This window comes from Bubalus kerabau, chromosome 1 (assembly GCF_029407905.1).
Source record: "Bubalus kerabau isolate K-KA32 ecotype Philippines breed swamp buffalo chromosome 1, PCC_UOA_SB_1v2, whole genome shotgun sequence".
NCBI classification, from domain to species: domain Eukaryota; kingdom Metazoa; phylum Chordata; class Mammalia; order Artiodactyla; family Bovidae; genus Bubalus; species Bubalus kerabau.
This window is the reverse complement of record NC_073624.1, coordinates 141,461,938-141,592,577: the sequence shown is the minus strand read 5'-3', so window position 1 is coordinate 141,592,577 and position 130,640 is coordinate 141,461,938. Positions and strand designations below refer to the sequence as shown.

Here is a 130,640-nt window from a genome sequence, read left to right as displayed (position 1 = left end):
CTTAAAAACAAACATTTCTTTTCCTCATATAATGAAGAGTTTAGGAGTAAGTTGTTCTACCAATGACTCAGTTGATCAAATTAGGGCTCTTGGTACATACAGCTTGTCCAATCACAGTAGCATCACAGCCTCGTACAACCACGTCCAGAGAGAATAAGGAAAAGTGGATTCTCCTCAAGGTCTTTTTCTTTTTATAAGGAAGGAAAGTTTTTCTAAGGGTCCCAAGTGGACTTCTCCATATGTCTCACTGGCCAGGATTGGGTCAGAAGTTCATATCTAGGTCAAGGTAGGCTGAGTAATTACAGATCTGTCATTTCATTTTTTAGCTCCTCAATGAGAGACAGACTCTTGCAGCAAGCAAAAAAATAAAATATAAAATTGGTAGTAGGGGGAGGTAGACCATTGGCAGGTTCTATACCACTGATTTTCTATGGTATGTGAGGAGAAATAGTTCATTTATTTAAGATTTTTTGAGCCAGTTTCTGTCCCTTACAACAAATCATGGGTAACAAAATATATCATTTTACCACACTTATCTTTTTGTTATAATTTTAAAATATTTAAGTGAAATTTCTTATAAATTATATACCCTATCCAAAGAAATAAAAAAATTATACAGATTTTAAAGGCTGTTCTTTTTTTTTTTTTCTTTGCTGTCTATATTTTCAGGTTGACCCAAACATTCATGTATGTTAAGTAGAACCTTCATGCACTTCCTAAGAAGATAATTGAGCTTTTACCTCACAAACAGAGCTTTGGTACAATTCCAGCATAAAATCAGTTAATATTTTAAAAGGTTATTCACCCTTATCTTGTTTTTAATATTTGACATAAAAATATTTTTAGAATTTAAGATCAGTGTGCTCTTTTATCCACCACACATTCTGCAAATGCATGTCATTCCGTTGCTCACTGTTTAAAAAAAAAAACACAGAAGAACACAGAGTATTAAGACATAAAAGCTACACTCAGTTGACTGGCAGAATTGGGACTCAGAAGTTTACTTCACAAGAAAAAAAAAATAAACTAGGCTACTTCCAGTAAAAAACATATTTCTTTAGTGCATTTTTCAGTGACTAACTTTTAAAGACTTGAACTATTTGTAAATTAGATATTCTTTCCAAATTTTTTCTTAATGATGTTGCTTTATTTTTTTCAAAAGCTGGGACAGATGGCTTTTTTATTTTCAAATTTAATTATAGCTGTACATATGAGAAGCAAACTTGTCATTGCCTTTTGCATGAATTTTCTCAAAATTTTACAGACAATTGTATAAATACTAAATTTATGGGTTCAGAAAATACATATTAGCGGGGCAGCTGGACTAATTTGGAATGAATAGTATTAAAAAATGTGCTTTGTACCTCAGTATCACAATTATACTGAGATATCAAACTCTTGTGAGTATAATTATATTTTAGTGAACAAAAATATAATCTGGTCAGGGAACCAAAGTGAATGTTAATCGTAATTGCAGTTTTGAACTCTTTCTAAAGTCATTCAAATATTTTTTTAAAATCTATGGCATATCTCAAATTATATGTTAAAAATCATTAAAACTGATGTAATTAATGCCAACAATTACTGCCTAAAATGTGAAGATGATAAAAATAGTTAGATGAACTGGAAAAAGTTGGGTAAAAAAATCAAACTTGAACTTGATCATGCTTCTGTAGTTTCTCAGCCTTGGCACTACTGACACTTTGAGCCAGATAATTCTTGTTGGGCAGGTGGCCTCTCCTGTGTATTGTAGGATAGTTGCCAGGATGCCAGGTCTCTTCCCACTAGATGCCAATAGACTCACCTCCATTGTGAAAATTAAAAATGTCTCCAGGCATTGACAAATGTCTCCTGAGGGCAAAATTGCTCCCTCCTCTCTGACTACCCCTCACACTGAGAATCACTACTCTGGATCCAACTACCAATTTAAAAGAAATTCAGAGGACAGAACAGGAGATGCAATAAAAAAAATCTACTCTGTGGGAAATTCTGCAGATCAACTGACTTTATTCTACAAATAAATTGTAAGAAAGAAAGAAAAAGAGATTAAAAGAGACTTAAGAGACATCAACCAATTGTAATGTATGGAACATATTTTCACCCTGATTCCTATAAAGTATAAAAATATTATGCAACTATCCACCAATTAAAAATAGATTTTAAAAATATTATGCAACAATAAGAAAACTATGAGTAGATAGTTCTACTCTGAACTGAATAGATGTTTGACAATAGTATGGAATTATTGGAATTTTGAGATTGTGGCTATATTCCTAAAAAAATATTTTACCTTCTAGACACACTAATAGATGGGGAAACAATGGAAATAGTGACAGACTTTATTTTGGGGGGCACCAAAATCACTGCAGATGACTGCAGCCATGAAATTAACAGATGCTTACTCCTTGGAAGAAAAGCTATGGCCAACCTAGACAGCATATTAAAAATCTGAGACATTACTTTGCTGACAAAGGTCCGTCTAGTCAAAGCTATGGTTTTTCCAGTAGTTATGTGTGGATGTGAGAGTTGGTCCATAAAGAAAGCTGAGTGCCATAGAACTGATGCTTTTGAACTCTCAAGAGAATACTCTTGAGAGTCCCTTGAACTGCAAGGAGATCAAACAAGTCAATTGTAAAGGTAATCGGTCCTGAATATTCATTGGAAGGACTGATGCTGAAGCTGAAACTCCAATACTTTGGCCGCCTGATGCAAATGATGACTCATTGGAAGAGACCCTGATGCTGGGAAAGATTGAAGGCATGATGAAAAGGGGACAACAGAGGATGAGATGGTTGGATGGCATCACCAACTTGATGAACAGGAGTTTGAGCAAGCTCTGGGAGTTGGTGATGGACAAGGAAGCCTGGCATGCTGCAGTCCATAGGGTTGCAAAGAATCGGACACAATTGAGCAACTGAAGTGAACTGAATGACATATTTTCAGCATTTGGAAAGGTAATCAGGAGACCCTGTGAGACCTGGACATCAGGTTTGAGCAACCATACCAGGTCCATCTGAGGCAGAACCACATTTCAAGCAATGAAGTCTTATGCGTTAGAAAATTCATTCCAGTTAGAAGTCCCATAAGGTCAGGAATCATGTCTGGTGTATTCACAACTGTATGCCTAAGCTATTACCAAGAAGTGGCTTGTGAGAGTTTTATTTACCACCTGACTCTCCATTAGTTGCTATCAGGATACTCTACATTCCAAATTAAATAATTCCAAATTAATTAATTAGTATTTGCAAAGTTTCTAACTCATACTTTATAAAAGTTTCCTGAAGTGTTTAAGGTATTATCTAAACAGATTCAAACTCTATTTTTAAAAGGGGAAATATTTAGAAAGTGTAGAAAGCAGTTAGAAAAATGGCATGCTTTCCTAAGCATAGCATTTATTTAGCATACTAAGATCAACAGATATAATTTAAGAGAAGAAAAATAAGCCATTAAAACAAAGCCATTAAGAAAATATGTACTGCTTTTGAGTAATGTAGGTGAGAAAGGAATTGACCCCAATTAAGTTAAATGATAAACTTAACATTAAGAATAATTGGTTGATAGAATTTTCAAAAAAAAATAATGTTTTCAGGATAATGATTCTGTTTATCTTTATTCTACAGTTACTTTCATAATTTTTTCTATTTTATTATCCTTCTGTAACTTAGCAATTGCTAAGTGAAGTGATAAATTCTATAAATACATAAAGGGAATGACCTTTCTCAAATATAGAAACCATGGAGGCGTTTCAGCTTCTGTCAAAAAACCAGCATCTCTTTCAACATGTCTAAGATTCAAAAGTTTAATTTTCTTATTTGACATTTCAGATCTGTATTATTTCCTATACCTTGTTAAATAATATGACTCTTGCTAGTATTATACCCTTGCTAAAAGAAAATTCAAAGGGTTGGATTATCTCTTGGACTTTAGCCTAAATTAATGAGAGATTTAGGTATTAGACATGGAGTCACAAAACTCAAAACCAGAGTACAAAATAATTCAAAAATTAAGGATGTTAATGCCCCCTTTTATATTTTAAGCTAAACATCTTGAAAATAAATTCCCCCTAATCAATAGTGTAATAATGAGAATGATGCTTGTGCTACAGTCCTATACGATTAGTTTTAGAGTAAATCAATTTTACAAAATTTATTAGAAATAGAACTAATAAAATTACTGTGCTATTATCATATTAGTATATGATAATTAAAGAGAAAATGAGCATATCAAATTTAAAGGATGAAAACATGATATATCTGTAAGGATTAATAACTTACAAGAGAATCACTAATTTCTTTAAACAGTTTTGGTTTATTAAAAGCTAGAAGTGTGAAATGACTAGCACTCATTTCATATTGACCTATTTTAGAAAAAAATCAAGTTGATTATTAGGAAAGCAAATGAGAGCCAACAGAAATAATCTATCCTAATTGATGGTTACTTAATTTTGACTGGTTATTCTTGCTAGACATTTGTATGAAATTATTAATATTGAAAGTACTTCAATAATTTAGCCAAGTATTTGACATAAGTTATTTTAATGATACATGAAAGACATCTTGTTAACATTCTGGAATGAATAACTTTATTCATACAATCATAAATATGATGATCATAATAATAGACTCAGATTTGTAGTCTCATTTTTTAAATTGATTACTATGGCATCAGACTGACATTTTATCTAGTTTTATATAAACTTTTGATATTAACCTTGTTAATTTGGGGTTAACAAGGTTAACCCCACAGAATTATAATGATCCTGAGGAATTACTTAATTCAACATACAGAAATTTACAAATTCTCTATGGAAGTATTGAGGCTGATGGTGAAGGTAAAGGTGGCAAGTCTTTTGTTGTACTTTCCATTTGAAAAATTAGATATGTAAAATCAAGCAGGTAAAATCCTATGCTGGCTATACTTCTAATGGAAATCTTTCTCTAATAAAACCTGAAAATGAATTTAACAACACTGAGGCTGACTCTTGAGAGAGAAGTGACTCTTGGTCAAGAGCTCTATCTTAAAAGCTAGATTTTGCTTTAAATTTGAAAAGAAAAATTGCTGCTTCTTCTTGAAAGAAAAAAAAAAATTACTTTCTCAGTGGATAAATTAATATATTTGTTCTTTGGCAAGTGCAGCTGGACCGCAGTGCAGTAAAGGGAGGTGTTTTATTTAAAAGACTTGGAACTGTCATAACCCCTGAGCTCCTAGCTGATTAATGCATCATTTATAAACTACGACCACTGGGTACGGAAGGCAGGAGAACAAGTGGCACAGCAGGATCTTCCATACTAGGCGTCTTTTCCTTCTCACTCTCTTCTTTACATTTAACTGTCTACATGTCCAACACGACTTATAACTTTTGGACTCACAGTTGGAAAGAGAAACAGCAGCAAGAACTTTTCACATATTTCTATTGAAATCGATGAACATGAAGAGATGGCCGTTGGTGAAATTATGAATTGCGACCTGGGTGAAACCTTTGCCAATACTGTGAGTAGTCAATTCATGCCCTTCAGTAAATGTGGTCACCAAAAAGGTCACATCAGAAATTGACTTTGTGAAATGTTCTTTTATCAGATATAGGAATTGCACCCCAAAATGCCTTTAGTAGTATATATCAATGTTCATACAAGTACATAATAAGTGAAAGCTAGCAATTTATCATATTACTAAAGATCTTTAGGAAGAGATTGCCAGTATGCCCCAGTTGCGTATTAACTGTACCTAATAAGGAGTAAGGCAATGGCACCCTACTCCAGTACTCTAGCCTGGAAAATACCATGGACGGGGAAGCCTGGTGGGCTGCAGTCCATGGGGTCGCTAAGAGTTGGACACGACTCAGCGACTTCAATTTCACTTTTCACTTTCATGCATTGGAGAAGGAAATGGCAACCCGCTCCAGTGTTCTTGCCTGGAGAATCCCAGGGACGGGGGAGCCTGGTGGGCTGCCGTCTATGGGGTCGCACAGAGTAGGACATGACTGAAGTGACTTAGCAGCAGCAGCAGCAATAAGGAGTAAATTCTTTTGCTATTTTTATAACATTTTATAATCATTATGTGGCTCAGCTGGTAAAGAATCCGCCTGCAATGCAGCAGATCTGGGTTCAATTCCTGGGTTGGGAAGATCCCCTGGAGAAGGGAAAGGCTACCTACTCCAGTATTCTGGCCTGGAGAATTCCATGGATATAGGCCATGGGGTTGCAAAGAGTCGGACCCGACTGAGACTTTCACTTCACTTCACTTCATAATCATTACCTTATTTTAATCCTCTTCTATAAAATTGTGGACTAGAACTAGATAGACAATTTCTAACACTTGTTTTAATTTCTAAAATTCTGTGATAAATCTTTTTTGTTCTGAAAGTCCTATGATCCATTTTAGCAATAGTCACAGAAATTCTGACCTAATAAGCCATAAAGAATCGACATCAACCTAGATCTCTTTTTTGCTAACACTGTTACACGATAGATTTTACTTTGTATGGTAGGAAAACATAGTATTGCATCTATCTTATGCATTTGGTGATAATTACTAAATCATTCTCCAATTCAAAATACATGTTGTAAGATCTTCTATTTACTTAACAAATCTAACCTGGCATTCTATTAAAATAAATTTTCTGGACCACCTACAATTTTTTCAGGGGGAAACTTTTTGTTTGAATAATAAAAGTTGATTAACATGCTCAGTTTGAATACAAAAGGCGATTAACATTCTTAATCAACAATTGGTTTCTCCTATTAATGAATTAAGATATAGGAAAAAAAAAGATTCACTAAGGGCTTTTAAGAATTTTGAAAATTGTCTCTATAGGCATTTTCAACTTATAAAGCTCATTTTTGTTAAACTGCAGTATATTAAAAAGTAACTTAAGACAATCCTGATTTCATTAACCATTATTTTTAATTTTTTTAATCTTATGAATTTGAAACAGTTAATAGAGGCAAATTTAGTTTCAGTAAACAAATGTAATGTTCAAAAGTAGAAACTAATTTCACATTAGGTAATAAAATACATATAATTTTGTATGTAATTTCTATAATTATCTTGAACATAAGAAACTATTAAGCAAAGATGTGAACTAGAATTCAAAAAGAAAAATAAGATATTGGGCATTGAGAAGAAAGTTCTTTCAAGAAGGACATCACCTCATTTTTTCTTTTTTTGTGTGTTTTATGTGTTCATTTTATTTTATAGTATTCACCTTTTCTATTTAATATAAATATCCTTTCTCAGCCCAGCAATATATAAAATAATATTTTGGTTAGATATTTTTCAAATATGAATCAAGTGTATGATTAGTACATAGAATTCTTCAAAGTTTTAAAGCTACACATTAAGGAAGCTACACATTAAACCTGCAGGTAAAATCTCAGGTTTTATTTATACTATGCTAGGGAGAAACAGTGACATCATTATGCTAACATCTACAAAGCAAAGAAATGAAAGCCCAAAAGGTGAACATACTGTTAGGACATAAAAAAGACAGATGTATATCTGATGACTACATCCTCTAGCATGCACAAATATCCTTTGAAGAACTCAGAACTACATTATTTGAGTTAAAAGTGATTAGTTTCTTGCTGTGGAGAAGGCAATGGCACCCCACTCCAGTACTCTTGCCTGGAAAATCCCATGGACGGAGGAGCCTGGAAGGCTGCAGTCCATGGGGTCGCTGAGGGTTGGACATGACTGAGCGACTTCACTTCCATTTTTCACTTTCTTGCATTGGAGAAGGAAATGGCAACCCACTCCAGTGTTCTTCCCTGGAGAATCCCAGGGACGGGGGAGCCTGGTGGGCTGCCGTCTATGGGGTTGCACAGAGTTGGACACGACTGAAGCGACTTAGCAGCAGCAGCAGCAGTTTCTTGTTGATACTATATACTTATTATACTTAAATTTCAACTAAAGAGTTTAGTGAATGTTTTACAAATGAATATTTTTTCTGTAAGTAACAAATGATTTGAAGAAGTAACTCAGAGTTTCATATATAATTATTCATCACACATCATCTTCATTACTATGTCAGCACCAGTCAGCATAGCACTTTATTGAAGTAGTATGGAGCCCTGCCCTCCCTGCCTGGCCGTTCATAACACAACAAATGGCAAGCCAAAAACAACATTCCCATAAGACCCAGAATGTCTCTCACAAACACCTCTATCGACCAGTTTGTGGTTGTCATTAACCAGTGCAGAACTGCTTAGCATGCTCACACACTCTGCAAAGCGGTCACCGGATTCTCCTGTCTTTAGGTGCCCATAGAAAAGGGCATTTTTACAGGACTCTATGATTCATTCTTTCTAATGTGAGGATGACAATGGAAGATAGGGGTCAAGCCCTTGAAATTCAGAAAGTGGGGGTGAAGGAAAGGCAGATGGAGTTTGAAAACAAAGTTTAATCAGCTTGACTGATATTTGTGGTAAACAAGCCATCTCAATGCTCACCTTGATATCACAGAACAAAACTGTCATATTTTCTAAGGCCAAAATAAACTTTATTTCTTCTAAAATTACCTTTGGTTGTACTTTTGTTAGTTACAACTCTTTAACTTACAATAAAATTTCAAAAGCATTAAAGACTTTTTAAAGAGGTTTCATGGTTATAAAAGAAGGTGTGCATAGTTATTTAGCTACTTTAGGTGGAAATATTACCACTTCAAGCTGAAATGATCAAGTCATCCATTCACTGTTACCTGATTTAAATATATTCTTGACTTTTCATAACTTCTCTAATTTTTTTTTTCTGGAGATTGGCATTATACAGGGGAGAATAAACCAATCCAATGGTGTTAATGATACTACTGGTATATATTTGCACATGCTTTACATTTTTCACTTTCACAAATACTGGATCCAAAAAAAAAAAAAAATCCAGTGAAGCAGAGAAGGGAGAATGACTAATCCTATGTCACAAGTGAGAAAACTTACATTTAAAGAAGTCAAGTGACTTGGCATAGAGATAGGTGGCAGGGTTAAGACTATAATGTAAATACCATCTCTTAGTCTGGTACTTGTATTGATCAAAATGGGCTGGGTAATGCTGTAGTGACAAACAACCCCCAGGTCCAGAGGCTCAAAACAACAAAGATGCATTTCTTGCTCATAATACACGTCCATCACTAGATGTCTATGGGTTCTCTAGTTCTCTCACTCTGAAACCCAGGGTATTGTACCATCCATTGTCTGTAAGGTTGCCTGTCACTGGGACACAAGGAAAGAAAATAATATCAAATCATACACTTGCTCTTAAAGCTGCTGGACAGACACTTCTGCTCACGATCCATCAGCCAAAACATGACTCTCAGGCAATTCTGACATACGCTACAATGTGGATGAAACTTGAGGACATTAAGCTATATAAAATAAGCTAATCATAAAATGATAAATAGTGTATGATTCCACTTATATGAGATACCTAGAGTAATCAAAACCATAGAGACAGGAAGAAGAATGTGGTTGCCAGGGGCTAGGAGGAGAGAGAATAGGGAATATTTGCTTAATGGGCATAGAGTTTCAGTTTTGCAAGTTGAAAGAGTTCTGAAGAGGGATGTAAACAGGCAAATCTATGAGCAAGGGTACCAAACCAGAAATATTTTGTGAATGTCACTGATAATAACAGTGCCAGAAAGGCCTTTCAATGAGGTCATCAAGTTCAAAGAGCAAGCTCTATGGATGATGTATTACAGTTCCTACATCAGGAAGAAATTCACTTCATGTCTGGGTATGGCTTCTCTTGAACTATGGACTAAAAAACCTATGAACTAAAAAGGCAAGTCATTTGTTCCCCCAGCATCCAATACACACAGGTAAAATGTTGCTCATGGTAACATCAGTAACTATTCCCTGGAGAAAAATGGGAGACACAGCAGTTACTGATATGTACCAGGTGGGAAATCCCAGTAGGCAGATTTTGTAAGGATCCTTTATCCCAAGAGGAGAGAAATGTTCCTTGATTAGACCTGAAAGGGGCTTTCGAGTCCATTTATTCTCCATGACTCTCTGTTCTTTTCCTGGTGGCTATATTTACAGAAGGAGAAAGAGATAATACGGTGAGTTTTTCTTTTCTTTTTTTTTTTTAGGGGAGTCCCTTAGGCTGAGGGATGAAGAGGATGACTTATGGAAGTTCCTTTCCAAATATATACAATTTAAGATTGCTTTTTATTCTGTAATTATTTACTTCTTCTATTTTTTGCTGTTCAAATATCCTTACTTGTGGACTTCAATATAAGCAGCATGGTGGATTTTGTGAATAATATTTTGTTTCCTGAAACCATTAAAAATAAATTTGCAGGAACCATAAATTTTGCATAAAACATAACTTTTATAGCATTGCTGAGATCTCCAGAAAGAAAAATCTCTAAGGGACTAAAATCAGAATAATAGTAACCAACCAAACAAAAAACCTTGAGTTGAAACCAGAGCTGTAAGCTCTATGTGCACACATGTGTATGTGCACACATGTGTATGTACACACACACACACACACACACACACACACAAAGGGTTTTGCTGTCACTGGCAAGTAGAAGGACCTGTACCTGAGATCCTTATAGTAAGCCTGAGAATCTGGCCTAACTGGTCTCAGGTACCTAGAGCCTTTTGGCTCCCAGAAGAAGCAAAGACAAATCCTCTCTGGAAGAAAGTCGAGGTTAGCCGAATTTGAACACAAACTTCAGTTCCGAAATGACAGAATAGAGAGAACAGAGGAGAGGCAACTTTTGAAGAGTTAATGCTTTAATGAAGAACATAAATCAAAACTTACAGGGTGAATATGTATACTTACGGAGATAAAGAAATCAACATTAGAAACATTTCCTTCAAATTGAGGAAGAACACAAAAATGCCCGATATCACCACTTCAACACTATAATGGCCGCCTGCCTTAGCCACTGCAGTTAAGTCAGGTAAAAAGAATAACAAGAATTAGAAAAGAAAGAAACAAAATTGTTATGATTCACACTTAGTCATCTACATAGAATACCTGCCCAAACCCACAGTTTATTGGGAATAATAAGAGAATTTAGCATGCTGCCTGCATGCACGCTCAGTCGCTTCATTTGTGTCTGTCTCTTTGTGACCTATGGACTACAGCCTGCCAGGGTCTTCTGTTCATGGGAATCTCCAGGCAAGAATACTGAAATGAGTTGCCGTGCCCTTGAGATCTTCCCAACCCAGGGACTGAACCCGTCTATCCTACATACTCCTGTATCACAGGAGAATTCTTTACCCATTGAGCGACCAGACAAGCCCTTTAGCATGGTTGCTGCTGCTGCTGCTGCTAAGTCAGTTCAGTCGTGTCCAACTCTGTGTGACCCCATAGATGGCAGCCCACCAGGCTCCCCCGTCCCTGGGATTCTCCAGGCAAGAACACTGGAGTGGGTTGCCATTTCCTTCTCCAATGCATGAAAGTGAAAAGTTAAAGGGAAGTCGCTGAGTCGTGTCCAACTCTTAGCGACCCTATGGACTGCAGCCCACCAGGCTCCTCCATCCATGGGATTTTCCAGGCAAGAGTACTGGAGTGGGGTGCCATTGCCTTTAGCATGGTAGCTGGATATAAAACCAACAGATGAAAATCAGTTTTATTTCTATACACTAATCACAAATAGAATACATATCTTTAAAGCTTTATTTCCAATATCGAGATATAGGAATCTAAAAATGGAGCAAAAGATATGGAAGGCTTATGTAGAAAAAACTGTAAAACTTCAGTGAAAGACATTAAAGAAGATCTAAATTTGCAGCATATGTGATGTTCATAGATAGGAATGCCAATATCCTAAATATATCATTTACTTCTAAATTCAGTGTGATTCTAATAAAAATTCCAACAGGCTTTTTTATTTTGTCAGAACTTGAAAAGCTGATTAAAAATGTTATGTGAGCAGTATCTTGGCCACTTTTGAAAAGGAGAAAACAATGGTGAATATTCATAAGGAGAACCATTAAGGAACCAAAGTAGTAATAAAAAGGTTTAGCCTAACTGATGGCACTAATGTACATAAAGAAAAAAGTCACCTAGAGAAGGAGCTGGGTCCATTCTGGAAACTAGAGGTTCATATGAGAGACCATGTTGGGGTGGGTGCAAAGTGGAAGGAGAAGAATCAGAGAAATATTTGAGGAGGTGAGTCTGCAGGTGTATGTCCTCTGTTAAACATAGACGTGTTTGGGTACTATAGCATGATGCTATTAGATATCCAAATCAGAATTTTTTCAAACATTTTTGTGTAAAACACCTAAAAAAATTTGATCCCTTACATATATTTTAAGGTTGCATCTGTTATGTTTTAGCATACACCTAAATAGTTACAAAGGATGCAATTGCTGATGTATTGAAAAATTATAATTTAAAATTAAAACATTATATTTAGTGTGTCCAATGGAACCCAAAATGCCAAAGACTCAGGTGCCATTTAAATATATGAACGACTTCATCTGTAAGTTTTAGTGTTCCTTTTCCTACTTGAACTTGTATTTTTATTCCACTTCCTCCACAAAATTTTGTGTTTGTATAAAATATTTTTATGCTTAAGAGGTCTTTATTGCTCATCCTATCATGTTTCTCTGCCACAAACATACACATGTTAATTGGAATTTTAGATTTCATTGTCAAGAGTTTTCTTTTGGGTTGCATTATTAAAATTATTAGTAGTACATAGCTGATAAAAACAAAATAAGTTGATTACAGATTATGATGAATCAATATTAAACATCAAAAGTAAAATTTTCCTGGAAATTAATCTCATGATGAGATGGATGAGCCTTTTCTTCCCTCCAGTTAGTTTATGTATCCATGGGTGAATATTAAATAATGCTAGAATGAGACAGCTTTTAATATCAAGTCTACATCTGCTTTTCATTTTTATGAATGTAAGCCCTAAGCCTGTGGTTCATTGCTTACAGCAACATCAACACCAATAAATTTAATTGTCCCTTTGGCTCCCAGATGGTTTTTATACCCTGGGGCACGCAATAGGAATGGGTGAATGTGATGCCCTTCTTTTGTCAAGCGGGAAAAGGTGGCTGTGAAAATGGGACCTACATGAAGCCTAGAGAGCAGACACGTTGCTATGTAGATCAATTTTAGGATGGAGAACATAAGTTGAAGATCATGATGATGATTCCTTTAAAAGTGCCCATGCCTTTATAAGCCTTGAAAAGTCTTTGTGTGCTATAGTTTGAGGATCATCGATTAAAATCTTAAAACTAATTCCTCCGGCTGATTGCTTGCTTGGTATGGAGCCCTCCGATTTTAATGCCATTCGAATATCCTAAGGCCTCTGTGTAATATGCAGGTCCTATTAACAGTAATAACTCAAATTGCACTTAATTTCATCCCCACCTACTGACAAAACCTCTCATCCTTTGCAAATTCCACCCCCTCCTCTCACCCAAGCTTTTAAAGAATGGCTCTTAAGTGTTCACAGATAAATCTACATGGCCAGATGGCCAGTTCTCGTCTCTCTCTGGGCACAGGCACCAATGTATTACAGCTGTACTTCTAACTTTCACATAGTATAATATGTACTGGAAATGAATTAAATGTAAATCTAATTTTGTAAGCCAAAAAAATGTATTATTATTTTGGTAAGTATCTTTTAAAATACCATACATTATCACCATTATTTAACTTATACAAGAATACTGTAAATATTGTAGAAATATTTCTTATTATGAAATGTTTGAGACACATAAAAGAATATTTAGGTAAGTTACCTACCAGGTAAACATTAAAATGTGAACCCATGACCTAACTTAAGAACTAAAGCATTACCATTACTAAAATGTGTTCTGTTTCCATCCCATTGCCTTTCTCCCAGGGATTGTTACAGTCCTGAGCTTTGTTTTTAGCACTCTCTTCTTTTACAATATAAACTTCTACCATATGTATGTATTCCTAAACAGTGTACTGTTTAGATTCTCTTAGTCTCATAGAAATTATATATTTTACGCACTCCTCTTTAACTTGCTTGCTTCATTCAGTATTTCTAAGATTCAACCATGACATTACATGTATCTACGGTTTATACATTTTTATTGATATATAATATTTCATTGGGTAAATCACCACAATTTTTTTTACCCATTCTCCTGAAATGAACTTTTGGCTTGCCTTAATATTTTTGTGATTGCAAGCAATGTTTCTGGTACGCGATTACAAAAATTTATCTCAGGATGTACAGGCCTAAGAGTGGAACTGCTGGGTATTTACATTTTCAACTTTACAAGATAGCTCTGAATTTTTTTTCCAAAGTAATTTAACAAATTTACATCCCTTCTATCAGTATATAGTATCTTCTTGATTTGTATCTTCACCAATCCTTAGTATTATCAAACTTATTATCTACCAGTCTAGTGACTATAAAATAGTACCTCCAGGTACAGATTAAAACTAATGATAAAGTCGAGCAACTTTTTACACATTTTGTCATTTGGATTTACTGTCCTGTAATACGTGCCTACCATAACTTTTAATCATTTTCCAGTTGGACTTTTCTGATCTGCAGGAATTCTCTCTATATCATCTAGGTATTAATTATTTTTCAGTGGTGAATGATATATTTTGACTATATCCAACCCCATTCATATAAGCTTTTCTCATTCATTTCTCAGTGTTCCTTGGGTCGCTCATAGGCACTGGTGTTTTCTTCCTGCCTAACAATCCCTCATGTTTGTGTTGGATAATCAGTTTACAAAGCACTCTCACAAATCTTACCTCATTTGAGTACCTCAACAGCTTTTAAAAGACAAGCTGGGTATTATTATACTTGTTTTATAGATAAGGACACTGAGTAGCTTGCCCAAGGTCATAGGGCTCATAAGTCCTCAGACTCTGTGCATATTCTTCTTATGATTATATGATGCTTCAGCTGTTTGTAGATTATGGCTTATTCATTTCAGCAAATGTTGCACCTCTGCTTAGCATCTTTACTTCGGTTCCTTCTTTTTTATGTATATAATTCAAGATACAGCTCTAGTCTGTGAGGTTCATTCTAAGATCATTACGTTCAAGGTAACAGATGAGTAAAGGAAGCACCAAGACAATGTTTTTTAATGGGATTTAAAATTAAAAAAAGAATGTTCAGGAGGATATTAGAAACCGCAAGTTACCTGTTCTGGGGCAAATCACATTTTTAAAAAAAGGGTCTATTATGTAAGAGTTGAGTTCAAACTTACTATTTTTCTTTCTCTTGGCCTTTTAGAGAGTTAACAAAAGGAGTATGGTTAACAAAGAGAAGAAAAATATACTTTAATATTTATTAGTATTATCTAAATTGGCTGTCCATTTATGCCAAACTGATTTTCTGTTAATTAATTATTAAGCATTTGTTATATTAGCTATAACTGATACTTACATTAAATGTTGAACTTGCAATGGGAAGTGACATTGATGGGACAGTAATTCCATCACTCAACCTCCGGCTGAAGCTCCTATGCCTGGGCAGTTCGGTGAGACTCTACCTACTGTGGGAACCCAAGGAGGGTGGGCTGTTAGCTGTCAAATGAGAGACCCCCCAAGTGTTACCTCTCAAACATCTGAGATGGCAAAAGGTAGCACTTCTAACTTTCTGGGAGTTTTTAAATTCATTCATTCATTCACCCTCAAGCCGACCAAACTACTTCATGTGATATCTTTAATTTTTTGGTTTTCATGGATTATTCAATTTTCATGTACATTGCATACACCAGAGAAAACTATGTTTGATGAAATTAGCAGCAATACCAAAGGACCTGAGTATAACTAAGGAAATAGCATTCCTACTTTGAGCTATTTTAATCACTGTATAATAGTTGTATCTTAAGCACTTCCTGAGCACATCCCTTGATGAATAATAAAGAGACAGAACCTCATTGTATCTTCTCCAAAAAGAATAGTTTTAACAGCAACTGTCTGTTCTACAGATAATTAGTAAATATGACTTTTCCTAGGTCTCTTTTCCCTAGTATATCTCCAATTATATACCTGGTATTTACTCATCAAATATTCCTACCTCAGTGTCCAATTTAAAATTGGTTGGCTTGCTATTTTATTTTTGATCAGTGGCATTTTGGCCACTTTAATAAGGGTACTGAGCATCACTGTTAGTACTAGGGTTTTTATTTTTCTTGGCTTTTTTCTTTTGGCATATGTGAATTTTGTTTTGTTAGAGACTTTTCTTGGTCTCTGATGATAGGTTTAAAATTAATGGAACATCTGGTTTTGGTGTGGGGATTATGTTATGACTGATGTATATTGGTTACTCATATATATATATATATATATATTCAATCTTTGCAAGGGGAAAACTACAAGGAATGAGTTTTATGCAATAAATTTAAATTTGTTACAGGTTTTCATGTTCAGGGTAAACAATTTTTCAACTTTGGGTGAAAATACTTGCAACAGTTTAAGGTGACTGTATTTTAACTTAGGCCAACTGTTGCATGCTAATTTGTGTGTGTGTGTGTAAACACTTCAAAACTGAGCTAAAGATGCAAATTTAAAATTGGTTGCGTGTCTAATGTGCTCCAGGTTCAGTAAATAAGCAATTATTTAAAAGACAAACCAAAACAAAAAACAATTGGTTGGCTTGGTCCTGTTTCCATGAAGTGATGGTTTCTCTAAGTATTTTGATGGAGAGCTGTGTGTGATATATGAAAAATAATATATGGCTAATATGAACATCCAATATTTCTGGGTCAGGTACTATACTAGGCTCATGAGGCTCACTTTGAGTAGGGGATAATTATACCACAAAGTGGTAAGTATAAGAGAGAGGTGAGGTGTGCACTCAGAGAAGGGTACCTAATGACTCTGGAATGCAGATCTGTATTTGGAAAAAATAAGTTGAACTCTGTATCAGTGGCTTTGAGCTCTATGTATTTTATGGTTTTGTGTAAGGATGTAGGTCATCATCCCTAATGACTCATACATTCCTAATGTAAGGGGAGGGCCATTCCTAGATGGGCAGCTTCTAGAATCACTGGTCCGGGGCCCCAAAGAGGCAAATTACCCTTATGAGGGAAAGGGCATCCTTTATATTTTCACAAGATCATCTTCAGACTAACTGGTTTAAAAAAGCCTTGTGGATGTGACCACATAATTTTATATCCACTCTAACTAGGCCAAGCCAAGATCCGTGGAATATTGATTGGGACAACAGATGCAAACAAGGACTGTCTCAGGCAAACAAAAAATGTTGAATGTTTCATTTTACTTATGGAATGAAAAGTGCCCTAGGCCTTTAAGAGATGAGGGTGGGAAGGTTGTTTTGATAGACTCTTCCCTTAGGAGAAAAAACATGTTAGAAGCCAAAGAAGCTTCTGTTGCTTTTTCAAGAGGACAGTGGGGTTTTAAAGAACTTACAAAGGCCTGAAATCTTTGGCACTTCAATTTTGACTTTTAAAGATTCCATATTTTGGCATTATAATTAATTCCCAATAATTAATTTCCTCATATAATTAAAAGGGTCTTTATATTGGTCTTTAGGGACAGCAAGAAATCAGAGTCTGGGGAAATAATACCTCATTCTGTTGTCACTTTGGATGTTGGTGGGGAAAGAGTAATGAAAGGGTTTTTTCCAAGAAAGAACAGACTACTTAGCAGCGGGGAGGAGCATCTGGAATTACAAAGCAACATTGGGGACAAAACAAAAAGGCTTGTGAAATGCCTGACACGACGTCTCACCAGCCTGATTAATAAGGCCGTGGTTTCTAAGTGACCTCGGGTGACAATCTGCGTTGTTTGAGAGAGTGATCGCTGAGGGCAGTGTCACCTGGTTTTCTGGAATTGAGGTTGTCTGTGGGAGTCCAAGGACTGCAGCGTTGGGTCAGCTGACCCTGAGAGCTCTGGCGGGTCTTCGGTGAGATGCAGGCCGAAGGCTCCGCGCGCAAAAGGCTTGCCTGGAAAACCACCAGCCTAAACCAGGCTTCCCGTCAGGTGCGTTCAGTGGGCTTTGCTTTCCTCACGACCCCGCCCACTCTTGTCCCAGGCCCGCCCACACCGCAACCTCTCCCTTAAGTGGGCCAGCTGCTCCTTACTTCCCAGCCGGCGCCGGGAACTCGGGTCTCGGCAAACTTGAGACACGGGCTGCGCGGGGTGCCCTCTGCGCGTGCGCACGCCGGCTCTCAGCCCCCTCGCCCCCTCCCCTGCGCTGGGACTTGGTACAGCCGGGGCGGCGGTTGGCGTCCTCCGCGGCTCCAGCCAGGGGCGGGCTTTTCAAACCTTAGCTTCGGAGTTGTGCCGGCAGCCCTAGCTGTGACGCTGGAGATGGAGGGGCACGTCCTGAAGGGACACGAGCTCCGCGCGGCGGGGCCTGCGGCCCAGCAGGTGAGTGAGGGAGGGGCCCGGCTTCAGGTCCTCAAGCTGTAGTTCTGTCTGGACGACGGGAAAAGCCCCAGTCCGCGTCTCTATTCAGCCGAGGTCAGAAACAAAAGGAAAAAGTAGGCGACTGCACTTTTGGGGCCCTAGTGGACCTTGGAGATCTTCCTATTCCCACCTCCCCACCCCCGCCCCCAGTTTCTTAGGAAGGAAACTGGCCTGGAAGGGGGAAGCGAGTTTTGGGCGCACCTGCCTCTCACCCCTCCTCCCAGGATTGGGACCTTGTCTTTTTGCAAGTGTGGCTGACTCGTGGGACTGGGAGCCCCAGGATTTTTCGGAAGCCCACCCAAGGCCAGTGGAGAACAGTTTGCTTGTTACTAGATTTGATGTAAAGCATAGTTACTGTAGATGCTGTGTCTACACGCTGTATAAACTTGATGGGGCGGGATGGAGAAGCAAACTGGAACATCTGAACTTAAGAAACAGTTGGTCTGCTAGTGGATTCTTTTATTATTTGTTGGCATTTATTGAAAGATTATACTTTCCACTCTCAACCTTTAAAGAATACTTAAAAGATGGGGCTTGAAAGAAAACTCTGCCTTTGAATGGGATATCCACTTCCAATTTAATCTTTAGTTTTACCTATTTCTGAAGTAGGTTAAACCGTATGAAATTCCCAGTTTTGTAGATCAGAATTGGTAGAATATTAGCAATTTAGTATGGTCCAACCTATTATCTTTGCTTAGAAACCTATTTTCTGGAAATCTTAGAATCCTCAGCAGATACAGAATTATTAGGAAGTGTTCATAATGGTGTGAAAACTAAAGCATGACATTTAGTCTTTCTGCAGAGAGTGCAGTAACTTTATCAGTAATTTATACTGTTTTATGGCAGCATTTAAAAAGTTTCTAACATTTTGATGCAGTGTTTCTTTTTCTATCTTGTTGTGTACCTTTTTTAAACTGTAAATGGTATCCAGCTGGGCCGCTCAATGCTTAAAAGCCAATAAAGAGGCAAGGTTGGTGGAAAGGAAAGTTTACTTCATTTTGGAGGCCAACAAAGAGTGGGGGAGGGCAGTTGTTGTTCTTCAGTCCCTCAGTCCTTCCACTCTTTTGTGACACTATGGACTGTAGCCCACCAGGCTCCTCCATCCATGGGATTTCTCAGGCAGGAATACTAGAGTGGTAGCCAATATAGTATTTCCTTCTTCAGGGGATCTTCCTGACCCAGGGATCAAACCTGTGTCTCCTGCAATGGAAGGCAGATTCTTTACCTCTGAGCCACCAGAGAAGCCCTGGGGGAGGGCGGACTCGTATCCAAAGGCTGACTTCACCCCAGTGACAAGTGGCCAAAAGCTTTTATAGGCAGAGGGAGGGGGCTGCATGCAGAAATAGCACAGTCAGCTTTGACAGTCATCTTAAAATTGTCATTGGTAGTCTGACCAGTGGCATCTTAATTGTATTAAATACTTAAGCTTCACTTCCAGGGTAGGTTTGTTCCCATTTCTTTGAGACCAATTCTTGGAGTTATAGCAGCTTCTATAATGGCTACTGTCTGGTCTTGTATTGACAGTTAGCTTGTTCCGCCTGGTTGGGGTTTCAATATCCATAAGACAGCTCATGGGATATGGCTTTGAATATTATCTATAGCCCTTGAGAAGAACTAAATGGCATTGACTTTCCTTACTGACTAAATTGTTGATATTATTGTTTTGTCCTGTTTTCAAGCTTTTCTTTGCTTCTGTATTTTCTTACTTCTCTGATTAAACTTATTGTTAAATTAAAGATGTTTCACAGGCAAAAAAGGCAAGCTGAGGACGTGGGGGGCAGGGACCTTAAGGGTCCTGCTCTGTTTCACTTCGATTGTACTAATTATTTTTTAAAAATTTGATTTCTAGTGAATTGGTGGTATCTTGAGGCTCTTGCGTTTATCACATAGGTGTTGATGGGGCCGATCAGGCGTACTTATTAAGCTGTGTGTAGCAGCAGTATTTTGGAATGGTACAAAAGAGATGAGAATAAGGTCATTAAAGAAGTTTTATGTGGAATGACAAGAAATACTTAAATATACATAAAGGTGAGATTATTTACATGTAGGAAAGTACAATACTTAATGATTTCTTAGGTAGCAACAAATTAAGATGATTGAGTTGTGGAATTCCTTCTGTTTGGATCATGGAGAAAAATTGCAAATAGTAATAGGCTGTAATCTAACAGGAATATTGAGGGTCAGTAAAAAATTTTTATACTTGACTAACACTGAATTTTTGTATTTCCTTTGATATTAATGAACCTGCCATAAGATAGGCATAGGCCCAAAGATTCTGAGATCATCACTCCCTAGTATAACTTCTCTACTTGAATGTTAGAGTTATCTGTCACTATTCACAGCATAGAATATTGTCTTTGAAGTCTGATGAAGGTAAAATCCAATTCTGCTTGTTGTGGAACCTTGCATAAGTTAGCTGTCTTTTCTGAGTTGCAGTTTCTGCAGTTGCGGAATGGGAAAATTGCTTATTCTAGAGAGTTGTTGGAATTTGAGAACCTCTTTAAAGTACTTAATGGACTTCCCTGGTGGCTCAGACAGTAAAAGCATCTGCTTACAATGCAGGAGACCCCAGTTCGATCCCTGGGTCGAGAATATCCCCCTGGAGAAGGAAATGGCAACCCATTCCAGTACTCTTGCCTGAAAAATCCCATGGACAGACGGAGGAGCCTGGTAGGCTACAGTCCATGGGGTCGCAAGGAGTTGGACACGACTGAGCGACTTCACTTAAAGTACTTAACAGTACTTAGCACTCATACATGCTTGAAAGATGACTGGTTTTGTTACTACCTTTGTCCCATTTATCTGAATAGTTGGAGCAGCCACCTACCTTTTCTTACAAATGTTTAAGCTTTTGCAGTCTTTATAAAAATTAAAATTCAAGGCATACTTTCTCATTGCAGAAAAGTAATCATAGAAACATGAATTTATGAACTCTTTCTCTAGTTCCATTCCCCAGAATGAGCATTGTTAACAATTTCCAGACTTTTCTCTGTACATAAACAATTCTTAAAATACACACAGTTTCTTTTGGAAAGAATGTATCTGTATATGCCATTTTGCAGTCTTTTTCATTGTAGTCTCTCGGTTAACATGGTTTAACTATATGCATTAGGTGGGTGTAGGTTCTATCTGGATTCATGCAGTTTTTTTTTTTACCAGCTGCCAGCTTTGTTTTTCTTTTTCTTTTTTTTTAGTCAGTGCTTAATTTCACCGCTCTGGCATTTTCTTTGTTCTTCCTTTGTGTGCCATTCTAGCTCTTAAAATTTAGTATATTTCTGTCTCCTACATTATCTAAGTTTTCACATTTAAGTCATCAATTTCCTTCTTAGCCTTGCCCTAGCCAGTTAGTCTTATCAACCTAACTTTAAATACCTACGAGATAAGGCTTCTGTTTGACTCGATAGCAAGCCATTATTTAGAGACATGCTTTTTCATGTGTCCTAGTCAGTCTTGACTCTACCAATATGATTTTAGTTGCCTACTCTTCCTCTTTGAGATCAGTAAGCATCACCATTGAATGCTTATGTCATTACACAATCACTGTTCTCACTGTGGTTGGCACTAGACATCACTCCTAGCCTTGGAGCGCTTTGTACCCCTTTTTAACTAAAACCAAGTCCTTTGACTCCATGAAGCTTTTCTTGGTTAGAGTAGTTTCCTTGACCAGAGATGTTTTCTCTGTATATAAAGCATAGATGTGTACTGTACATTCTAGTCTGGTAGTGGTGGTTTAGTCGCTAAGTCGTGTCCAACTCTTGTAATCCCATGGGCTATAGCCCACCAGGCTCCCCTGTCCATGGGATTTCCCAGGCCAGAATACTGGAGTGGGTTGACATTTCCTTCTCCAGGGGATCTTCTTGACCCAGAGATCATATAGTATATACTACAGTAAGAGAACTTGCATTAAGAACACAAAACTGGTCCTTTTGTTTCTCCATGAATACATTAAAAACAGAAGCTAACACAACATTTTAAATCAACTATGCTATGCTATGCTATGCTAAGTCACTTCAGTCGTGTCCGACTCTGTGTGACCCCATAGATGGCAGCCCACCAGGCTCCCCCGTCCCTGGGATTCTCCAGAAAAAAAAAAAATACACTTAGTTTATCCCACTTGTATCAGCCCTCAAAGATCCACATCCACTCACTGTAGAGTAAGGGAGGTAAGGTCACAGTTCACTATGCATGTTAATTTGGCTGGGTTAGGGATCAGCAAACCACTTCTGTAAAGGGACACATGGTAAATATTTTCAGCTTTGTGGGCCACATAGTCTCTCTTGAAATTATTCAGTTCTGCCTTTGTAGTTTGAAAGTAGCCATAGACAATAGAAATGAGTGTGATTGTGCGCCAGTACAACTTTATTTACAAAAACAGGCACTAGGTTAACTATAGTTAGCTGCCCCCCTGCCCCCCTGGATGTGTGTGCTCAGTAACTCAGTTGTGACTCTTTGCGACCCCATAGACTGTATGTAGTCCTCCAAGCTCCTCTGTCCATGGGATTTTCCAGGCAAGAATACTGAAATGGTTTGCCATTTCTTTTTCCAGGTGATCTTCCTGACCCGGGGGTCGAACTTGCGTCTCCTGCATTGGCAGGCAGTTTATCACTGAGCCACTGGGAAGCCTGATCTAAAGGATCAGTTCAGTTCAGTCGCTCATTCATGTCTGACTCTGAGACCCCATGGACTGCAACATGCCAGACTTCCCTGTCCATCACCCAACTCCCGAAGCTTGGTCAAACTCGTGTCCATCGAGTTGGTGATCCAATCCAACTATCTCATCCTCTGTTGTCCCCTTCTCCTCCCGCCTTCAATCTTTCCCGGCATTAGGGTCTTTTCCAATGAGTCCGTCCTTCGCATTAGAATTCTAATATCTGCCAGCTATATCTCATTTCTTTAATGAACTTTTAATCCTACAATACTGTAAAATTTTTTTAAGCCCTGACTGTACATTTCCTTTCTCCACTCTATCCCAAGCCTCTCCAGTTTTATGAAGTCTTGATCAATAATTGATGAAGAGAGACAATCTTCATTTACAGGATAGAAACCTTAGAAACCAATTCCTTAGTGTTTTTGTGGCCACCTGCTGGTTCCTTAAGGTTTCTGCAGTTTCCCAGATTGCTGGGGAATATCAAGCAGTCCAGAGCTGGTTCTCTACCTGAACTGTGCACTGAATCACCGAAGGAACTTTAAAAAACAAAAAATGTGCAGGTTCCACTTCCAAAAATCCTAATTGTTTGTTTTTCTTTGCCTGAGGTGATTCTAATGTGTAGCCAGCTTTAAGAATGACTGTGCTAGTTCAACTGGCTGCCTCATTCTACTGTTTAAAAAGCAAACTTGAATTTAATGGCACCAGATGGTACTTGTTTATATTTGAGTTGTGGGGTAGTTTTTCATCCGTTTCAAGTTGCTCTGTAAGTGCGCTCTCCAATACTAACCTGCCTGCCAGAGTTTATTTCTATAGACATGTGGGTCACACAGATAACTCTTATAATTAATTACTAATTACATTAAAAAGGAATTTACTTTGGGACTGACAAGTCATAAAAAGATGAGATGGAGTTGTTGAAATTCAGTCACGTGTAAAGAAGGAAAAGTAGCAAATGACTACATTTATATAGTACATCAGTTTTGAGTTATGCTACAAAAGAAGGTTTTTATATAGTGATTACATGATGTAATTACAGAACATAATTAAACAAGTCTGTTTCTGCATGTTAATAGTACATTTGCTGGATTTGGATAGTCAAGTTAAATCATCTGCAGTTTTTCTTTTTGAGTAATCTTCATATGCAAAGTACATCATGAGAAACGCTGGGCTGGAAGAAGCACAAGCTGGAATCAAGATTGCCGGGAGAAATATCAATAACCTCAGATATGCAGATGTTACCACCGTCATGGCAGAAAGTGAAGAGAAACTAAAAAGCCTCTTGATGAAAGTGAAAGCGGAGAGTGAAAAAGTTGGCTTAAAGCTCAACATTCAGAAAACAAAGATCATGGCATCTGGTCCCATCACTTCATGGGAAATAGATGAGGAAACAGTGGAAACAGTGTCAGACTTTACTTTTTTGGGCTCCAAAATCACTGCAGATGGTGATTGCAGCCATGAAATTAAAAGATGCTTACTCCTTGGAAGGAAACTTATGAGCAACCTAGACAGCATATTCAAAAGCAGAGATACTACCTTACCAACAAAGGTCCGTCTAGTCAAGGCTATGGTTTTTCCAATGGTCATGTATGGATGTGAGAGTTGGACTATAAAGAAAGCTGAGTGCCGAAGAATTGATGGGTTGAACTGTGGTGTTGGAGAAGACTCTTGAGAGTCCCTTGGACTGCAAGGCGATCCAACCAGTCCATTCTAAAGGAGATCAGTCTTGGGTGTTCATTGGAAGGACTGATGCTAAAGCTGAAACTCCAATACTTTGGCCACCTCGTGTGAAGAGTTGACTCATTGGAAAAGACCTTGATGGTGGGAGGGATTGGGGGCAGAAGGAGAAGGGGGAACCACAGAGGATGAGATGGCTGGATGGCATCACCGACTCTATGGACATGAGTTTGGGTAAACTCCGGGAGTTGGTGCGTGCTGCGATTCATGGGGTTGCAAGGAGTCGGACATGACTGAGCGACTGAACTGAACTGAATCTTCATAGACTATTGCTCTAACTTTTCTGCTTTTTAAAAAGATTGTCTTTTCAGTATCTGAAACTTCTGTTATTAGATTCATTCATATTTTTGATACAGATTTTATTTCATTTAAAAGGTAAATTATAGCATTCTTTTTTTTTAACCACAGAAACCAGGGCGATCTGTTTTTAGAAGTAGACATACTGAAGCATTAACACATGTTTTGTAGGATAGTAAAAAGTAACAACTTAGCAACTAAACAACAAAATAACAAAGAGTATCTAGTGATTTATAATTTTTTTAAAAGTCACTGAATTAAATCAGAAGAGTACATATCAATTTATAGAATTTTGATGTTATATCTGAAACTTGCTTTTAGAGCCAGGATGTTATAAGATCATTGTACAGAATGAAAGAAAGACTTTCAGAACTAAAATAATTTAGTAGTTTCATGGTGACTCTTAAAACTAAAATAAATATACAAAACTATGTTCTAAATCTCTGGTCCAAGAAGCTAAAGCTCCTGACATTTTCTTAGCACGGTGCTTTCACTCTCTTGCTTCTGAGATTTTATTTACATTGCTTACTCTAACAAATAGCCTGTTAACCTCTCTGCTGCTAAACCTTAGTTCCTTTATTCAGCATCTGTTCTTTTAGAAAGTTTTTCCTTGGTTAATTCAGTATCACCAGTTAACATCTTGCCGTTTCACAGTGCAACTTACATGAAACATATATATGCTATACTTTTCACCTTGGTTATTATATTTTTGTGTTAGTTTCCTGAGGTTGCCATAACAAGGTTCTAAAATTGAATGGCTTAAAACAATAGAAATTTTTTCTGTCATAGTTCTGGAGTCCAGAAGCATCTGCAGGGCTATGTTCCTGCTGAAGGGACTAGAGAAGAATCTGTCATTGCCTTTTCCAGCTTCTGATGGTTGCTGGCAATATTGGTGTTCCTTGACTTGTAGACTCATTACTGCAGTCTTTACCTGCATCTTCACATAGAGTTCTCTGTGTGTTCCTCTGTTTCTCCGTCTTACTTTGCTATGAGGCCAATAGTTACTGGATTTAGGGCCAAAATGAACCTAGTATGACCTCATCTTAACTAATTACATCTGCAAAACTGTCCAGATAAGGTCCCATTCTGAGGTTCTGGGAGGACAATGTTTGGGGGGCACTATTCAACCTTGTACAATTACAGTAAAAATATGTAGTATTTCTCACTTTTGTTTCTGTTCTGTTTTTCTAGTAGATTATAAAGGCTCCCTAATAAAGCAGGAAATTAAGATTTTGCGGAGCGTATTTAACAATTTTTATACTATCACATATTAAACTTTATTACTTTCCTGATACGTTATAAAATTATAATACTAGATAGTACATGTTTCATTTTTTAGGAATATAAAGAAATATTATTCTGTGTTTTGCTGCCTTTTAAAATGCTTTTCTCCCCCTCTCTCTTTTCTAAGAACTGCAGCATTCAAGAAAAAATGGATTTGGAAATTCGAATACGAGAAGGAATATGGAAACTCCTTTCTTTGAGCACTCAAAAAAGCCAGATTTTGCAGGCAGTTAAGAATCTCATGGTGTGCAATGCTCGAATAATGGCTTACACATTGGAGCTGCAGAAGTTAGAAGAGCAGATTGCAAATCAAGCTGGAAAATGGTTAGTGGCATTGTTTACCTTTGGTTTTTAATGTACTTAAATATTTACATTAAAAACACTGTGTGATTCAACCTTAAATTTAATCTAAATGTCAAATCACAAAAGCTTTTAAAAAATATACTGAAGTAGCCTTTAGTATCATAAATGTTTTGACAGTAGGGCTCAGAGTAAACTTACTATTAAGGCAGCAGTTTTTACTGGGCAGTTTTATTGTTTTCATTACTTTAAGGTTGTAAAATGAAGTGGTTAAGAAACAAGGAGTGAGGAAATATTTTAAGAAGGATCAAGATTGATACTAGAGTATTAATGTGTACAAATGTAAATTTTAAAAAGCTAATTACTTAAACTGTTAAAAAGGTACTGTCTGAGAGAAAGGGAAACTTAGGTATAGAAGTTGAAATGAGTGGGCAACAAAATTAAAGCTATGAATAGAATTAAAGATACCAATGGGAGGGAACTTAAAAATCAGCACGCACATTCCTTTCATATGGTGAGTGTAAGTTCTAGTGAAGCAAGTTACTCAACTCATATTTTAACTAGTGACAGAAGCTAATGAGAGGTTACTTATGATTTGCTAAGTAACTCCTGGTCCTTGTTCTCTCTGTCGATTTGTGCTGCCTTTTACAGTGCCAGGTTTTATTTGGACCTTAGAATTGACTCAGTGACTAGATACTGGCTTCCTTTATCATATAAATGGTTTTACATTATCCATGGTTAATCATTGTTAAAGCTATAGCACTAGTTAAAAGTTTCTTTTTAGACATTAGTGGCCATTGATTTGGATGTTCACAGTACTCCTCCATGAAATTCTTGAAAAGTAAGGTAAAGTCACACATCAGAGAAAGAGTTTCTGTAAAAATAGAATATTGATGAAATCATATAATAAACACTTGTGTACAAAGTGGCTAGTATTTATTAGCTTTATTCCCTTGGGATAGCTGTTTAATCTCTGTTTAATTTCTGTAGTAAAGAAAAATTTTTTTTCTACAGTTGACATAATATTTACATTTTGAAAATTAAGATATATATTAAAAACCTAAAAACACCTTTTATATAATTAGTATTCATAATATGTCAAATAATTTTCACTATTATTTATCCCTGGCATTATAAAATGAAGTTATTCCAGTATCATAATCTAGGAAAATATTTTTCAGATACCCATAATACTGGAATAAGTCAGTGCTTCCCAAATGGGCCAAATATATTACTTAGAGTACATGATTATGTGTCAGAAGACAGGCAAAGCCAAAGAAAAACTATGGCATATCTTTTTGTAGTATGAATTTTTAAGATAAAGTGTAAGAAATTTAGAAGTGTGGCTTAGTTTTGTATTATGCTACTCACGGGGGTATATATTCCTTCTCCTAGCAATATTTTGTCAAGGAGGATTTATAACAATATTTTGTTTAGGAGGATTGTTTAAGTGGAAAAGTTGGAGAAGCACTGGATTTTAAGTATAGGCATGCTCAGTTGTGTCCGACTCTTTGGGACCCTATGGACTGTAGCCCGCCAGGGTCCTCTGTCCATGGGATTTTCCAGGCAAGAATACTGGAGTGGGTTGCCATTTCCTGCTCCACAGGATCTTCCCGACCTAGGGATCCAGCCTGTGGCTCTCACATCTTCTTTACCACTGGGCCAGCTGGGAAGCCGGTTTAAGTATACAGTGTGGGACTAAACACTCAGTATTTTGTCATCACTCACGATTGCGTAGAATGTTCTCTGGGAATCACATCTGCCCTTCATATTTATGTTCTTAAATATTTATAATGATTTGTGAACTGGCCATTTTATTAATTTGACAGTACAGCTTTCCTGAAGTTGCTGATTTGTAAAAATGTTAAATTGTCTTAATCCCTGTTGGATTTATATAACAAAGATAAGAAAAAATATCTGGAACTCTCACCTGAAAATGTGTACAACCTTCAGTTTCTTTACTTATTATCTTGGATAAAAATAGCTTTGATGGTATATTTCTTTTATATTTCAACATTTATATTTGTTTATCACTCATATAGAAACATTGCATCCGTTAATTATTATTTCTTTAAAAATCTGAATATTCTGTATGAATTATTTTGTTTACAACTTCTTTTTGTTATGTGCATATATAACCCAAGGTCACTGATCAAATGTACCTGAAAATTACAGTACTTGCTTTCTTATTACATAAAAGAGCCTAAAGATAAAAAAGAATCCCGTGATAGTTTTTTGTTTAGTTCCTTCAAGAAAGTTATGTAAATTATGGCATTTGATTAATCACTTCAGTATTTATCAAGTATCTACTACTTGTAGAACATTTACTAAATATTGTGCTAGTGAATTCAAATTCAAAGAACAGAATTTGTCAAAGTGTGAGTATATTTGTATATTCAGCAGTCAAATACTTTACCTTCAGAGACTCAGCAGTCTGTGCCTTTCTTCATTTTGGTGGTCTTCAAGGTAGAAAAGTATTCCAGTTTTACTTTGCTGCCAGAACTTAAATAGCACTTTAATGAGTCTACTGCCTAATACTAGTCTACCTTCTCTAAAATTTTATGATAAAATGTCAAAAAATTAATAGACTACATCTAGAGTTTTTCAAAGAAGAGTTAAATCACTATAAAATGGAATAGTTAAGGAAGGTCTAATGGAAGAATTGGATAGGTAGAGTTTGGTTTGTTGAGTAGGAGGAAAGCAGGATTCCAAGAAAGAAAAATCTCAAAAGTTTAGGATGAAAGATGAGCATGAATTATTCAATTGCAGTGAAAAGATGTGTTTGGATGAAGCTGAAGATCAAGCCAAAGTGGGAAAGGATGTGGATAGCAAAGATTCAAGAAAGTTTACAATGATAGAAATTTAATTGGTATTTCCTGATAGTCTTTCTAGCTGGCATATTCTGTGCCAGGGTGTTTATAAATACCACATCACAAGCTGAGAAAGGTATAAACTACTTTATTGAAGATTTGGGATAGGGACTTAGAAATATTAAGTAACTGTTTCAAAGGGCACCCAGTGGTGTCTCTCTGTTTGGGATGTGAACCCAAATGACTTAAATGCCAGAGAAAACTTCACCCTCCCCAAAGAAGCCATGTACTCTGTACTACCCCAAGCTACTCTAGTAAGTTATTTGAAGGCTTTATGTTTAGTTCATTGTTTGCTTATCTTTTATCATTTTATTTTCAACAAGAAAGAGGTATGATAAAATGGGCTTTTGGGAAGGTTATCTGGCAGACTATTGAAAACGATGGTGAAACAAAATAATGAAATAATCCATTTTTAAGGAAAATATTTAAGAACAAAGAGTTGGATACAACTGAGCAACTGAACAACAAATTTAAGAACAGACAGATGAAGTGATCAAATAAGTAACTTTTGATGAGAGTTTTATAAAAACTAATACATGAGTTTTGGATTTTTCTGATATTCATGCGAGGTGCTCTCTACACAGAAATAAGCATTCTGCAAACAGTTTCAGTTATTTCTTAATTTATTAGGAATTGTCTTGTAAGTAAACAAATAGTCTTGCTTCATTTTACAGTCTGGTTAACTGAGGCTTCAAGAAACAAGCCCTTATACCCCAAGACATGCATTCTATACAATGACTTAATGTCTGTATATGTGGAATAGTGCTAGTTTGGTACCATTCTTGGGAGAACTGAGAAAATAATAGTCATTTTCTGGTTTAGTTGAGGAACCCTACTTGATAAATCTGTGATATAGTCATATCATTTGCTCTTTTTTTAACCACCTGGGAATATTGATAACAGGTTAAATGTTCCCTTACTATAATATTCTAATAATGTAACAGAAGCCTTGTTCTCTTTAACTTCTGGTATATTATCCATTTTTTTACATCTAGGTATGCAAAAAATGTTTAGGTTTGTGTAAAATTCGTAGTAGAGTCACTCAGTCACAGTAGAGTGACTCAGGAAAAAGTGAAGGGACTTACCTGGTTAAGAATCGACCTGCCTGTGCAGGGGATACGGGTTTAATCCCTGGTTTGGGGAGATCCCACATGCTTCAGAGCGACTGAGCCCATGTGCCACGGCTACTGAGCCTGTGCTCTAGAGCCCAGGAACCCACGATACCTGAAGTCTGTGAGCCCTAGAGCCTGTGCTCTGCAACAAGAGAAGTCGCCAGAATGAAAAGCCCATGTACCTCAATGAAGTGTAGCCCCCACTTGCCACACTAGAGAAAGCCTGTGCACAGCAATGAAGACCCAGTGCAGCCCCCCAACCCCCAAAAAAGTGGAATATAGAAAGCTTTCTAGGTTGAGTAGACAGTAGCTAGTAGGGGTGAGAGGTAGAGTGTGGACAGCTTACGACATTAGTTTAGAGGATAGGATTGCTTGTTTACAGCAGTCTGTCAATATGCTAGTCATTTAATTGGTGAGTAAAACTCACCATCTTTTCCTGTATGTTGTAGCTGTGTGTGCGCGCATGCGCACACACACACACATACGCGTGCAATGTGAATTGTGCCTAGTTCATTGCACTGTTCTGACCCCTATGCCAGACTCCTCTGTCTGTGGAATTTTCCAGGCAAGAATACTGGAGCGGGTTGCCATTTCCTACTCCAGGGGATCTTCCCAACCCAGGGATCAAACCTGTGTCTCTTACATGTCCTGCGTTATCAGGTGGATTCTTTAACACTGTGCCACCTGGGAAGCCCGTATAGCCATAAAGAATTGCTTATATTGGTTCACTTCTTAAAGACAGCTAATGGTTTCCATTTACTGAAATTCTTTAGATAGACACTGCATTCCACGATTCTTGTGGTCTGATCTCAAACTACTTCCATAATAGTTTACAAATTAGTTTGTTAATTTCTACTTTGCAAATTTATTTCAGCCAAATGCTTGGTCTGTATCCCCGAAACGGATTTTGAATTTTCCTGCCCCTGCTTTTGTTTATACTGAAGTGTCCTATCTTCTGTTTCCATTTTATAGACCTTTTTTGTTCTGCCATACCTTACCTGCATCATCAAAGTTTCCTTCATAAGTGAGTTCAAAAAAAGAACATTTCTTACTTATGCTCACAGTAAGGACTCAAAAAATGATTATTTGCTTCCTCTTAGTTCTAGTAACATTTGAGCCATGAATATCTCACTGTAACATACTATATTCTCTTTGGAATATGTATTTTCAATTACATGATAAACTTTCGGAGACAGGGACAATGTCTGGTTCATACTTACTGGTGAAATAGAAATGATGCCTAGAGCTGGAAGGCAATTCACCTGATGTTGATTCTTTTCTCTTTCTCCTTTGTATCCCCCAGAATACCTAATAGTGCCGTGTAATTATTTAAGAACAGTTTAACTTGTGCTTCATAATGTTTTGTGTCATTCTCCCTTCCATGTGTATGATGAACAAATAGGGCTTATAATTTGATAATTGTTAATTGTATGGCAGTTACTTCTTATTCTTCTTGTTACTTTATTCCTTGTTCTTAGGTTCTTAATGTTTTTGCTGGCCTCTATGCTTGCCATGTTCTTGATTGTCCTTTTTTATTCTCTACTTTGTTAACTTTTTTAAAATCAATTTTTATTGTGAAATTTCATATGTAAAAACTTATAAGAATAGTATGATAGACATCATCTTTATTCTCCACCTGGAAGTTTGCCAAATACGTTTGCTCTTTCTCCGTCTTTATCTTTGTACTCATATACACGTGCATGCCTGCATGTGCACACATGCACAGTTTTCTTTTTCTACTCATACACACGCATGCATATGCACATACACACATTTTTCTTTGTGTTGAAGCATTTGAAAATAAGTTGCAGACAACATGGGATGTATATTTCAAAAGTTCAGCATGTATCATCTAAAAACAAGAACATTTTCCTACATAACCAAAGTACGATTATCATATGTAAAATACTGACAGGAATTCCATAATAATCAACTAATATTCAGTCAATATTCAGTTTATCCTCGTTGTCAAAAGAAAATTCTTTATAATTGCTTTTCTCAAACAAGAATTCAATCAAGATTCATTTGATTATGTCTCTTTAGTTTCTTTTATCATTTTACCATTTTCTAAAAACTACTTGTCATTGATGCTTTGAAGATTCTAGACTTTAAAAAATATCCTCTAAAAATATTCTGCATTTTATATTTGTCTGTACAGGGGAGGGAAAATTTTTCTATTTGCTCCTCTGATTTCTTTTGACTGGTCTAATACAAGACAGATTAGTAAAAGAAAAACATTTAATTTTGTATATATGGTGGTCCCATACCAGACCACCTGACCTGCCTCCTCTTGAGAAACCTGTATGCAGGTCAGAAAGCAACAGTTAGAACTGGACATGGAACAACAGACTGGTTCCAAATAGGAAAAGGAGTACGTCAAGGCTGTATATTGTCACCCTACTTATTTAACTCATATGCAGAGTACATCATGAGAAACGCTGGGCTGGAGGAAGCACAAGCTGGAATCAAGATTGCTGGGATAAATATCAATAACCTCAGATATGCAGATAACACCACCCTTATGGCAGAAAGTGAAGAAGAACTAAAGAGCCTTTTGATGAAGGTGAAAGAGGAGAGTGAAAAAGTTGGCTTAAAGCTCAGCATTCAGAAAAGTGAGATCATGGCATCTTGTCCCATCACTTCATGACAAGTAGATGGGGAAACAGTGGAAACAATGGCTGACTTTATTTTTGGGGGCTCCAAAATCACTGCAGATGGTGATTGCAGCCATGAAATTAAAAGACGCTTACTCCTTGGAAGGAAAGTTATGACCAACCTAGACAGCATATTAAAAAGCAGAGACATTACTTTGTCAACAAAGGTTGCTCTAGTCAAGGCTATGGTTTTTCCAGTGGTATTGTATGGATGTGAGAGTTGGACTATAAAGAAAGCTGAGCGCCAGTGAATTGATGCTTTTGAACTGTGGTGTTGGAGAAGACTCTTGAGAGTCCCTTGGACTGCAAGGAGATCCAACCTGTCCATCCTAAAGGAGACCAGTCCGGGTGTTTATTGGAGGGCGTGATGTTGAAGCTGAAACTCCAACACTTTGGCCACCTGATGAGAAGAGCTGACTCATTTGAAAAGACCCTGATGCTGGGAAAGATTGAAGGCAGGAGGAGAAGGGGACAACAGAGGGTGAGATGGTTGGATGGCATCACCAACTCGATGGACATGGGTTTGGGTGGACTCTGGGAGTTGGTGATGGACAGGGAGGCCTGGCGTGCTGGTTCGTGGGTCGCCAAGAGTCGGACATGACTGAGCGACTGAACTAAACTGAACATAACTAAAAGATTCAAAAATTGACCAAAGCAGATTGTTTATTTTATATACCTTTTTGGACAAAGAGTAAATTATTTGTGAAGATTTGAGAAAACAAAGGGATTTGAGCTTAGAGTAGCAAATTAATGAAGAAGTAATGAAGTTTGCATATACAGCTTCTCTCCCCCAAACTATGCGTCTCTGGCAATAAGGATGCTTCCATCCTCCGGCACAGGGAGGGGATCTTCCCATAGGAGCTTTGTTTCCTGCTTTCAGGGGAACAAAGGAGGCTTAGGGTGTTCTCGCATGAACTATTTCTCAGGTAACTTTAATTCAAAATAGTATGTGCCACTTTGGCGTATTTTGGGGTTGCATCCCCCAATTCCCATCAGTTAATTGTTTATGGTATTACTGAACTTTTTCTCATTTTTTGCTGTAACTGAAAGTTGGATCTTAGTCAGATTCTGATTAAACGTATTTTGCAATAATTTTTCTAAGTGAGATTGAATACAGTGTATTCTGCCAATGTATTACAATATGATACTGGTTTTTACTGCTTTAAATAATGTTGAGTTTGATCGCTTGGTTTAAATAGCAGTTGCCACATTTCTCCTCTGTGATACTATAATAGCTTTCCCTTCATGATTCATAAGTAATCTTTGGGCTGTTACATTGTAGCTGGGAGAATATTCTGTCATCCAACAGGCTTTCACTTAATGACTGTATCCATTTATGATCCTTGCCTAAATTATTAGGACTTTACAAGACAGTCATTATCTATTAATAATACTCTGTTTTCCTATAACTTTTGGCTAATATTTCTTTTGTAAGGAAGAGCATTCCTCTTCTTTCTGTCTCCATAGATTTGTGGGGGTTTTTAATCCAATGTGTTATTTTCATTTATATTCATTAATCTTTTTTATAGATTAAATTGTCCCAGTTTTGTTCAATGGAAGGTCCTTTAAACTGGCTTCTTTGTCCTTTTGCCTTGTCTCTCTGTTAGTCATTAGAAACTTTCTTACTTTCTGGCACAAAAGGAGACCCAGGTTTGCCTTGTATTTTCTGTGCATTAGACCTAGAGTCTGCCATTTCTTTAATGAGTCTTGATCTGCTTTAAGCGTCAATGGTAATTTGAAACCAAGATATGAGCATTAGGTATGCTCACTTTTATTGGGATTGCTAATTTTAGGCCTTGAAAATGGTATAACTATGGGAAAGACTTAAAAACTGATGAGTTTATATTGATATTTATAAGTTTTTTGAATTACTTTGTATCTCTTTTTCTTATACTAAATATCTTAATTCCTAAGAAACAGCAATATATTTCCTTATTTGATTTGTATATATATTTGTTTTATACTATGATTATATAAAACAGTTTCATAATTATAATACCAGCATGATTGCTGATATAAATCCATCTGAGCAAGTTCAAGATGTCCTTGTAGTTCTTTTCTGACCTATAGAAATTATTAAAACTTTACAGTGTACATAAAAGTTGAAAGAATTATACTGTGAAGACTGATATATCTGCAACCTAGAGTCTGCAATTAATATTTTACTATATTTGCTTTGTCTTATATCTTTCTATTCATCTATCAGTTCAGATTATTTTTTATGATGAAAGTTCTTTTTTTGCATATGTGTGTGTGTATACATACAAATATATATACATTCTTGTGGATAAAAGGTTAAAAGTTTAAAAGTTACTTAAAATAGCTCTCTCTCTGTGTTTTATGTTATCAGTTTCATAAACAGCCATTCATTACTTGTGTCAGTTTGGGGTTGCCTTTTATCCCTCTTTGAATAAACTATGCTTTCTGTATATGCTTTGTTTGTTTTTCCTCAATGCTGGATTAGTAGTACCTGCCTCTATTCCCACTTGAAGAGACAAACACTGTTCTTTTTCTTTTTTTCACCATAGATTTTGCCTTAATTTTGCCTCTAGAAATTAATATAAATGGGATTTGTCCAGTGTATACCCTGTTCTTTTCATCAGCATAATATTTTTGAGATTCTTCAGTAACTAGCATATATCAGTGAGACTCTTCAGTAACTAGCATGTATTGTTCCTTTTTACTGATAAGTATTTCTCTGTATGAATATACCATGGTGCCACTTCCTTCTCTGGGGTTAACTTCTGTCCAATTTATTCCTAGTTGTGTTTTAAATAGTTTGTCCATATTTTAAATTGTTTTCTCTGGGAGACTTTCTCGGATATGAGTTACTCTTAACATTGCATCTTGATTAGATAAATTTTTATTTTTTCCTACTTTACAAAATGCTTTGACATTTTCTCTCTGACTTCATGTGGTCAGCTTTCATGACTGTCTTACAGATTTTTGAAGTTAAATTTATTTTAATCAAAGTACAAAGTTCAGGCTGGAAGTTGAATGGTTCGTGAAGACCAACAAGACTTTCTAGAACTAACACCTGAAAAAGATGTCCTTTTCATTATAGGGGACTGGAATGCCAAAGTAGGAAGTCAAGAAACACCTGGAGTAACAGGCAAATTTGGCCTTGGAGTACAGAAGGAAGCAGAGCAAAGGCTAATAGAGTTTTGCCAAAAGAATGCACTGGTTATAACAAACACCCTCTTCCAACAACACAAGAGAAGACTCAACACATGGACATCACCAGATGGTCAACACCAAAATCAGATGGATTATATTCTTTGCAGCCAAAATGGAGAAGCTCTATACAGTCAGTAAAAACAAGACCAGGAGCTGACTGTGGCTCAGACCATGAACTCCTTATTGCCAAATTCAGACTTAAATTGAGGAAAGTAGGGAAAACCACTAGACCATTCAGGTATGACTTAAATCAAATCCCTTATGATTATACAGTGGAAGTGAGAAATAGATTCAAGGGATTAGATCTGATAGACAGAGTGCCTGATGAACTATGGACGGAGGTTTGTGACATTATACAGGAGACAAGGATCAAAACCACCTCCAAGAAAAAGAAATGCAAAAAAGCAAAATGGCTGTCAGAGGAGGCCTTAGAAATAGCTGTGAAGAGAAGAGAAACCAAAAGAAAAGGAGAAAAGAAAAGATACACCCATTTGAATGCAGAGTTCCAAAGAATAGCAAGGAGTGATAAGAAAGCCTTCCTCAGTGGTTAGTGCAAAGAAATAGAGGAAAACAATAGAATGGGAAAGACTACAGGTCTCTTCAAGAAAATTAGAGATACTAAGGGAACATTTCATGCAAAGATGAGGTCAATAAAGGACAGAAATGGTATGGACCTAATAGAAGCAGAAGATATTAAGAAGAGGTGGCAAGAATACACAGAAGAACTGTACAAAAAAGATCTTCACAACCAAGATAATCATGATGGTGTGATCACTCACCTAGAGCCAGACATCCTGGAATTCAAGTGAAGTCAAGTGGACCTTAGAAAGCTTCACTACGAACAAAGCTAGTGGAGGTGATGGAATTCCAGTTGAGCTCTTTCAAATCCTGAGAGATGATGCTGTGAAAGTGCTGCGCTCACTATGCCAGCAAATTTGGAAAACTCAGCAGTGGCCACAGGACTGGAAAAGGTCAGTTTTCATTCCAATCCCAAAGAAAGGCAATGCCAAAGAATGCTCAAACTACCGCACAATTGCACTCATCTCACACACTAGTAAAGTAATGCTCAAAATTCTCCAAGCCAGGCTTCAGCAATACATGAACTGCGAACTTCCAGATGTTCAAGCTGGTTTTAGGAAAGGCAGAGGAACCAGAGATCAAATTGCCAACATCTGCTGGATCATGGAAAAAGCAAGAGAGTTGCAGAAAAACATCTATTTCTGCTTTATTGACTATGCCAAAGCCTTTGACTGTGTGGATCACAATAAACTGTGGAAAATTCTGAAAGAGATGGGAATACCAGACCACCTGACCTGCCTCTTGAGAAACCTATATACAGGTCAGGAAGCAACAGTTAGAACTGGACATGGAACAACAGACTGGTTCCAAATAGGAAAAGGAGTATGTCAAGGCTGTATATTGTCACCCTGCTTATCTAACTTCTATGCAGAGTACATCATGAGAAACGCTGGGCTGGAAGAAGCACAAGCTGGAATCAAGATTGCAGGGAGAAATATCAATAACCACAGATATGCAGATGAAACCATCCTTATGGCAGAAAGTGAAGAGGAACTAAAAAGCCTCTTGATGAAAGTGAAAGAGGAGAGTGAAAAAGTTGGCTTAAAGCTCAGCCAACTTATTCAGAAAAAGTTGGCTTAAAGCTTAGCCAACTTATTCAGAAAAAGTTGGCTTAAAGCTCAGCCAACTTATTCAGATTAATAAGATCATGGTATATGGTCCCATCACTTCATGGGAAATAGATGAGGAAACAGTGGAAACAGTGTCAGACTTTACTTTTTTGGGCTCCAAAATCACTGCAGATGGTGATTGCAGCCATGAAATTAAAAGACGCTTACTCCTTGGAAGGAAAGTTTTGACCAACCTAGATAGCATGTTGAAAAGCAGAGACATTACTTTGCCAACAAAGATCCGTCTAATCAAGGCTATGGTTTTTCCAGTGTCATGTATGGATGTGAGAGTTGGACTGTGAAGAAAGCTGAGTGCCGAAGAATTGATGGGTTTGAACTGTGGTGTTGGAAAAGACTCTTTAGAGTCTCTTGGACTGCAAGGAGATCCAACCAGTCCATCCTAACAGAGATCAGTCCTTGGTGTTCATTGGAAGGACTGATGCGAAACTCCAATACTTTGGCCACCTATGCGAAGAGTTGACTCATTGGAAAAGACCCTGGTGCTGGGAGGGATTGGGGGCAGGAGGAGAAGGGGACGACAGAGGATGAGATGGCTGGATGCCATCACCGACTTGATGGACATGAGTTTGAGTGAACTCCGGGAGTTGGTGATGGACAGGGAGGCCTGGAGTGCTGTGATTCATGGGGTTGCAAAGAGTCGGACATGACTGAGCGACTGAACTGAACTGAACTGAGGAACTGAACTGAACAAAGTTCAATATCTATGTATACTTACATATATGCAGTGGGGCTTCTCTGGTAGCTCAGCTGGTAAAGAATCTGCCTGTAATGCAGGAGACCCTAGTTCTATTCCTGGGTCAGCAAGATCTGCTGGAGAAGGTATAGGCTCCCCACTCTAGTATTCTTGGGCTTCCCTGGTGGCTCAGACAGTAGAATCTGCCTGTGGTGCAGGAGACCTGAGTTCAATCCTTGGGTTGGGAAGATCCCCAGAAGGATGAAATGGCTACCTGCTCTAGTATTCTGGCCTGAAGAACTCCATGAACTGTATATAGTCCATGGGGTTGCAAAGAGTCAGTGTGACTGAGTGACTTTCACTTCACTTTTTCATATATATGCAAAAGATCTGTGTTATTGGTTACATTTTTAAGATCTTCTATTGCCTTACTTATTTTTTGACCACTTTAACTATCTTGGACCAAAAGAGGTTAAGATTTTTGTTATTATTAAGGTTTTGCTGTCTTACCCTTCTATATCCTATACTTTCTGTTTTATGAAACATTTGGTACTTTAGTACTTGTTATGTATTCATTGCTAGTTGCAGCCTTTAGCATTATAGAGTCTCCTTTTGTTGTTGTCCTGTAGAGATTTTGGATCTGAGTTCTACAATTTCCTGATAACAAGATCATATACTCTGATTTCTTATTGTTTGCATTTGTTTGGTGTATCTTTGTCCATCTCTAATTAGCCTTTATGAATTGTTTGTTGAAAGTGTGTTTCTTGTATTCATGAGTTTTACATTATGAGCCTATCTGAAAATCCTTTTACTAGAGAAATTAGGGCTTCCCTGGTAGCTCAGATGGTAAAGAATACTCCGGCGATGCAGGAGAACTGGGTTTGATTTTATATATATATAGCTGATATACTTGATTTCAGTTTTGTCATATTCATATGTGTTAACTTATGTGTATTATAATTATAGCTTGTCTTTTATATGTGGCCTGTTTTCCTTATTCTTTTTTTGATTTAAGAAGATTGATTGTCATTGTAGTACTGGAACTTTGTATGTTTAAAAACTATATACTGTTAGCTTTATAATGACCTTAATTCTTTTTTTTCTTAGGCTTCTCCTATTTTGTTTTTCTGCTTTATATGATATCATTTTGGAGAAGGCAATGGCAACCTACTCCACTACTCTTGCCTGGAAAATCCCATGGACGGAGGAGCCTGGTAGGCTGCAGTCCATGGGGTCACTAAGAGTCAGACATGACTGAGTGACTTCCCTTTCACTTTTCACTTTCATGCATTGGAGAAGGAAATGGCAACCCACTCCAGTGTTCTTGCCTGGAGAATCCCAGGGACGGGGGAGCCTGGTGGGCTGCTGCCTATGGGGTCACACAGAGTTGGACAAGACTGAAGCCACTTAGCAGGAGCAGCAGCAGCAACATGATACCATTTTGTTTATACTTACAATTTTCTGTGTGGAAATCAATGAACTTATTCTATTTTCCCATTTCTTCCTTTTCTACCATTCTGTCTTTTTTTTTAGAGTTGTATTTCTGTTTTGCTAAGTAGATAGTGTTTACATACCAATCCTGCACTTGTATCCTCACCTTTATTTTAGTCTTTGGTCTGCAGTTCAATAAATATAATGTTTGATACCTGTCTTTTTGTTATGCTTTCTAAAATCATCTGTTGTTTAGAGGAAGCTCATGAGCTAGTGGATTCCTTAAAGTGAATACAGTTTTCTTCATATTCTTGTATCTTTAAAGTGCTTTGCTTTAGTGTTGGTACCTAAAGTACAGCTTGATTGGATATGAAATCCTTGGCCAACACTTTCTTTCGCTGAGATTCTCTGAATACCTTGCTCCATTGTTGTATTGTTATCAATAAATTTCACGTCTGATTTTTTTCCTTTTTTAAAAAGACCAGGTCGTTTATCTGGTATATGACTAAGGCTGAGCATTTTGGCTTATTTAGTGCCTTTGAAATATTGGCTCAGATGGTAAAGAATCTGCCTGCCATAGAGGAGACTCAGGTTCAATCACTGGGTTGGAAAGATCCCCTGTAGAAGGGGATGGCAACTCACTCCAGTATTCTTGCCTGGAGAATTCCGTGGACAGAGGAGCCTGGCAGGCTACCATCCATGGGGTTTCAAAGAGTTGGACACGACTGAGTGACTTAAAATACTCAGTTCTTTTATCTTCAGAAAGTTTTCCTGGAGTTAAAGCCTCGAGGGGTGGGGGTGGGGGAAACATTAATTCTGTCCTATCTTGTTATTTTATTTTTCTTATTTAAGGGCTCCAGTTGCATGCAGATTGGATCTTCTTTGCCTGTCTTTTATGTCTATCACTTTCTCTTTGATGTTTTTAAACTCTTTATTTTTTTGTTTTGATCCACTGTATCCCTTTTTGCAGCATTTACCTGCTGTTTATCCTTTACTAGTATGGGGTGTTAGATTTCAAATTCTTGGTTTCTCTCCTATTTGCAGTAGCTTTTTAAGCTACACTTAATTCATTTTGAAGTATCATGTTACTTTTTTTTTGTTCTTTGTTTTTTGGAGAGTGGTTGGTGGGGTATTTTTATCAGCTGAAGCATTGGAATTCTACTTTCATTTTATAGTAACTTTCTATGGGTGTTTGAGTCCTTTTTTTTGGTTGTTGTTCCTAATGAAATACGTAGGATGCAGTATTTTTCTGGGTCAAGTGGTGATAGTGGAGGGGAGTGGGTAAAAGGAGTTACTTGGTTTCATAGTTCAAAAGTGTTTTCTATTATTGGAAGGATGGATAGTAGTTTCTTTAATAAATGGTTCCTTTAGAGATGTTGGTCGGTTGATTTTCTGATAGTTTGATGCTATATCTAATGGGTTTTAATTTCAGTTCCTTTCTCCTCTTCCTCTTCTTTCTCGTCCCCCCACCCCCACCCTTTCTCTGCCTCCTCTTGCTCCCTCTCCCCTCCTTTTCCTTGTCTTCTTCCTTCCGTCTTTTTTTCATGGCCAAACCTTCAAAGGATACCTCGGCAATTGTGTGTGTCTCTTCTCCACAAGACTAACAACTTCTCAACCACAATGCTTTCGGAGCCCCTACCAGGGCTGTGGTAGCCACCAGATTTTGTATCCATCTTCTAGAGGAGAGGATTAAATAAGTTGATCTTATTTTGTGTTCTGCAATTGGTTTTCAGTTGCTCAGTCATGTCCAACACTTTGCGACCCCATGGACTGCAGCATGCCAGGCTTCCCTGGCCTTCACCATCACCCAACTTGCTCAAACTTATGTTCATTGAGTCAGTGATGCCATCCAACCATCTTGTCCTCTGTTGCCCCTTTCTCCTCCTGCCTTCAATCTTTCCCAGGATCAGGCCTTTTCCATTGAGTCAGCTCTTTGCATCAGGTGGCCAATTGTTTTGCAATACCTGACTATTTGGGTAAGGCCTCCAAGAGCTGGCTCTGTTGTTTTCAGTTGTAAATTGAAGTCTGTTTTCCAGTTATGCTGTTGGTTTGGGCCATAGATGATTTTATTTGCTTTCCTTGTTGATGTAAAACTTTTCATAGGATTCTAGAAAAGATTCCAATTTGACTATCATTATCTTCCCTGGTGGCTCAGAGGTTAAAGCATCTGCCTGCAGTGAGGGAGACCTGGGTTTGATCCCTGGGTTGGGAAGATCCCCTGGAGAAGAAAATGGCAACCCACTCCAGTGTTCTTGCCTGGGAAATCCCATGGACAGAGGAGCCTGGTGGCCTATAGTCCACAGGATCGCAAAGAGTTGGACACGACTGAGCGACTTCATTATCACTATCACTGTCTATCATTATCTTATAGAAGCTGGGAAGTCATACTCCGATCACTTTAACAAATGATTTAGTGCCTCTTCCATGTAAGCTTCAAATTAATACTAAAGCCACTAATACTCACAAAATAATCCTGGTTTTAATGGACCTTTCTAAGAATGATACACAAATACTAGGGCTTCTGTGGTGGTTCAGATGGTAAAGAATCTGCCTGCAGTGCAGGAGACCTGGGTTCAATCCCTGGGTCGGAAAAATCCCCTGGAGAAGGGAATGGCTACCCATTACAGTATTCTGGCCTGGAGAATTCCATGGATAGAGGAGCCTGGCGAGCTACAGTCCATGGGGTCCCAGAGTCGGACATGAGTTAGCGACTAACACAAAAATGATACTGCTGCTGCTACTGCTAAGTCACGTCAGTTGTGTCTGACTCTCTGTGACCCTATAGACAGTGGCCCACCAGGCTCCCATCCCTGGGATTCTCCAGGCAAGCATACTGGAGTGGGTTGCCATTTCCTTCTCCAGTGCAGGAAAGTGAAAAGTGAAAGTGAAGTCGCTCAGTCATGTCAGACTTGTCGCGACCTCATGGGCTGTAGCCTACCAGGCTCCTCCATCCATGGGATTTCCCAGGCATGAGTACTGGAGTGGGTTGCCATTGCCTTCTCCAAAAAATCATACAGAATACATTAAAAATATTATTTTATTCAGTAGCTATTAGATAAATACTTCCCACCATTTACAGATGAGGATTCTGAGTCTGAGAGGTTAACAGCAACTTACTAACTAGTTATTAATGGGTAAGAGTCACACCTGTAGGACTTGCTCCACCAAAATGACCATATCCTATTTTACTTCATTTGATATTCACTAAACATTTATGGCAATGGCACCCTACTCCAGTACTGTTGCCTGGAAAATCCCATGGATGGAGGAGCCTGGTAGGCTGCAGTCCATGGGGTCGCTAAGAGTCAGACACGACTGAGCGACTTCACTTTCACTTTTCACTTTTCATGCATTGGAGAAGAAAATGGCAACCCACTCCAGTGTTCTTGCCTGGAGAATCCCGTGGACGGAGAAGCCTGGTAGTCTGCAGTCCATGGGGTCGCACAGAGTCAGACACGACTGAAGCGACTTAGCAGCAGCAAACATTTATGGAGTTCCTTAGACAGTACTGAGTTGTATATTAGGCACTGGTGATTGAGCAGTGAACAAAATAGGCCGAAATGCTATTCTTTTGTTTTTTTAAAATAATTTTATTTATTTATTTTTGGCCGTGCTGGGTCATCACTGCTGCGTGAGCTTTTCTCTAGTTGCCATGGATGGGGGCGGTACTTTGCTGAGGTGCCTGGACTTCTCATTGCAGTGGCTTCTCTCGTTGTGGAGCACTCAGGTGGCTCTGGTGGCTGTGGCTCCTGGGCTTTGGAGCACAGGCTTAACAGTTGTGGTGCCTGAGCTTAGTTGCTCCACAGCATGTGGGAGCTTCCTGGATCAGGGATCGAACCTACGTCTACTGCATTGGCAGGTGGATTCCTTACCAGTGAGCCGCCAGGGAAGCCCCCCAAATTCCTATTCTTACAGAACTTACATTTTAGCAATAATATGCTCTCCTGGCCTAACCCACTAGTCTATCTTCTTGAAACTTTATTTGACTTTGTGCAAGTAATACTAGTCAAAGGTATTTATAGGACCTAATTATATGTATCATTCAACATGATTGTGATTTTAATAATGCCACAAAGCTAAATAGTTTCTTACACTCCAATTGACTAGTTTAATTACTTATATACTATAACATAAACAAAAATAAAAGCTAAAAATGTAGATTGCCAGTGAAATTATGTACTCTTGGTGTTTCTGCAATACAGTATGGTATGTTAAAGACATTACTGGTTTTACTTTTTTAAACTTTATATTGTTTGGTGTCTGTTGAAAATAGGTTGTTATTTCAAGATTTAAAGTAGAAAACTCATCTTCCCAACCTAACATACTTATGAAAGTATTGATTTTATACCGCATAGTTTTAGATGGCTTAAAATTCCATGTTAAGCATTTCTGAGTGTTTTAGTCTTCACTTACTTGCGTGAGAGGTGAAGGATTTTTATGACCTGCTTTTAAATACTAGAATCCTATTTAGAATTCTTCTATTGCTTTGTTAAGAAAATGATACTTTCATCATGTGTCATTTCTTACTGTATTTTGTTAACTCTGAAAGGCAGTGCTATTGTAAATTCCAGTATGGAACAATATAAAATAAGGTAATCTGTATTTACTCTGCTAATTTTAATACAGATTTTTGAGCAACAAAGTGGCTGATTGGCACCCTCTGTTGGTCATTTTATTTACCTACAGGCAGACATATGTTAATAAAATAGTTAAAAATTTGTCTTTTATATTTTTATTTGTCTTTTAAATTAGCTTTTACAAATCTTACCAAAATAATTCTCTAAACCAGGTTTGTAAGAATAAGGTACACTGTTATATAGCTGTGCTTTTGATTGAGTGATTTTTATGGTTATTTGCTTTTTCTTCAGACTGGCTAATTGTAGCATTTAGAATTGGCATTAACATTGCAGATTTTAAAGCAAGTATTTGTTTAACTGTAGCAAACTATTAGCTACAGTAGCACGTTGTTAAATAGATAATGTTTAACAATTTTGTTGTCAATTTGGATTAATTAGAAAAACATAACGTTTTAGCACCCTAAATAGCAATTGAATTATATGAATTGAAAATAATTCAAGCTTCTGAAACATGAGGCTGGATTACCTCATCTCTTAATTTTTTAAAGGCAGACTTAATTATTCTGTAAGATTATATGGTTAATTGGATTTATATTATAGTTTGATAATATTTGTGTATAATAAATGTGTTGACTAGTCCTGAAAAGGACTTTTCTATTCAAGTAATTTACAGTTATAGGGGAAAAAAGCTATACCCTGCCAGGTGGTTGAATAATTTAGAGTGGGAACATTTTTTTGGTAAATATTCAGCCAGTTGCTCTTGGTGTTTCTAGTATTTTAGAATTTCACTTGTCTGCCAAAGCCTTAAATTTAATCCAATTTAATAATGCCTAATGGATTTAAATTTTAGCATAATCTATGATCTATTCCATAATACTGAAGTTACTCACTGTATTAGAGCTTCCTTGTATTTTTTCACTGAAATAAATAATTTGAAGAATTTATGCATTGCTCATATAGGAGATATTTTTAGAAATATTTACTTACAAATGCCAGCCAACTGTGTTTATACTATATTTCTTGTACCAGTTTGAGGAAATTGAGATTTGTGTTTGATTTCTAGTTGGCCTTTCAGTATGTAATTTCAAAGCATAGTAGACTATTCAGTTGAATTTTTCACTCTGATGACCTAGTAAGCCAGCTGGTATTCCCCAACATGACAAACTGAACTTGTCTATGAAATATTGAACTTGACTCTCTAAAATTTATGATTCAACAAAACATTATTTTGAAATAATGAGTACTTTTATTTTTCACTGAGTGAATTCCCTGTTTTAATTTAAATACCAGTGTAACCACAAAATTATTAGATGGGATCCTGAGAATTTATGGCTTTAAGTCTACTATATTACTTGTTATACCTAGTGCTAGATTCTATAAATTCTATATATATAAATTCTATAAATACTATATATATAAATGTCCCGTGTAGGCTTACTGACCATAAGTACCTCAGTAAATTATTTTTGCTCCTTTGGAATATATTTCAGCTGTAATACTTATGGGCTTAATCCAATAAGAGAGTTAAAAAAAAAGTAGGATGATATATTTTGTTTTAAAATTTGATGTGTGATAATGAATATTATGTGCAGTCTTTTTAGCAAGGCTACTGATGTGTATAAAATGTGTCATACTCTTCTGAAACTTAGATACACTTCACACTCTCACTCAATCTTTCTCCAAAAGCCCTTTTAGAATCAAAACAGTATTCAAATGAAGCTTCTATCTTATCACATACTTGAGGTACCTAATTAAATTAACTGGCGTTTAATTGGCTAACCAAATTGAATAAAGACAAAAGGAAAAAAAAAAAGAAAAAAACAGTGCACAGAAGACTACTCCTGGATACATTGCTCTAGAAATGGAATGCTAATCTCTAAATGTAGGTTATTTATTAGGAAAAAGAATATTGGAGAACTGTTTAGAGATGGGATTGATTTGGTGTAATGGAAATAGAGTCCCTTGGACTGCAAGGAGATCCATCCAGTCCATTCTAAAGGAGATCAGCCCTGGGTGTTCTTTGAAAGGAATGATGCTAAAGCTGAAACTCCAGTGCTTTGGCCACCTCATGCAAAGAGTTGACTCATTGGAAAAGACTCTGATTCCGGGAGGGATTGGGGGCAGGAGGAGAAGGGGACGACAGACGATGAGATGGCTGGATGGCATCACCGACTCGATGGACGTGAGTTTGAGTGAACTCCGGGAGTTGGTGATGGACAGGGAGGCCTGGCGTGCTGCGATTCATGGGGTCGCAAAGAGTCGGACACGACTGAGCAACTGAACTGAACTGAATGGAAATAATTATTTTGAAAAAAAAATTTGTGATAATAGTATAGTCTACATTCAAACCTGGAAGTGTCTTACATCCCAAGAATTTCCTTTGAGACATTTTCTATTGTCATGCTAATGTTTTCCTCTCCACATTTATTCTCTCTAGAGGGCCACTCCCTTCCTTTGCCACCCTAGTTAATTTATTGTTTTGATATATGCTTAGTGTTTAAAGCTTCAAGGAAATAAATTACAATATTACTTGCACATGAATATGTAGCAGAGAGTAATTTTTTAAATGTTTGTTGGGGATTTTATAGGGATAATATACTCTTCGGTGGCAAGCTCATGGTTAGAAAGTTTATTTATTAACTTTTTCAGATGACTATAATCTGGTAAGCTAGAAATGTAACTTATGAAATGGTTACCCAAGATATACTTCCTAGGACTTGTGTAAATATGGCATATCTTGTTTATAAATGTAAGAGGTCACAAAAGACTTTCATTGTAGAGTAAGCTAATATGCAATCATCAGGGAAAGTACAGGTTATATGAAAAAATCAAAGAGAGAATGGCTCTATTTCTTTTAAAGTCAGCTAGCTGTTGACTAAACATCACAAAATTTGAGTCAAATAGTTTATATTAACTGGAAGTCATTGTTATTCCAGGATACGTGTTTATTTTTAATATTTAGGCATTTATGAAAGATTGTTAAAACAATTGCTTATTAGAGAAGATCTTTGTTTTTTCATTAGGTTTTCATTTTCTTTTGACAGTGAGAATTTTGAAAGTAAAGAACGGACAGCTTGTAGAGGAAAGATTGCCATATCAGGTATGCTGTAATGGATCATTTTTATATTGCTGAGTAAATTCTATAAAGTAACTTCCTAGAGTTAGTGTTTTTTTTAATTCCTTATATCCATTTTCATTTTTCATTTTATTTTGCATACCTCTACCAGAATATTTGTCCTAAAACACTGTTTTCATCATTATGCTCTACATTTGTGTAGAATATTAGAGTCTGAGAAAACCGATGCGTGTATATTGCATACATTAATGTAGTTTTCTCTTCAGTGCAACACTGGGAAATAAGCAGGGTAGTTCTGTTTTTCTACAGACTCACTTAGCAGCAGCAGCAGAGGTTAAATGACTTCCTGTAAGTAGTTGAGCTGGGCTACAAACTCTAGTCTTTTGACTCTCCATTCCTTTTCTGCTCAGAAGTTTCAATACCGCTTTCTCTTAATGTTTGTCTACCCTGAAATTTCCATGAGGGTTGGAACCGTGTTTGCTTTGTTTGTCACTGTATACCCAGAAACTCATACAGTGCTCATACGTAGTTATTATTCAGTGAATGTTGATTGGGTGATGACTGCACTCTGTTGCCCGTAGGATGGAGAGCAGACTCTCCCCCACCAGAGTTTTATATTTTGATCCAACCATTTTTCCTTAGATTGTATAGTCCATGGGGTTGCAAAGAGTTGGACATGACTGAGTGACTTTCACACTCACAACTATTTTTCTAGTCATATCATCCACTATTCCTATACATAAGCTGTCTGTGTTACCATATATTTTTCTCTGTGTTCTGTCAATACATCCTATGTTCCTGACCCCCAGTTAACTCTTGAAATAACTATAGTATCTTCAGGATCTAATAGCTCACCTATAAAGCCTTGCCTGTTATCATTCCCCTAGAAATGATGTTCTCCTTCTCTGAATTCTTAATGCGGTTAGGAAACCCTTTACCACTAGATGGCACTTATGCTGTGTTGTCTCAGTTTCTCCAAAGAGTTTAAGGAAGCTAAAGACAATGGCTTGGAGATACCACAGATTGGAGTGAATAAATACATGACTGACTCATGTGTCTGGTAGTTAGATAATGTATCTTTTATAATTATTATCTCACTGATACATTTTAGAAACAACAGACCTCCAGCAGTCCTTAAGTAATAACTAGTTTGTTTCATTGGCTGAAAGCCTTATTCTCTTAGCTCCAGGAAGCCTGCTGCTGCATTTCAGGCCATGTCACCCGAGGAACTGTTTTTAGAAATGTCTTCATGATAAACAAAAATTCTACTACAGGATGGGTAGACCTGAATTTTACATATGACATAATTGTCCTAAATCAGAGGAATTATTCTTAGCAGAAATTCTTCAGAAAATAACTATATATAAAAATCTGTTGTTTGCTGTATAGTTATTTATGTTTTCCTCTTTGAAATTATGAGTGGAATAAAACATGTTTTTTATCTTATTTATGCTTCTGATGCCAAACATAGCACTTTTACATATTATACTGTTGTTAACTATGTTCAATAAATTTTAATGTGAAAAAAACAAAATATTATAGATTTTTAAAGAGGATTCTAAAAATACTTAAATATAATCCTTAAATAATTAAATATAATTCCTTGCTTATGCTGTAGTGCCACTCAGTACACAAATGAAATGTGTTAAATTGTTGTTGAAGACTGAGTGCCATGGTAGAGTGAGCCTCTATTGTCATTTCATAATAGGTTATTGACGGCAGCAGTTCATGAAATTAGCATTAACTGTCCATTTAGAAGAGTGTTTAAATAAAACCATTTAAGAGAGAAAACTATTTTCTTGACCACGAATACTTGAGTGTAGAAATTAATCTTATTTCATGTGTTCTTTATTATAAATGATAATTTTAAATTAAGGAGCCAAAATTCTCAGAAAATGGGATACATTTTCTTCTACAAAATTTCTTCTCATCTTTGCTTAGGCTTAATCATACCCTGTCTGTGTATTTGTAAAAGATAAAAACAAAGAACATTAAAAATGAATTCACCTTTATAAATCCATTTTGTTTGATAGGGGAATGAAAATATGACTTGTTTTGGTCAAAATGAATATTTGCAACAAAATTTCATAGCGTTTCTGAGATTACATTGTTTTCCAGAAGATACTTGGGTTTTCTGTTTCCAGCTTCACCATTCACTGGCCAGATCTTTCACTTCAGTTCAGTTCAGTCGCTCAATCATGTCCGACTTTTTGCAACCCCATAAACAGCAGCACGCCAGGCCTCCCTGTCCATCACCAACTCCCGGAGTTCACTCAAACTCACATCCATCGAGTCGGTGATGCCATCCAGCCATCTCATCCTCTGTCATCCCCTTCTCCTCCTGCCCCCAATCCCTCCCAGCATCAGAGTCTTTTCCAATAAGTCAACTCTTCTCATGAGGTGGCCAAAGTACTGGAGTTTCAGCTTTAGCATCATTCCTTCCAAAGAACACCCAGGACTGATCTCCTTTAGAATGGACTGGATGGATCTTCTTGCAGTCCAAGGGACTCTCAAGAGTCTTCTCCAACACCACAGTTCAAAAGCATCAGTTCTTCGGCACTCAGCTTTCTTCACAGTCCAACTCTCACATCCATATATGACCACTGGAAAAACCATAGCCTTGACTAGACAGACCTTTGTTAGCAAAGTAATGTCTCTGTTTTTGAATATGCTATCTAGACTGGTCATAACTTTCCTTCCAAGGAGTAAGCGTCTTTTAATTTCATGGCCGCAGTCACCATCTGCAGTGATTTTGGAGCCCAAAATATAAAGTCTGACACTGTTTCCACTGTTTCCCCATCTATTTGCCATGAAGTGATGGGACCAGATGCCGTGATCTTAGTTTTCTGAATTTTGAGCTTTAAACCAACTTTTTCACTTTCCTCTTTCACTTTCATCAAGAGGCTTTTTAGTTCCTCTTCACTTTCTGCCATAAGGGTGGTGTCATCTGCATATCTGAGGTTATTGATATTTCTCCCAGCAATCTTGATTCCAGCTTGTGTTTCTTCCAGCCCAGCATTTCTCATGATGTACTCTGCATAGAAGTTAAATAAGCAGGGTGACAATATACAGCCTTGATGTACTCCTTTTCCTATTTGGAACCAGTCTGTTGTTCCATGTCCAGTTCTAACTGTTGCTTCCTGACCTGCATATAGGTTTCTCAAGAGGCAGGTCAGGTGGTCTGGTATTCCCATCTCTTTCAGAATTTTCCACAGTTGATTGTGATCCACACAGTCAAAGGCTTTGGCATAGTTAATAAAGCAGAAATAGATGTTTTTCTGGAACTCTCTTGCTTTTTCCATGATCCAGCAGATGTTGGCAATTTGATCTGTGGTTCCTCTGCCTTTTCTAATGCCATCTTGAACATCTGGAAGCTCACGGTTCACGTACTGCTGAAGCTTGGCTTGGAGAATTTTGAGCATTACTTTACTAGTGTGTGAGATGAGTGCAATTGTGTGGTAGTTGGAGCATTCTTTGGCATTGCCTTCTTTGGGATTGGAATGAAAACTGACCTTTTCCAGTCCTGTGGCCACTGCTGAGTTTTCCAAATTTGCTGGCATAGTGAGTGCAGCACTTTCACAGCATCATCTTTCAGGATTTGAAAGAGCTCAACTGGAATTCCATCACCTCCACTAGCTTTGTTCGTAGTGATGCTTTCTAAGGCCCACTTGACTTCACATTCCAGAATGTCTGGCTCTAGGTGAGTGATCATACCATTGTGATTATCTGGGTCATGAAGATCTTTTTTGTACAGTTCTTCTGTGTATTCTTCCCACCTCTTCTGAATATCTTCTGCTTGTGTTAGATCCATACTATTTCTGTCCTTTGTGGACCTCATCTTTGCATGAAATGTTCCCTTGGTATCTCTAATTTTCTTGAAGAGATCTCTAGTCTTTCCCATTCTGTTGTTTTCCTCCATTTCTTTGCATTGATCACTGAAGAAGGCTTTCTTATCTCTTCTTGCTATTCTTTGGAACTCTGCATTCAGATATTTATATCTTTCCTTTTCTCCTTTGCTTTTCGCTTCTCTTCTTTTCAAAGCTATTTGTAAGGCCTCCCCAGACAGCCATTTTGCTTTTTTGCATTTCTTTTCCATGGGGATGGTCTTGATCTCTGTCTCCTGTACAGTGTCACGAACCTCAGTCCATAGTTCATCAGGCACTTTATCTATCAGATCTAGTTCCTTAACTCTATTTCTCACTTCCACTGTATAATCATAAGGGATTTGATTTAAGTCATACCTGAATGGTCTAGTGGTTTTCTCTACTTTCTTCAATTTAAGTCTGAATTTGGCAATAAGGAGTTCATGATGTGAGCCACAGTCAGCTCCCAGTCTTGTTTTTGCTGACTGTATAGAGCTTCTCCATCTTTGGCTGCAAAGAATATAGTCATTCTGATTGATGAAGACCAGTCGATGTTGACCATCTGGTGATGTCCATGTGTAGAGTCTTCTCTTGTGTTGTCAGAAGAGGGTGTTTGCTATGACCAGTGTGTTCTCTTGGCGAAACTCTAGTAACCTTTGCCCTGCTTCATTCCGTATTCCTAGGCCAAATTTGCCTGTTACTCCAGCATTCCAGTCTCCTATAATGAAAAGAACATCTTTTTTGGGTGTTAGTTCTAAAAGGTCTTGTAGGCCAGATCTTTAGGAAAGTTAGAAGAATAATTGAGGTTTATCCTGATTATTTCTGCTAAACATAAAAAACTTGCACATGGTAAACAGGCAGACTACTAATTCAATGACTAAAGCCAAATCAGTTCACAAAAGTAACTTGGATTTCACTTTTGAAAATGACAGAACTTCTAGGACCTAATAGCATCAATTTAGCTATCCTAATCAGTTTCAACAATAAAATATCAATTAAGACATTATAAAAGAAGGTAAGAGTACTGTAAACTAAAACTGAGTCAATCATTTGCAAGAATGTGGAAGGAATTCTACTCTTTGACACTGAATTTAAAAATAATTACTAACTTATACATTTTTTTTTTTTTTTTTTTTTGCCATCTGAACAGTACATGACCACCTGGGAAATAGATAAGAAATGTCCACCTTCTCTTCTTGAGGATCTGACATAGCTAGGCATGGGAAAGGGCAAACTGACTAATAGGCTGTGGTTGTATGGCAAAAGAAGCAAGGGTCCAGTGTTCCTTCCAAGGTGGTGTAAATAGTTAATACCACCCTAGAAGAAAAAGAACAACCATGAAAAAGAACAGTTGTGAAATGCAGTGAGTCATCAACTATGGTCAAGAATTTAGCAAGCCCTTGGACAGGACATCAGTGAAGTCATAGAAAACAATAAAGGCAATCCTATTAAAATCAAGAACAAAATGGCATTGTGTATTATATCAGTTTTACAACAGAGTTTTAGAAATTCTAGCTAAAATACTAAGAATGAAAGTTGAAACTACTGAAAAGATACAGATAAATTAAGTACTATTTGAAGATAATAGATTGCAGACCTAGAAAATGGAATTTACTGAGACATTTACAAAAGGTTGTAGTTGCTCTCAGAGTCAGCAATAACTAGTTATAAAATATGATGGCAAAAATTATCTCCTTTACAATAAAATCAGCAAAAAAACAAATAATAAATATCCCAAGAAAAACCTTAATAAAGATGTAAGAGTAATTGTATTATACTACTCTATGTAAGTAGCATATTTGTAAAATTAACAGTTCCCAAGTGACTTTGACTAATATGTGTGCTCAGTCACTCAGTTGTGTCTGACTCTTTGCGACTCTTGACTGCAACCTACCAGGCTCCTCTGTCCATGGGCTTCTCCAGGCAAGAATACTGGAGTGGGATGCCATTTACTCCTCCAGGGGTCTTCCTAACTCAGTGATCGAACCTGAGTCTCCTGCATTGGCAGGCGATTCTCTACGACTGAGCCACCTGGGAAAGCCCATTTTGGATAATAGAATTCTAATAAAACATTTTGGAGGGGGGATTCTGACACAGTATTTCTAAGATTTAATTAAAGAAATTAGCAAGTGAGAACAATATGTTTTCAGAAGGGTATATTTCTAATGGTGAATCACTGTAGATGGTGACTGCAGCCATGAAATTAAAAGACACTTGTTCCTTGGAAAAAAAGCCTTGACAAACCTAGACAGCATATTAAAAAGGAGAGACATTACTTTGCCAACAAAGGTCTGTCTAGTCAAAGCTATTGTTTTTCCAGAAGTCATGTATGGATGTGAGTGTTGGACTATAAAGAAAGCTGAATGCTGAAGAATTAATGCTTTTAAATGGTGGTGCTGGAGAAGACTCTTGAGAATCCCTTGGACTGCAGGAAGATCAAACCAGTTAATCCTAAAGGAAATCAGTCCTGAATATTGATTGGAAGGACTGATGCTGAAGCTGAAACTCCAGTACTTTGGCCACCTGATGCAAAGAGCTGATTCATTGGAAAAGACCCTTATGCTGGGAAAAGTTGAAGGCAGGAGGAGAATGGGACAACAGAGGACGAGATGGTTAGATGGCATCACCGACTCGATGGACATGAATTTGGGTGAACTCCAGGAGTTGGTGATGGACAGGGAGGCCTGGCGTGCTGCGGTTCATGGGGTCGCAAAGAGTCAGACAACGGTTAGAACTGGACATGGAAGAACAGACTGGTTCCAAATAGGAAAAGGAGTACATCAAGGCTGTATACTGTCACCCTGCTTATTTAACTTACATGCAGAGTACATCATGAGAAATGCCGGGCTGGAGGAAGTACAAGCTAGAATCAAGATTGCAGGGAGAAATATCAATAACCTCAGATATGCAGATGACACCACCCTTATGGCAAAAAGTGAAAAAGAACTAAAGAGCCTCTTGATGAAAGTGAAAGAGGAAAGTGAAAAAGTTGGCTTAACGCTTAACATTCAGAAAAGTAAGATCATGGCATCTGGTCTCATCACTTCATGGCAAATAGATGGGGAAACAGTGGAAACAGTGTCAGACTTTATTTTTTGGGGCTCCAAAATCACTGCAGATGGTGACTGCAGCCATGAAATTAAAAGACGCTTACTCCTTGGAAGGAAAGTGATGACCATCCTAGACAGCATATTCCATGGGGTCGCAAAGAGTCAGACACGACTGAGCGACTTCATTTTCACTTTTCACTTTCATGCATTGGACAAGGAAATGGCAACCCACTCCAGTGTTCTTGCCTGGAGAATCCCAGGGATGGGGGAGCCTGGTGCACTGCCGTCTATGGGTCACACAGAGTCAGACACGACTGAAGCGACTTAGCAACAGTAGCAGCAGCAGCAGACAGCATATTAAAAACCAGAGACATTACTTTGTCAACAAAGGCTATGGTTTTTCCAGTGGTCATGTATGGATGTGAGAGTTGGACTATAAAGAGAGCTGAGCGCCAGCAAATTGATGCTTTTGAATTGGGGAGTTGGAGAAGATTCTTGAGAGTCCCTTGGACTGCAAGGAGATCCAACCAGTCCATCCTAAAGGAGATCAGTCCTGGGTGTTCATTGGAAGGATTGATGTTGAAGCTGAAACTCCAGTACTTTGGCTACCTCATACGAAGAGCTGATTCATTTGAAAAGACCCTGATGTTGGGAAAGATTGAAGGCAGGAGGAGAATGAGACGACAGAGGATGAGATGGTTAGATGGCCTCACCAACTTAATGGACATGAGTTTGGGTGAACTCCAGGAGTTGATAAACAGGGAGGCCTGGCGTGCTGCGGTTCATGGGGTCGCAAAAAGTCAGACACGACTGAGCAACTGAACTGAACTAATGATGGTCAGCCACATATAAGATACATATTCTTTGAAGTTTAAAGTACCTCTCCTAAGGACTGGGCTAATGGTTGATTCCTTATTTTTAGTTCTACTGGAATAAAATGATAACAGGAGTATTTTCCTGTACAATATAAAAGGTCATGTAACATGGAATTTAGTAAATATTGAGAAGAATCCAACAGTTAATAATATAAAATTCTAGCCAACATGTGGTTTTGTATAAGATTATCATATGGAAAGAGAAGGGACTATAAAGAAACAGACTGTGTTAGAGATCTAGTCAAATGCCCTCCTTTTACAAATTAGAGACTGAGACTCAATCTTGTAACTAACTTGTCCAAGCCACTTCTCAGTGTAGAACCAGGACTGATGCCTGAGCCTGACTCTTGTGCTGGGGTCTTATTTACCATATCTGTGTTCTCTCACTTTAAAACTTAGTCATATTATTTATTCACTACATTTTTCCTTTAAATTTGGAAAATTAACAAGGAATGAAATGTCTTCTGCCCAGCAACTCTCTAGTTTTTCTCAAAAATGAGCATAATGAGAACAGGATGCAGTTCATAACATTAGAGCACTTGCTTAGCTTCATTAAGGTTAAGAACTTTACACAGGAAAAGGTTTACTTTACATATAATTTAATTTGGCAAACAAACCTTGCATAAAAGTTACAAACTTTAAAACCTCTTTAGTCCATATCATAGTAACTTATGTTGTGAAATGGTTTTCTATAATCTTGACATTTTCTTCAGATACACAGTTTTCCAGTTTTAGCTGCCTTATAAGAGCTTCCAAAGACTTCGGTCTCCCTATAGTTTGTTGTTCTTGTAACTGAAGGAGTGTTAGCTCTGTGTGTGTGTGTGTGTATGTGTGTGTAAATGGAAGAATTGTATAAAACAGATCTTAATGAACTGGATTATGATGGTAGTCACCGAAATCCAGACATTGTGGAGTGTGACAAATGGGCCTTAAGAAGCGCTGCTGTTAATAAAGCTAGTGAATGTGATGAAATTCTAGCAGAACTATTCAAATCCCCAAAGGAGGATGCCATTAAGGTTTTGTATTCATTATGTCAGCAAATCTGGAAGACCCAGCAGTGGCCACAGTACTGGAAAAGGTCAGTCCTCATCCCAATTCCTAAGAAGGGTAGTACCAGAGAATGTGCTGACCATTGGACAGTTGCACTCATCTCCCATGCCAGTAAGGTCATGCTTAAAATCTTGCATGCTAGGCTTCAGCATTATGTGAACCAAGAACTTCCAGATGTCCAAGCTGGGTTTAGAAAAGGAAGAGATCAAATTGCCAACATTTGCTGAATTATAGAGAAAGCAAGGGGATTTCAGAAAAACATCTATGTGTTTCATCAACTACACTAAAGCCTTTGACTGTGTGGATCATGACAAACTGTGGAAAGCTCTTAGAGAGATGGGAACACAGACCATCTCACCTGTCTCCTGAGAAGCCTGTATGCAGGTCAAGAGGCAACAGTTAGAACCCCGTATGGAACAATTGATTAGTTCAGGATTGAGAAAGGAGTACTACAGGGCTATCTGCTGTCACCTTGTTTGTTTAATCTCTACACTGAGCACATCATGAGAAATGCTGGGCTGGGCGAGTTATAAGCTGGAATCAAGATAAGTGGGAGAAACATCAACAACCTCAGATATGCACATGATACCACTCTAATGGCAGAAAGCAAAGAGGAGCTAAAGAGTCTCTGGATAATGAGAGTGAAGAAGAGTGAAAGAGCCAGCTTTCACTGGCTAAAACTAAACATAAGACTAAATATTAAAAAAACTAAGATCATGGCATCTGGTCCCATTATTGCACAGCAAATAGAAGGGGAAAAGGTGGAAGTAGTGACAGATTTCCTCTTTTGGGGCTCCAAAATCACTGCAGACAGTGGCTGCAGCCATGAAATCAGAAGATGATTGCTTCTTGGCAGGAAAGCTATGACAAACCTAGACAGTGTTGAAAAGGAGAGACATTACTCGGCTGACAAAGGTCTGTATAATCAAGGCTATGGTCTTCCCAGTGGTCACATACAGTTGTGAGAGCTGGACCGTAAAGAATGCAGAATGCCAAAAAGTTGATGCCTTCGAACTGTGGTGCTGGAGAAGGCTCCTGAAAATCCCTTGGAGAGCAAGGAGATCAAACCAGCCAATCTTAAGGGAGATCATACCTGAATATTCACTGGAAGGACTGATGCTGAAGCACCAGTATTTTGGTCATCTGATGCGCACAGATGACTCACTGGAAAAGTCCCTGATGCTGGGAAGGATCAAGGGCAGAAGGAGAAGAGGGCATCAGAAGATGAGATGGCTGGACAGTATCACTGATAGGATGAGCATGAACCTGGGCAAACTCTGGGAGATGGTGAGGGACAGGGAGGCCTGGCATGCTACAGTCCATGGGGTCGCAAAGCATCTGACACGACTGGTGGGCTGAACAACCATGGTTTCCCTGGTGGCTCAGATGGTAAGAATCAGCCTGCAATGCAGGAGACCTGGGTTCAATCCCTCTGTATGTTCTTTTTCATATTCTGCTCCATATAAGGTATGAATATAGTTCCCTGGGCTCTATAGTAGGACCTTGTTTATCTATTTTATATATATATAGTTTGTATTATAATGGGATCTGCTGATCCCAAACTCCTAATTTATCCCTTTCCCACCCCATTTCCCCTGTGGTAACTGCAAGTTTGTTTTCTATGTCTGTGAATCTGTTTGTTTTGTAAATAAGTTCATTTGTGTCATTTTAGATCCCACGTATAAGTAATACCATATAGTATTTGTATTTCCCTTTTTCACTTACCTCACTTTATGATAATGTCTGGATATATTCATATTTCTGAAGATGGCATTATATTATTTCTTTTTATGGCTGGGTAGTATTTCATTGGAGAAGGAAATGGCAACCCACTCCAGTGTTCTTGCCTGGAGAATCCCAGGGACGGAGGAGCCTGGTGGGCTGCCGTCTATGGGGTCGCACAGAGTCGGACACGACTGAAGCGACTTAGCAGCAGCAGCAGCAGTATTTCATTATGTATGTGTGTATATACATGTAAATATATATATACATATACACACACCACATCTTTTTTACCCATTTATCTGTTGGTGATGTTTAAGTTGCTTCTATGTCTTGACTATTGTAAATAGTGCTGCTATGAACATTGTTGTGTGTGTATTTTTTTTTGAATTATAGTTTTGTCTGAATGTATGCCCAGGAGTGGAATTGCTGGATCACATAGCAACTCTATTTTTAGTTTTTTGTGGAACCTCCCATACTATTTTCCATAGTGGCTGCAGCAATTTATATTCCCACCAGCAGTGTAGGAGGGTTCCCTTTACTCCACAGTGCCTCCAGCATTTATTATTTGTAGACGTTTTAATGATGGCCATCCTGTCCAGTGTGAGATAGTACTTCACTGGTCAGATAATATTTAAGTTCTGACATAGATTTATCTAATAAAAAGTGATGTTGAGCATCTTTTGATGCACCTCTTGGTCATCTGTATGTCTTCTTTGGAGAAATGTCTATTTAAATTTTCTACCCATTTTCTGATTGAGTTGTTTAGCTTTTTTGTTAGTGAGTTGTATGAGCTGTTTGTGTATTTTGGAAATTAAACTCTTGTTGGTCATATCATTTACAAATACTTTCTTCCAGTCTGTAGGTTGCCTTTTCTTTTCTTTTTTATGATTTCCTTTGCTGTGCAAAACTTAAAGTTTGATTAGGTCCCATTTGTTTATTTTTTGCTTTTATTTCTACTGCCTTGGGAGACCTAAGATAACATTGGTACAATAAATGTCGGAGAATGTTTTGCCTATGTTCTTTTCTAGGAGTTTTATTGTGTCCTGTTTTATGTTTAAGTCTTTAAGCCATTTCTAGTTTATTTTTGTATACGGTGTGAAGGGAGTATTCGAGTTTCGTTGATTTACACGTAGCTGTCCATTTTCCCACCATCAGTTGTTGAAGAGACTTTTCTCCATTGCATATTCTTACGTCCTTTGTTGCAAATTAATTGGCCATAGGTGTGTGGGTTTATTTTCGGTCTCTTTTCTGTTACACTGATCCATATGTCTGTTTTTGTCCCGATGCCATACTGTTTTTGACTGTAACTTTGAGGTCTCATCTGAATCTGGAAGGTTTATGCCTCCAGCTTTGTTCTTTTTCCTCAGGATTGCTTTGGCAATTCTGGGTCTTTTATGGTCCTATATAAATTTTAGGGTTTTTCTAGTTTTGTGTAAAATGATGGGTAATTTGACAGGGCTTGCATTAAATATGTAGATTGCTTTGGATAGTAAGGCCATTTTAACACTATAAATTATAATTCAAGAGCATGGTATACCTTTTCACTTCTTTAACACACACACACACACACACACACAGAAGTCGCTTGGTCGTGTCCGACTCTTTGCGACCCCATGGATTGTAGCCCACAAGGCTCCTCGGTCCATGGGATTTTCCAGGCATGAATACTGGAGTGGGTTGCCGTTTCCTTCTCCAGGTCACTTCTTTAAGTCATCTTTAATTTCCTTTATCAGTATTTTTATAATTCTCAGCATATAAATTACCTCCTTGATCAGGTTTATTTCTAAATATTTTTATTTTTTTGATGTGATTTTAAAAGCACATTTTTAAAACTTTCCCTTTCTGATATTTCATTGTTAATTGTAGAGAAATGCAACAGATTTCTTGATGTTAATTTTGTATCCTGCTACCTTGATGAATTTGTTTGTTAGTTCATATGTTTTTGGGTGGAGTCTTTTAAGGTTCTCTGTAGTATCCTGTCTTCTGCATATAATGACAGTTTTACCTCTTCTCCTTCCAATTTGGATATCTCGTATTTCTTTTCGTTGTTGTTGTCTGATTGCTGTGGCTAGGACTTCCAATGCTATGTTGAATAGAAGTGGTGACGGAATTTCCTGGCAGTCCCGTGGTTAAGTCTCAGTGCTTTCACTGCCATGGACTTGGGTTTAATCCCTGGTTGGGGAACTAAGATCCCACAAGCCATGAGGTGCAGCCAAAAAAAAAAAAAAAAGCAAACTAAGTGGTGAAAGTGGGTTGCATTGTCTTGTTCTAGAATTTAGTGGGAAGGCTTTCAACTTTTCATTGTTGAATATTATGTTGGCTATAGATTTGTCATAAATAGGTTTTATTATGTCGAGATATGTTCCCGCTACTGTGGTAAGAGTTTTTTTTTTTAATCATAAATGGATGTTGAATTTTATCAGGTGTTTTTTCTGCATCCATTGAGATAGATGATCATGTGTTTTTGTCCTTTGGTTGATATGGTGTATCACATTGATTGATTTGCATATGTTGAACCATCGTTGTGACCCTGGGATAAATCCAACTTGATTGTGGTGTATGATCTTTTTTATGTGTTGTTTGATTTGGTTTGTTAGTATTTTCTTGATAGATTTTGGATCTGTGTTTATCAAGGATGTGCTCTGTGCTTAGTCATTCAGTTGTGTCTGACTGTTTTTCCATGCGATTCTCTAAGCAAGAATACTGGAGTGGGCGGCCATTCCCTTCTGCAGGGGATCTTCTCAACCCAAGGGTTGAACCTGGGTCTCCATATTGTAGGCAGACTCTTTACCATCAGAGCCATTTTGTTGAGAGTTTTTGGATCTATATTTATCAAAGTTATGGGCCTGTAACTTTCTCTTTTGAAAGTGTCTTTGTCTGATTTGGATATAAGGGTGATGGTGGCTTCATAGAATGACTTTGGAAGTGTTCCCTCCTCTTCAGTCTTTTGGTAGAGTTGGAGAAGGATCAGTGTAAGTTCTTTTTATGTTTGGTAGAATTCCCCAGTGAAACCATCCAGTCCTGGATATTTTTGTGGGGAGTTTTTATTTTGTTTTTTTACAGATTCTGTTTGACTTCTGGGAAAGATTGACAGCAAAAGGAGAAGAGGGTGGCAGAAGATGAGATGGTTACATAGTGTCGCTGACTCAGTGAACACAAATTTGAGCAAACTCCGGGAGATGGTGATAACAGAGGAGCCTGGCAGCCGCAGTCCGTGGGATTGCGAAGAGTAGGACACAATTTAACAACTGACAGCAACAACAACAAATGTCACTTCTAGTGATTGATCTCTTCAAATTATGTTTCTTCATGATTCCATTTTGGTGGACTGTATGTTTTTGGAAGTTGTCTATTTCTTTCAGGTTGTCCAATCTGTTGGCATATAATTGTGCATAGTGTTCTCTTATGGGTTTCTGTATTTCTGCAGTATCTGTTATTTCTCCTCTTTCATTTCTTGTTTTTTTTTTTTTTAATTTGGGTCCTCTTTCTTAGTGAGCCTGACCAGAGATTTGTTGATTTTGTTTACCCTTTCAAAAAAACAGCTCTTGGTTTTATTGATTTTTTTTCCCTACAGTTTTAAAATATCTATTTAATATATTTCCTCTTTGATATTTATTGTTTGCTTCCTTTGGCTGACATTAGGTTTTGTTTGCTCTTCTTTTTCTAATACTTTCAGTTGGTAGATGAGGCTGTTCATTTGAGATCTTTGTTTTTTTGAGGAAGATCTGTATTGCTGCATCCTATAGACTTTGTATGGTTGTGTTTTCACAGTTAAACTTAATTGATATTTTGAGGATATTATATTCAAAAAATCCAGAATATATATTCTTTCCAAGTGCACATGCAGCATTCTCTAGGATAGACCCACATACTTGGATACAAAGCAAGCCTCAACAAATTTAAGAGGATGGAAATTTTTTCAAGCATCTTTTCTATACACAATGGCATGAAACTGGAAGTAAACCACACAAAGAAACAAGAAAAAGCAATTAGATGGAGACTAGACAACATGATACTAAAAGACTAATGGGTTGATGATGAAATCAAAGAGGAAATTAAAAAAATAGTTTGAGATAAATGACAGTGAAAACACAATCATAAATTGGTAGATATATTTTCAAAATTATTGTTGGATGAGATATATATATAAAGTGTTTGGTTTGACACAAGAAGAACTCAATAGAATAATGTTTTATTTTTCTCACTTTCTGATAAAAATTAGTGCTAAAGCAGCAGTGGGAAGAGCATTTATACATGTCTACCTGGTTAGGAAGCATAAGAATAGAGTAATATAAAGCTTTTCTAGAAAGGAAATTGAAAATAGGAACTAAGAACCTTAGAAAGAATTCTAAACAAAATTGTAGACAAAAGATCATGGAATCTAAAAGTGAAGCACAGCCTAAAGATAGCCAAATAGCTTATGTTCATAAAGAATTATAATTATTTGAAAGTGGCTTAATTAATAGGTATGAAAAAATTGGCACATAAACTTCCAAAGTGTAATAGGGAAATGTTTTAAACAGAAAATTTCCACAAAATTTGGAAATTTGTACTCTGAGTACAAAATTAAAACTAACTTCACTTTACCATTGAGATCTCTACTGTGCTGTGTTATGCTATAATTACTCATCTTAATCTATTTGGTAAAATCTTAATTCTTAAACTTTGAAAATATGCAGATAGCATAAGAATGTCAAAGGAAAGTTGTTACTCCATAAGGTTAACCTAGTATTAAAAGTAAAAGGAAGAATGGAGGAAGCTAGGAAGAACAAATGTTGACTGTTTGAAAGCTCTAGATTAATTTCTGGAATAAATTTATTATTTATTAAACTTAGAATTTGAAGAATATGTGAATGAGAGAAGTATGTTTAGATCACTTTTAGAATATAGGCCCTTTCTTGGCCTGAAAGAAGTAATGCATTCCTCTTTTTAGTTTTATTTCTTAAGGAAAATGCTCCAGTTTGTAGCATGAATATACAAAGATCTGCAAATTCTTTTGTAGACAAGTTAAATCTTCCTAATGGAAAGATCTTGGATTTGTTTGTCAAGAGTTGGGTCTCTTCCAGAAACCGGTAATCTTATATAAGTCACTTAATTTTTTTCATCTTTAAAGTTTACATAGTGGATAAAAGTTTGTTCTAAAGTCATTTCTACCTCTTCTGTTCTATGATTTTGAAATTTATTTAACTACATTTGCTGCTACTGCTTACCCAAAATATAAATTCAACACTAGGTTACCCAAATTTTGCCTATTTCAAAAGCATAAATCACAAAAATTTTATAACAAAAGCTTATTATAGGTGCTACTTAATAAATTAATTTCTTGAGTAATACTTGGTAAGGTTTATATAAGTGTAAGATTTTATATTCCTAGTCTAAGCTATGTTTAAGAGAAAATATTACTATGTTAGTATATTTAATAATAAATAAATACTGGCTTTAATGGTCAGAATCCATTATGGAATACAGAGGTTTACTTTATGCTAAGAAATGAAATTTACCAAAATTATTCCTTGTCATTTCTTTTTCTCCTCCATTATAGATATTCGTATACCACTAATGTGGAAAGACTCTGATCACTTCAGCAATAAAGAACGTATGTATGATTTTGATTGTAATTTGAGATAATTGGGGAAAAAAAGCTGCTTCCACACTGAAATAAATGTCATTTGACAGAATAAGCACAATCTTATTGATAGGAACCTGTGCAAGGATGCCAACAGGTAATAGAGAAGGAAATTGTGAAACGAAAGGAGATGTTTGAGTGGAGTAGTAAAGGCCACATTATTTGACCAGAAATATTGGAGATTTTTTTTGCCTTGTTCTCTTCCTTCAGATTATTTAATGGGATATAAGAGAAAAAGATTTTTAGCTTGATCTAATTTTTCTTCCCCTTCAACGTTTTATCGCTTTATATAGTCTTAACAAATTCATGCATGGCTTGGGTCATGGAAATTAACCTCAAATGATTTGTAGCTGTTAGAGGCAATGCAGAAAAGTTATGACAATCCTTTATCTTTCTTGTCTATTATGATAGCTTTGTTCCTCATACTTTAAGCCTGAATCATATTGAGCATAATTAGTTTTATACAAAAAATACAAAATCAGGTTAGTATATTTGTTATTCATTTAAGACATATAATTTAATTTATAAAGGAATACATGTGGGAATTAAGTGTATCTTTCTGATTACTATAGAGAATTAAGTTTATCTGAAGAGCTCCATTTTCTCAGTAATGAGGATTTAGTCTTTTAATCACCTAATACTTTAAAAATATATATATTAAATTAGAAAGTCCAGCAGCTATGGTTTTTGTGTTCACATCTCTACTTTTTATTGTTTTTGTAGTTTCCCCCCTCTCTATTTGGTGGAAAATGTTTTGTTGTTAATGTGTCTGCTCCTAACCTCTTAAAATAGAAAATTTATTTTTATTAAGTAAATTTGGAAGCCAAAATGACAGGGGTAATAATATATATGTAGTGCTAAATTTTCAATTAATTAAAGCTTAAGGAGTTTCCTAGGAATAAAATTTATGAGTTTGGTGGTTACTTTAGACTGCTGAGAGGCCTATATTTTTAACTTTATTTTTTGATACTCCGTAGTTTAGTTGTATTTTAGTTGGGCAAGCAATTAATATATACTGACAAAACAGTCTCAATAAAAAGTTAAAGGATCACAGTGTACAATGTATGAAAATAATCTATTAACAGATATTTAGGCTATTTTTTTCAAGTAGATTTTAACATAATATAGGCATGATTCATCACATGAGTCACTGTTTTAATGTTGTTTTTCTTCTCTAGGATCACAGCACTATGCCATTTTTTGTTTATTCAAACTGGGAGCTGAAGTTTTTGATACTGAGATGGTGATTGTGGATAAAACAATCACAGATATATGTTTTGAAAATGTGACCATATTGTAAGTATTTTTTTAATCTTATTTGAAGGAAAAGAACCTGAAATTCTACCTTTTTCAGAGGAAGGCAAAGTTATTGACTTATTTTTGAAGCATTAAAATCTTTAACTGTTCAAATTGATTTTGAACGTTGCATTATTTATAAGCCATTTCTGGATTTGAAATTTTTCCAATGTAAAATAAAGTGGAAATCATATAATATTAGTAGTAAAACTATGAATACAGTGGCATATCATTATAACATGATTTTATATAGAATGAGTTTGAGCATAAAACAGATTCTTACATCTCATATAGGAGGTTTACTTACAGAAATACTAAAATAGTGTAACAACTTTATTAGATAGTTCTGAAATATGTACTGTAGGAAAAGCACTTTAGTAAAATTTCAAGATGTTCTTTTTCTTATGGTGCACTTCTTTCATGTACTCCAAAACAATAAAAAATTGGGTGATCCTCAGGGCCATTTTTATTGCCCTGCTCTTTTACAAGCTTATTTTATTGTGGTCATAATATAGAACCAGAAAGAACTCTTCTGGTAGCCATAGAAATCATTTTTAACTAATATAAGTTTTTCCTGGCATTTTTTTTCTATTGGCCTAAATCATTATGCGATTTATATTTCTTACAGGGTTTCAAAGACAGTATCTTCATATTGAAATACTACTAACTACTTATCAATTAAAATGAAATCAATATATATGATTTTTCCAATCTTTAGTTATGGAACTATATACAGTTGAGATTGAAAGTACTAGTTTTGCCACTCATGTAGCATTAAAAAAAGAACTATTACAACCATGTTTTGGGGCTTTGGTTCACTGTTCCCTAAGTAATTGTACAACACAGAAAAATAAAGTACTTTTTTTGTGTGTAATTAGTAGTGTAGACCATCTTATAAGCTCTGTTGAACCAAAGGACTTTACTTAGGATCCCCCAAATATTACCACATGTTTACATAATGGAGACTAAAAAATTAATTTTTGTTATTTATCTAAATATGTTTATTTCCATTATCAACTATTATAGTGCATTTTTTCATGGCAAAATTGTCCTGTTAATGGACTCTTTTCTTCACAACAATTTGCTTTTGTTTATTTTCACTACAAAGGAAAAAAAATCATAATTTTTTTCACAGAATAGTGCAAGTTCCTTGGGAAGACAACTCATGATTTATAATTTTTTAATAATTCTGTAAATATTTCAAATTGTTCTAAAAATAACTGCTCACAAATGTTCTAAATGTTTTAAAATGTGCTTTTTGTTATGATTGTTTTAATAAGTATTCAGTATTTATGAATCCCTGGTTTTTCTCTAAATATTGACATTTGTTAGTCATTACCAGGAATACTGTATGTTTAAAAGTTACCAAATAATAAACTGTAAAATTATTTCAAATTCAGTTATTCCTTGGATTTATTCAAACTATAGATTGGCTATTCAAATCTTAAAAAGTCTATCCTGTGTATTTAAAATCTCTGAGACTGATGGATCTTCCTTTACAGGCAAAATCTGCTGATGGACCTCTTTTGCAATTTTAAGTATATTTTATTAGTAGTAATATCACCACAGTCTTTTATTGTAAAGATAGTTCATCGTGTCTGAGAAAGAACAAAGCCAGTCTTGACATTGAATATTTTATGCATATTTTTTTAACACATACTGAATATATTTTATGCTAGGTTAAGAATACAAATATTATCAAGACTTCACTCCACCTCAAGGAGTTCATGCCTTGAAGCCTCTCTCTCTCTCTTTTTTAGGATTGGTACTATTTATATTTATGCTGGGTGCTAATGCACAAAGGTTATTTGTTGTAGCATTGTGCATTTTTACAGATACATCTAATGTTTTGTGAAGTATATCTCTTTATATTCGTTTGTTTTCTCCTGTATAACCAAGTAGTGAAATGTTAGAGTTATTAGGTACAAAGGTGGAGCAGGAAGGAGGGGCACATTGTTGAGTGGACTGTAAGCACTTTATGAAAAAGATAACGAAAACAAGGTTTCAGCAGAAGAAGCCTTTTGTTTAATTGTCTTTCCTTTTTGTTTTCACATCTTTTCCTTTTGAGGAATGGTCATTTCAGGAAATCACACATATAATGTAAATGCCTTAAAATAATCATATTAAGGGAACGAAAAGGAACAATAGCATTGGCAACAAAACGACCAGGGCATTTTATTCTTTTTCTTTAAGGAATTTGCCTGAATATATTGTTTACATTGAGTTAAAATCGCCCTACTTTAGAAGCTGGTAGCTTTAGAAGTTGCAGTGACCCTCTCAAGTCATTTAGATACTAAATGAGCTCAGGGAGATTCTATCTTATTAATATATATTAACATAAACCTGTTCCAAATGCTGCTTTGAAAAGTTACGAAAACATCAGAGGGTGTTGTAATTTTATTTTCTCCTAAGTTAAATTTCTAACATTATGATTGTCCTTGTTTTTAGTAATGAAGCAGGGCCAGACTTTCAGATAAAGGTGGAAGTATATAGTTGCTGTACAGAAGAATCTTCTATAACTAATACACCAAAAAAATTAGCTAAGAAACTGAAAACATCTATAAGCAAAGCTGCAGGGAAGAAAATCAGTTCAGTGCTTCAAGAAGATCATGAAATCACGTGCTTGTCCTTCAGGTCTGCAATTTGGTAAGTTTTCTAATACAATATTTATAGAGACATAGTATAATTATGTATTTGTGACATTTTAGAGTATTGTATGTGGTGAATATGTTTACATTTTAAATGGGAAAAGACATCCTGAAGCAGTAACAAAACTTGGTTGTCTGACATTTACCCAGCTGAGGTGGTATGTTCCTTTGAAAGTAGAAAGTTGGGTGACAGTGTGTTTTTAGTGATTTGAAATTCCAAAATCTACCAGAAAGATGACATTTTTTTCTTGAAAAGGGACTAGCTATAAATCAAACTGTTTGCTCCGTATCAGTCTACTAATTGAATTTCTGAATTATGTCATGCTTTCAGTCTTACAGATTTTTTAAAAATATCTTACTATAGCAAAATCACATAACCATTATCACACCTAACAAAATAAAAAATTAGTCCTAAATATGATCTTATAACCATTCTTTGTTCAAATTGCCCCAATTCTGAAGTTCTCTTCTGATTTGTGCAAGTCAAGGTCCAAACAAGGTCTGTAACATTGCATTTACGTGAATCTTTTAAGTTTCTTTTACTCTTTAACAAGTTTCTGTTCCTTTGCCATCATGTATTGAAGAAGCTAGATCTTGTAGATTTCCTAAATTTTCAATTTATCTGATTACATCTTTGTGGTCTTTTTAAAACATCTTTTTCTATCCCTTGTGCTCCTATAGCTTGCAGTTAGATCTAGAGGACTGATTAGTTTCAGATTCTCTTTTAGGGCTATAATATTTCATATTGATTATATGTACTTTCTACTGTATTCCATTTGTAGGTCTTGTTTCACTTTCAGCTGTGTTAAAACTGATCAGTGGGTTCAGGTGTTGTTAGCCTGATACATCCATTGTCAAGGTCCCTATCAATGTTACATCTAATAGTTTTAGCAGCTGTGACTGATCATTATTACATTCAGGATTATAATTTAGTAGCTTTCTAAATTTGTCCTACATTTATTTATTTATTTTTCTATATGCAGTCATTTTTAAAATTTTTATTTATTTTTAATTGAAGGATAACTGCTTTACAATATCGTGGATTTATTTTTAAATCTGGAATTCTCCCAATAACTTTCCTTCATGAACTCTGTATAAATGCAAAAAATTGATGAAGGAAAAGGAGGAAAAATACACTTGATTCTTTTATTTACCCAATTTTACTGTCTGAGCCACGAGGGACGCCTTATTTACCCAGTTTTAGAATAATAATTTGATATCCTTGCATGGAGGTGATTAGTGTTTTGTTTTATTTGAACTCCTGAAGTTTTATGTATTTGTGTTTCAATCTAATGCAGTTGTTATTCTCTTCGAAGGCAAATTGCCCCATCTTTGATCAATGGGAACCGTTTAAGCTGACTCAGCATCTTTTTGCCACAGCCTAATCAGAGGAGCCTGGCAGTCTGCAGTCCATAGGGTCGCAGAGTTGGACATGACTGAAGTGACTTAGCAGGCACACACAATGCTAATTAGCTTCTTTGCTTTGTGACCAGGGAACATGTTCCGTGTTCATGTTTTATTTTTCAGCTCACACTTAGAATCACCACCTCTCCAAGGAGCCCTGGTTTCTTTCAGATACTTTCTTTAAACATTGTGTTTGTTGCTTTACAAGTGGTTTTATCTTTCTTCCTTAGGAAAACTGTTGTACAGGCAGCATTCCTAGAATTTCTTTGCATGTTGGCTCTTCAGCATGTCAATAATTTTACTATAATTATAAAGCAAAATATTTTAGGTGTACATCCTGGAAATCTCAGTCATCAGAATATAGCTAATTAGCTTTTCATATCAGTTATATTACATGTGAAAAATGCCTTGGGACTTTAGCAATGTGGCTTTCAGTTTATTTTGATTGAGACCACGAGTAAAAAATGCATTTTATATCATTACTGAATACACAGTACCATCAGCAGTCAGATTTCATGAAACAATACTTAGCTCTTGCTATTTATAGTATAGCCATTAGACTTCTTTTATTCTAGGTATCTTCAGTTTTTTTTAAATGCTGTTTATGAATCAGTAAATTGATCTCATGATTCTTGAATGGGTGCCATCTATTGAAGAACAGTCATAGAAGATATGTCTTTATAATATAAATGTCATTAAAAAGGAGGAAGGGAGACCCTTTAATTTTCCCTCTTTAGAATTTTAAGGCCAACTTAAAACTTTTCTAGATTAAGATTATATCAAATATTTGCTAGAAAATGTTTTAATTCAACTGTAAGGTAATGAAACTATACTTTTTGATGAATAAATGAGCAATTATATTTCTAGTTGGAAACATAGATTTTAGAATTGAAAGAGACCTTAGAGATAATCACCAAATTCAGTAGTTTTAAAATGTTTTTAAGCGGCAAAATTCTTTATGTAGAAAATGGCAGCACTAGTAGTGTCCTGAACAAGCATTTCCTGGGCCTCAGTTTCTAACACGAAGGGTAAGGATGCTTAGACATAATCATTTATTTTAAGAAGGCTCCCTAGATCACTTCTTGGCCTTTTGGCTAAGATCAAGTATAGAAGCCTCCTTAGAGACATTTTAGGGTTTCCTGTACCTTTCAAGCATGTAAAAACAATACTTGGGCTTTTCACACAGTTCAAAATGTCATGGTTTCAGTACTTGATTTTTTATCCTGTCATTTATTATTTGTGTGACCCAGGACATGTTAATGTACTCTCTGGGTTTTTCTTTTTCCCTCTGTAAAAAGGGAATAATAATAATGGAATAATATTAACTCCATAGGATCATTATGAGATTCAGAAAGATAATTCATGAACTTGGTATGTTGTGAGCATTTAATGAATGTAGCTCTTACCATTATTGTTACTATTTTTACTGTTCTGCTATCAATGCTTTTTCTGAAAAATTTTATTTAAAAATTCATGCTGAAGCACTGCATGAAGAAACCTTCCTAGGATTATAAAATGTAGGCAGGGTCTTCCCTGGTGGCTTAGTGGTAAAGAATCCACCTGCCAATGCAGAAGATATGGGTTTGATCCCTAGTTTGGGAGGATCCCACATGCTGCAAAACAACTAAGACCACGCACGAACCCATTTGCTACAAGTACTGATGCTCGTGTGCCCCAGAGCCTGTGCTCCCCAACAAGAGAAGCCACCGCAGGCAATGAGAAGCCCACCAACCACAATGAAGAGTGGTCCCCACTCACCACAACTAGAGAAAAGCCCACACACCAACAAAGACCTAGCACAGCCAATAAATAAATACAACTATATTTAAAAATGTAGGCAGATATTTTAAAATTTAAATCCAATGATTATAATTTCACAGAAGATAATCTAAGTGATTAAATATAAATTTAATATTTTATATATAATAATAATTATATATAAATCTAAGTGATTTGCCAGCAAAGGTCTATCTAGTCAAGGCTATGGTTTTTCCAGTGGTCATGTATGGATGTGAGAGTTGGACTATAAAGAAGGCTGAGCGCTGAAAAATTTATACTTTTGAACTGTGGTGTTGGAGAAGACTCTTGAGAGTCCCTTGGACTGCAAGGAGATCCAACCAGTCCATCCTAAAGGAGATCAGTCCTGGGTGTTCATTGAAGGGTGTGATGTTGAAGCTGAAACTCCAATACTTTGGCCACCTGATGAGAAGAGCTGACTCATTTGAAAAGATCTGATGCTGGGAAAAATTGAGGGCAGGAGGAGAAGGGGATGACAGAGGATGAGATGGTTGGATGGCATCACCAACTCGATGGACATGGGTTTGGGTGGACTCTGGGAGTTGGTGATGGACAGGGAGGCCTGGTGTGCTGCAGTTCATGGGGTTGCAAAGAGTTGGACATGACTGAGCGACTGAAATGAATTGAATCTAAGTGATATTATAACTTATATTTAACCTATACTCTTCTTCAATGGCTAGAAGTGTTTTTGAGAATAACATTGTTGATTCTTTGTAACAGGGACTGACATATTTGTCTTGAAGTGTTCATTATTCTATTCAGGTTCGTCATTCTATTTTGTTGTTGTTTAGTCGCTAAGTCGTGTCCAACTCTTTTGTGACCCTGTGGACTGTAGGCCACCAGGCTTCTCTGTCCATGGGATTTTGCAGGCAAGAACAGTGGAGTGGGTTACCATTTCCTTCTCCAGGGAATCTTCCTGACCCAAGGATAATTCTATTTGGTTTATACCTAAATCAGAATATCAGTTTTCCTTATCAACATTTCCCATGAAACTTATATGGAATTTGCTTATTTATATCATTGAAGCTGATCAAAAGATAGGGTAAAACCTTTTATAGCATTTTACCAATTTATATTCTTTTAATACCAGCATTTCTTTTGAGCTTTTGGTGTGAATGCTGAGTGTGCCAAGTTAAACTCATAGTCCAGGACCAGTCTTACCTGATCCTTCCTTAACTGACCACTTCAGCACCCTGGTAGGAGTTTCAGAATAGCAGTAGTGATCAAAATTCCTAAAAGGATCAGTTTTTATTTCTTTAATAGTGATTTAGTTGAATGAGAAGATTCCTAACATAGCTTTTAATTTTTAACCAAAATGGGCAAAATATATCTTCTCTAGTAATATGTCATGTGACCAAATATAGCTGTTCTTCCTTACAAAGAGTACATTTTTTTTTCAGACTTCCATTTAAAGTAGTCATTTATTTTTTCATAATGTTTTTGGAACCCTTGCTGCATCAAATGTTACAACAATTGGCCTATTTGTTAAAAAAATGTAGCTGATTAAACTTTTGGGAACTCAATATTAGGGTTGGCTTAAAAGAATGAGTGTAATGTTTTAGTAAGAAAATGTTATCCTGACAAGAATGCTTTAAAAGTGAGATCATTGTTGATTTTGGAAGCATTGGCATTGTAATTAGTCATGGTTTAAAAATGAAGTAACTTGAAATATCATCATAAAGTATTGTTTGATCTGAAAGAAGACAGTGAACATTTTTGGTAATTCTTAGCATGCTCCCTGGTGTGATTCATTTATTCGTTTTATTTGTGGAATTTAGCTTACTGAAATTCCTGTAACTAGATTTTTCCCAGTGTTTCTAATAGCTGAATTAACTATTTTATGTACCTTGAGAACCAATTAGTACATTATTCTTCATTGTATAAATATACATCATTTTAAACAATTATCTTGTGGAAACTAGTATAATTGAGAGTGATTATTTACTTGACAGAAAAGTATTAACTGAAAATTAACTAAATATTAACTAAAAAAATAGGCCATTATACTACATTTTAAATTAATTAAGCAAATATCTTTGTGCAGAATAACTGGATTATTTATGTTTTGAGGAACAGTGATGTTGATGGTTTGGTAGTGTGAAAGATGATGTAGTGTTCAAGATTAACTAAGGAATTACTCAGCTATGGGGTATAATTTTATTTATTTATTCATTTAATTATTTTAGAAATGATTATTCAGCATTTGTATCATGTGGTACTTTGGATTTAAAGCTTAGTAAGCCATGTTTCCTGCACTCAAAATTCTTGCAATAGTAAAAGATAGTATGTATCTGTTTTAATAGACAATTACCTTAATTAAACTATTAAAGAAGTATAAAGGGTAGTGGTAGTAAGTATAGTATAATGGGATTCTGTTAGTTACTTGCTAACCACAGGCGAGTCAGTTAAACTGCACATAGGTAGATGTAGTATTATAATGCTTTGCATGTTTTGATTTTTAGGGGAGGGTTTTCATCCTGCTACTTCACAAATCCTACAACATTGTTTATTTCATTGTGTATGCACTTAGTCGCTCAGTCGTGTCCGACTCGGACTGTAGCCTGCCAAACTCCTGTCCATGGGATTTTTCAGGCAAGAATACTGGAGCAGTTTGCCATTTCCTCCTCCAGGGAATCTTCCTGACTCAGGGATCAAACCTGCATCTCCTGTGTCTCCTGCATTGCAGGTGGATTCTTTACCTGCTGAGCCATTGGGGAAACCCAGTTACTTCATTATAAAAGTAATATAAACTTTAGAAATAGAACCTAGAAAGAGAAAAAGTGTATTCAGTTTATTATAGATCAATTGGGCTTCCCTAACTGCTCAGTTGGTAAAGAATCTGTCTGCAATGCAGGAGACCCCAGTTCGATTCCTGGGTCAGGAAGATCTGCTGGAGAAGAGATAGGCTACCCACTCCAGTGTTCTTGGGTTTCCCTTGTGGCTCAGCTGGTAAAGAATCTGCCTGCAATGCAGGAGATCTGGGTGTGATCCCTTGGTTGGGAAGATCCCCTGGAGAAGGGAAAGGCTACCTACCCCAGTATTCTGACCTGGAGAATTCCATAGACTGTATAGTCCATGGGGTCACAAAGAGTTGGACATGCCTGAGTGACTTTCACTTTTACTTTATAGATCAAATCAGTTCAGTTCACTCGCTCAGTCGTGTCCGACTCTGCAACATCATGGACCGCAGCACGCCAGGCCTCCCTGTCCATCACCAGCTCCCAGAACTTGCTCAAGCTCATGTCCATCGAGTTGGTGATGCTCTCCAACCATCTCATCCTCTGTTGTTCCATTTTCCTCCTGCCTTCATTCTTTCCCAATATTAGGGTCTTTTCCAATGAGTCAGTTTTTCACATCAGGTGGCCAAAGTATTGGAGTTTCAGCTTCAGCATCAATCCTTCCAATGAACATTCAGGACTGATTTCCTTTAGTATTGACTGGTTGGATCTCCTTGCAGTCCAAGGGACTCTCAAGAGTCTTCTCCAGCACCACTGTTCAAAAGCATTAATTCTTCGGCACTCACCTTTCTTTATAGTCCAACTCTCACATCCATACATGACTTCTGGAAAAACCATAGCTTTGACTAGATGGACCTTTTTTTTGGCAAAGTAATTTCTCTGCTTTTTAATATGCTGTCTAGGTTGGTCATAGCTTTTCTTCCAAGGAGCAAGTGTCTTTTAATTTCATGGCTGCAGTCACCATCTGTAGTGATTTTGTAGCCCCCCAAAATAAAGTCTCTCATTGTTTTCCCATCTATTTGCCATGAAGTGATGGGACCAGATGCCATGATCTTAGTTTTCTGAATATTGTGTTTTAAGGCAACTTTTTCACTCTCCTCTTTCACTTTCATCAAGAGGCTCTTTAGTTCTTCTTCACTTTGCTATGAGGGTGGTATCATCTGCTTATCTGAGATTATTGATATTTCTCCCAGCAATCTTGATTCCAGCTTGTGCATAGTTTTTATAATTTTGAACTGATATTTTTCCTCCAGGTTTTAAAGTAACTAGCTTTGTGAGGTATATATATATTCATAATTATGCTATACATTCATATATATGTGTATGTATATATGTACACACACACATTTTTTCCTTGAGTTATTACAGAGTCTTTATATGATCATTTTAAAGACCACATTATCTATCAATTGGTTCTATCATACTTTATTCTTAGGGGAGGTTATCAATAACTTTTTTTGTATTGTTATTTTAAGATGTGTAATTCATTGGAAACAGAGGCAAATGTATTACATGTTTATCTCAAATAGTTGAGGAAAAGATGTCGTAGCCACAATTATTTTATAAGGCCTGAGAAAAAAAATCAACAGATATTTGGGTCATCACACAATTTTAGCCTATTCTGCCACACAGGTTGCCACCTCTGCAATGCACTTGGTACAAATGCACAGCCTGTAACATAGCTACTTCCTGTGTACACTAAAAGCAGTATTTCATATTCCATTGTGTATGGAAATGATGCTGTTCTTGAAGTGAAGAATACTTTAATACTTTTAGTGGTCAGTAAGAATAAATTACATCACTCCTAAAAGTAAAACACTGAATTATCTTCATTCTTTCTCTCCCAGTCTCTGCCTCTTACCATTTCAGATAATATTTCTTGATGAATTTAAAATACATGCAGACTGTTCATCTAATACCTTGACCTCTAAGTTTCATGACTTCCTTGCCTCTGGTGATCTTGTGCCAGTTTTAGCCATCCATCCCACAGTTGTACCCTAGATCTTGTCATGACTAATAATTGCACATGGTATGTGTAGTAATATCCAACGATATCTACCACCTCTCACATTTCCAGCTTTCTCTGTTCAATATTCTGACTCCAATTAGCTTAAATTCCTTGATTTACCATTTTATTATTTTCTATTATTTCTCTCCTTTTGTTATACTTACCTTGGAGAAACTTTAGTTCAGTTCAGTCACTCAGTCACGTCCTACGCTTTGTGATCCCATGGACCGCTTCACGCTAGGCTTCCCTATCCATCACCAACTCCCGGAGCTTACTCAAAGTCAAGTCCATCGAGTTGGTAATGCCATCCAACCATCTCGTCCTGTGTCATCCCCTTCTCCTCCTGCCTTCAATCTTTCCCGGTATCAGGGTCTTTTCCAATGAGTCAGTTCTTTGCATCAGATGGCTGAAGTATTGGCATTTTAGCTTCAGCATCAGTCCTTCCAATGAATATTCAGGACTGATTTCCTTTAGGATTGACTGGTTTGGTTAAATCCTGCCTTTAGCTCCTCTGCACCTGCACTCATGAGGAATAGATGAGGAAATAACAATAATAATACTGTCTGGTCTCACTTTAGAGGGATCACTGATCTTAAGTGAGTTCCAATATTAGCAATCGTCCGAAGTGTCCACAGCCTTTCACTTTACCTCTTGTCAGGATTAGTATTTCACATTACATTACTCTCTCTTATAGAACCTCTTTTTCCACTCCTTATTGATGCTTTTGAACTGTGGTGTTGGAGAAGACTCTTGAGAGTCCCTTGGACTGCAAGGAGATCCAACCAGTCCATTCTGAAGGAGATCTGCCCTGGGATTTCTTTGGAAGGAATGATGCTAAAGCTGAAACTCCAGTACTTTGGCAACCTCATGTGAAGAGTTGACTCATTGGAAAAGACTCTGATGCTGGGAGGGATTGGGGGCAGGAGGAGAAGGAGACGACAGAGGATGAGATGGCTGGATGGCATCACTGACTCGATGGACGTGAGTCTGAGTGAACTCCGGGAGTTGGTGATGGACAGGGAGGTCTGGCGTGCTGCAATTCATGGGGTTGCAAAGAGTCGGACACGACTGAGTGTCTGAGCTGATCTGATCTGATTCAAAGCTGATTTTGTTGTTATTGTTCAGTTGCTGAGTCATGTTGAACTCTTTGTGACCCCATGGACATACACTCTAGGTTCCCCTGTGCTCCACTATCTCCTGGAGTTTGCTCAGATTCGTATCCATTAAGTTGGTGATGCTATCTAACCATCACATTCTTTCTGACCCCTTCTTCTTTTGTCTTCAATCTTTCCCAGCAACAGGGTCTTTTCTAGTGAACTAGCTCTTTGCATTAGGTAGTCAAAGTATTGGAGCTTCAGCAACAGTCCTTCAAATGAATGTGAAGGGCTGATTTTCTTTAGGATTGACTGGCTTGATCTCCTTGCAGTCCATGGTACTCTGAAGAATCTTTTCCAGCACACAGTTTGAAAACATTAATTCTTTGGCACTCAGCCTTCTTTATGGTTCAGCTCTCACATCTATATGTGACTACTGGAAAAACCATAACTTTAAAAGACACTTGCTCCTTGGAAGGAAAGCAGTGACAAACCTAGACAGTGTATTAAAAAGCAGAGACATCACTTTGCTGACAGAGGTCTCTATAGTCAAAGCTGATGACTTCATTTGATACAGCATTGATGATGCTGAAGTAATCAGAAAAGAACTTGTGTATCCTCTGTCAACCGAATCTTTCAGCCTACCTGCATTTTTATCTTCATTTGCTGCTTTCCTTCCTTTTGAACTGCCCTTACTCCGAGACCGCCCACCTATGCATTTGATCATCTTCTCAAATTCTCAAAAGTTGGCTCCTTGCACATGTTCCCCCTTCTCTATCATCAGTTTTTCTTCTACTGCATCATTTCCAAAAACATAAACATGCTGAAGTTCCTCGCATTTCTCTTGCCCCATTGAACAGCTGTCCTTTACAGAAAAGTTTTTACATACTCTATCTCCACTTCCTGTCATTCATTGTCTTGAACCAGTTCAGTCAGGTTTCACCATGTTAACTTCTATCCCATCCTGTAGAAACTGCTCTTATCAAGGTCAGCAGTGATCTTCATGTTGTCAAATACCATGGTCATTTATCAGTGTTCCTCTTCCTGGAATTTTCAGTATTCAGCACAGTTGATCACCCTCCTTGAAACACTTTTTGAACTCGGCTTCCTTGGATACCACTTTTGTGAGTTTTCTTCTGCCTCAGTGACTGTTCCTTGCCTGTCTCCTTTGTTTATTGTGCTTAAACTTAATCTGAAATGATGGAGTACTTGTGTCCAAATACTCAGTTGTCACATTTTATGTAACTTTCATTAAATATCATTTATATATTGGTAACTCCCAAATTTCATTCTTTAATACTTTTTCCTCTCATAACTCCAGATTCATTATCCACCTGCCTACTCAACAACCCAGTCTCAAACCTAATCTGTTCAAAACTAAATTTTTACTCCCCATATCCCTTCTTTTCTCAGTCAGCCTCTTTGCAGTTAATAAGAATTCGCTTTTTTAGTTGCTCAGGCCAAACTCTTTGGAGTTGTCCTTGATTCTTTCCTTTCTTTTGCATCCCGTGTCCACATTGGGTCAACTCTAGAATATATCAAAAATCTTACCACTTCTCCCCATCCCATCAACTACCACCCTATTCCAGGCCTTGCATCAGCTCTTGACTGGTGAGGTGCAGTAGCTTTCTGGTTGGCATCTCCATTTCTCTCTTGGCCTCTGTGGTCTTTTGTCTACATAGCCCCAGAGGGATCATTAAAAAATACAAGTCAGATCATAGCACATGCCTCTACTCAAAACCTACCACTTGCTTCCTATCTCACTGAGAATAAAACCCAGGGGCCTCATCATGCCCTACAAGGCATGCCCTCCTGCAGTGTAGGGTGTCTGCCTGTACTCGGCTTGTAGACATTGTGTCTCCCTCTCTGTCACTCATCATGCCCTACAAGGCATGCCCTCCTGCAGTGCAGGGTGTCTGCCTGTACTCGGCTTGTAGCCATTGTGTCCCCCTCTCTGTCACTCATCATGCCCTACAAGGCATGCCCTCCTGCAGTGCAGGGTGTCTGCCTGTACTCGGCTTGTAGCCATTGTGTCCCCCTCTCTGTCACTGTAATCCTGCCACACTGACGGCCTTGTTGTGTGTCAGATGCACCTAGCGTCACTCTCTTGCATCACTTATCCACTTCTTGTCAATAATCTCTTCCTGAAAATAACACATTTTGCACTAAAACACTAATAGGGAGTCTGTTTACCATTGTTTAGCATGGGAAAAATTGTAGTTGCATAAAATCCATGTATCAATGACCAATTATTATGTTGAGATAGTGCTTAAATATTGTGCCCCATCACCAAGCAACTCATATGATTGTTAATAGGCAATTTTGTGTGTAGTAATATTTGCTCTTCTATTATAATTGTTGTTCTCAATTGTTTTATTCTTCACCATTGTTTAAAAAAATACTTACTCAACTTTTGAGGGGCACTTATTATGTAACAGTAGGGAAAAATAAGATCTAATAATGAAACTCACTATAGAAATTTGTCAGGACAAGTGAAAATAGCAGAGAATGCCCACACTGCAAATGAGGTTCTCATAGTGTGTCTTTGGTCTAGCAACCTTCCCAATAGTCTGAATAGAAGTCTGAATTATACCAGTTGTATTCAGAATGTAACTTAAAAATGTACTTACGAGTTGTTTTGTTAAATTTTTTTTTTTTTTTGGTCAAGTTTTGGAGACAAGCATCCATTTTCTTATGTAAACACTGACAGAAAAACGTTGCTAGTAAGATGTGTCTCTTGTCTATGACGGGTGTATATTGAAACCCACCATGTGCATGCTCAGTTGCTGAGTTGTGTCCAACTCTTTGAGATCCCTTAGACTGTGGCCTGCCAGGCTTCTCTGTCCAGATAAACCAAACCAATAAAATCAAGTGCTGTGAACCTTAGACTTACACAGTAATGTATGGCAATTGTTTTTCAATAAAACTGAAAAATCCAAAACCAAGATGCCTTCACCCGGGAACAACATTCTGTGGAGTGTGCCATTATTTATTAATGAAGTGCATGCATGCATTGCATTATTGCTACATGTATACATATTTTTTGTAAGGTTTATTTTATTACATATATAGTAAGAGACAAAGAAGATTTATGAAACATATCACCTGGCCTAATTAGTAAAAATTCTCATCAGACTTTACATGGTAATTCTATTTTATTTTTCGAAGAATGATCATACTGTTTTCCATAGTGGTTAACATTTTACATTTCCATCAACAATGGAGAATGATTCCAATTTGTCCACATCCTTGCCAATAACTTGTTACTTTCTGTTTTGTTTTGTTTTAATAATGGTCGTTCTAATGGATGTGAAGTGGTTTCGATTTTGTTTTCCTAATGATTAATGTTCTTGAGTATCTCTTCATATTTTTATTGGCCATTTGTATATTTTCTTTGAAGAAATGTCTATTCAAGACCTTTGCCCATTTTTAAATCGGGTTGTTTATTTTGTTGTTGAACATCTAAATATTTTATGTAGTAGAAAATATACTAAAATCCTTAACACCTGTCTTTTTTCTCACTATTAGTGATGCAAAGTACAATTTGCTAGCTCATACTACCCTGAGCTTGGAAAGCGCTGAGGATAGCTTCAAGACTCATAATCTCTCTGTTAATGGGAATGGTAAGTACGGTATTTATTTTACTTATTATACATGTTATGTCAATATATGTGTGTGACAGTAATAATTGCTGATTTTAATGTGTTCCTCTGAAGTGACTATTGCCTTATATGACATAGGCATGAGTGATTCTGTGAATTCTTTCAAATATGTTTGTCCCTTTTCCCCAAAAGTGAAAAGTTTATTTTTCTCTCTGTCTCCTGTTTGCTAGGGATTTGTTTGTGAGGCTTGCTTGTTAAGAAGAGAAAGGTTTTACATTTTCTGAATCCTTTTCTTTGACTTGAAATGGGTGACTTCACCACTCTTCTGTTAATAGTTGTCAAAGACCTATCTTATTTTTGAATTTGTAATTGAGGAAACCAACCTGTCTATTGGTAGAAAGCAGAGGATATAAGGGAAAAGTGGGGCTAAATTGATTTTAAACATTTTTCTCTAGATGATAACTGGTAGTTATAATTTGTTAAAAAGAAATAGATAGCAGGGTGAAGAAGGGAGGTAAGTGATTAGGAAGATTTGTAAAACTTAGCATAAGCACTTTCCACACTCCCAGATTACTTGTAGCTATGATGAAACATATACAGTAGTGTTGGTAAAGTAGACTAGAAATATGATTTGGATTATTTATTTTTTCATTTTTCAAGGTAGAATATATAAAATCATGTACTACCTTACTTATACTTTTTGTTGTAAGGAGAGATGACTCTATACATTTTTTAAATTTCACACTAAAATATTACATTAAAAATAGAGAAAAGTTCATAAAATGTAAATGTGTAGTTTAACAAATAATTATGATATAAATGGGGCTTCCCCGGTGGCTCAGAGGTTAAAAATCCTTGTGTGTTATATAATACCTTATTACATCTGGGATCATTTTCCTGCTGCTTGAAGTATAATCCTTAGTATTTATTTTAGTATATTATGTTAGTATCATACCTCTTGATTCTTTGTGTCTGTCTGAAGATGACTTTGTTTAGCTTCACTCTTAGAAGGCATTTTTTACATGGTGTAGAAGTTTAGCACTTTAATATTTTTCTTTTTGAGTATTAAAGCTATAATTCCACTACCTTCTGGTGTCTTATGAAAAGTGTGAGTGACAGTGGCTCAGGCGTGTCCAACTCTTTGTGACCCCATGGACTATATAGTCCATGGAATTCTCCAGGCCAGAATACTGGAGTGGGTAGCCTTTCCCTTCTCCAGGGGATCTTCCCAACCCAGGAATTGAACCGGGGTCTCCTGCATTGCAGGTGGATTCTTTACCAACTGAGCTATCAGGGTCTTGAAGTGGCTATTAAAAATCATTGTCAGCGTGTTGCTTCTGTGATGGTAACTTTTCGTTTTTTTCTTTGTCTTTGGTTTTCTGAAGCTTCACCATGCTATAGGTGAAGAATTTAGTTTTATTTATGATGTTTTTGGAAATCTTGAACTTCTTTACGCTGATTGATGCCTTTCATTATTCTGGACAAAATCTTGGCTATTCAGACAGCCTCTGGTCCATTCTTTTGCCTTTCTTCCTCTAGCATTCTTATTAAACCTATGTTAATCTTTCTGACTGTGTTTTCTATTTTTATTATCATTTATGATCTATTCCTCATTTTTTTTCCCTTTGCTACTTTTCCTAGAATTTTCAATGCACTCTTTTATTTCCTTTATTCTCTTTGCAGCTCTGTCTGATCTGCTGTTGAATCTGTATACCAAGTTCTTCATTTCACTTATTGTACTTCTTATTTCTAGAAGTTCTGTTTGATTTTTTTCTTAAATCTGCTATGCCACTTTGTATTCCCTGCATGCACTGTTAATATTATCTTTAAGGTTTTTATTAAAAGAGTGAATATAGCTATTTTATAGTCTATGGCTAATAATTCAGATATATAAAGTCTTTCTTAGGTTCTATTTTTTTTTTTTTTGTAAATGGTTACCACTCAGTTTCTTCATGTATAGTTATTTTCATGTACTATGCTATGCTATTATGCTAAGTCACTTCAGTCGTGTCCAACTCTGTGTGACCCCATGGACGGCAGCCCACCAGGCTCCCCCGTCCCTGGGATTCTCCAGGCAAGAACACTGGAGTGGGTTGCCATTTCCTTCTCCAATGCAGGAAAGTGAAAAGTGAAAGTGAAGTTGCTCAGTCGTGTCTGACTCTTCACGACCCCATGGACTGCAGCCTACCAGGCTCCTCCGTCCATGGGATTTTCCAGGCAAGAGTACTGGAGTGGACTAGTCATTATAATTGACTGTTTACATAGCAGAATAAATTAATGCTTAGTGTCTGCTTCTGGCAGGAACTTGGAGAGACTAGGCTCACTTTATCCAAAGACCATGTCTGAATTTCTCTGGATCCCTTCATCCACACTTCCGGGCAGTGGGAATCCTGGGCAGTTAGACTGGTTTATTTATGGAAGGAAATGGCAACCCATTCCAGTTTTGTTGCCTGGAAAATCCCATGGACAGAGAAGCCTGGTAGGCTACAGTCCACAGGGTCGCAAAGAGTTGGACACAACTGAGTGACTTCACTTTCACTATCCAGTTGGTGATTCCTTTGGGCTCTCAGCTTAATATGAGGAATCCTCCCATTAATCTGCCTTTGTTGTTAAAGTCCTAGACTGATTTCTGGTCTACTTCCCTCATCTTGCAGGATCTTTAAATCATAAATTGAATTTTCCTGGATTAGCAAATGCTCTCAAGACAAACAGCTCATTTAACTTACTGGTTCTCATTTATCAGATTTGTACTGGTAGTTTCTTTTAGTTTTGTTACCTCTTTGTTGCTCTAAAGTTTTTTAAATAGGTTTGGTTCAGCATTTTATAGTAGTTTTCAGTGGGAGGATTGGTCTGAACAATTCAATTGAGCTTTCTTTTGCCCACAACTTCAAGTTTGTAATAGTATTAGCATTATCAGTTGGCAAATCGGAAAACTTGGCAAATTAAGTTTTAATTCATTTTGTGTCAGTTCTCTAGAATTATTGATGTTATCACCATATATTGAGTGCCTGTTATGTTCCAGACATATTCAGCCTTGAGAAAGAAAATTCTGTAATATGTGACCTCATGAATGATCTTTGACATTATGCTAACTGAAATAACCAGTCACAGAAGGACAAATACTAACTGATTCCACTTATATGAAGTGTCTCAAGCAACCCCCTGGACTGCAGCCTACCAGGCTCCTCCGTCCATGGATTCTCCAGACAAAAGTACTGGAGTGGGGTGCCATTGCCTTCTCCCTGAAATAGACAGACTGTTTAGAAGCAGAGCGTAGTTTACTATGGGAGTTACTATGGCAGTGACTAGGGGTTTGGAAGAAGAGAAAGGGGGTGCTAATAAACTGGTATAAAGCTTCCGTTATACAAGGTGAATAAGTTCTAGAGATCTGCGGTACAACATGTGACATAGGTTAACAATACTGTATTGTTCTCCCCAAAATCTGTTGAGAGTAGGGTATCCTATTACATGTCCTTATGCTAAAGCAGTTTTTATTTTTAGTCTCTGTGAGATATAGTTATTAGGGAGGATTACAGTGAAGTGATTAATAATGGAGACTGTGGAGCCCTCAGCCTTGGATTCGTATCCTAGCTCTACCACTGGCTAACTCTGTGACCTTCCCAAGTTCCTTATTTTGTTATCATTTACATTTTACAGATAAATAAAATACAGCTTAGAGAATGTAATGTGCCAGATTATGTAGCTAGCTAGTGTTCAAGCCAGACTTTAAATAATCGAGGACAGGCGGTGCTTGTTCTGCCATGTGTTCTGGTTAGGCATATATTATTACTGATAAAGCACCTGAAAATTCAAAATACTATTGATTTGTTAATAATGGAATTGATGATGAAAGATCCTATTCTTTCAACTAAATCATCAAAAGACTGTTGAAATGAATAAAATTCACAAAGAAAGCATCTATTTCATCAGTGTCCCTTGTAGTTAGTGGTCTTTAAGATATTACTAGATTCTCCTTTAATAAAATGCTCATGAACAAATAAGCATGAGAACTATGTGGTATATTTCTTTTTAAGAGAAACACAATAGAGATTAGCATATTGAGCATTCACACTAAGTCGCCTCAGTCATGTCCGACTCTGTGACCCTGTGGACTGTTGGCCACCAGGCTCTTCTGCCCATGGGTTCTCCAGGCAAGAATACTGGAGTAGGTGGCCATGCTCACCTCCAGGGGATCTTCCTGACCTAGGGATTGAACCCACATCTCTTATGTCTCCTGCATTGGCACTAATACCACCTGGGAAGCCTGAGTAGAATATTAAAGACTATGAAAAGACCTGTGCTTACAGCAATAACACCCCAAACGGTTGACAGCCGAACTTGTAGCTTCCACTGGAGAAAATTTAAGAACACTAGCCTATATGCCAAACTCTTTTGATGTGATAGATATGTTCCTAGAAATGTATGTAAATGAAAATCTTGTAAATCAATTATATTTTGGGGAAAAAAGTGCGTAATTAAAAATAAACACAATTTTATGCAGGAAAAAGTCACCCTTTGATTTATTTGTTAATACATCTATGTTTAATAAGGTTTTCCTAAATAAAGTATGTCAGTGTCTCCCAAATACTATAAAGAGGATATACAAGATTTTTGAAATTTATAACTCAACTTTATTGCTCTTTTTTTTCAAAGCTGTGTCTTTATTTTATTTTTTTTAATTTTATTACTATTATTATTTTTTTTTTACTTTGCAATATTGTATTGGTTTTACCATAAATCAACATGCATCCGCCATGGGTGTACACGTGTTCCCCATCCTGAACCCCCCTCCCACCTCCCTCCCCCTACCATCCCTCTGGGTCATCCCAGTGCACCAGCTCCAAGCTTCCTGTATCCTGCATCAAACCTGGACTGGCGATTTGTTTCTTATATGATATTATACATGTTTTAATGCCATTCTGCCAAATCATCCCCCCCTCCCTCTCCCACAGAGTGCAAAAGACTGTTCTATACATCTGTGTCTCTTTTGCTGTCTTGCATACAGGGTTGTCATTACCATCTTTCTAAATTCCATATATATGCGTTAGTATACTGTATTGGTGTTTTTCTTTCTGGTTTACTTCACTCTGTATAATAGGCTCCAGTTTCATCCACCTCATTAGAACTGATTCAAATGTATTCTTTTTAATGGCTGAGTAATACTCCATTGTGTGTATACAGCTTTCTTATCCATTCATCTGCTGATGGACATCTAGGTTGCTTCCATGTCCTGGCTATTATAAACAGTGCTGCAATGAACATTGGGGTACACGTGTCTCTTTCAATTCTAGTTTCCTCACTGTGTATGCCCAGCAGTGGGATTGCTGGGTCGTATGGCAGTTCTATTTCCAGTTTTTTAAGGAATGTCCACACTGTTCTTCATAGTGGCTGTACTAGTTTGCATTCCCACCAACAGTGTAAGAGGGTTCCCTTTTCTCCACACCCTCTCCAGCATTTATTACTCGTAGACTTTTGGATCGCAGCCATTCTGACTGGCGTGAAATGGTACCTCATAGTGGTTTTGATTTGCATTTCTCTGATAACGAGTGATGTTGAGCATCTTTTCATGTGTTTGTTAGCCATCTGTATGTCCTCTTTGGAGAAATGTCTATTTAGTTCTTTGGCCCATTTTTTGATTGGGTCTTTTATTTTTCTGGAATTGAGCTGCAGGAGTTGCTTGTATATTTTTGAGATTAGTTGTTTGTCAGTTGCTTCATTTGCTATTATTTTCTCCCAAGAAGGAAAAAGCCAAAATGGTATTGTAAGGCTTGTATTTGTCATCAAGAAATTTTTATACTTTTTATAAAACAATGAAATCACATTGTAAAGATTGACTGACATGGAACTGAGATGTTATCTGGATTCTTTCTCTTGCCTTTGTTTTGTTGTCGCTGTCATTTTAAAACTCCATTTTGTTCCCCTTCTGAAACTACAGATGAATTAGATGAAATCCTCGAGTAATGAAAAGTCAAACTGTTCTTTCACTTCCTGTTTCATTTCATCTTGTCCTAATATCACCCTTGGTTAGAAAAGAAAAATAAAGTATTTTGATTAAATGTGTTGCACAAGACTGGAAAGACAGCATTGAAAAATGGAAAGGATATGGCTTCGGGACTGAGAGTGCCCTGGATATGAAATTATAAGCAGCATCTGTTACATGTCAGATACAGTGATAAATGTCATATATATGCATTTTCTTATTTGATTTCACAACAACCCTAGTATTTTACAGGTAGTATTTTTAAGAATGAGAGTTGATACTTGGGCAAGTTAAGTGACCAGCATAGATGCCATCCTTCTTGTTAAAAGTAGAAGAAGCTGTAGCTCTGTGCTTTATTCTCCAGTGGTCATGAGCTGTAGAGAAATCTACATGAGAAGTAACAGCTGATTACAGCCTATGTGGCATGTGATCTGTAGAGCAAAGAATTTTACATTGAATATCTTTTTTCAAGGACTACAACTAGGAAGGAATTATTTTTCTTGGTGTGCCATGAAATCTGAAATTATTTTGCTAGAGAAGCTGTTACATGTGGTGTTTAGGTTCCAGGTACATTGTTGATTGAACAAACTTTATGAACTGGTCTGAAAAACTAATCACTTATGATTCTATTTCTTTAGGAGTTACATCCTAACTTAAAAACAAGTCATCCATAAGTCTTGTATGTAAAGAAATTCACTTTCAAATTTTAAATTCATAAATCACAAATTTGATTTCAGATATATTACTTAGATCCATGCTTTTATATAAAGTTCCTTTCATTTCCTGCCTATTTTAAGAAGGGAGATTCTCATTTATTTATATCTGCATTTTAAAGTCATTGGCTGTATTGTATTTATACACTTAATTTCTCTCAGATGAAGCCCTTCATTTCTAAAAGATAGCAGCTTTAACAAGGTAATAATAAAAAAGAATAGGCCCAGAAAATTTGTTGTGTGCTATTCTTTAGTAGAATCTTGAGCAGGTAAATTGATAAAAATTATTTTATTTTGTGCTGTTCATTTGGGCTTCTCAGGTGGTGCTAGTGGTAAAGAACCTGCCTGCCGATTAGAGGTTAGAGACTCGGGTTCGATCCCTGGGTCGGGAAGATCCCCTGGAGGAGGGCATGGCAACCCACTCTGGTATTCTTGCCTGGAGAATCCCATGGACAGAGGAGCCTGGAGGGCTACAGTCCATGGTGTTGCACAGAAATCGGTCACTACTGAAGCAACTTAGCATCCACACACATGCTCTTCATTTAGGCTGGTCTTTTTCATTTAACTGATGTACCAAACCTTGGCTGCATCTATTAAATATATATTAAATAATTGTATTTTTACCAAAAGTATTTTATTTTCTGAACTTACTTTTTGGTTAATAATAGTAACAGCCAATGGTTAGTCATTTAATAGGCATTTACCAACAGGGGTACAGTGAAAACTTTATAAATCTTTTTTTGTGTGGTCCAGTGTGAAAAAGGACTGACCATATGTTGCATTTTTATTTTTACCCTGATACACACAATAGATTATACAGTGCTTTCCTTCCATACAGTTGTAAAGGCTGTATACCCACCTGCACATTAGAGGAATATCTTTTTTTTTTAAACTTTACAATATTGTATCTTAATGTTTTTTGAAAGAACTTTATTAAACAATTGCAAACTTATAGAAAAGTTAAAAGTTGAATATCAAGGTCTTTTTTTTTTTCTCAAGAAGTATATGAGAGCAAGGTGCTTATCTGATGCTTCATTACTCTCAACTATGTTAGTATCTATTTCCTGCTAAAAGACATCCAGCTACATCATTACAGCTATCCAAGTCAGGAAATGAATATTAATGTATTACTGTTATTCCTATTAAACAGACACTATTCAAATATTTTTCCAGTAATGTCCCTATGACCAAAGGATCCAGTGTAGATTCACTTACTGCATTTAATCATCATGCTTCTTTAGTTTCTTTCAATCTAGATCAGTTCTCCAGTCTTTCCTTGGCTTTCATAACTATGACATTTTAAAATATCATAGTTATTTTGTAGAAGTTCTCTGTGTTTAGGTTTGTTGAATGTTTTCTGGTGCTAAGACTCAGGATATGCATCTTTGGCAGAAATGTCACAGAAGTGCTGCGTTCTAATTGCATTCTATCAGGTGGCGTATTTTGATTCATCCCATTACTGATGATGTTCACTTCAGTCACTTGATTTTAGGGTGTCTGTCAAGCTTCTCTACTGTACAGTTACTCTTTTTGTTTCCCGCTTTTGTAATTAATATATAATTTGTGTGGGGAATGGGGATACTTTGAAACTAAGTATAATATTTATTAGACTTTCAACTTATTCATTGATTTATTTATATAATAACATGGATTCGTGTTTTATAGTTTTAGTCAGTGCATTATAATCTGTTAATATCTTGTTTATTTTTATATTAAAATTGTCTCCGTTTTGGCCAGTGGGGTTACATTCAAGATGGGTCTCTGTCTTTATCCTCCTCATTCATTGAGTACTTCCTTGCTTCAGGCATGACAAAATATTTCAGACTCATCATGTACTTTACCTGCCCCAGTCCTGGAATCAGCCATTTCTCCAAAGAAGACTGGTTCTTTTTGATAGAAATACTATTTAGAAGACATGGGAGCTTTAGGTAAATTCACTGCTGTTAAACTGTCACCATTAGTTGTCACTTTTCCTAGGCCCTCTTAGTGGACATACATGTATATATTTTTTGTCATGGATTTCTTAATCTCTATATGTTGAAAACCATGAGTTCATACCAGTACACCTAGTTCTAAACCAATACCAAAGAGTTCATTCTGCATATTTGTATTTCCTTTCTCTGATAGTGAGAAACCTGTCTTCTATTATCTTTATATTATCTACTGTCTTTTATTCTTTGATTAGTCTCCTTAAGCAACCGTTTTCCCATCTTCCTCACATAATTGCCTTCCTCACCCCACTCGGGTTTTAGCCCCACGTGCCTGGCTGCCCTCATTACCCCATGTGGACACCCCCGTCAGCCTCCCTGTGCTGTGACACCCCATACCCAGCTGTCCCTGTGCTTGGATTTCCTTCTTCCTGGACTCGGACGCACTCCTCTGGTTTACCAGATGTGTGAATGGCTTCCTCACTCCTCAAGCTGACACCCATGTCTGGACCACCCCCGAAATGTGCACACTTCTCTTACTCTCCTAGGATTCTGACACCTCACTTGGGCAGCCACTGCGCATAGATACCCTCCTTGCTCTACCTGGACCCCAATTCTCCATGCCAGGCCAACCACTGAGAAGAGATTCCCCTTGGGTTCTAGATTCCCCGTGTGATCCATCGTCCTCAGCCCATTCAGGCTCTGCCGCCTCATGCCAGCAAGCTTTCTCACTCACTGTTCTTATCCTGCCTGGCTCCAGCACCTAGCTCTGCCCACTACTGTTCCCCTCCCCCCAACTCTTGGCACAGATCCCCATCTTGGTGGGCTTCACATAATGGCTTACAACTGTAAGGAAAGAGAGAAGGGGAAGGACCAAAAGGTTTATTATTAAATTAAGTTGTGCTGTGAAGTGTTTTATTCAGAGGATCAATTTGCTAATTACTATACTGAAAACTAGAGTAAAAAGTAGAATGTGACATACAAAAATCATTTTATTAGGATTGTTTTTAAATTACCTGAGTTTACTTATATGCCCTGAACTACCTCCATTGATTAATTGTTTTAAGATCAAGAAAGAGATCAAGAGACTAAAAGTTCCATGTCTATTCCGGGTGATAGCATGCTATAAACCAGGGATCCCCAACCTCCAGAATCTAATGCCTGATGATCTGAGGTGGAGTTGATGTAATAATAATAATAATATAAGTAAAATGCACAGTATAAGTAATGTGCTTGAATCATCCTGAAACCATTCCACCCTCCCAGTCTGTAGCAAAATTGTCTTCCACAAAACCGGTCCCTGGTGCCCAAGATGTTGGGGACCACTACTACAAACTGTTAGTTTAATATCATCCTGTCCTGACTGCTTTCTTTCATTTGATGTTGTCATTGAATATGGTAATATGAGTAGGAGGGACCTTTACATATGTTCTTATATAAAGCAAAAAAAATTGTAAAAATAATTGAAATGTATAATGACCTTAAATAAACACATATTTATACCTTGACTTTTTTTCTCATTTAAATAGAAGAATCTTCATTTTGGCTTCCCTTATATGGTAACATGTGCTGCCGACTAGTCGCCCAACCAACCTGTATGGCTGAGGATGTATTTGCGGGATTTCTTAATGAGCAGGTCAGAAGACTTTAAATATCCTACAACAATTATAGCTCTAATTTAGATCTCAATGGCAATTGTTTGGCATTTTGATATTGAGAAGTATTTTCTTTTTTTGTATATAAAATTGTCTCTTGAATGGCAGCTTCCTCATTGTTAGACATAGAATAGGAGTTGTGGCTGGGAGTGATAAGGTGGGAAGGGGAAGGGTCTTAATGCAATTCTGATGGCTAGGGAGCTGCCTCTCCAGGTTCCTCTGCTTCATTAATAGCAGCAACAGGATAATCCGTAACAGAGGACTACTTGGGGAAACTGATGAGGACTTCTCAAACCTTTCCCATAAAGACCTTTCTGGCAGACAGCTTTCAGCACAGTTTTGGCCTCTAGGCTTCCAAAGCTGCCTCTGTGCAACCTACTCCTTATTTATTTATAACTATAGTTATTCATATTCAGTAAATAATTAATTATGGGCGTCAATCAATAGCTTTTTAAAAAAGATTCCATTAAGAGGAAAGAAAATTTGCATTTATACAGGGAAGTCCGTGTTCTGAGAACAGTAAGGGAAAGTTATATTTTGAACATTGAGTTATTTTTATAATTTTCCTGAGTCATTCGGTAAATTGCTGTGGAATTCCAAGCACTAATTTTTAATAGGCTAACTTCTCTTAAATTGCATTGATTTATGATTTTATGTGTATGAGTTATGTGATAATCATTACTTCCTTTATGCATAATGCTTTTGAGAATTCAAAACATTTCTTCTCTGATACTAACTTTTTGACTTTGGGCTACTAACTTATTGTATGTTAAATTAATTGGGTAGCTATCATATTAAAACATCTTTAAAAACTAACTGATAATTCAAGTATTTTGTTGCGTTTAGGGTTAAGATGATAAATAATGATTTAAAGTTGAGAATTTCTTGATTTTTCTTTTTCAGCAAATGGTAGGAGGTCTAATTCGTTGGAGAAGGTTGTACTGTGTTTTAAGAGGGGGTAAACTCTATTGTTTTTACACTCCAGAAGAAATTGAAGCTAAAGTGGAACCAGCTTTGATAGTGTCTATTAACAAGGTAAATAAAATGCTATTTTGAAGATAAAGGTATAATATTTATAAAATTATTTTCTATTACAGTTCACACTGTTGTCATCTTATTTATAAAAATGGGAAGAACTGCTAAAAATAGTTCATAAAGATAATTTAATCTTATTTTTCTATTTATAAAACTTATCTGGTAAAGGAAATACTGTATATTTTCTAAGAAAGTGTAGTAATTGGAGATCTATACCAGCAAATAGATCTTAAAGCAGAGAAGATAACCTGACGTTAACAGGTGTTTAAATTTTTTATGATGTATAATTAAGAGATCATATAAACATTATGGTACAGTAATATGCTCTTTCTAGTTAATGCTTAAATGAACCCATAAAAAGAAATTCCTGAGTGTACTTTCTGATTTCTTATGGGATTGATGGACACTTGTTCAGCCTTCTGCCAAAAGAATACACATACAAAGAAATATACTGGTTTGATAAAAAGGAAATTATAAAATTCTAGTTTGAAAGTTTTCACCCAGAAATCTGCAGGAAAGTTTTTCAGTCTAAGGCAGACTTATTTTACCTCACCATCTTAAGTTTGTCTATCCTCCAAGTCTAGGGTTTATTAGAGAGTTTTTGCTCCTTCTTTATAGCATTCCAACTCTAGAATTAAATTAGCATTTCTAGATTAGAAGATCATGTTTTCTGCCCATGAACTTCAATTGTTTCTAGTTGTTTAGCTTTGCTTGCCTTCAGTGTGTGGTAAAACATGAGCTATCACATCTGTTAACTGTAATATACATGTTCTACTTGCCTGTAAGTTATCTTTTGAGAAAAAATGTTAGTATATGTCCTGAAAAAACATGTAGATACTGGTCTGCTAGTGTATAAAGATTTAGTTAATTTCTATGATCTTTCCAGTAATGACATTTCATCTGTTTCTGCCCTGCTTTTAGAGATGATGCCACTTTTTCTTAAAGGAAATCCTATAGTGAGACCTTTTATTATGTAATTAAGTCCACTTAATTTATCTGTTGTATTAGAAAGATTAATGTTGCTCTTAAATAATACACCTCAAATATTATAACAGTGAATTTATTTTCATTTAAAAATTAGGTTACAGTAAGTATCTTTTTATTATTGGAAAATTGATGTAATTTTTCCTTTGTTTGTCAACTTTTTGTTGAACATAGTGTTCACTTCCCCCCCAGAGTTTTTTTTAAATTTCAGATGTATAGAAAAGTTGAAAGAATAGAACAATAAAACCTGATACCCATCTCCTAGATTATTCAGCTGTTCTTAACATTTTACCACATTTGCTTTCTCTCTAGATACTTAAAAAATTTTTTTTTCTGAACCATTTGAAAGTAAGCAGCAAGCAGCATGAAATCTCTTTCCTAGAATGTATTAGCATGTTTCTCCTGAAAACAAGGACATTTCCTTCATAACTGTAATATTATTATCATAGTCAATAAATTTATTGTTGATGAAATAATGCTATCTAATATACCAAGCAAATTGCCTCAATTGTCTCCAAAATGTTCCAATTTTTATTTTTTGTTTTATCCAAGACTCCATCAAGGATCACAGATTGCATCTGGTCACCATGTCATTTGTTTCCTTTTTATCTAAATTGTACCCTTAACTTGCCATTTTTAAAAAAATTTATCATGACATTGACATTTTTGAAAAGTCCAGGCAAGTTCCCAAATTTGTTTTTGACTAATTGTTTTGCTTTATTCATGTTAAATACTTTTGGCTAGAGCTCTTCTGATACGTAGATGATTTTGTGTAACCTTATTTTCACTAGGTAGTTAAGTAATAAAAAAGGAATCCTACCAATTTTTTTCTTGTATGTTATACAATGGAATATGGATAGCTATAAACTAAATTAAAATGTAATCCAAACAAGTGATATTTTTAAAGTTAGATTTGAAAACAGCCTTCAAGGTATTCATTTTTCCTATCGCAGCCCTTTAAGGGAGGCAGAGCAGGTAGGTCAACCCTGTTTTACAGGTATCTTATTTCTGTTTTACAAGTGAAAACCTGTACTCAGAGATCAGATAGAACTTGTCTAGCTAGTAAATAAAATTGTATGGATTGCTTTTTTCCTAATGGGTAGAAAACATAGATTAAAAATTCATGGATTTTTTTTTCTTCATAGTCATACTGCTAGTCTAGATTTGAGAAGCAAAATTAAACTTTCCTATCTCCAAATCCACTTTGAATCAGTTTTGAAAGTAGAAAGTAGCTTTGAAATGAGGTTCTCAGTCCAAAGCCAAGTTACCTGTTGGCAGTAACTTATGAATCTATTGAAACTTTACCATTTAAATTTAAGAGGACAATTATAATAGAACTTCTTGGTTACTGTAGTCAGTGCATCTGTATTTTCTTGTTTGATGATGAGTCTATTTCCAAAAAGTGGTTAACAGTCTTTACATGGCCTGACTAAATTGACCTTTTTCAATTGACTCATTTTTCCTATGGTAATAAAGGCTGATGACCTGGCAACTGATGGGATTCTGTAGTCAATCAGCTCCATTATTATGATCACTGAAATCAGCATATTTAGAAATCCCGTGGTGGCTCCACAATTAAGCATTGCAGATTCACAGGAAAATTATTTATCTAATAATTTGTATAGACTCAGCCTTAGGCTTGGTACAACATGAGCTGTATTTGACCCTGAGGACTGATAACACAATTACTGCTTCCAGTGAATATGCTGCTGCTGCTGCTGCTAAGTCACTTCAGTCGTGTCCGACTCTGTGTGACCCCACAGATGGCAGCCCACCAGGCTCCCCCGTCCCTGGGATTCTCCAGACAAGAACACTGGAGTGGGTTGCCATTTCCTTCTCCAATGCATGAAAGTGAAAAGTGAAAGTGAAGTTGCTCAGTTGTGTCCGACTCTTCACGACCCCATGGACTGCAGCCTACCAGGCTCTTCCATCCATGGGATTTTCAAGGCGAGAGCTCTGGAGTGGGGTGCTATTGCCTTCTCCGCCAGTGAATATGACTGTTGTCTAAAGTACCAAAAATAATTTTAATATTAAATCGTAAGGTTAAGGTTGGGAAGATTAATATAATTTAGTTGCTTATATCAAAAATTAAATTGATGGCAAAGTGTTAAATTACCTAACTTTGCAATATTTCCATCTTAATTTTCTCCAGTGCTGATTCCAGCACTGATTCCTGCCCTTTTTCAGTAGAAATTTTTCCTTTGCATTTTACTTAAAAAAATTTTTTGTATGAAAGTATAATTAATTTATACATTGTGTTAGTTTCAGGTGTACAGCAAAGTGAATCAGTTATACATATACATATATCCACTCTTTTTTTAGATTCTTTTCCCATATAGGTCATTTGCAGTGTATTGAGTAGAGTCCCCTGTGTTATACAGTAGGTCCTTATTAGTTATCTATTTTCTATGTAGGTGTGTATACATCAATACCAATATTTCAATTTATCCCTCCTCCTGCTTTTCTCCTGGCAACCATAAGATTATTTTCTACTTCTTTATCTGTGTTGTAAATAAGTTCATTTGTACCACTTTTCAAGATTCCCAAAATAAGCAATACCATATGACATTTATTTTTAAATATCTAACTTAACTTCTGTCATGGCTTAGTATCGTTGAGTTAGACAAGGCTGTGGTCCATGTGATCAGGTTGGCTACTTTTCTGTGATTATGGTTTCAGTGTGATAGAATGTGGTCCACTGGAGAAGGGAATGGCAAACTTTCAGTATTGCCTTGAGAACCCCATGAACAGTATGAAAAAGCAAAATGATAGGATACTGAAAGAGGAACTCCCCAGGTTGGTAGGTGCCCAGTATGCTACAGGAGGTCAGTGGAGAAATAACTCCAGAAAGAATGAGTGGAAGGAGCCAAAGCAAAAATAATACCCAGTTGTGGATGTGACTAGTGATAGAAGCAAGGTCCAATGCTGTAAAGAGCAATATTGCATAGGAACCTGGAATGTTAGGTCCATGAATTAAGGCAAATTGGAAGTGGTCAAACAGGAGATGGCAAGAGTGAACGTTGCCATTTTAGGAATCAGCGAACTAAAATGGACTGGAATGGATGAATTTAACTCAGATGACCATTATATCTACTACTGTGGGCAGGAATCCCTCAGAAGAAATGAGGTAGCCATCATGGTCAACTAAAGAATCCTAATGCAGTACTTGGATGCAATCTCAAAAACAACAGAATGATCTCTGTTTCCAAGGCAAACCATTCAATATTACGGTAATCCAAGCCTATGCCCCAACCAGTAATGCTGAAGAAGCTGAAGTTGAACTGTTCTATGAAGACCTACAAGACCTTTTAGAACTAACACCCAAAAAAGATGTCCTTTTCATTATAGGGGACTGGAATGCAAAAGTAGGAAGTCAAGAAACACCTGGAGTAACAGGCAAATTTGGCCTTGGAATACGGAATGAAGCAGGGCAAAGGCTAATACAGTTTTGCCAAGAGAACCCACTGGTCATAGCAAACACCCTCTTCCAACAACACAAGAGAAGACTCTACACATGGACATCACCAGATGGTCAACACCGAAATCAGATTGATTATATTCTTTGCAGCCAAAGATGGAGAAGCTCTATACAGTCAGCAAAAACAAGACCAGGAGCTGACTGTGGCTCACATCATGAACTCCTTATTGCCAAATTCAGACTTAAATTGAAGAAAGTAGGGAAAACCACTAGAACATTCAGGTATGACCTAAATCAAATCCCTTATGATTTTATAGTGGAAGTAAGAAATAGATTTAAGGGACTAGATCTGAAGACAGAGTACCTGATGGACTATGGACAGAGGTTCAAGACACTGTACAGGAGACAGGGATCAAGACCATCCCCATGGAAAAGAAATGCAAAAAAGCAAAATGGCTGTCTGAGGAGGCCTTACAAATAGCTGTGAAAAGAAGAGAAGCGAAAAGCAAAGGAGAAAAGGAAAGATATACCTATCTGAATGCAGAGTTCCAAAGAATAGCAAGGAGAGATAAGAAAGCCTTCCTCAGTGATCAATGCAAAGAAATAGAGGAAAACAACAGAATGGGAAAGACTAGAGATTTCTTCAAGAAAATTAGAGATACCAAGGGAACATTTCATGGAAAAATGGGTTCGATAAAGGACAGACATGGTACGGACTAACACAAGCAGAAGATATTAAGAAAAGGTGGCAAGAATACACAGAACTGTACAAAAGAAGAGCTTCATGACCAAGATAATCATGATGGTGTGATCACTGACCTAGAGCCAGACATCCTGGAATGTGAAGTCAAGCGGGCCTTAGAAAGCATCACTACGAACAAAGCTAGTGGAGGTGATAGAATTCCAGTTGAGCTATTTCAAATCCTGACAGATAATGCTGTGAAAGTGCTGTACTCAGTATGCCAGCAAATTTGGAAAACTCAGCAGTGGCCACAGGACTGGAAAAGGTCAGTTTTTATTCCAATCCCAAAGAAAGGCAATGCCAAAGAATGCTCAAACTACCACACAATTGCGCTCATCTCACACGCTAGTAAAGTAATGCTCAAAATTCTCCAAGCCAGGCTTCAGCAATACGTGAACCGTGAACTTCCAGATGTTCAAGCTGGTTTTAGGAAAGGCAGAGGAACCAGCAATCAAACATCCGTTGGCATGGAAAAAGCAAGAGAGTTCCAGAAAAACATCTATTTCTGCTTTATTGACTATGCCAAAGCCTTTGACTGTGTGGATCACAATAAACTGTGGAAAATTCTGAAAGAGATGGGAATACCAGACACCTGACCTGCCTCTTGAGAAACCTATATGCAGGTCAGGAAGCAACAGTGAGAATTGGACATGGAACAACAGACTGGTTCCAAAGAGGAAAAGGAGTACATCAAGGCTGTATATTGTCACCCTGCTTATTTAACGTCTATGCAGAGTACATCATGAGAAATGCTGGGCTGGAAGAAGCAGAAGCTGGAATCAAGATTGCCGGGATAAACATCAATAACCTCAGATAATGCAGATGACACCACCCTTATGGCAGAAAGTGAAGAGGAACTAAAAAGCCTCTTGATGAAAGTGCAAGAGGAGAGTGATAAAGTTGGCTTAAAGCTCAACATTCAGTAAACTAAGATCATGGCATCTGGTCCCATCACTTCATGGGAAATGGATGGGGAAACAGTGGAAACAGTGTCAGACTTTATTTTTTCTGGGCTCCAAAATCACTGCAGATGGTGACTGCAGCCGTGAAATTAAAAGACGCTTACTCTTTGGAAGGAAACTTATGACCAACCTCGATAGCATATTCAAAAGCAGAGACAAGTATTTCCAACAAAGGTCCATCTAGTCAAGGCTATGGTTTTTCCTGTGGTCATGTATGGATGTGAGAGTTAGACTGTGAAGAAAGCTGAGCGCCAAAGAATTAATGCTTTTGAACTGTGGTGTTGGAGAAGACTCTTGAGAGTCTCTTGGACTGCAAGGAGATCCAACCAGTCCATCCTAAAGGAGACCAGTCCTGGGCGTTCATTGGAAGGACTATTGTTGAAGCTGAAACTCCAATACATGGCCACCTGATCGAAGAGCTGACTCATTTGAAAAGACCCTGATGCTGGGAAAGATTGAGGGCAGGAGGACAAGGGGATGACAGAGGATGAGATGACTGGATGGCATCACCAACTCAATGGACATGAGTTTGGGTAAACTCGCGGAGTTTGTGATGGACAGGGAGGCCTGGTGTGTTGCAGTCCATGGGGTCACAAAGAGTCAGTCACGACTGGACGACTGAATTGAACTGGGTAGATGCCCAGGAGTGAAATTGCTGGATCATATGTCTTTATTTTTAGTTTTTTAAGAAACCTCCATACTGTTCTCCACATGGTTCTACCACTTTATATTCCCACACAGCACAGAAGAGTTCCCTTTTCTCCACTCCCTCTCCAGTTTATTGTTTGTAGATTTTTTGATGGTGACCATTCTGACCAGTGGGGGCTTCCCTGGTGGCTCCGATGGTAAAGAATCTTCCTGCAATCCAGGAGACCCGGGATTTGATCCTTGGTGGGAGAGATACCCTGGAGAAGGGAATGGCTACCTACTCCAGTATTCTTGCCTGGAGAATTCCATGGATAGAGGAGCCTGGTGGGCTACAGTCCATGGGGGTCGCAAAGAGGCTTACACAACTGAGCGATTAACACTTTCACTTTGATTCTGACCAGTGTGAAGTGATACCTCATTGTAGTTTTGATTTGCATTTCTCTAATTAATTAGTGATGTTGGGCATATTTTCACATGCTTTTTTGGTCATTTGTTTGTTTTCTCTGGAGAAATGTCTGTCTAGAGCTTCTGTCCAGTTTTTAATCGGGTTTTTTTGTTGTGGGTTTGTTTTTTTTTTTTTTTTTAATTGAGCTGCATGTGTTTTTTGTCTATTTGTCAGTCTCATTGTTTGCAAATATTTTCTCCCATTCTGTGGGTATTCTTTTAGTTCTGTTTATGGTTTCCTTTGCTATACAAAAGCTTTTAAGTTTAATTAGGTCTCATTTGTTTATTTTTGTTTTTATTTTCATTACTCTAGGATGTTGTTCAAAAAGATTGCTTTGATTTACGTCAGAGAGTGTTTTGCCTGTGTATTCCTCTAAGAGTCTTACAGTATTCGGCCTTACATTTAGGTCTTTAAATTATTTTGAGTTTATTTTTGTGTATAGTGTGAGGGAGTATTGTAATTTCATTCTTTTACATGTAGCTGTCCAGTTTTTCCAGCACCACTTATTGAAGCCACTTTCTTTTCTCCATTGTATAGTCTTGTCTCATTTGTAATAGCTTAGTTCGACCAGAGGTGTGGGTTTATCTCTGGACTTGCTATCTGGTCCATTGGTCTGTATTTCTGTTTTTATGCCAGTACCGTACTGCTTTGATTACTATAGCTCCTTGACTTGATTGACTATTTCCTTCTCCATGTTGGGGAAATTTTCAACTATAATCTCTTCAAAAATTTTCTCAAACCCTTTCTTTTTCTCTTCTTCCTCTGGGACCCCTATAATTTGAATGTTGGTGTGTTTGATATTATACCAGAGGTCTTTGAGACTATCCTCAGTTTTTTTCATTCTTTTCACTTTGTTCTGCTCTTCAGAAATTATTTCCACCATTTTATCTTCCAGCTCACTGATTTGTTCTTCTGCTTCAGATATTCTCCTATTGATTCCTTCTGGAGTATTTTTAATTTCAGTAATTGTGTTGTTTGTCTCTCTGTTTATTCTTTAATTCTTCTAGGTCTTTGTTAATTGATTCTTGCATTTTCTCTATTCTGTTTTCAAGGTTTTTGATCATCTTTACTATCATTATTCTGAATTCTTTTTTAGGTAGTTTGCCTATTTTCATTTATTTGGACTTCTGTGTTTCTAGCTTGTTCCTTCATTTGTGTAGTGTTTCTCTGTCTTTACATTATTTTTTTTTTTTAACTTGTTGGATTTGAGATCTCCTTTTCCCAGGTTTCAAGGTTGAATTCTGTCTTCCTTTTGGTTTCTGCCCTCCTGAGTTTGGTCCATTGGTTTGTGTGAGCTTCGTATAGCGTAAGATTTGTGCTGAGTTTTGTTGTTGTTGTTGTTTGTTTTGTTTTTCCTCTGATGGGCAAGGCTGAGTGAGGTGGTGATCCTGTCTGCTGATGATTGGGTTTGTATTTTTATTTCATTTGTTGTTTAGATGAGACATCCTGCACAGGGTGCTACTGGTGGTTGGGTGATGCCAAGTCTTGTATTCACGGGGTTTCCTTTGTGTGAGTTCTCACTATTTGATACTCCCGAGGGTTAGTTCTCTGGTAGTCTAAGATTTTGTAGTCAGTGCTCCCACTCCAAAGGCTCAGGGTTTGATCTCTGGTCAGGAATGAAGATTTCAGAAATGGTTTGTTATGGCATTAAGTGAGATTAAAACAAACACCCAAAAACAAGAAACCAAAGCTGAATCCCATACAAATGGCAGTTACAAAATCAGTCAAATAATAATTAAAATAATGGAATATACATATATATATACACACACCCATAAGCAAAATCAAAACAGTCCAGCAAAAATAAAGTACAGTAGATTGACCTGGCAAACAAAGGAAATCAAAAATTACATCTACCAGTTAAGAACAAAACTAACTAAAGCACAAACTGGAAAACAAAACTAAAGCAAGGTGCCAAGTGGGGAATAAAGCAATGCAAACAAAAGTAACAAATATGTTGAGAGGAAAGAAAAGACAGAAAGAATATATATGCAAAATTAAATAGAGGTAGATACATTTTTTATTAAAGCAATTTTTACTTATTTTTTCAACTTATAAGATTATTCAGATTTATAGAAAAGTTGTAAAAAAACACCTCAGTGAACACTTGTGTTTCATCTAGAGTCACCTGTTAACAATTTTGTCATATTTGCTTTATCTCTTTATTTTTCTTTTTTTGGGAGTGGGTTAAACACTTTATGTAGTATTTAATTTTTAATCAGCTTTATGGTTGTATACTTTACATAAAATAAAATTCACCAATTTTAAGGGTATAGAAGTGAAGTTGCTCAGTCGTGTCTGTCTCTTTCTGACCCCATGGACTGTAGCCTGCCAGGCTCCTCCGTCCATGGGATTTTCCAGGCAAGAATACTGGACTGGGTTGCCATTTCCTTCTCCAGGGGATCTTCCCAACCCAGGGATCAAACCTGGGTCTCCGGCATTGCAGGCAGACTCCTTACCCTCTGAGTCACCAGGGAAGTCTTTAAGGGTATAGTTTGATAATTTTGACAAATAAGATACAGTTTTGTAATCATTATTAAAATCATTATTAGATTATAGTTTGTTTAGATATTTTTTATGAGACCATTAAGTCTATTCTCTTAGAAAGTTTCACTTATACTGTTATCAACTATAGTCACCATGTTTTACATTAGATTATTGGACCTAATTTAGCTGAAAGTTTTATAAAGTCTTTTATCTATTTTTTTTTTTGGAGACATTTGAACATAAGTCTCCAGTATTGTTAATTCATCCCTGAATATTTCAACATGCACCTTTTAAAAACAGGAGCCTCTCAAATTATATACATTTATATTTATATGCATAGAATTATGTGTGTATATATAATTATATCATCCCAACTGGGCAAATTAGGAGGGTTTCCTATATATCATCTAGTATCCAGTCCATAATCACGTTTCCCCATTGTCGCTAAAATATCTTTTTAGCTTTCACTTTCAATCTAGGCCAGTTCAACAATTATGCATCCTAACTTCTTCTAAACTGTAAATTAGGTCTAGAGACTTGATTAAATTCATTTTACACATTTTTATTAAAATATTTCAAGAATAATGTCAAATATTGTATAGAACATTATGTTCAGAGTCACATGATGTCAGGTTGTCTCACTATTGGCAATGACAAGTTTAATGACTTGATTAAGGTGATGACTGTTAGCTCTCTTCAAAATAAAGGTTAACTTTTGTCTTTATAGTTAGCAAGTAGTCAGTTTGGTGATTTAGCCAGAGTGTAAATATGTTTGTTGTCCAACAACCTTTCACATGGTTTTAGTGAACTGATTGCCCTTATCTAGATCAGTTATTACTTTGGAGATTGCATATATTTTTCTTCCTACTGTGCTTCCTCTATACATATAGAGGAATATAGAAGAATGAATTATGTCACTCCTGAAAAGGCTGGATTCATGTTTAATGTTAATGACCAATTTTCAGAATAAGGAGTTGGTCTTACATGTTGACATTATGTTGATATTGGCAACATGTATTAGAGTAGAATTACCTCCCCCGGATGTAGCATATGAGTGTCATTTCTATTGTCCTGTCCCACCTCCAATATTATGATAAACTCATAAATGTCAATCCATGCAGTCTACTCAGTGTTTTAAATTACTTGGTTTTAAATATAAGGTAAGTAAGTAAGTGAAGTCACTTAGTCGTATCTGACTCTTTGCGACACTATGGGCTGTAGCCCACCAGGCTCCTCCATCCATGGAATTTTCCAGGCAAGAGTACTGGAGTGGGTTGCCATTTTCTTCTCCAGGGTATCTTCCTGACCCAGGGATTGAACCCTGGTCTCCCACATTGTAGGCAGACTCTTTACTGTCTGAGCCGTGAAGGAAGTATACGTAGATGTTTTAATTATTTTGCTTAGTTTGTAAATTTCTAAGGGAAGATGTGCTGTTAATGTGTTCTTAAATAAATAGGATCATTGATAAATGCCAAGTTGATATTTTCTCATAGGTAGAGCAGATAAGCACCACATAAAACTTTTAAGAATAGTGTTTTTGTTTCACTTGTTAGTGTATTTCCAATACTGGGTCTCTAAGATCTTTGTTTTTATGCTTAACAATGTTAAATATTAAATACAAAGTAAAATTCCTTTCTTTTGATTGTCTTCTCTCATGATTTAGAAAATAGTAATTTTGCTTAATGCTGCTTTAAAAATTATGTGAAAGCATAAATTTTACAGTTGCTAAGGTATATAAATAATAGCTCTGCTATTTTGATCATAGGATCTTTTCTATGACTATAATTCTTGTCCTTCTAAATGGCATTTCCTGTAAGGCTAAGTCAGTTCATTAATTTTCAGAGGGAGCCATCTGTGGAAATAGTCACATTAAGAAAAGAAAAGCCTAAAAGCTATTCCCCTTTTCTTTTCAATCCAAATTTGAAAGGATGATTTACTTCAAAGTGATTGTTTAACTTCAAAAACTTCCGTATGAATGTTGTTGAGCTAGACATCCTCAATAAAGGGTACTTAACTGGAGCCACTGAATCTCCTATACATTGTTGAAAGCATTTTATTAGCCAAAGTTTTATCCATTGCCAGTGGGGTGGGGAGTGGAATGGAAAAGAAGTGTGAGTCTTTGAGATCAATAGTCTTTTCTTGATTTAAATACTATGCATGACTTCATTTTAATGAATAATAAAATCTGTACTAAACAAGTCAATAACACTAGTTGGTGTGATAGTCCTTTATTAAATGTCTTGAAATGGCTTTTAACCATTATATTTATCATGGACCCTAGCAAGTAAAATTATCATGAAGCACATGGGATTTTCTTCTGATTATGTTAGTCCTTTTAATGTATGAACCCTATCAACTATTTAGATTGTCCTTTATTAAATACAGCAAAAATAATTTTTTAAGCAACCTTTTTCTTCAGAGTTTGCATCTGATTTCATTGACATAAATTGAAAATAATTATATCACACTAATACTAATTACACGCAGTACTTATTTTAACTTATGGTTATGCTTTATTTCAAACATTCCTTGCCATATGTTTGTAGAAGGTATGCTTTCTTTGTCATTAGAGTATGTATAATAAGTTCTAAAGCTTGTTTTTAGCCATCAACAATTTTGTATTCATGCCTGATTAATAAGACTTTAGCCCAGACATCTTTCAAAGAACTCATTTATCTTTACAACATGTTTCTGAGGAAGATGTGAGTGCAATCTTATCTTTGTATTATAAGTAAGAAAGCGGGCAGTTCATTTTTGTAGTTGTATTTTATGTTTTTTTTTTTTGAAAAAATTTCAAGACAAAATGTAGAAAGAATATTTCCTCCACCATAGGATTATTTTGAAGCAAATTCTAGCAACCATATCATTTTACTTGTAAATATTACTATTGCCATACTTAAGAAAATCTATAGTTATACGTAAAGATAATATGTTATCAAAAATCCAGACAGTGTTCAAATTTCTGTCTTGTGATTTTTTTAACAGCTTTTTGAATCAGGATCCAAATAAGGCCCATATACTGCAGTTGACTGATTAGGTCTCCTAAATTTCTTAATCAGTTGACATTCATTCCACCATCACCCTGCTTTCTCTCTTACATATACACACACACAGTTACACACTATTTGTTTGTTGAAGAAATTTGGTCATTTATCTTACACAGTTTTCATAGTCCAGAGTTTGCTGATTGCATCTTCAAGTTGTATTTTTTCTTTCTGTTTCTGAGGCAGGTTTAGGTTTGTTCATTGGTTAGTTTTCATTCCAATCCCAGAGAAAGACAGTGCCAAAGAATGTTCAAACTACTGTGCAGTTGTGCTCATTTCACATGCTAGCAAGATAATGCTCAAAGTCCTTCAACCTAGACTTCAACAGTATGTAAACTGAGAACCTCCAGACACACAACTGGATTTAGGAAAGGCAGAGAAACCAGAGATCAAATTGCCAACATCCATTGGATCATGGAAAAAGCAAGAGAGTTCCAGAAAAAATCTGCTTCTACTTCACTGACTACACTGAAGCCTTTGTGTCACAATAAACTGTGTAAAATTCTTCAAGAGATAGGAATACCAGACCATCTTACCTGCCTCCTGAGAAACCTTTATGCAGGTCAAGAAGCAACAGGCAGAACTGAGCATGGAACAACAGACTGGTTAAATTTGGAAAGGAATACATCAAGGCTGTATATCATCAGCCTGCTTATTTAACTTCTGTGCAGAGTACATCATGTGAAATGCCAGGCTGGATGAATCGCAAGCTGGAATCAAGATTGCCAGGAGAAATATCAACAACCTCAAATATGCAGATGATACCACCCTAATGGCAGAAAGAGAAGAGGACTTAAAAAGTCTCTTGATGAGGGTGAGTGAAAGAGGCGAGTGAAAAAGCTGGCTTGAACCTCAGCATTCATAAAACTGAAATCATGGCATCCAGTCCCATCATTTCATGGCAAATAGATGGGGAAAAAGTAGAAAGTGACAAATTTTATTTTCTTGGGCTTCAGAATCACTGTGGACAGTGACTGCAATCATGAAATTAAAAGATGCTTGCTCCTTAGAAAAAAAGCTATGACAAACCTAGACAGCTTATTAAAACACAGAGACATCACTTTGACAACAAAGGTCCATGTAGTTAAAGCAATGGTTTTTCCAGTAGTCATGTACGGATGTGGGAGTTGGACTATAAAGAAAGCTGAGCACTGAAGAATTGAGGCTTTTGAACTGTGGTGTTGGAGAAGACTCTTGGGAGTCCCTTGGACAGCAAGGAGATCAAACCAGTCAATCCTAAAGGAAATCAACCCTAAATATTCATTAGAAGGACTGAGGCTGAAGCTGCAATACTTTGGTCTCCTGATGCAAAGAGTATACTCATTGGAAAAGACCCTGATGCTGGGAAAGATTGAAGGCAAAAGGAGAAGGGGGTAACAGAGGATGAGATGATTGGATGACATCACCAACTCAATGAATATGAGTTTGAGCAAACTCTGGGAGATAATGAAGGACAAACGAAGCCCAGTGTGCTGCAGTCCATGGGGTCACAAAGAATCGGATATGACTTAGTGACTAAGCAATAACAACAGTTGGTTTGTTGGTAAGAATATATGTGACTATTTTTATCAAGAGATGTATAATACTGTTCTGGGTCTTCCAGTCATGTTGATGTCTGTTGATGAGCATTATATAAATTCTCTCTTTCATCAGGGATTCCAAACTGGTGCTGTTTTTAACATTCTTTATTCATTTATTTGCTGGCATATCTCAGCTTTATCAGCTATTAGGTTGAAGGACAATTCTTAAAGGAAAGGCGGGATAAACGCTTGTATTTTTGCATTTATATACTTCATTGTTGTTCAGTCGCTCAGTCATGTCCGACTCGGCAGCATACCCATGGACTGCAGGATACCAGGCTTCCCTATCCTTCACCATATCCCAGAGCTTGCTCAAACTCATGTCCTTTGACTTAGTGATGCCATCCAACCATTTCATCCTCTATCGTCCACTTCTCCTGCCTTCAATCTTTCTCAGCATCAGGGTCTTTTCTAATCAGTTGACTGTCTGTATCAGGTGACCAAAGTGTTGGAGCTTCAGGATCAGTCCTTCCAATGAATATTCAGGGTTGATTTCCTTTAGCGTTGACTGGGTTGATCTCCTTGCAATCCAAGGGGCTCTAAAGAGTCTTCTCCAACAGCTAATACACTAGTTACCAAAACTATGCGTTGGTTCCCAAGCATCCTTCAGAGGTGATCAATGAGTTAGTTTTTAAATATCATGAATTTGTGGATTTAAAGACTTTCCATGCATCAAACCATTTCTGTAGTAATTCTTATTGATGTTCAGTTGCCCTCTAATTGGCTACTGGAAGCGTCTTCAAGTTTACTCTTGAGTCTTTTTGATACAACCTTAGTAATCTTTGATTTCTGGTAGGAAAGATGTTCCAGGCTTATTCTATTTCTTGAGCCAGGCTGGAAATGAACCATTTCTCTAAAGAACTCTGATTCCATTTAGTAGGAAAGAGTATTTAAAAATCATAGTATATAGTATAAAAATCGGAGTCTATAGTAGACATTTTAAAAGTCACATATTCAAAAGTAAGATAAACAAGTTATAAATCTATTTCTGATATGGTGTTTTTCCGTTACCACAGAAATGGAGAAGTTAAAGTACAGTTTTAACTCAAAATAATGAAAAACTTTTTGACTTGAGTTAATTGTATTTTGTTACAAAATTGACTTCTCAGATTGTATTTGTATTATTCTAAAGCCTCTCAAATCAGCTAAAAGTTTTGGAATTAGCAAAAGCAAAACAAGAAATTGATCTTGGAGAGAACACTTATCTCAGAACATGTTTCCTCATCTATAAAGACTGACTATGGATTATCTCTAGGATCTGAGTCTTTCAGTAGCAAACTTTTAATTGCTATCTGAGTGATTCTTTTGTTATGCATTTATTCATCAAATATTTTCCAATCAGTTAGTGGGTACCAGGCAATATTTTAGTTGGTGTAAATAATGGGGGCAAGAATACCCGCGTTGTTCGCCTTCATGCCCTGCTGAGAGGAGAAACTCACCACATGTACACATTGTGTGAGCCCATAGTGATTGCCAGTCCTAAAATGCACCATGTATTTTCTAATCCATTCCTTGTTGGGAAGTGAAGTCCTGAGCACTATTACTGATACTTTTTCCACAGTGAAAAACTGATTGCATGAACTTTCTGACATTATCAGAAACTTTTTAATCACTTTTTCTTTGATATACACTTTCTTGGTTGAAAAAAGTTTCTCACTAGTTACATTATTTTGGGTGATAACATATTGAAGTTAATTCAGATGATATCTTCTGTTTCATTTGTACCTTTAAAAATCCTCTCGTGTTATAAAGATTTAGTGGTACTTATGGCTATCGGCCATTGGAAGGGCTGATGCTGAAGCTCAAACTCCAATACTTTGGCCACCTCATGTGAAGAGTTGACTCATTGGAAAAGACCCTGATGCTGGGAGGGGTTGGGGGCAAGAGGAGAAGGGGACGACAGAAGATGAGATGACTGGATGGCATCACCGACTCGATGGACATGAGTTTGGGTAAACTCTGGGAGTTGGTGATGGACAGGGAGGCCTGGCGTGCTGTGATTCATGGGATCGCAAAGAGTCGGACACAACTAAATAACTGAACTGAACTGATGGCTATCAGAGTTAATGGAGTGCTCAGTATCCCTATGTTGTACTGTTTTCTTGTAGAAGGATATAAATGATTAAGTTTTCAGATTTTCCACATAGCTATTTTTGTTTGAAATGGTATATTGGTATTATTAAAAATTCTGCCTATTCATCTATAAAAATCTTATTTAAAAATTAAATCCATTTTAAGTCTGTATATTAGGTTGGTACAAATTTAATTGCGGTTTTGCATTGTTGAACTTTGTCATTTGATATTGGAATACATTCTTAAATAAATGTGGTTAGGTTATACATCATTTTAATGTGCATATCTTGCTTTATATCTTTTTACCAATGACATTACTTGTTTACTTTATGTTTATTTTAGATTATAAAAATGGTGTTAAACAAAAAGCAAATTCTAGTGGGTTTTTTTTTCTTGGTTGAGTTCAAAGTGGATCAGAAAGCAGCACAGACAACTCGCAACATCAACAAAATGCATTTGGCCCAGGAACTGCTAACAAACACCCAGTGTAGGGGTAGGTCAAGAAGTTTTGCAAAGGAGACGAGAGCTTTGAAGATGAGGAACACAGTGGCTGGCCATCTGAAGTTGAGGACTACCAGTTGAGAGGATCATAGAAGTTGATCCTCTTAAACCCACATGAGATGTTGCTGAAGAACTCAGTTTCAGCCATTCTATGGTCATTTGGCATTTAAAGCAGATTGGAAAGGGGAAAAAGCTTGATAAGTGGGTGCCTCATGAGCTGACCGCGAATCAAAAAAAAAAAAATCGTCATTTTAAAGTTTCAGCTTCTCTTATTCTATGCAGCAACAATGAACCATTTCTTAACTGGATTATGACATGTGACAAAAAGTGGATTTTATGTGACAACCGGCAACAGCTGACTCAGTGATTGGACCGAGAAGAGGCTCCAAAGCACTTTCCAAAGCCAAACTTGCACCCCAAAAAGGATCATGGTCACTGGTGGTCTGCTGCCAGTCTGATCGAATACACCTTTCTGAATCCCAGTGAAACCATTACATCTGAGAAGTGTGCTCAGCAACTCAATTAGATGGACCAAAAACTGCAATGCCTACAGCTGGCACTGGTCAACAGAAAGGTCCCAGTTCTTCTCCATGACAGCATCCGACCTCACGTCACACAACCAGTGCTTCAAGTTGAATGAATTCGGCTATAAAGTTTTGTCTCATCTGCCATATTCACCTGACGGCTTGGCAGCAGATTACCACTTCTTCAAGTACCTTGATAACTTTTTGCAGGCAAAACACTTCCACAACCAGTAGGAGGCAGAAAATGCTTTCCAAGAGTTCATTGAATTGTAAAGCGTGAATTTTTACTTTGTAGGAATAAACAAACTTATTTCTCATTGGCAAAAATGTGTTATTGTATTGGTTCCTATTTTGATTAATAAAGATGTGTTTAAGCCTAGTTATAATGATTTTCAGTTCATGGTTCAAAACCACAATTACTTTTGTACCAACCTAATACAAAAGATAGTCAGAATTTGTATTAAGATCGATTTGAATGGAGGGAATCACAGTTTCAGCAACAATACGAAATAAGAATAGTTTGTGTTTTATCATTCAGGTTTGTTTTTAAATATTAACAGCTATAGAGGGTTGTCACCACAGCCCTCCTTATCTGCAACAGCTTTTATTTAGGTTGAAAGGAATATATCAAAGATTATTTTGAGATTTAAGTCATTCTCTGCTAATGATAATAAGGTTTATATTTGAAAAGGTTGATTACATGTATTCAAAGGCTCCAGATGCCATTTAGGGCAGCATTATTGAATACTGTATAAGTAATTACTTAATGAACTTAACTCCTGAAGTTTATTCCAAGGCATAAGAGTGTAAAAAGATCCTATTACAATAAAATTACAATATTGGCCATAAATAATAACAATCCTCTGAAGATACATTCCTGGTTTTTAAAAAAACTACAGGATAGACTGTCTCTTAAGTTACCAATCCTTATATTTTACTATACTTGAAAATTTCAAAGCTTTGTAACTACATGGGGTTCTCAAGGCAAGAATACTGAAATGGTTTGCCATTCTCTTCTCCGGTGGACCATGTTTTATCAGAACTCTCCACCATGACCCATCCATTTTGGGTGGCCCTGCAGGGCATGGGCCTCGTAGTTTCATTGAGTTAGGGCTGTGGTCCATGTGATCAGTTTTATTAGTTTTCTGTGATTGTGGTTTTCATTCTGTCTGCCCTCGGATCCCATCACTTCATGGCAAATAGATGGAGAAACAGTGGAAACAGTGGCAGACACTATTTTGGGGGGCTCCAAAATCACTGCAGATGGTAACTGTAGCCATGAAATTAAAAGATGCTTACTCCTTGGAAGAAAAGTTATGACCAACCTGAAGTGAAGTGAAGTTGCTCAGTCGTGTCCAACTCTTTGCGACCCCATGGACTGTGGCCCACTAGGCTCCTCCATCCGTGGGATTCTCCAGGCAAGAATACTGGAGTGGATTGCCTTTCCTTCTCCAGGGGATCTCCCTGACCCAGGGATCGAAACCTAGACAGCATATTAAAAAGCAGAGATGTTACTTTGCCAACAAAGTTCCGTCTAGTCAAGGCTATGGTTTTTCCAGTAGTCATCTATGGATGTGAGAGTTGGACTATAAAGAAAGCTGAGCACCGAAGAATTGACGCTTTTGAACTATGGTGTTGGAGAAGACTCTTGAGAGTTCTTTGGACTGCACAGAGATCCAACCAGTCAATCCTAAAGGAAATCTGTCCTGAATATTCACTGGAAGGACTGATGCCAAACCTGAAACTGCAATACTTTGGCCACCTGATGCGAAGATCTGACTCATTGGAAAAGACCCTGATGCCGGGAAAGATTGAAGACGAGAGGAGAAGGGGATGACAGAGGATGAGATGGTTGGATGGCATCACTGACTCAGTGGACATGAGTTTGAGTAAACTCCGGGAGTTGGTGATGAACAGGGAGGCCTGGTGTGCTGTAGTCCATGGGGTCGCAAAGAGTCTGACAGGACTGAGTGACTGGACTGAACTGAACTGCCCTCTGATGGATAAGGATAAGAGGCTTATGGAAGCTTCCTGATGGGAGAGACTGACTAAGGGGGAAACTGGGTCTTGTTCTGATGGGCGGGGCCATGCTCAGTAAATCTTTAATCCAATTTTCTGTTGTTGGGTGGGGCTGTGTTCCTTCCCAGTTGTTTGACCTGAGGCCAATGGTGGAGGTAATGAAGGTAATGGTGACCCACTATTCTAAAGGTCCCATGCACCCACGGCTGCACTCAGTGCCCCCGGCCCTGCAGTAGGCCATTGTTGACCCACGCCTCCGCCTGAGTTTCCTGGACACTCACGGGCAAGTCTGGGTCAGTCTCTTGTGGGGTCACTGTTCCTTTCTCCTGGTCCTGATGCATACAAGGTTCTGTTTTTTCCCTCCAAGAGTCTGTTTCCCCAGTCCTGTGTTAAGTTCTGGTGGCTCTATGGTGGGGTTAATGGTGACCTCCTCCAAGAGGGCTTATGCCATACCCACGTCTGCTGCACCCAGAGCCCCTGCCTCTGCAGCAGGCACTTTGCAGGAGACACTCAAAACACAGTTCTGGCTCAGTCTCTGTGGGGTCTATGGGTCCTGGTGCTCAGAAGGTTTGTTTGAGCCCTCTGAGCGTCTCTGGTGGATAAGGGGTTTGATGATAAACGCAATTTCACTCCCCCTATCATCTTTCTTGGGCTTTCCCTTTGCCCTTGGACATGGGGTATCTTTTCTGTTGGAATCCAACATTGTCCAGTCGACAGTTGTTCAGCAAGGAGTTGTAGTTTTGGAGTTCTCACAGGGGAAAATGAGCACACGTCCTTCTACTCAACATTTTCCAGGTCAGTTTTCATTCCAATTCCAAAGAAAGGCAATGCCAAAGAATGTTCAAACTGCTGCACAATTGCACTTCTCTCACACATTAGCAAAGTAATGCTCAAAATTCCAGGTCATTTTTCATTCCAGTCTCAAAGAAAAGCAATGCCAAAGAATGTTCAAACTACTGCACAATTGCACTCATCTCACACTAGCAAAGTAATGCTCAAAATTCTCCAAGCCAGACTTCAACAGTACATGAACCGTGAACTTCCAGATGTCCAAGCTGGATTTAGAAAAGGAAGAGGAACCAGAGATCAAATTGCCAACATCCGCTGGATCACTGAAGAAATGAGGGAGTTCCAGAAAAACATCTATTTCTGCTTTATTGACTATGCCAAAGCCTTTGACTGTGTGGATCACAACAAACTGTGAAAAATTCTTCAAGAGATGGGACTATCAGACCACCTGACCTGCCTCTTGTGAAGCCTATATGCAGGTCAGGAAGCAACAGTTAGAACTGGACATGGAATAACAGACTGGTTCCAAATTGGCAAAGGAGTACATCAAGGCTGTATATTGTCACCCTGCTTATTTAACTTATATGCAGAGTACATCATGAGAAACATTCGAGATTGCCAGGAGAAATATCAATAACCTCAGATATGCAGATGACACCACCCTTATGGCAGAATGCAAAGAAGAACTAAAGAGCCTTTTGATGAAGGTGAAAGAGGAGAGTGAAAAAGTTGGCTTTAAACTCAACATTTAGAAAACTAGGATCATGACACCTGGTCCCATCACTTCATGGTGAATAGATGGGGAAACAATGGAAACAGTGAGACTTTATTTTCTTGGACTCCAAAATCACTGCAAATGGTGACTACAGCCATGAAATTAAAAGATGCTTGCTCCTTGGAAGAAAAGCTATGACCAAACTAGACAGCATATTAAAAAGCAGAGACGTTACTTTGTCAACAAAGGTCCATCTAGTGAAAGCTATGGGTTTTCCATGGATGTGAGAGTTGGACTATAAGGAAAGCTGAGTGCCAAAGAATTGATGGTTTTGAACTGTGGTGTTGGAAAAGACTCTTGAGAGTCCCCTGGGCTACAGGGAGATCCAATCAGTCAATCCTAAAGGAAATCAGTCCTGAATATTCATTGGAAGGACTGATGTTGAAGCTGAAACTGCAATACTTTGACCACCTGATGTGAAGATGTGACTCACTGGAAAAGCCCTTATGCTGGAAAAGATTGAAGGCAGGAAGTAAGAGGACAATGGAGGATGATTGGTTGGATGGCATTACTGACTCGATGGGCATGAGTTTGAGTAAGCTCTGGGAGTTGGTGATAGACAGGGAAGCCTGGTGTGCTGCAATCCATAGGGTTGCAAAGAGTCAGACATGACTGAGCAACTGAACTGAACTACTTTATATAGCATACATTTTTTCTCTTGATTTTTAAATAGGAGTTCCTTCAGAAAAGAATTTATGTCATCTGTATGGTGTTCACCTGCTCATATTTATCTGTTTGTCAGGGAATGGATAGCTTTTCTTCCAAACTCTTTGCTACTTCTAAAATGTCCACATAGGACATCATTAAATGTATATATCGGTTTTGGTGTGTGACTCTACACACAGATTCTCTTCATTCTATATTCAATATAAAGTGAATAATGTCTTCCCACTCTGGATCAGCCTTTGTAACTGCCAGCCAAGTATTCTGCATTCATTACAGTAGGCTTAACCACCCAGCTCTAGAACTGCTCTACTCAGTACAGTTGCCCCTAGTCATTTGTGTCTGTTAGGCACTTAAGATATGGCCAGTCCAAGTTGAGATATAGTGTAACTAAAAATACAGACTGGAATTTTTTGAGACTTTAGTGTGAAAAAAACAATGTAAAATATCTCAACATTTTTAGTTAATTACATGTTAAAATATTTTCAATATCTGGGTTACTAAAGTATATTATTTTAAAATAATATATTAATTATTACATAATTATTTTCACTAGTTTCATTTTACCTTTTTTAAATTTGGTTACTGGAAAATCTTAAGTTCCTTATGTGGCACACAACATATTTCTAGTGAACAGCATTGCGCTAGAAAAATGTCAGTGTCAGTCACTATCCAGGCAGCCAGATCACTATCTTTGCTTTATAGGTCTATTTCAGACTTTTTTTCCATAGTTCCTTGGAAACTACTGGTAGTTGCTAGCTTATCACGTGACATAGCAATGCATATATGTGACTTGGGAATAGTCTCTTCTACCCATAAACACAAGATGGATCACACTGTGTCATACCTACTACCACTCAGAAAAAAAGGGACTTTCCTTTTTCCTAGATTGGGACTTCCTGGTGGCACAGTGAATAAGAATCTGCCTGCCAAGGCAGGAAGCATGGATTTGCTCCCTGATCTGGGAAGAATCCATATGCCATGGAACAACCGAGCCTGTGCTCTAAAGCTCTCGAGCTGCAACTCCTGAAGGCTGTTTGCCTAGAGCCTGTGCTCCCCAATGTGAGAAGCCACCTCAGTGAGAAGCCCGTGCACCACAATGAAGAGTTAACACCCCACTCCCCCCGCCCTGCTTGCTGCAGCTAGAGAAAAGCCCATGTCCAGTACAAGACCCAACACAGCCAAAAATAAATATTGAAAAAAATTTAAAGAAAAGGTTTAGACTATCAGCATGTATGAAGCGGTTGCCTTTGTTATAAAATGGTGCATTCATCATTTTAAAAAATAATTTTTTTACCATTTTCAAATTTATATTACTTTATGGATCTTTAGCTATGAGCTTGGTAAATGAATGTTACATATGAAATAAATGTTAATGATGAAAGCCTAACTTTACTACATTATGTAAATGTTACATTATGATTTTACTGCTTTAACTGATAACACTGTATTCTATGAGTGAATATTAGAATAAGAAACATACTTTACTGATTATTTTATTACTGTTGGGAATACAGTCAACATAACTCATTACAGTTATAACATGCTTACTTGTTTTATTACAAATTTAAGATGTATATAAAAGACAGCAAACTCCTACTTAAACTGAGAGATCAACAGAGGTTATGTTTTAATCTCATGTAATTTAACATTAGTGCTACGTGTAGTATACTTTGAAACATTACTCAGTATTTTTAAAGTATTTTTTAAAAACTTTCTTGATTTGAGCTTGTACATTGAAAATTCTCAAAATTACATATTTTAAATTTCAACTGATCAGCAATAAGATTGTAATTGCATCTGGTATAAACATGGTAGCTATGCAATAACACATTTATTTGATCATTACAGAAATAGTCTCTTGTTAAACACCAATTTTGTCTTAATTTTTAGGAAACCAGAATTCGGGCAGTGGATAAGGATAAAACGAAAAGAATTCATAATTTCTCTGTCATCAACCCTGTTGCTGGACAGGCTGAAACTCATATATTTTCAGCTGACAATAGAGAAGATCTTCAGAAGTGGATGGAAGCCTTCTGGCAGCATTTCTTTGATCTTAGTAAGCTGACATTTGGATTCTCTAGTAGTATATTCATGTAGCATGAAAGGATGTACATAGCAAACTAAATATTAAAATTACAATTGTATAGTTTGTATTAAGAATTTGTATGCTCTTGAATAAAGTGGTAGTATATCATCAGTGCATTGATGCTTTTTTCTGTCAGTTTTTCCCCAGTGCATGACTGATAATACCTGTGAATTCCTAGTATCATTGCCTGTTACTTTTAAGTTCTGGTCCCTAAAACAAGTAAACCACCTTTTCTCAAAATATTAGGTTGAATGGCTTAAGGCAGTCTCTCCGATCAAAAGGATAATAAGCTATAGGAGTAAAAATAAATTCTCTAGGATAGTGATGATCATAAAATAGTGAAATGTTCAGAAGGAGATTCATTTTTATGTAGACTTCTGTTAACTCCCGATTCATTCTATCATTTTGGACATCATCCAAAGAGATTTTTTTTAAACAGCACATATGGTTTTTCAGTTTCAATAATACAGTTCAATGACATGGATTATAAAAACAATGTGATAGTAACGTAACGGAGTTACAGTATGTAAAATATATGAGGTTCTAATACTCTCAATTTGAGGAATTTTATCAACAAAAATATTGAAACTGTATATTGAAAATATAGACTATTGATAATGGCTATTTCTAAGCAAACTAAGCCTACTGTTAGATTCAACCAGTATTTTATGTCTTTATGATACTTTTCTATAGAATTGCAAAGTAAAACCACTTTTAAACAATAGGAAGTTATTTCTGCAGCTCTTCGAGATAATCCTAGAGTTATTTTAGGATCTAGGATTAGATCCTAATCCTAGACATTTTAGAAGCTGTTACTGAGAACTCTAAAATAGTTAATATCTGAAGTCCTCAGATTAATTTTTATAAGCATACTCTGATCCATGGCTTGGCCAGTTATTACAGTGATGTTTGGGGAGGGGACAGAAAAGGGAAATAAATTTATTGATTAGCTTCCAAATACCATATGGCTTCATTCATTTTTCATAACAACCCAGTGAAGTAGAAATTGTTTCTCTCTGCTTTTAAGGTGAGAAAATTGAAGCCTGAATAGGTTTCAGGTTTATTGCAGGGAACCAGAGGACTCCTTCCAGGGCTTTCTTGGATTTTTCAGAACTTGTTTTCCTTAAGTATTGTCCATTGGCACTCAGTAGATGTTTAAATGGGTCTTCCCTGATGGCTCAGATGGTAAAGAATCTGCCTGCAATACAGGAAACCTGGGTTTGATCCCTGGGTTGGGAAAATCCCCTGGAGAAGGGAATGGCAACTCACTCCAACATTCTTGCCTGGAGAATTCCATAGACAGAGGAGCTGGGTGGGCTACAGTCCATGGGGTTGCAAAGAGTTGCACACGACTGAGCAACTAATACTAGTAGATGTTTAAATATTTGTTACACGTTTACCTGCATGTACTGCATTTCTTTATTTTAAAATTTCAGCTGATCTTAGGTATGTAACTTAAAAGACAACAACTTCCTCTCATTTGCTGATTACAGCTAAAAGTTTAACTACTTTCCTAACTGCTCTTGATTTATAGAGTCTGTCTTATAGAAGAACATGTTACTTTTAGAAATGATTCTGGCATTTTAAGGGCTTCCCCAGTGGCTCAGCATTAGAGAATCTGCCTTCAATGCAGGTGCTGCAGGAGACATGGGTTTGATCCCTGGATTGGGACTATCCCCTGGAGGAGGACATGGCTACCCAGTCTAGTATTCTTGTGGGCTACAGCCCATAGGGTCGGAAAGAGTCAGACATGGCCGAAGCAACTTAGTATGCACACACACACATTGGCATTTTAAAATTTTGGGGTAGACAAAAACAGGAAAGAGGAGTAAAAATGTGAGAATAGTATAGTCTAGATATCGACTACTGTTAGATGATTTCATGTTTTCATTCCTCAAATTATGTAAAATAATTTATTATGCTAAAAAGAGTTGGTGGGGTAAGAATCTCATGACATCTGAGGAGAAATGAATTGGGAGGTTGGGATTGACACTGTTGATACTATGTATAAAATAGATAACTAATGGGAACCTATTGTATAGCACAAGGAATTCTACTCAGTTGCTCTATGGTTCCTTCCTAAATGGGAAGGAAATCAAAAAAGAGGGAATATACGTATACGTATAGCTGATTCACTTTGCTGTACAGTAGAAACTAAACATTGTAAAGCAACTATACTCCAATAAAAATTAACTTAAAGAATCTCATGACATTTTTGTACTGTCAAAGTAATAAAGTGATCACAACTAGGTTCTCAGGTCTGGCTACTTCTTTAGTATTTAATGCTTTGGAGATAAAATCTGCCAGTCTAATTTTTAAAGTATAAATAGTATTACATTTGCTGTTTAGAATTCATTGTGTAAGATATGAAGATCTGAAGCAAAAATGGAAGTGCATATATTATCCCAAAGAGTGACTTGTGCTTTAGAATTTTTACTCTCCTCGTAATAAGTGTAGCCTCTTGTAATCTTCAGTGAAATGTGATATATGCAACAAAATAGAGGATAAATATCTAGGGCAGAATAAAGTAAGAGTAATTTAATACTTAGAACATATTTCAATTACTTGACTTAGCTTGAGAGTTAGAAAATCATGAGGGTGAGAAAACTGGAAATGATGAGAGAACACTAATGGATCTAGGTGTGTTTAGCCTGTGGAAGGACAGCTTGAGAAGGAGGTTGGGAGGCAGTGGGGAGGTAATCGCTAATTTTTAATATCTGAGAGCTAACATGTAAAAGAGAAATGACACCTGTTTTAGACCATCAAATAGGTTACTGCTTGGAATAGTGAAAGTATTTTTTCAAATATTTAATAATATATACTAAGTTAAATTTGAGCATTACTTTACTAGTGTGTGAGATGAGTGCAAATGTGCGGTAGTTTGAGCATTCTTTGGCATTGCCTTTCTTTGGGATTGGAATGAAAACTGACCTTTTCCAGTCCTGTGGCCACTGCTGAGTTTTCCAAATTTGCTGGCATATTGAGTGCAGCACTTTCACAGCATCATCTTTCAGGATTTGAAAGAGCTCAATTGGAATTCCATCACCTCCACTAGCTTTGTTCGTAGTGATGCTTTCTGAGGCCACTTGACTTCACATTCCAGGATGTCTGGCTCTAGGTCAATGATCAGACCATCGTGATTATCTGGGTCGTGAAGATCTTTTTTGTACAATTCTTCTGTGTATTCTTGCCACCTCTTCTTAATATCTTCTGCTTGTGTTAGGTCCATACCATTTCTGCCCTTTATCGAGCCCATCTTTGCATGAAATGTTCCTCTAATTTTCTTGAAGAGATCTCTAGTCTTTCCCATTCTGTTGTTTTCCTCTATTTCTTTGCATTGATTGCTGAAGAAGGCTTTCTTATCTCTTTTTGCTATTCTTTGGAACTCTGCATTGAGATGTTTATATCTTTCCTTTTCTCCTTTGCTTTTTGCTTCTCTTCTTTTCACAGCTATTTGTAAGGCCTCCCCAGACAGCCATTTTGCTTTTTCGCATTTCTTTTCCATGGGGATGGTCTTGATCCCTGTCTCCTGTACAATGTCACAAACCTCTGTCCATAGTTCATCAGGCACTTTATCTATCAGATCTAGGCCCTTAAATCTATTTCTCACTTCCACTGTATAATCATAAGGGATTTGATTTATGTCATACCTGAATGGTCTAGTGGTTTCCCTACTTTCTTCAATTTAAGTCTGAATTTGGCAATAAGGAGTTCATGATATGAGCCACAGTCAGCTCCTGGTCTTGTTTTTGCTGACTGTATAGAGCTTCTCCATCTTTGGCTGCAAAGAATATAATCAATCCGATTTCGGTGTTGACCATCTGGTGATGTCCATGTATAGAGTCTTCTCTTGTGTTGTTGGAAGAGGGTGTTTGTTATGACCAGTGCATTTTCTTGGCAAAACTCTATTAGTCTTTGCCCTGCTTCATTCCGTATTCTAAGGCCAAATTTGCCTGTTACTCCAGGTGTTTCTTAACTTCCTACTTTTGCATTCCAGTCCCCCATAATGAAAAGGACATCTTTTTTGGGTGTTAGTTCTAAAAGGTCTTGTTAGGTCTTCACAGAACCGTTCAATTTCAGCTTCTTCAGCATTACTGGTTGGGGCATAGACTTGGATTACTGTGATATTGAATGGTTTGCCTTGGAAATGAAGAGATCATTCTGTCATTTTAGAGATTGCATCCAAGTACTGCATTTCGGACTCTTTTGTTGACCATGATGGCTACTCCATTTCTTCTGAGGGATTCCTGTCCGCAGTAGTAGATATAATGGTCATCTGAGTTAAATATACCCATTCCAGTCCATTTGAGTTCACTGATTCCTAGAATGTTGACATTCACTCTTGCCATCTCTTGTTTGACCACTTCCAATTTGCCTTGATTCATGGACCTGACATTCATAAGCAGCTCAACATAATAGATTATTTTGAATGGGAGCATTATAATAGTATATGTGGTAGGAAACATCTTCAATATACAGATTTTATGTGAGCAAAATATACCCATTTAATATCTCATACTGGGCCCTTATTGTTAGCATGTTCATATTACATATACCTATGCTTGCTAATTTATTTACTGGTAAAGTGTTTAATAGTAATGTCTTGATCAGTGAACATGCCACATTTATATCTCTGACTTGTGTAACCATGGGATAATGTGGCTTTATATTGCAGTTTTCAACATAGTATTCTGCTATCAGTTAAACAATGAAAAGCTTTCAACTATCAATATTGAAACAATGCTGTACTATATTCCTTGTCTAAGGTTTGACAGAGAATTGTTTGCTGGTTTAAAGTGTTTCATTACTTTTCCATTTTAAGGCCATTTTTTCCTGCCCCCCAAAAGAAAAGGCTGGCGCTTCTGTATTTATCTAAAAAAGGAAGTAGAAAGGAGGAATAAGTTATCAAATCTCAGATCCTACTAGATTTAAATTCTACAAAGCAACCTTTGAAGGCTTAAACTCAAGATTTTATTCTCTTTATATATTGCTATATGAGATATTTTGAAATTTTTTTTACCATATTCTATACTTAGCATTATAATAAAACATATTGAAAGGGATTTTTTTTATTTTTTAACTATTTAAAGTGATGGATCTAAAATTTATGTATATATTACCATATTAACATGACATAAATTAGACATAAAATAACAAAAATAGATAATTTGAGTAAACATGAAGTATCTTTAATTTTTAAGCCATGGGAAATAAGTTGGATGTTGAATGTAGAGGTTGAGAATATAATAAAAAGAAATACAGATCATAAATCAGTATAAAAAGGCACGTGTATATTACATTTACTTCTCTGCTAATGTAAGATAGCATGTAAGAATGGCAAAACTCAGCATACAAGTCCACAATAAGGATGGAAAAGCTAAATATTTTTTTATATCCACTCAGGAGGAATAAATCTGAGAATTTTATTTTGAGATGAACATAGTAACCATAATTACAAGAAAAATTATTATGGTCCACACTTTTCTATTTTAAATATTAAAACAACTTACTCAAGAGTATTTTTATTATTGAGTATTATTTTGAATGCCTAATGGCTTTAAAGTATCCTTCCTAAAATAAATTCAGTTCAGTTCAGTCGTGTCCGACTCTTTGTGACCTCATGGAGTGCAGCATGCCAGGCTTCCCTATCCATCACCAACTCCTGGAGCCTACTCAAACTCAAGTCCATCGCATCCAGTTAGAATTTTGAATGATCTGTCTTTATAGTAACAGGTTTTTATGTACCCAAAATAAAATGAAAATACAGCATTTTTCTAGTTTTGCTGATTTTTAGGAGGGCATGATTATCATCTTAAAAGAATTTTTTGTAAGCAATTCTTATTTCTTAATTAAAATTTTCAAAATTAAAATCATTTTCTGAGAAATACTACTTATATATTTTTTTGCTTCCTTCAAGTTAACTATATTTCAGTTAATCTTTACTTTTCAACTGTTTTAAATACTGAATGTTTTTCTATAATATTTAAGAGAACTTACACAAACTTTTACCATAAACATTTTAGTTATTGACCATTTAGAGAAGTAATATAGTATTGAGTAGCCTACAGAACTTAGCTTAATATCTGTTCATAGAGATTTATATTTAAAATAGAGTACATTTATGCCTAGACTTAGAAATAATGGGTAGTACTAGGTTTTTATAACTTCTTTAAGCTAATACTTCATGAATTCACTTATTTTTTCAAAGCAAAAAATGTGTTGATAATCTGTTAAAAATTAAATACATATTTCACATTTGTTTTAAACTAGCCTACCTTTTTCTTTCTTAGGCCAATGGAAGCATTGTTGTGAAGAACTTATGAAAATTGAGATTATGTCACCACGGAAACCACCTTTGTTCTTGACAAAAGAGGCAACCTCAGTCTATCATGATATGAGTAAGTGAGGTTTGTCTTTTCTAAGCCTCAGGGTAACAAAAACGACATTGTCCTCAGACAAGCAGCTTATTCTATTGACATTAAAATGCTAAAATTTTCAAGCCACAGTCAAAAATGAATGAAAAAAAGACTATGATTATAGACTAAGAAACTCATGTTTAAAAGATGAATTAATACAAAATTAATGAATACACATTTTTCATAGTTTGAATGCTTAAGATCAAACAAAAATGTTAAGACTTCAAAATGAATAAGGGTACACTGAAAATAAATATTAGCTGAGTAGCTGATGAAAATTCTGAAGATATAAACCTTGACGTTTTAAAATGTAATTATGTTCAGTAATTTTTTTCCATATTTTATTAAATTTGTTTTAAAGTAGTGTTGATAAATGAATATTAATAAATGGAAGTTTTCCTCTCAGGCAAAAAAATTGGTTAAGTTTAATACTTTGGAAAATTTTAGATTTCTAGACTCATAAATATTCCATTTTCCCCACACTTTGAAGTGTATTTATTTATCTTTGTGTGATTGCCTCAGTGAGCAGTGTTGTGAACAAGCACAAATCAGTGCTAAATTTTAGTGTATTTTACCACCAGTGTTCCTGCACTTACATATACCTTTAAATGTTGGATTTAAAATGAAACATTTGAGCTTACACATTTGAAAATGTCATGTAATTGACATAAGCGTCTCCCATTTTTCCCAAGGAAAATCACCAAAGTGGTATTAAGGCTTCACTCTGTTTCCATGGGGGTTTTGTTTTGGATTTTTTCCCTATTACAAAGACTTTGCTGGTCTACAGGAAGGAATACTAATCTAGTTACATCTTCCTAGTTTACCTATCAGGGGTTTATAAAAGGGAATCCACTCTTACCTATAAGTCAGAATAGATTTTAAACCCAACAAAAGTTACTTAATAAATACTTAATCTGCAGAATTCAAAAAAATTCTGATGACGCTCAACTCCTTTGAAAACTGGATTTTCCACGTATATTTAGGAATATACTTATGCATGTGTGTGTATGTGTGTGTGTGTGCATGCATGCAGTACATGATCTTATTTTTTGGTGCCATTAGTATGGTTATTTTTACAAGTAAACATATTAAAAAAAAATTATCCTGGTCTGGTTTGGATAACTATTATATAGATAACATAGTGTAATAACGTACTTGGGTAAAGGGTGTACTGCTTCAGAATTTGTTCCATGTATTTTTTCTAATAATTATTACAGGCATTGATTCACCTATGAAACTTGAAAGTTTAACTGGTATAATACAAAAAAAAATTGAAGAGACAAATGGAGAGTTCCTAATTGGCCAGCATGAAGAAGCCTCATCTCCTCCTTGGGCCACACTGAAAAAGGTATTATCTCCTGCAAGCAAGCAGTTACATGAAGAGAAAGGGAAAAAGAGACGAGCTCCCCTTCCTCCTTCTGATAAAGCTCCATTCAACTTAAAAACACAAAGCAACAAAAATCAATTGATTCAGGGCAACTGGGAAAAAACAGGTGTATCTCAGACCTCGCCTTTGGATACCAAACTGTCAACCCCGATGCATCACTTACAGAAACCGGTGGCTGCTCCTCGAAAACTTCTTCCTGCCAGGAAAAGTAGTTCAACTGATGGTGAACACACAGACACTAAAACCAGTATTGAAGCCAAGCCAGTACCAGCTCCAAGGCAGAAAACTATCAAAGACATTTTGGACCCTAGATCATGGTGGTGGACACAAGTATAGAAAACCCTTAATGTATAAAACATTTTAAAAATCTATAACTGTGAAGCTTAATTCAGAAGCACTGTAGATATAGTAATATGAATTATGTAGGTAAATATGATAGTGATTTATATCAATAATAGGTATAAAAATATTTTATAATTAAGAAATGGATTTCTCTTTTATGATTTTCAGAATTGAAGTTATTTCTCTAGTAGAGCATAAGAGGCAGTTTCTAGACAATATCTCAATTGTTGGAAGGGTTAATTTATTCCTAAATTAGTACTAGGTGGTGAACAAGCACCAGGCAGAAGAAAGCATTAAAATTTCTTTGGGGAGAGATTGTCTAGTAATTTAAAATGTGTTAAATGAGAGCCATATTCTCATTGTGAGAATTTTAATCCTAATGGAATGTTTCAAAAGTTTTATTCAAACCACAAATTATAGAATCCACCCAAGAAGATTTCTTCTTAGCATTCTGGAATTCTCATCTAATAGTCCACTGGCTCTCATCTATTGTTTTACTCACTAGTTGACCTTTCAAATTCCTGGGATAAATTTTGGAATATTAAATTCTTCATCTTTAAAGGGAATATGTAATGTGTTATTCAAAGTTGTTTCCTTGATGATCCCTGAAATCCTATTGACATTACCTTTCATATGTAAAGCAAAACATTTTTAAGTTTAGGTAACAGGTAGATGAAATGTTCTTTACTTCCACTTTTCTATGCATGGTATTAATTTCCATTGTGACATTGGCATTTGGGGAAATGAGTAGCTGTTAACACCTTAAAATTCATTTAATATTTATTTAAAAAGCAGATGACCTATTAAAAATACCAGAAAATTTGGCCATGATCATTTCAGAATTAATCCTTCTAAAAATATTATTTAGATTTCCTTTTTCTAGTAGGGGTTCGTGTCTGCTATTGATATTTGTCATTAAAGTCATATTATTACAAGAATGACATTGGAATCATTTCCATAGGAGGTAATTTCCATAGCAACTAATCATAGTGACACAAACAGAATTATGAAATCTGGTGAGGAATAAATAGCAAAAGAATGAATACCTTAAAGGAACAAAAAAAACCTTTTTCTTAATAATTATGCTTCTTATAAATAAGAGCTGGACAGTTTTAAAAATCAGAATTTCCAAATAAAACAGTTTCCATAAGCTGTCAGCAGCAGCACTAAAAATCTCAAATATCATTGTAAGAAATGAAAATATAAGAATTAAATTACTGCCTTGTATATAATCTCTAGAGATTTTTTAAAGCTCATAAGAACTCTATTTGAATCAGAATTACGTTATTACAAAGTAAAATGAATACTTCACAAAAAATAACATTAATTTAAATGGATCCTTTCATTATTTTTAGATAGCAGAGTCTTTTTTCATTTATGTAGAATGATGTAACTGCCAGGTTACCTTTGTGTTTGCCCAGGACTCCTAGTAAGAACTGGGACTCAAGGGAGTAATGATACAAAAGGTCTCTTGTGACTGGAGACACCAGGACAGACACAGCATTTGATGAGAAGGAAATCCTATATGCTTGCCTGATAAAATTTAGAGATAATGAAAACCTAAAAAGGTACGATTAATTTGTTTTTTCTAACTAGAAGGCTTTCATAAATCTCAGTTGTGATTGCCAATTCAGTAAATGACATATTAAAAATGTGAAGGATATTATTGTTTGAATTTTTATTTTTAAACCTCACTGCCGTTTTTGACAGCATTTATGACTCTTGTTGCCACTAAATTACTAAGCTAGAAGATGTGCAGGAAAAATTGTTTCTGAAACTGACATCTATGCGTTCATTTTTTTTTTTTAAGTTAAAGCCTTCCTTAGAATAAACCAGTTTTAAAACTTCCAAATTATATTCTTGTTGTTTCTCTTTATGCATATTATTATCAAGAGGGACTCAAATGGTACAAGAACCAGAATTTGTTCTTAGAGAAATTACCTAGCAGTTGTGCCCTCAGTGGGCACTTTGCAATAAGGCTGAAGCCTTTCTTCCTAGAACCATTTAGATGAAGCCTGACCAAGGGCCATCTCCCCCAAAATTATTCAGACTGTTTCTGGGGTCCCATCTTACTATATGTTACAAAGCCTTTAAAATCGGGCAGAAGTCTTAAGCTGTACTTCTGAGCTACTGCTCATTAAGTGTTAGTTCTTCCCACTCTCCATTCCCAGCAAAAGGTATAATACAAAGTTGGGGCTCCTTACATCCCTCTCTTCCTCCCTCCTTTTCTTTCTTCCACAGTTAAAAAAAAATCTAAAAATACTGAGTTAAACACTTTTTCAAGGACTTTGTCAAAAGAAGTATTTGTTTTCTCATTTTCCTAAACTGGAAGTTTATGACAGAGAAAAATATGCCACGTAATAAAAAGCATTTCAGCTTTTTATGAGCTGACTTTTCACATTCCTTGTTTGTCCTTTTAATTTGCTTCTTGATATATGAAGACTGTAAATTTGAAACAAAGAGTTAGCTGTCATATATTAATAATGTTATAATTGGAGAATCATAAATAGAATAGGTATTTTATGATATTATAATACAGATGATCTGATAATATCTTTAAAAATTAGATTTACATTTCAAGCCCTGAGATATAAATTACTTAAAACAGCATTAAAGTAGTATTTTAATTGCTACAAAGTAGTGAGCTTTTTGTTAAAAATCTTGCAAGGACAAAGAAGGCATTTTGTTAATATAAATGCATACCTCCTAAGGTAAACAGACTTTCAAAATATCAGGCATGCCAACTCTTGATTAGTTTTGTTAAATCCTAACTGTCTGCCGTGCCCCCTGACTTCTTTTAAATGGACATGCATGCTTGTGGAAAACTAAATCCATTTATTAATAATGCCTTATCTTTACCCTTTAGGTCCTACTAAATATATTTTACCTGGTACTGTTTATTAAAATGGAAGCTGCCTTGATTTAGAGACAATTCATGGAAGGTAGGTTAAGCAGTCAAATATTTCTTTAGGCTTATGTTCAGTACCTCAGCCACCTACTGAGAAGTTAATTAATTCAGTCCAAATGAAATTATAGGGCAGTTCGGTGCAATTTATGGTAAATGCCATTTGAATGCAGTCACCTGTGTTACCATGAACAAGGAACAACCATACTAGATAGAGGTAAAATGCTGCACCATAAATGAGAGAAGTGGTTTGGCAGGAAAAATATTTGTCCCTGTGGTTAGAATTTGTCAAAACTCACTGTCTTTTTAAAGAGTGAATTATCACACAGTATTTAAACTTTCGTGACCTTTTATATTCTCATAGTTGTCTTCAGTGTTCTATTAGATTTACATTTCAAGCCCTGAGATATAAATTACTTAAAACAGCATTAAAGTAAACATAATGTAAGTAGAGTTGACTTTTTGCATTTACATTTCAAAGACACTCCTCTTTTTAAATGCTTACACATTTATGTGTAACTGCATTGTTGCTAGTAATAGTTATAATGAAAATGGTCTATTCTGTATCGTGCTTATTCTTGGTTAATACTAGGAATTTTGAATTCCTAAAAACAAGAATTTTTTGAATTTTTAAAAACAAGATTTCATTTGAAAATATTGTAGAATGTTATTTTCTGTGGCATATTTGTATAATTGGCATTGTTTATAATTTTTACCTTTTTAATGTGGGTCAGGATTCTGGATTAAAAAGTATTAATTATGCACATATATATATTTAACTATTAGAAATTGATAAACCAAGGTCATGTGATTAAAACTTCTATACTTTAAAAGAGTGATTCATGAAAACATTTTCTAGATTTTTTTCCTTTAGGTATGTCCTCTAGTCTAAACTGATAGAAGTAAACAGTGCTGTGAAATCAGGGTAAACAGAGAAAAGACATACCCAGCAGCTGGTGCTAAGAAATGTACTCAAATGAACAAAGTACCTTAATGTTCAAATAACATAACTTTAACTATTAAAGAAATAGTAACCAACATTTTTATTTATCTCAAGATAGGAAAAATACCAATCTTGGTGTGTTTGATAGGCAAAATCATCTCCATCTTGCTAAACTTGTGTTTTAAATGGCAGCAATTTGCTTTGAGAGATGTGGTAATCTCTTAATGTTAACTACTAAAGGAGAGAAATATTGAAAAGATATATATACATAATTATGCTTTGTCATAAACATGTTTCAAGATATCCAAATAGATAATTTTGTTGAAAATGGATACTTTCCTGAATGTTGTATCAGGATATATTTTATTTTTATTTACTCAAAAGAAAACAAAATTTGGTTTTGTGAATGGATGTATTTTTGTTGAATTTAGCCAATTTAGAAACATGTTTTCAGCTTAATTAGTTGGAGTGATTTTAATTTTACAGGGGAGAAAAAGTATTAAGTTATCCATCTATTAATCTTAAGTATTAAAACATTTATTTTATATTTATTACATGTAGAAATAGAAATATATATATCTGTATATACACACATACATATGTGTCTGTACTCTGTCTTCAATCCAGATATTTCCAATTAATTTTAAAAGATTCTTTAAAAATGTGCTGCCAGTGCCAGCAGAGTTAAAGTCCAAACCTTTCCCAATTTACAGGAAGCATCATAACCCAGCTCCAACGACCATGGCCTACTAGGTGCTTTCCTCCTGTAGTCCTCATCTTTGGACATTGCCTCAACAATCTGTGCTGTCCTCTCTTTACCTAGAATATCTTTCCTCTCCTCTTCTTCACACATTCTCCTCTCAACCCACCGTCAGCAGATTTTATTCATTTTTCCAAGTAGTAGCACCACTCAATTCACAAAGACTTTGTGCCCTTACACTCCTTCCTTGGTGCTCTATGTATACTCCATTTATAGCCTGAGTCCTTGTTTGTATTTTTGTGTTCCCCTACATATTAATGTTATGTGCTTCTTCTGCATAACAAATTATCATCAACTTAAAATCCTTTTCATTATCTAGCATTTCTTTATTTTTTCTCTTTTTATATTTTAAATTATGAAAGTATGGTAATACCTTTACAGGAGGAGGCTTGGAAAATACAGAACAGAGTTACATGTAGTTCCACTATATCTTATAATTATTTTTTTAAGTAGATACATTAAAATTTCAGTTGGAGTTTCAATGTCAAATCCTTAAAAATAAATAGAATGAATATACAGAAAAGTAGGATATAATAGACCTGAAAGTCATCATGAACCAATTCAACATTATTAAGCTTTATACAACTTTCACACAATAGTAGGATACAAATTCTATTCTAATTCCAATAGACTATATCAACTAGGAGACACTGAAACATATCTATGGACTTAAGGTGCAAAACTTCCATGGTCTATAGGTATTGAAATCATACAGAGTGTGTTCTCTTAACACTGTATATTGTGTTTAGAAATCAATATCGAAGATATTTGAAAGTAAGCCGCATATTTTCAAGTTCTATGTGACATTAACCAAGAGGGATCTTTGACTTAGCCGTTGAAAGCCTCAATAAAGTTAGAAGACTAAAAAAACAGTGTGATTACAGAGAAGAAAGCATTTACATAAGAAATTAATATCAAAATGAGAAATTAATATCAAAGATACTTTAAAAACCCCATGTATTTAGAAATTAAGTGTCCACTTTTAAATGATGGGTGTATCTAAGAAGCTATAGATACACCCTTACAAAATACTTCAGTTGGAGTTTCAATATAAAATTCTCAAAAATAAATAGAATGAATATACAGAAAAGTAGAAGGATATAGTAGACCTGAAAATCAGAAAATATTTGTAACAACAAAAATAAAAAGAATTTTCAGAATTTATTGGATGCAGCTGCAGCTGCTCAATACAGTTAAATACAATGTGGAATCTTGAATAAGGAAGGTATGAAAACAAATAATGGATACTAGCATAAAATTTTATGAAATTTGAACAAAATCTGTAATTTAGTTAATAATACTATATCACATGTTAATTTCCTGTTTCTTTTTTTTTTTTTTTTACAACATAGCATTTCTTTATATTCTCAGAATTGGATTAGATGTTTCCAGCCTCATTCAATTTTTTTTTTAAATCACGAAGATAATAAACTTTCTAGTCTTTTAGCAGTAATAATAGATGTAAATATCTGGCATTCTATTCATACTAAGTACAACAAGTGGAATCAATATGTCATAAATTTTTTTAGCCAGGCAAAAATTCACAAGTTTTCTAAAATATATATATTATACATACCATTTATATATATGTATGTATGCAAAAGCTTTTCTACTATGCTTGATACAGGTTTGAGAAGGAACAACAGCAAAAAAAAAAGAGAAATTGGAAAACATAAGCTAAATGAAATGGTAAAATAATATGAAATAGAAAAAGTAAAACAAACTAGATAAAAGTAAAAAACCATCATATAGTCCAGTTGTTTTTAAACATGGATGCTCATTAGAAACACATCTAGAGCTTTGGAGCATAAAAGCAATACTTGGGTATTTGTATTTTTCAAAAAATTCCAAAATAATTCTGATATGCATCTGGATTTTAAAAAATAATTACAGTTTTTTCTACAAAATTGTAGTTTTAGTGATATAGAATTCTGTTATTTTCTCTTGACTGTCCATACAATGTTCAGTTCAGTTCAGTTCAGTCGCTCAGTTGTGTCCGACTCTTTGTGACCCCATGAATCCCAGCACGCCAGGCCTCCCTGTCCATCACCAACTCCCAGAGTTCACTCAAACTCACGTCCATCGAGTTGGTGATGCCATCAAGCCATCTCATCCTCTGTCGTCCCCTTCTTCTCCTGCCCCCAATCCCTCCCAGCATCAGAGTCTT

The 130,640-nt window shown here is 36.5% G+C and overlaps 1 protein-coding gene across 2 annotated transcripts; it reads left to right on the top strand.

Annotated features, from left to right (window-relative positions):
* The first annotated feature begins 17,992 nt into the window (after window positions 1-17,992).
* Window positions 17,993-125,720, top strand: RTKN2 (rhotekin 2). 2 transcript variants are annotated; one of them, XM_055590312.1, is made up of 12 exons: window positions 17,993-18,309; window positions 26,439-26,635; window positions 47,859-47,914; window positions 63,996-64,049; window positions 65,258-65,375; window positions 67,824-68,021; window positions 80,593-80,687; window positions 90,817-90,923; window positions 91,846-91,977; window positions 115,525-115,690; window positions 122,011-122,118; window positions 123,354-125,720. In XM_055590312.1, exons 1-12 carry the CDS (start codon window positions 18,250-18,252, stop codon window positions 123,857-123,859), a joined length of 1,797 nt encoding a protein of 598 aa, XP_055446287.1. In that variant the 5' UTR covers window positions 17,993-18,249; the 3' UTR covers window positions 123,860-125,720. The 2 variants fall into 2 exon arrangements, with proteins under 2 accessions (XP_055446287.1, XP_055446296.1); XM_055590321.1 differs by lacking the exon at window positions 26,439-26,635 and having other exon boundaries at window positions 17,994-18,309.
* The last annotated feature ends 4,920 nt before the right edge of the window (window positions 125,721-130,640 follow it).

What these genes read in the sequence shown, in the direction of transcription:
- RTKN2 (XM_055590312.1), top strand. Translation starts at nt 18,250, where the DNA reads ATGGAGGGGCACGTCCTGAAGGGACACGAGCTCCGCGCGGCGGGGCCT. An exon ending in AGGAAAGATTGCCATATCAG is followed by an intron (nt 47,915 to 63,995) that starts GTATGCTGTAAT and finishes CCTCCATTATAG; the next exon opens with ATATTCGTATACCACTAATG. An exon ending in CGGGATTTCTTAATGAGCAG is followed by an intron (nt 90,924 to 91,845) that starts GTCAGAAGACTT and finishes TTTCTTTTTCAG; the next exon opens with CAAATGGTAGGAGGTCTAAT.